This window comes from Phodopus roborovskii, unplaced genomic scaffold, assembly GCF_943737965.1.
Source record: "Phodopus roborovskii unplaced genomic scaffold, PHOROB, whole genome shotgun sequence".
In the NCBI taxonomy this organism is placed as follows: domain Eukaryota; kingdom Metazoa; phylum Chordata; class Mammalia; order Rodentia; family Cricetidae; genus Phodopus; species Phodopus roborovskii.
In genome coordinates, this window is record NW_026126417.1 from 5,519,362 (window position 1) to 5,663,540 (window position 144,179).

Consider the following 144,179-nt stretch of genomic DNA (forward strand, 5'->3'; position numbering starts at 1 on the left):
AACCTTAAAATTCCTCGCTCTTTTTATAATAAAAATCCACGAACTGTGCTGCAATAGACATTTTTCTAGGACCTCGAGGCACTTTACTTTTAGGGTTTGAGGATCTAGATGAAGCCTTCAGGGAAAGTTGGCAGACACTGAAACTGGGCTTCTTAATCATGCTCACAAAACCGTATACACTTGTAAACACAGCTTTTGTCCAGGTCCCAATGGACACTAACTACCATCAGAAACAGCATAAGCCAAAAATGAGACCGACACAGTGCACAGCTTTAATGGTCCAGGATACAAAATTTGATGAAATATGTATCTGTAGACTTTTGACAGGGCAGTTAGATGTGGTAAAAATAATAGCACCCAAAGGAGAGGCAACGGCCACATTGACTATAATATGACAGGCTAGCAGGATTGTATAACCCTGGGGTACAACACTATTTTGTTCAAATTTTCAGTAAAAACAATGACGTTTGAAGACAACTGTACAACTAAGAAAAGTTATTTAGTAGAATTATTTTTATGCTTTACCTTGCCTGCCTAAGGCACCTGATTGGGCTAATAAAAAGGAGATAAGCCAATAGCTAGGCAGAAGAGGGTTAGGCAGGGCTAGCAGGCAGAGAGAGGGGAAATCTGGGGAAGAAAGGTCTATGATCAAGAGAAGGAGGAGTCTGGGAACCAACCACACAGCCAGACACGGAATAAGAAGTAAAGAAACGTATACAGAAATAGAAAAAGGTGAAAGTCCAGAGGCATAAGGTAGACAGGATAATTTTAAAAAGCTGACAAGAAACAAGACAAATTAAGGCTCAACATCCATAATAATAAGACTATGTGGATTTATTTGGGAGCTGGGTGGTGGACCCCCAAAGAGCCAAGGAGTAAAATAGCCAACTATGTTTAAATAAACTATTTGACCACAATGACATTTAATCCTCTCCAAAATAATCTACCCCATTATCAATACTTTTAAAATAAATCCTCAGCTTTACCTCAGGACCTGGCATCCTACAATGATAAACCCTTTTAAACCTTGGTAATTTCCCACATTAAACCTCTGGTGTGAGAATCTTATATACTTCCTTTATGCCCTTAATGTTTTATTAAAGTATCCTTGATACTTTGGGCACACCAAGTGCATCATGCTTTAGCAATACTGGAACCTTAAAATCTACAAGACAGTTAAATGGCGTACTGTGATGGTTTTTTGAATGTAAAAAGTCCCTTCCATGATCTATTTTTATGGTGCTTTTCATTACTTGGGCTGAGAAGCAATAGTCATGATGGGTAGGATTATACAATGTATATATATAAATTAGCTCTCACCTTAAGTTACAGGGTATGGACTTAATATCTTCTTGATAATCACTGTCAATCAGTTTTTTTTTTTTTTTGCCCTGGGAACTTACTGTAAAATTTACTTTGCTTAAAAATATGTAACTATATTACAAAACCAATTCCTTTGTCAGTTAGCTTTATAAATTTTATGATATACCTTAAAAATGTCTTTTTGCACATACTGAAGTATTAACAGATGAAGTAATATGATGTTTTAGCTTACCTCAAAATAATCTAAGAGAAAGCTTAACGAATGTGAAGATGCAAGATTTATTATGTGCTATGGGCAGTTGTCAAAGTTGTAATGGGCATAGATGAGGGGTAATTATACTGTACTTTTTGCTATAGAGATTGCCAACATTCAGAGCTAGCATAAACTCACTACCATATCCAGAATTAGGATGAATGGAACTGGGGGTTGGAATCAGAAAGTAAAGTACCCACCTTGTAAGCATGAAGATGTGAATTCAATTCCCAGAACCCACTTGAAACTACTGGCTGTGGTGGCCCAAACTTGGGCCAGCCAGTCTAGCCTAATCAGTGAAAGACCTGTCCCAGTGGAGGTGGACAGCCTCCTTGAAGATGGCAAGCAAGGTTGTCTCTAGGCAAGAGTACGCCTGCATATACCCATGCTCATAAGATAAAATATAAGCACAGAGAGAATTTGATTCTGGTTTGGATCTTACCTGTTTCAAGGATTTACTTAAATTCACTATCTTCTCATTTGAAAAATGACAGTTTTCCTAAGCATCTAGGCAAGAGACTGCATTTAGTGTCATTTAGGTTGTTAATCCTTTGCCTTTAAAGATCTAATTAATAGTATTATCTGGGGTTCAGATTTGGGATACTTGTAAACTTCAGTACATTGTCCTAGACTTTTATAGATGAAAAGTGTGTTTTCCAGTAGTTATTTCCAACAGTTCTTCTAATATCCTCTACTTAAAATTTTTAGTAACCCTATGTAACACTAAATACATTCAGTAACATATCTGGTTATAAATTAAGAAATATTACATTGCTTTCTAGAAACATGTAATCATTTAAAACATTGTGTACATAGCACTGACTGCCCGAGAACGCTCTCTGTAGGCCAGGCTGGCCTTGAACTCACAGAGATCTACCTGCTTCTGCCTCCCAAGTGCATTCACCATCATGCCTGGCCTATTTCTTAAAAAAACAAAATGAATAGTTTTCAATAACTTGAATTTTAGGAAAGAAGCCTTTTAATTGGGATTTTCTTACCAAGTCATGACTGAATACTTATCAGATGTGTAAATATACATTTTATTTAATTTGTAAATAGATGAACTTACAAAATTACAGCACACAGTAAATAAAACCCTCCCACATTTTATACACACTACATGATTTCGATATACAAAGATTCTATTTTTATTCCACTGACAATGTACAACCAAGACTATTTACAATACCAAAAAAAAAAAAAAAAACCACACACACACACACACACACACACACACACAAAACATGTATATAAATCACAATTTAACATTCTGCTACTGGCAGCCACTATAGTTTAGGAGGTAGCTTTAATTAAACGAAATGAACAGAAGCCACATTTCCCAACTTGTGTTCTAAAAATAATTTACATAAGATAAAAATTCATTATATGCACAGTATGTACAGTTTAATCATCAAACTGCAATCTAGCTTAAGTTTTTGTTTAACCAGGATAACTAACACGGCAGTGAGTTTGCTACTGACTTAACACAGTGTTAAGTCTCCTTATGGGTACACATTAGAATCTTATAGGTAAGAATCAAGTCAGTTAAAAAAAAATGTAAAGACACAGACTAGTTTTGATCCACCCACTCTTAGTATATGTCTTGTTTAACAAAAACATAGCATCTGAGATACAGAATGGGCTTTAAAAAAAAAAAATTCGGGGATGGGATAAACGAATGAAAGTTCTCATATAACAGCATAGGAGGCTCTAGCTCACTAAAAAATAAATGTAAGTGCTTTGTGTCATGATTACTACCAATTTCTTCCAATTACAAAAAATTACCCAAATTTACTTCCTGTATAATCCACACCACAGAAAACATGTCAACAAAATTGGAAATGTCACTGCAGACAATGACATTAGGAAGTGTCTATTAATGGAAACACTACATAGAGGCATCAAACCCCTTGGATTTTATTACAACCTCAATAGTACTTAGTAGTTTGTCATCTTTCTAAACCCACATAGCAATTAGCCTCTTGCTTTTTCCTAGAACTGTGACTGTACAACAGTGAGGGGGGAAAAAAATCAGTGTGATTTCACCAAAGCACTGTATAATAAACAAAACCAAAAAATATTCTATTTTTAAAAAAAATCTAACAGCTGTTAATATTATCTTTAAAACATCTTCAGGTTTTAGATTTATCAATCATTTGAATAAAACATTTGATTTATGGTCATAGAAAACACATGAAGGTAATGCTTGTTTGAATTCTCATAGCTCTAACTGGGAGACAATCCCTTTTTTGGCCCTGAAGTAAGTCATCCTGAGATTAATGATGAAACATTAGGTAAAATTAACAAGGCTTTTTCTCAGTTTTATAAATTCACATTTTCAATTAAAAATATTAACAGCTGTCCTTTATCTTGTGCTTAATTCCAAAATAGTTTGAACTTTACACCTGATGAATCATAATGAAACCACCAATTTTATTTTGCTATGCCACACATCAAATCATTTTTAAGTTGTATTTATTTCAAATAGAACACATATCACTGGGACATTGCATTTTTTTCTTCAACAATGTATAATTTAGGCACCCATTCTTCATAAATGTCTGGTCTGAGAAATAAACTGCCACCTCCCTCCTCTTCTGAGTGACACCAGGCAGTGGTTACAGAAGTGCTTCCCAGATGAAAGGTCAAAAGACAGACAGCTCATTCTATGAGCACTGTGATTTGGTTGATGGGGAAATGGTTACAGATACAGTAGTTCAGTCTCTGACTCTTGGTAGGTTATAAGCATAGCGCACCAGAGGGAATCCACGACTCTGGTAGAAGCAGGCTCGTCCACAGGCCTGCACCTGGTCAGAACTGTCTGAGACAAAGGAATCTTCTTCATCCGCATAGTCAGAGTGGGCTGACTGAGTGCCACAGTCAGACCAAAAGCCCTCTGGTCTTTGGCAAGAGGCCACTGTCAACACAGGACAACTGTGTGATTTTATTAAGTGTTTGCAGGATACTGGTTTTGTCAAAAGAAATGACTCACAGCAGTCACACACTGTCAGGTTACCCTGCAAGTGGGAATACATGCCACAGTCATAGTAGAAATCCTGTTCCCCACAACCACCTTGGCTGCTGATGGAAACCGAAACAGATCCATGTTTCCTAGTAACACGCCGTTTCAGTAGCTTCCAGTCTTCTTTAAACTTTGGGTTGAAGAAAACGTACAGGACTGGATTCAGGCAAGCAGGCAATGGGAAGAATATCAGTGTAACAGACTTCATTATTTCGGGGCTGATGGAGATTGCCGTGATCAATGGTGCAAATGAGAAAAATGCAACAGGGCAGAAAAAGATGCAGTTGGTGAAGATCAGCCAAGCAATGTGCTTGATCATGCTAGACTGTGAGTTTTCTGACAGGTCTTCTTTCTCCAAGTTGCAATACAGTTTAGTGTAGATTATGGCCATTAATAAAAATGCCAGTGAGTTTAATAGCACTAAGGTCACAGTAAATCCTAACGATGGTGTTTCTCCTGTAGGAAATGGCAAGCACAAGGGAGATGCAGAATATTCCCCTCTGTGGAAAAGGGGGAAGCAGCCTGCCACTGCAGCACCCAGCAAAGCTAAGAGGGCAGCAACCCGGAACTGTTTAAGGTGACTGCTTTTCCCATTTTTCATTATTTCCTTTGCAGATAAGCTTCTCTCCACAGCTGCCAGCGTTAACAGGAATACGGCGCTCTCTGAAGAGAAGACCGCCAGAGACCCAGCTACCTTGCAGCCACTGCCAGTCTCCCACCAAATGCCAAATTCGGCAAATCGGCCCCACGACACAGCATCGAGAAAAGTAAGGATGCCGGTATAGATGCCCATGAGTAAGTTTGACACAGAAATCAAGCCTATGAAGAGTGTGGAGGCAGGCAGTGACGAGCAAGATGCGGCAAACACTGTTACAATGATCAGCAGGTTGAAAAGCAAGGCAACCAGGAAAATGAACCACACTGTAAGGCGGATCATCCAGCTCCCCAGTAGATATTCACAAGGCTTGAAAGCACCTAGAAGTGAGAAAGGGTACAATGAAAGACAGTTGGAGAATAGCTTGGTTCACATGGTGTGGCTTAGCAATTAAATCCAAAATAAGCTTGCCACTTCTAAGATATTACAGACTGGCTCATTTAAAAAATAAACTGCCCTTAATTTTTAAAATTAAGTATCTAGTAAGGTCACATGGAGAAAGAAAATTTCACTGTATGTGTGTGGTATAGCCAAACCAATGTATTCCAGGTTCACTAAGAGAGCCTTACACAAAAATATGGTGGGGTAAATGAAGACACCTACACACACACACACACACACACCTGAGCACATCCCTGCTGAACCCCAAAGTCTTACCAAACTATTAGTTCTCCAAAGAGTATTCAGCAGAGATGGCTTTCATCAGGTCACCTAATCCCTCCTCTACCCATGGAAATCACATCCATCCCCAAATATTTTAGGTCTATTTATCCAGTGTTACTTAAAGGCAGAAATTGAAGCCACATAGGTTGGGTACTACCTGTTGAAGGTGTACAGTGGATAATTATTTGGCTATGTTCTTCATTCCCAGAAGTGCTGGTGACATTAGCTACATCAGTGGCCCCTGAATACAAAACAAAGTACATCAAATTCAAATGATACACAGTTCAAAAGGTCCAAATTTCCCTGCAGTTTTTCTTCTATGTGACTAGTATAAGATGAGGTTGAACATTAAAGATGCTGGTAAAAAGTACTGGGGGTAGCGAGCCAGGGAGAATGGGGAGGACATTAGGGTTGGATATGAACAAGATCGGTTCTATACATGTATGAAATTGTCAAAGAATACATAAAATATTCTTTTTTTTTAATGAAGGTAACACAGTAAATGCTAGCTACTTCCTCACAGATTTCACTCTGATCCTTTTCAAACTGATTACAACACAGACAGATTGATTAATCCCTTAGGGAGGTCTCTATTTCTCAGAGTGCACACACTTGCCTTTCTCCTTTGTCACACTGTGGTCTTGGAGGCTGTTATCTTCTGTGTTTAAATTTGCATAAGAGTCACACCCCCAAAAGGCACAGCACTGATAAGCATATGGTACTGATAGAGACCTGGGAAAAGAATTGTAAAACACACACTGAATATCAGATTCGCAGACATGACTTTAGTCCTGCAAAAACACTGAACCCCAGCTAAGGCACCAGAAACGCCTGGCACATGCCTTCAGCTGGCTATGTGCCCTTCCCAGACCAGTGCCCTCATCATTGAGAAGAGTTCTGGTAATCCTCAAGAACACAGCTGAAGGGCCTCCCTTTTATGAGTTGTTTCCTAATATCCAGATGCAAACAAGCCATATATTAAAACTTCATAACTACGCAGCAACTTAAATATCTCACTGATCCTTTTGTATGTGCCTGAACCATGCCCAGTGTATCATAGGAAATGGATAGTTTATTTAAAACCAATACCCCAGGTAACCTGTAGTTTTGCACATATAAATGAAGTGAACGTATTCTCTATTTGTATAAGAATATTCTCAAGCCATTTGTCTGATATGTCTAATGAACCCCTACAAATTTGCAGTCTCTAGGACAGGTGATGACACTGTGCCAGCTTCCTGTCAGTTCATAATTAGGACATTTCCAGTACCTTGTTGCTAATGACAAGTCTATTTTTTTTTTTAAAAAAAAAAAAATCTGACATTTTTCTGAGAGTCTCCAGAGCTTAATTTATGTTCTTCACAACTATGAGATAGTGCTAGTGTTCTATTTTCACCAAATTTGCAAGGGTAGAGGTAAAAAATACTCCTAAATTACAACCCACCAGAAAAATCTGGACCCCCCAGTGGGAGAGGAAAATAGGAGGCTCAGTAATTTGGTGCCTACAATAACAAAGAGAAGGAAGAGTGGGCACAAACAAACACACCTGAGATTAGCAAAGTCTCTTGCTGCTAAGGCACCTTTCAGCTTGAAGTTGCCCACAAGTTTTAGTTGATTGAGCCCATTCAGGCCTTCCGTAGGAAATGAAGTTAATTCATTGAAACTTACATCCCTGAAATGTGAAAGACACTTCAAGTTAACTCCCTGAGACTCAAATCACATGCACACCTCTCCATCAGGCTGCCAAGACAGCTCAATCAGTAGGGTCACTGTGAGACCTGACAACCTAAGTTCAATCCCCCAAATCCACAGTAGGAGACAACCCACTCCCAAAGCTGTCTTTTAACTTCCACATACACACGATACAAACACATGTGCACAAGTGCACACAGAAAATACATGTAAATATAAAAGAAAAATCTGTGCATATGTATTAACATAATAAATATTAGGTATTTATGACTATATGATTTTATCCCACGAATGTATAATACTAGAAAACTTTTAGGCATATTTTAGGTAGCTAAAATGAGGCTTAGATGTATTAAAAAGATGGATCTAGCATAGATCTCAGACATCTAAGAAGCTGTCACTATATCATCATAGCTTAGTATTTACATAAAGAAAGGACTAAATAAATGTTTCGATCTGACCCAGGTTTTGTAGGTCATTTACTACACATGACACTACTGTGCATGCCTTCCATATACTTACAGGTTAGTAATTGTCCCCAGCTTCACAAAAGCTCTGCTGTGAATTTCACTGATTAGGTTTCTACTAAGATCTCTGCAATCACAAGAGCACTATGTTAATTATTTCAAATAAACTCTCAGAGCTCCAGTCAATTACTCAGACTACACTTTATGATATGAGGTAGTAACACAATAGCCCTTAACCAGACCTTCCATCTTGCCTAACAACACTTTTCAAATGTTCACAGTCACTGCCTCTCTTTTACAACAGCCTCCTTAGAATATGTTCCCTATTGCATTAATTGCAGCTGGCATCCCTTTCAAACCAGTTGTGAATTTTCTCACTTTATCATTCTGGTACCAGTTCCAAAATAGCAATGATATGGTATCGCCTTTGATATTATTAACCAGGGCAGGAAAAGCCCAAGTCCTGACAAAGCTTAAAAAAAAATAAATAAATGGGCTTCATATTGTTTGCCTTCTCAAAGGCTACTTGTAAGGCCCCAAGAGAAGACCAATAATCAATAAGCAAACAAGAGCGCTCAAAAGAGCTTCCGATATCTTTCCTTCTCAAAGCAGGAAATAAAACACCTATCAATGTTAGAGCTAGCCCTACTTTACAGAACACACCCTGAAAAATTCTGATACCACAGCACTAACAAATCAGAGAAATAGTGTCATATTTAAATTGGACCTTAACATCAATTAGGAGACTGAATAAATTCATAATACATGTCCTGGATACAGAAATTATGAAATGACCAGCTTTCAGTTGTCACTTATCAGTGCTCTTAAACGTGATAGCAGAAAGGAGCTGGCCCTGTGCCCTGGACAATGAACTCAGAGCCTTGTGTCTGGGAAGCACATACGATGCCACCAAACCACAACTCCAGCCTGTTTTATTTCTTAAAGGGAACCCACTAGAAAAGCAGATTCGGGAGGTATAATTTCTCCTCAGTGTCAATTTTTCAAATCTTTTCTATATTTAAAAATTGTGCATTAGCTGAGTGCATTATTTTCTATACTTAGTCACCTCCATATTCTCAGGCTTAGTACAGCCCCAGGCACAGATATGCATTTAAATTTTAATTGTTTAAAATGGGTACAAATGCTCTGAATGAACTATATTTGACAAGACAGGTGCTCCAGAACAGGGCCAATCAATTTCTCTTTGCAGAATGCCAAAGAGTAGATCTTTTCCCTTTCTGGATCACATGCTTTCTGTTGCTACTGCTCAATTGTGTCACAGCAGGAGAAAAGCAGCTTGCATTGTTATTTCAATGAGAGGCCTGGCTGTGTTTCCACAATATTCACAGCCACAGGAGGCAAGCTGCAGAGCACAGGGACTGGGTCAGCCCAACCTTGCTCTAATGAAGCCCTGGAACTTGAAAACAAACAAGTTCCTTCTTTGAAATTATAAACATTTCACTGGTTGATACCTGATGTCATAAATGAGCTATGATGAAAAGTACCAAGAGTAGATTCTTTATAAAGTATCGCAAGGTCTTTACCTAAATGATGTTTATAAGATATCAGACATGTTTTAAGCATTATTAGCAACATGGAAATCATTGTGACAGTTTTCACTGTCCACTTGACACAATATGAAATCACTTCAGAAGGGAGTGTCGGTGAGGGATTGTCTCCATCAGTTTGGCCTCTGGGTGTGCTGTTAGGGGATTCTCTATGAGCACACCCAGAGGCCAACCTGATGAAGTGTGAAGAACCACTCACTGTGGGTGGTACCACTTCCTGCATAGAGGGTCCTGGACTGCAGAGTGAAGAAGACTAGTAGGTCAGGCATCCATTAATATCCCTCGGCCCTGGACTATGAATGTTACCTGTTCTGTACTGTGAAGTAATGATACCTAGATGTGATGTAATGTGACCTGGACCATGGATGCAGTGTGACTGTGGAGACATGATGTAATGTGATCTGCACTGTGATGTCACGTGATCTGGACTGTGATGTAATGGGACTGGACTGTGATGTAATAGGACTGAACTATGATGTAATAGGACTGGGCTGTGATGTAATGGAACTGGACTGTGATGTGATAGGACTGGACAATGATGTAATGGGACTGGATAGTGATGTAATAGGACTAGGCGGTGATGTAATGGGACTGGACTGTGATATAATGAGACTGGACTGTGATATAATAGGACTGGACTGTGATGTAATGGGACTAGACTGTGATATAATGGGACTGAACTATGATGTAATGGGACTGGACTGTGATGTAATGGGACTGGACTGTGATATAATGGGACTAGACTATGATGTAATAGAACTGGACTGTGATATAATGGGACTGGACTGTGATGTAATAGGACTGGATTGTGATGTAATGGGACTGGGATGTGATATAATAGGACTGGACTAGGATGTAATGGGACTGGACTAAGATATCATGGGAGTAGCCTCTTTCAGTCCCTGCCCCCTTGACTTCCCTGCAGTAACCACAACCTGGAATTCTGAGCCAAAGAAATCTTTTCTTCCTTGTACCAGGGTATTTTACCATAGTAGAAGGAAACCTAAGACAACATGAAATATAAATTTATAGCTTGATGAAGCTTTTATCTTTAATAATCATAGACAAACTTACAGAATCCTTAGTGATGATAGTCCTTGAAAAGTGTTTTCCTTTATTAGGTGGATTTGATTATGCTGCAAGGAACTAAAATAAAATAAAACATGGGAGAAGAGAGGGAATGTAGAGAGAGATTAGTAAACAAGAAGGAAAAAATTCTATGTTGAGAAATGTTCTACATGAATTTTTTTTCAAATGTAATGATCTTATTGAAAGTAAAATCCATAATTTACTTAGAAAATGAAAAACTTAGACTAACTGATAGTTCATCTCAAGTTATACTGGAAGTTACCTAGGACCCTATCTAAATTTCCACCCATTTTACTTAGAGGGGAGAGAAGAAAGATGACTAGTGAGAAAAGATTTAAGGCCAGGCATGACAAGTAGCATTGGAAGGAAATGCGAGGGAGAAAAAGAGGAGGAAGAGGAAAAAAATATGAGAGGAGAAAAAGAGAGGAGGGAGGAGGGGAGAGGAGGAGGAGAGGGGGGAAAGAGAGGACAAGGGAGCGGAGTAACACATTAGACACAAGATATTTTATTTACAGGAACACTCACTCAACTATATGAATTTATGATTTCTTACAATAATTCATTATAGGAAATGACTGGTGAATTAACAGTAAAATAGAGTAAGTCAAAAGCCAACTTACATTTCTTCCAAAGCATGACAACCATTGAAACTTGGAAGGTCTCTTATATTGTTGTAAGACAAGTCTCTGAAAACAACAGAACAACTTAATATCATTATTAAAGTACTACACTAAAAGTGCTGTGCCTAGAGCATTGAAAGCAACACTAAAACATCCAAAGAGGATAGGTGGGCAAGAAAAACAAGCTTGGTTTTCTCTGAAGGTTGTAGGCCTCTACTGATGACTTAAGAGTTATAAAGTTAAAGGATACAGGGTTGAATGTAGATAATATAAAATATGTTAAATATATTAAGTTCTGCAACATATATAAATTATACACGTGCATAAAGTCTATGCTGAGTAGTAAAGCTACAAGATTTTTAGAAAATTTATATTCTTCCACTACATTTTTACCTCATATATTATGCTGTTCTTTAATTAGAATGCTTGGCTACATCTTTTAGATCATTTATATGAAATTACCTCAGAGTAGTCAACTTTTGGTATCACTGGGTTTTCCCCCAATCACAGTCATCATGTATAAGTTAGAAAATCCACTATAACATGTAGTTACTCAATCCATCATTTATTTTCTTGTTACCTCCTTTACTTACTCACAAATCAGTATCTAATTGTTTGTTCTGGTGAGAGTTCTACACCTTCATTTTTAATTTCTAGGTCAGCTTACAAATTTGTGAAAGCTACAATTAGTTCACTTTTGACTCAAGAAAGCAATGCTTTAGGACCTGCTTAATTATGGATGAAAGAGAAAATGTGTGTGTGTGTGTGGGGTGAGCCCCAAGTGGAAACCAGAATAACAACTAATTAGCCTCATAGTTTACTTTCCTCCAAATAAAATAGCAACACCAATAATAAATAACAACATAATACACAATTCTAAAAATCAAATTCAGATGCATACCCCTACCCTGTGAAGAAGTACTTACTTATATGAAAGGGACAAACAAGAAATAATCATACATCCAAACACTTTATGAACACAGTTCACTCAAAATAAGTGAACATCTGTAAAGCACATAAAACAAAAGTATATGAAGAAGGAGAGAATAACCCAACTCACAGAGTCCTCAGCATCTTTTGGTTTCGGCACAGATCATCAGGTATGCTGCTTATCTTTGTCCCTGTCAAGGTTCTGTGGAAAAACAATTGTTCATCTAAGAGGCAGTTCAAGTCGGGATAGTAAATGAAAAATTTCTCTTACATACAGAAAGTGAATGATCCATTGTACATCAGTGCACATGTGCCTATGCACCCCACTGCCTAGCTACCAACTAAAGGCAGGCACGTGGGAAGGTGAACTAACTCTCAATACAACATCTTCACAACAGTGACAAAGGCCTGTGGCACAGGATGTTAACACTGTCCAGGTAACAGACTTGATTTCTCACAGCCTGCCATCTTTTCTCACACTTAACACATTTGATACCACCCCTGAACCCAACTGCAAATTACATCCCTGCCTTTCCTCCCTGTCAGCCAGTTCAGCATTCTGAAATATTCCCATTCTCCCCTCTGCCTCTTTTCACATTTGTAGTCAATCAAGCAGTTTCAACTATCTCTTCTAATATAACATTCTACTATCTGACCCCTCCTCTCCTCTTTTTTTTTTTTTTCCTTTTTTATTCTGCTATGCTTATCAAGGGTGAAATGTTTCAGTATTTCAGAAAGAAAACAGTAAAAGAATCTGTCCATGCCCTTGTTCCATAAGAACTCCAACATAGACTGAATGCCTGGAGCACAGTTAGCTAGTGTATCCAGTCCCTGGCCTTGACCATGACCTCACTGTTGTGCATTTTGACCTCTTTCCTGGACTCTCCTCACACTATCTGGTCTAACATTCTCAACATGTACAAATTACCTTAAGGACCAAGTTGGCACTCTTAGTGTTTCCCAACTTCTTTTATTCCCTACATGGAAATCTTAACACTTAAATAGTGCACCATAATACAACTCCTACAGATAATAGCCCTGAGCTACTCCAGGCTCAAGATGGATGGATATCTTAAAGGCTGACAACGAAATCTTAGTGCATTTATACTCCATTCACAGACCACTCACTAGGAGCCTTTCCATAGCCACAAATACAGGGGCTCAAGAGTTTGTCATTTTAAAATCTTTTGGGGTTTTTTGCTTTTCTTTTTTTCTTTTTTTTTCTTCAAGACAGGGTTTCTCTGTATTGTTTTTGAACCTGTCCTGGAATTAGCTCTGTAGATCAGGCTGGCCTCAAACTCACAGAGATCTGCCTATCTCTGCCTCCCGAGTGCTGGGATTAAAGGCATGGACTACCAATGCCCAACCATTTTAAAATCTTATACAAATAATTTTCCAAATGTCTCACATTCCACATCCCCATCCCATTACAAACACATGATTCTTATCTACATTTGATCATCTGTATGCCACATTAATATATATAAAATTTAGTATTTCTAGTGTGCTCATGAAAGTTTCAATTCTGAGAAATCTGACACTTATTTTCATACATTGCATCTCTTCCTTTTTTGGATGATCTAGCTCATTTGATTCTGCTTTTGAATTTCTGGAGATCTGCTTCTAACTAGTCATTTAGTTGCTACTTCTGTTCTCAGCAACCTTTCACATCTGTCCACAATGGAGGCTGTACTCTGTCTGAGTTGCATGACCTCAACTTGATGGTCACAGAAGGAGTTTGAAAGAGTGATCATAAACCTATCGCCATCACTAGAAAGCACTGGCCCTCTGCCAGCACACTGGACTGCAATGCTGTCTTTACACGGCCCCGCCTTTAAAGCCTCCCACGTACAAACTCTCCAGACGGGCAGTTCCGGTCAGACTGGGGAACCGCTGCACCAGACTTGCACCACGAATGACTCTAAGAAATTGGGAAGAGAAAGATATTAATTAAAAAAAAATTTTTTTTCTTACATAGTATTTTCAATTCTTAATCTTGAAATTACAACATTATAAATGTGTGTAACTGATTTTGTCTCTTGGAAAGTTCTTTAAAATGTGGTAATTTGGTCAGGTGCTCACATGAATAAGAATATTATAAATTGTTGGAGCTATCTTTTGAAATATCACAGAGGTCAGGGAAAAGGTATTTGTTTTCTGAAGCTACAACAATATTAATTCTTGTTTTTTATTTAACAAGCTGTATAAAAATTAAGGTGTGGTTTTAAACTTGCACAATACTTACAAGGAATGCAGATCAGACAGGTTGTGAAATGCTGAGTTCCCCACAAAAGACAGAGGATTATCATACAAATGGCTGTGAAAATATCCAAAAGAGGCAATGTTTTCATATGCTTATGAGTACTCTGAGATTAAATCTATGCTCCCTGTGTCCATATATCAGAAAGCCTGAGGTTTTTTTTTTTTTACTTCTGATGCAGATGCCTGGTATTTCTAGACATAGCTGCATGTGATTTTATATTCAAAGAAACTTTAAAAAAATACTTACATAGTTCTTAACAGTGGATTACCACCAAATGCTCCATCAGGGATAACAGAAATGGAATTACTGTGAAATCCCCTAGAAAGATAGGAGAAAAACACTTGGGAAACAAGTTAAAACTAGAGTGCCCATTGCTGTTCAGCATTACATAAACCAAAACTGACAATGCTTAACATAAACTCATTAAAACTGAGAAACCTCAATTTTGAATTCCATGTCATCTTTTATAGGATTTTACTTCATTCTTTTTAAACCCTCTCCTTAGCCTGGTATTTTATTGGTCCCTTGTTGCTTCACCATCTAAGAACTTCACAGCATGAAGATCTATGGTGAAATAAGCTCCAAATCTCCAGCACAGAGGCCTGTATTTTACCTCTGCACTATTGAGTTTTCAACTTGTGGCATAATCTCTGGGCCATACTCATTCCTATCTCCTTTCAAGACAAACCCAGCCTCCAGATGCTTTCTCGTCCCTTTCACTTATTTAAATTTTCCCACCCTTTAAGTCTGGTCAAATTCCTTTCTTTCAGTGATTTATCTTCCAATGACCCGACCCCAGGCTTCCATGAGATCTTTCTGTCTTAGTTATTCACAGCTGATTTCTATATGGGAACAGTTATCTGCTGATATTCATGCTTTGCCTTTCTAATGAGGCTAAGACTACAAGTTCCTCCAGGTAGACTGTACCTCCTACCTTTCAATTTCAGAGCATCTAATACTGTACAATAATCTATGCTCACAACCATTTGTGCTGGCTAATACAGTCTGATCTGTGGACTGTGCATGTGTTTGTGTGTATTACAGATACAGGTAATGAGAAGAAGATGCTCCAAGACCTAATTACTAGAGCATTTAACTGTGAGTTTCAGGATGCTCAGTATAAAGAGAAAAAGCAATACTTACAGCTCTTTTAGGCTGGGAAGGGCTTTAATAGCTTGAGGAAATTCATCCAAGTTATTATAATTCAAGTCCCTAGGGGAAAAATAGAAGAAAATATCTTAGAATAGTGATTAGCTATCATTCATAAGACATTCTGGTATAAATATATGTTAACAATCACAACCTGTAGTTAGCAATCTTTTTCTCCCAAGTACATTGTCATTCAAAACCCTATAGGAGCTTAATTTAATTTACAGATATTAAGAGAATATTAAATAGGAAAAGTTATCTTTGTGCTTTTAGGTTAATAACTTTGTAAGCTCAGAGAATTGTGAGATCCCATGGCCAGTGAAGGATTAAACACATGAATCTTGTGTCATTTTTTGGGAAAATTTGCCATCAAGTAGAATTTATTGAGTGTCCATGTGTAGGTGACAAGGGTATGAAACTGAAGGTTTCCTTTTAGTGGACAGCAGCTCCCTGCAATTCTGGTATAAGAACTTGAAATGAGAAGCAATGGAAAGACCAGTGTTGCTCTCATGCAGGTCAAGAATTACTGACAATGGTATAGTCACTAGGGAGAGATTAAGCCACGGTGGTCTGTAAAAAGCAGATCTAGTTCTGAGAATGACTAAATTTTAATTTCACTTAACATAAAGAACATGATGGCATATGGTTATTGTGGCTAATTTCAGAATGAGAGAGAAGAGAAATGAAAAGTTATGCTCCTTTAAAATCTATTATTTCCCTTTTCTACACAGAAGGGAAAATGGCAAATAAAAACTAAATTGACGGGGAAGAAGAGATGTACTTTTAATATAATTTGAATAGCATTAACTAGTTTTTATTGCTAGCAGAAGACACCTGAGTTTAGAGCTGTCTTCTTCCAGTTTTAACTCAAATATCCACTGGTGTCTATTATTTGCTTTGTCAGGAAGGTTGTCTAAGATCCTATAAAACTTGAAGTCTTTTCAATAGCTCACAGTTAACTAGAAATTCCAGTTCAACAAAATACTACCGATATTAAGTATTCCAATTAGGTCTTGGGCATCCAAAGGAGACATTCTCTGAATCTGTTTACTCTATCACAATAGTAACCATCATGCATCTTTGGATATAGGTAATAAAGCAACTAATGTACATAAAATAAAACAACAAAAACATTCAGTTTAGTCTCAATGACACACAGCTATACAAGGTCTGTTAGTTTAAGACTGGAACAATGTTCAGCCCAAAGAGCCAGGCATTCCTCTTCAGCTAGTGGGAACACAGCATCATGCAAATTTTTCCATTTTGGTGTATAAAGCAGACACACTATTCCATCCCAATGTAAACAATTACCTGGGCTACTGAAATCATGGAGGAAAACTAACAGTAAATAACATACTATCCCAAACAGAATTGGGTTTTTGAAATGTCAAAGCTCCTAAACTGTCACAAATTTACCAAAATTAACATCTGAGAAAGAACTCTGCAGATGGAGCTGATTTTAATATATATTTGGGGAAGGGGAATTTGAAGTTCACATTTAAGTATTACTTTTGAATTGTAACTGAAACTATTTTTCACAAGTGGGTTATTGGATGGTGAAAACTGAGTTGTTAATTGAAGCGAATTAAAAATGAGCTATCCTCAACAACATCTTCCCTTTAACTGCAGTTATGTTTAAGGCTGCACTGAACCAATCACAATGAGATTGTACAAAATATAAATGTACTTACAAAGTTTCCAGGTTATCTAGTCCATCAAAGCAGTGTTGACTGAGGCTTTTAATTTTATTGTTATGAAGATGCCTATGGAAAACCGAGTACCAAAGTGACATTCACATTTCCCAAATGCAACTGTTCCAAGCTTAATGTTTTAAACTGGTATGGTTGAAAGCAATGTAGCTAAACATTTCCATACTCAATTACAAAAAGCTGTCAGTGACTGATTACACAGACTCCCTGAACACATAATACCTACATTAGGGGAAATCTAATGCAGAAAATGGCAACACACAGAAGATTACTTGATATTGAAATAAAACTTTAGAATAGCTGCTCCTTCATGTAAAGCAGAGCACAGGTAAGTTCTCTGAGGTGAGAAGGCAGTATTATGGAGTTTCCAGCCCTGAAGATGAAAATAGATTCTAAAAGAAATAAGACTGCCAAGAAAGGAAAGCCAGGAGGTGGTGGCACACACCTTTAATCCCAGCACTCAGGAGGCAGAGGCAGGTGGATCTTTGTGTATTTGAGGATAGCCTGGTCTACATATTGAGTTCCAGGACAGCTAGAGCTGTTAGACAGAGAAACCCTACCTTGAAAAAACGGGGGGGGGGGGGGGGGGGGAATGAATGAATGAAATGAGACTATATTATGTCTTACTATGAAAGGCATAGAAAATCAAGAACTTTCTGAGCCAAAAAGTGAAAAAATACAAAACATCCTTTGAAATTATTTCTCTGAGCATTTCAAAACAGTTTCTCCTCTTTTAACATTGACCCTTCTTTTAACATTGGATAAACAAATTCAATGTTAGGACAGAAACAATGGTTATATAAAGTTACAAAACAGGTATTTGGTAAATGATCCAATTATTTTCAAAAGGTGATTACAAGTGGCTATTTTTTTTTTTTTGAAGGACTCAACATCTATGATTAGACATTATTCAAGAAGTTAGCATGTTTGTGTTTACCAAAGGCAATCCACCCAAATACTAACTGTCCAGAAATAGCACCACTGGGCCACTTTTATAAGTTATCATAAGACACCCATCTTGCCCCCAAATTAACACAAATACATAGTAATAAAAGAGTCGGTCACATACAGAACCACCAGGCTTGAAAGGTTTGTGAATGCAAAATCAGGGATGCTTGAGATGTTGTTGAGGGCCAAGGTCAGCGCCTGTAGTGTTGGAAGGTTGCTGAGGGGACGCACAGGCACTTCCGTCAAGCTGTTGTCATCCAGCCAAAGATGCCGTAACTGAACAAGCCCTTCAAAACTGTCCTCAGGGACTGAGGTAATATGGTTGGCATCTAAGCGTCTGAGAAACAGAAACATCCACAGTGACTAATAAGTTCTACTGGAAGGAGTCAATTCAAAGAACACAGCTCTAGAGCTTCCAAACAGAATGGAGTCAGTCATACAATGAGCCAGAACCATGGTGACCACTATTTAACTGCAATACAAGTCCTGAAAAACAACAACAAATCTAAAACTTTCAAGGCCAGGACATCAGAGTTCTTTCCTGGATAACTGCATTACAGAATGATGTACTTAACACTCACAAAGCTCAAATTGGAAATTTATGTTTCAGAGTACACCTACCTGAGATACAGAGAGAGCTTGGCAGTTGATGTGTGTGCCCCGCACCCCCACACACACAGATACAGGAAACAAAAAAAAAAAAAATGAAACTCAACAAATAAACTACTTTACCTTCAATATTATAGTATAGCCAATATTATAGATTTAATTTAACTACCACTCTGATTGGATACCAAAAGGAAAAGTAAGAAAATACTTAGTTTTTTAAATAGCAATGAACCCATTTCAGTAGATTCTCAACTACCTTACCAGATCAGGTAAACATGTCCTAATGGTAAATCTCTCTTAGCATTAAATATTTAAGCTTGCTAAGTATTTAAGTTACCCATAAAGGGTCAGATTGCTCACAGGAAAATTGAACTTCTCCAATCAATGCTACTGTGGCTTTAAGGTTTCATCTCTTTCAGAAAATTTTGAAATTATGGGGCACTTTATTAACAGGATTATGTAATGCTTAAGTCTCCATCTAAAAAGCTGGAAACTAAATCCCAAGTATTTCTTTCTGTTGCCATAACCAAGTGTGATTATAACAATAATCACTTTTCAATACAAAGACAGCCTGGTGTTAGCAGGATGAGGAACTGTACCAGCCAGGAAATCCCAGCGTTCCTCATAATCTCCTGCTGATGCATTCATTCCTGTCTCATAGCCTTGGACCTCTGTGTGAAAATTAGGGAAGGAAAAAAAAAATGATAAAAACTCAGAATGGCTTTTCTCTTTCTTTTTTTAAGAAATGTCATCTGGCAACTTTAAAGTTCACAAACTTAGATTTTCCTGCCTTCTGTCTTTTTATCCTGCTTCAACCTCAGTCCCTGCCATTACTGTAACTTTCAGCTTCAGGAACCTGCTGGTCTCCCACTCCCAGCTATCTGCTCCCAGCCCACCGCATGCATTCTCCTTCCTGAGGCAGATTAGCAAGGGCTAATGACCATGGATGGGTCTTTGTGGATATCTAATGGGCATTTTCTTCTGACAGCACCAACACTGAAAAGAGACCTTAGGAAACTGAACAGCTGCCTTATGACTCCACTAACCATAAACATCTTTATGTTTGTATGTTCTTTGTGTATTTCCAGGGCTTACCCATGAAGATAAACTAGTATCTTCAGCATAACAAACTGGCAATGTACTCTGCACAGAGCTGTGGAGTTGTTTAGCTGTTACTTATTCTTTAATGAAGAGATAAGAAAGTGTTCAAACACACAGATACAAGTCACAACCTCCAGGAACCCATTCTTAGGAAGAGACACTAACCATAGTCACACAGACTAACCACACAGTGTAACTGAATTACACTTGTAGATGATTTGATTAGTTGCAATTCATTCTACATTCAAAATGAGTGTCTTGTTCAACATAAAAGATGAAATGGTATGAGGCATTCTGTGGGCAGAAGAGGCACAGAGTAATAAATCACAATGTGAACAGAGTGCTTAAAAAGTGCAGGGATGGGGATAAAAACTGATGGAAACTGTGAGCAGCAGGGGCTACTGAAAATGTACACATAGTCAAGATAATCATCTTTAAGAAGATGCTAATCAAACTGGAGCATATGGATTTAGCAAGGTCGAGCAGAAGCAGTAGTGTTTTAAGTAAAGATCAAGGCCAACAGAAACAAGCTTGGTAAGACCACACAGCTCCCAGAAGGTCAGAGTGATAAAAACACAGGAGTGGAGGGTCCAGGGAAACATATAGTTGACTGTAAACAGGGTCCAGATTATGCAGGCCCCATAGGCCAAGAAAGAAACTTGGATTGTATTTTGATTACAAATTAATGTTCTTCCCTGATTTCTCAGTGTCACAGCAGTTTACGAGTTTAAATTGCTTCTTTTATCATTGGTGCCAATTTGTATTTATATTAATAATGCTCAGAGGCACTTCCAAGAAAGCCAACAATACTCCACAGAAATTAAGTCTCCTCTGTGAAGTGTCTCATTAAAGATGACAAATACCATAGTAAGCATTCAGTACTAGAGATATACATTCCTATGAATTCCCTATCATATAGCATCAACCAAGTGATTCTGAAGTAAGAGAACAAGAAACGCTCATCTATGTGAAAAAGCAATATAGTAGTGAAGGCACATACGGTCTCTGCTAAGTTTTTCCAAAATTAGAAAAGTACACCCAAGTAAGAGCACAAATGGAAGACCTATAGAAAAAAATCATACCCTGGAATATGAAGCTAAAGGAGTAAAAAGGATTTGTGGGCTCTTGTAAAACAAAGGACCCAAGAGTTTAATCTTTATACTCAATTAATGTGGCCATCATTATACCTGTAAGTATAAAGACTTAAACTGTGATCAGAGCTTTAAGGAAAAACTTTAAATATGACTTTGTGTAACTTGATGGTAGACAATTTCACAAGTATTTGAAAGGCTCTGGTTTTAATCCCTAACACTATTAACAGCTATCTTAACAAACCAAGAACCACTATAATGAACTATTAGAGGATGCTAAGCTGATGGGGGATATCCTTCTGTATATATGTTTCTGTTATTGGTTGATGAATAAAACATTGATTGACCAATAACCAGGAAGGGATTATAGGTGAGGCTACCAGGCCAGAAGAATTCTGGGGAGAGGAGGTAGAGAGAAGCTGAGGAAAGATGCCATGTAGCTAGTGGGAAGATAGTACACCAGCATTCTCTGGTAAGATTAAGGACATGTAGAAATATATAAGAGTTACGGGTCACACCCACAATTAAACACTGAGCCGAACTGGAATCCAGATGCAGAGAGGGAGGACAAGGCCAGGCTACAGAAACATATAGAGACAGCTGACCCGAACAAGGAGGAGCTAATGGGCCCCCAGACTGATTGCTGGGAAACCAGGATTGGACCCACTCAGACCCCTGAACATGGGTCTCAGCTAGAAGGCCTGGGCAGTCTAAGGGACCTTGGACAGTGGAACCAGGATCTATCCCTGGTGCACAAAAGGACTTTGGGAGCACATTCTCCATGGAGAGATACTCCCTTAACCTAGAGGCAGGAGAAATGGCCTAGTTCCTACTCCAAATGACTAGACAGATTTTGTTGACCCCTCTTGGAAGGCATCATCCTCCCTGTGAAGTGGGGGGGGGATGGGAGGGTGGTCGGGGGCCATGGGAGGGAGCAGAAACTGGGATTGATATGTAAAGTAAGAAAAATAAATGATAAAAAAGAGAAAAAAATCCCTTTATAATAAGTTGGCAACATATTAATCATGTTTTAAAATATCATAAAATGTATTATATCATAAAATGTATACTGTCAATTCTCAGGAATGCATTTTAGCCCTAAAATTCACATCTCTTAAGTTTTTTGCCTTAAATAAAATTATAGTGACAAAACATTACATGTAGTTCTGTAAGAGGCCTGGCACACTTTACACAGTTCTAACAGCTTGTTTGACCACCTTGTAGGATCTGGCCAAAGCCCAAAGGAGGTGAATCAGTGACAGGCAGAACCACACCCTGAGTCTGATGGCATAGATGATCACAGCAGTGGTCTTCCATTTAAACTTTTATCTCCTTCAGGGTCCCAAAGATGGGACTTGTGGGCTCATTGGATCTCTCTGTTCCGGTTTTCAATGTAGCCACATTGAATAAATCTCCTTTTTCTGCTTCCCACTATTAATTTGACTCTTTTAATTGGATTATTAAGGACAGGTGGCTGAATCTGGCTTGAAGCAGTTTGTGACCCCTTGTTCTATAACTGCTCTAGTGCTGAAAAATCTGTGATCAATAAACAAATATTCTATGTAATGAAAGCTCTCTTTTCTAACTTTTCAATAGAGCTAATGTTATAGTGATAACATACTTTTAAGGTATTTAAGAAATTCAACGGCATTTAATCTTTGAGATACTTTAATGTTCAACATAAATTTGATGTAAGGAAAAACTACCATAGAGCTTATTCCTATTGCCATTTCAATACTCTACCCTGGAAATGACTCTGGGAGAGGCTGTAACACTATCTTTTTACTAATACCTACAATTCACTCTGGCTTTATAGTCACCATCAAGCATGCACTTATCTCAAACACCTTCTGGTCAATTTCAATGCCTCATGAACTTTGTTCTTTTTAAGGTTTGTGGTGAAACCACAAGGAAATCTTTAACCTAATTCAGGTCTGAAGATCAGATTTGAAAACTAACTCAAGTGCTGATAAGGCTGTTTTACACCAGAGCAGAATTTCAATGATATCTCACTTGACCACAACACCCACTAAGCTAACAAACCCAAGAGCACCTCTTTCTTAAATACAGCACCCCTGATACAGGGCTCCTCCTATGGTTTCTGTTACATGTGAAAGCAGAAAGCAGGTCAGGTCAGAATTTCACACACACACACACACACATACACACACACAGGACTGAGTTGACTTTCTATTCTCATAACAATCTGAGACAATTTTAGCAATTAATGTACTGAGTAATGAGCATGCTGAGCTTTGGTTAATTCCAGTTTCTGTAGCACTGCTTCAGTTCACCCATTTTACTACCAAACACCAAGAGCTCTCCATGTACTTGACGACCACAAATAAGAGACTATCCATTGAAGTTTTCTTGGTGATTTTTCTGTCCTGGACTTGAAGATGACATTTTAGTTTCCTCTTTTTTTGCCTTAGAAGTAGGGAAAATAATTGGTCCTTTGATCATTAAGTCTTAGAAAACAATGATTCAATGTGAAGGTCTTAAAGTAAAATCAATTAATTGTAAAGTACCAAAAGAAAACAGGACCTATTTATGATATTCAATGAATTCAGACCTGGAGAAGATCAGATCACCATCCCCACCCCACCCCCATGCTTCCTTAGATGAAGACTGTACTTAGCCAAATATTTTTGAAAAAGCAACTCATTTCTAATTGACTCATTTTAAAAGTCAAATGTGCTTTGGTAAGCAACAAATCTTTCTATTCCATAACTTGCCACTTTTGTAAAGCTACTTAATACACATAATCTTAACTTCTATTTGAACTAAAACTTAAGTGGCCAACACCCAGGGTACTCCTTGTTTGTGACAGATATGATTTGAAGTTTAACTTTTATAACATGTGTTTTATTAGTATGTTTTTACTCTAACATTCACTTCACACTGATTACTAGAATCTATGCTAAGAAATTCAAATTAATTAGGGTTCTGAAACAGGTTTGTCTGGTTTTGAATCCCCATGGTGCCTTTACTAGCTATGTGCTCTTGGGCAAGTTACTTAAAATTCTCTCTACAGTCATTTGCTCATTACCTATCAAGAACTCCAATGTAAGAAAAACATGTAGAATTCATATAAAAGCCAAGTTCTTTGTATATAAAGAATGAAAAAGCAAATAAAGTGGTAATTGAAAAAGCATTCAAAGTTAATGACTGCTCATGGAAAAATCAAAGAAATAAAACCCTGAATATGCCACATACAACCAAAGTTTTATCAAAAAAAAGAAAGAAGGAAGGAAGGGAGAGAGAGAGAGAGAGAGAGATAAGCAGCTCAGACAGCCAAGTTAAGCCCAAAATGTATTTCGAGCCTACAGGTCACACATTAAACTCAATTTAAACCAATTACTGCTGCTGTTAGTGGCTCTCAGGACACAAGATACCAGAACTCCGACAGACACACAATTTAACTCTGGTTTCAACCAGCATCAGCAGCCATGTACATATTGACAGTGGTACACCCTGTACTCATAGATGATCCCCAAGCCTCTGAGTCAAGAAAGAAGGTAAACTGAAGGACCACTTTATGTCCCACCAAGGGATATTTTAATAACAGCAATTGACCATCCCCATTTTTATCCCAGGGAAGAGGATAAATCTCTGGCCTTGGGGTTCCAATTCCTGGCTCTTTAGCAGCTATAGTGGCCTTCTAATGACTCAAGAATGCAGAAGACAAAAACACTACTTACAGAGACTGCAAAGCACTCAGTCCATGAATGGCTTCACTGGGTACTGTTTTCAACTGATTATTCTGGAGTGTTCTGTAACAAAATTTTTGGTTAGTGATTAATACGCCATTGTTATTTCTTTTATAGAAAAATATGGAGTCGTTTTTTTTTTCCTTAAAAAAAAAATTCTAATGACATCAAAAGTGGGGTGTGTGGAATGGAAAGCATCTAAGGCAAAAATCGCAGTGTCAAGAGGCATTTGCTGTAAACTACGCTGCTATCCTAGGCCAATTCTTAATGCAGCTGCTGGGCGATACACATTTCCAGGGGTTGTTTCATTCCTGTGCCCTATTTAATGCTCAGTAGAATGTATAACAATTTCATTGGGGTGTCTAATCAACAAGCCTATTAGAATTTCTAATGCCTTCTCAAATTGGAAGAAGGCAGCTTGCAAGGAGAGCAGATACTGGGGACTTAGGGAGCAGCAGCAATGACTTGGGTGACTGCAGAAACATTACTAGGCCTCTATCATTGTATAGCTGGGGCCTGGAGAACAGAGGCAGAGAGCTTGGTGGAGAAACAAAGTATTTGCCTTTTTACCTAAAACCACTCTTGTCACATTAACAACTATTTGACATGAATCATAACCACTGAATAAAAAAAGTAACAGGATCACTGAAAAACCTGAATCAGAGAGGCCTGGTGACTTTGTCTAGTGATGAAAGTGGGGGAAGCAGTGGCTGTCAACCCACGTGGTCTCTGGTCTGTCACCCTCCAAGCTCCTGCGTGGCCAGAAACTTCTCTTCTGATCTCTATCTTTACAAATCATGGGCACCTCTCTTGCTTCAGCTCTAAAATGCTTTTTACATGTAAACCTCTCCCCCTTGAGGGTTGACTAATTAAAAAACCACTGTAGCTCTAACGTAAGTAGAAATGAAACCCCCACCAATAAAGTTTAAACATGGTTTCCAGTCAATGCATTTGCAGCATGGGAATTGCATGATGCCTTGGAGATCAGAACACTTACTATTTAGAATTTTAACCGTCGTGATCTAGACTCAAGTTTGCAGAGACCAACCTCTAGCCTGCTCCACTATCCATTGGCCATGCTTTAAATCTTTTAATCCTCAACTAAAAGAAACTGTGCTTAACCTAGCTCCAAGCATGTTGACTATGCAGACAGAAAATACACAGCCAGCTGTGAAGCCCGAAGACTGCATACTTACAGGACTTTGAGCTCTTTCAGCCCAGACAAGGCTTTTGGGTGGATAAAAGAAAGGTCGTTGCCAGCCAGTTGTCTAGAAAAAAAAAAGTAAGGAGGGGGTGAGGGGGGGGGTAGGTGGAGGGTGGGGGTGTAATTCAGAGTTAAAATTCAGAATCCACAGTAATGTAACTGTGATTAAAACTCTAAAGAAACTTTAAAGAGGGACTTAAACCTTTGCTAAAGCTATCCTAAAATTCTTCCGATGAATTAAGTACATCTAGATTTTTTTTTTTTTTTTACTTCCAATACAATAATTTAAGTAGGCACATTTTTATTCTGGTGAGGTCAAGCAAGCCAAAACACATTAAGCCAAATGAAGTTTGCTATTCAGGGTCACTCTGCAGCTTGCCGTGCTTTCCGAGGGCCTGCCTCATAAATACAGAGGACAAGTCAGCAGGCAGGAGTGTTTACACAGAGTGGAGCAAACCAGTCTGTCAAGGACGAAGCTTTCAGGGGGCAAGTCAGCTTGTTATCTCTACAGAAGCCCAGGACACTGCACTCCAGACAAAAAGGAAGAGGGCCTGGGAGCCTAGGCATCACATAAAGGCCTAACACACATTTAAAGAAACATTTTCCCGAAGAAATTGTGAAATGGGTAATTTAAGAGGCGGTAGAGTGAATAAAGAAGGCTATGAATCCCTTGTGTTCTTTCCTCACCTTTCCTCAGGCCTACAGCACAGAAACATTAAAAAGGAGAAAAAAAGAAGGAAAGACAAAAGAAAAGCAAACGGAAATAGGGCAGAAACTCATAAAATCGCCAGCAAACAGGTGGCCTGGGAAACAGTTGGTAAATATGTACAATTAACTGGCAGTTAGTTGTGTGTCTCTGTCATGGGACACAGCACTCTCTACTTCTTGGTTCTCCCAGGTTTAGTCTTTCAAGCAGCTGGGTTCTGTAACTGATTTAAAAAAAAAAAAAAAAAAGTCTTATGTATTTAAAGTACTACTATTTACTATTTACAATTGAAACTACTAGTTTCAATTAACTTTTTAAATTTATAAAACAAAATTTATAATTTCTCCTTTAAAAAGATCCAGTTGCAATCAGATAGTACCAGCCTAAGTTATATGATGAGACCCTGTCTCAAAATTAAGAAAACAGGAACTAGAGAAAGGGCTCAGCTATTAAAAGCACTGGCTGTTCTCCCAGAGGACTCAAGTTCGATTCCCAGCACCTACATGACAGATTCCAACTATCAGTGACCCAAGTTCCAGGGGATCTGATGCCCTCTTCTGATGTCTGAGGGCACCAGGAAGAAATGTTTGTACACATACAGACAGACAAAACACTTCTGCAAATTAAAATCTCTAAAAGAAAATAATTTCCTTTGTTCTCTCTAGTCACTCTGTAAGCACCCAACATCCCTGGACTTTGTTCAGTTTATTCATTCACAATCAAGTTCTAGTTGCTACCAAGTGCCACACATTCCATATCCTGTCCCTCTTCTTTAATCTGCTCACTTACCTTGACTTTTGAGACACAGGAGAAACATCTTTACCAACTAAAATTGAAAGTACTGAATGTCTGAAGTTCTACCACGAGATCCTTGTCTTCTAAGGTTTTGTACCACTTCAAATGCAAACAGCACGAGGAAACCTGACTCTACCTGAGCTCTGGTCCACAATCAGAAATTCCAATGATATATATGATACTTAATTTCATACACAGAAAAATGTAACAATGCTGGATTCTCAGTGAAGCCACAAGTTTAACATGGGGTACAGACCCTTCCACTCATCATGCCCTTCTAGTCTGGTAACTCTACTTTTCTAGGGCTTCTCATAATTTGGGTCTCACAACATATTACTCTACACCACCAGCCTTTTAAATGTCGTCCAAAATGGCATCATGGCCTAAAAAAATCTGAGCAGACAAAGCCAACAAGTTGCCTCATTAAGTGATAAGTGACTTAAACTTTGCTTACTTTGCAAACATTAGCAAAACTTGAGCTATATTTTATAAATGCCTAAATTAAAAGAAAATAGCATCTAAGCTCAATGAGCCAAAAGTAGCCAACAATAATTGTGTATGTGTTTATGATTTTTAAAAAAATCCTTTTTTTTTCCCCCTTCTGTGCTGGTCCAATAAAATCTCTCTTCAGTGGAGCTTCTGAACCATTTCTGGTGGGCTACCACCTAATTCATGAATTGTTGTTTGCTCACAACAAAGGGTTTTTGTTTTGTTTTGGTTGGTTGGTTGGTTGGTTTTTTGAGACAGGATTTCTCTGCATTGTTTTGGAACCTGTCCTGGAACTAGCTCTGTAGACCAGGCTGGCCTTGAACTCACAGAGCCTGCCTCTCAAAACAAAGTTTTAAGGGTTGCAGAGATGACTTCAAAGAGCTTGACCTGCTCTTGCAGATGACCTGAGTTGAATTTCTAGCACTCAATGGGTAGACCACACCCTCCTGTGACATCAGCTCACACTTCTGTTCTCCACAGGTACCTGCAACTCATGTGCCAGGCCCATATTCAGACTTAGTTGTGTGCCTACGCACACAATTAGTAATAATACAAATAAATCTTTAAGAATTCATTTTATATCAGTTTCCTTTTTAAAAACAGCATGGCCTTTCAGCACTGAGAATTAGTATACAAAACTAACAAACAAACAAACAAAAAAAAGAGTGTTTGAAGCCCTTTTCAATACAACCATTTCAAAATATTTCTCTTCTTGGTCCCAAACTAGTCAGCTTCAATTCTGTATCATCTAAACCCTTCATCTTGTAACCTCATTGCCACTCTAAATACCCAATGACACTGCTTCTTCCTTAACCTACATGTAAATCCAGCACAAAACTAACGTGGTCACAGGCTACCTTCTGGCTGTGTATTGCACACAAGTCTCACAGGCCAAGTACAAATGCTTCTCAGAATGGAGTACACATCCCACACTTTCATTACCCCTATGAATATGCCACATTCATTAGATAAAAACATCTCAGCTAGAAGTGTTCTCAGATGCTCCCTCTCCCCGATTTAGAGATGTAGTTGAGAGCTTGCCTAACAGGAACAAGGCCTTGGGTCCAATTTCCACTATAGCCAACCAAACAAATAAAAGGCAGAGAAGTTCTCTGCAAACACTCCTTGTGCCAATACACAGCTTCCTGTGGCCCACCTCTGTGCGAGCTCCACATAAGCAATGAAAGGGTTTGCTCCACTCGAGCTCCCTCATTAAATTCAACTAAGGATTCTCACAATTGTAACACACAGTATTTAAAAGACCACATTTTCAAAGCTCAAATTGCACCATAAGGACCTTAAGTGGCAGTAGCCATCTTTCCCCAAGTGCCTCAAATAGTTCTGTAACCGGGCTCCTCCCAGCTGTCCTCAAAACCTGTGTTAAAAGCTAGTAGCCACCAAAAAAAGAAATCTTGTAAACATAGTCAGCTTTCCAGGATCCTTCATTCCTTTTCTCTAACATTAGCTTTTACAGTTCTGATATCTGTGGGCCTTCCTTAAGGAATTTAACATTCTGTGGCATGACACATGAGAAAGAGTACTCAATTAAGGAACCAAAGAAGTGGCAAAACACAGAACACCTGATTATCTTAACTCGTCAACAAAACAGATTATGTAACCACATTAGTCAAAATATCTGCTTTCTTCTCCCCAGATCTCCGCCCCTTTATAAACTATGTGAATACTAAACTAACCTGGTTTCAAAGAGCATTCCATTTCTCCTCGACTTAACAGAAATGACACACTGAGCTCTGTGCATGAGGCCTATCCTGGAGCACAAGCCAATAGTGTGCAGTGGATGGGTGACAATGCCACACAGGACGGTACACTACTAGATGACTTTGTTTCCCAGGAATAAACACTCCAAGCTGCTGTGTTAAGGGATGACACTCTGCAGCTGCAGCAGTCACACCCTTCAGAACCTTGTCACAGACAGCTCAGTAGTCACAGTCTTGGGAGACAGCACTTCTTGTAGTAGCACATCTTTGGGGATGCTCCATGTCTTGACATTCAGATCCAGTAAAAAGCAAAGTGAATAAATGGCAGGCTTGGGGTCATGTCCCCAGATCCTTGGGAGACAAACCCCTAAGATCTTGCCAGGTGCAGAAGTCAAACCAGATGGTATGCAGAAGTTCTTCCACTTTAATCACAACCCGGCTTTTCCAAAGCACCTCAGAAGTTAGGTGACTTGGCAAAAACCGTACAGCTACAGAGTGGAGGATCCAGCTGAATAGTGCTTACCCAGCTGCCTTGCAATGGTTATCAACTTGTTCCTGACCCGAGGTGCTTCTGTAGTGTCACCAAGAGATTAAGAAATCATTCTCAGAAAGCAGAGGTGCAGCACTATGGACTTGGGCAAGCTAACAGCTTTGCTGGAGTATCAGCAGCTCTCAGCCAGCAACCCAAAGCTGACCCGCTCTGGCTATGCATTAGGACCTCTGAACTGCAACTGTTGGGGAATTTCCCAGCAGACTAACAAATAGTACATGATTCTCGAAGCCAGAAATGCGCTGAGGGAAGGAGATGAGAAAGGGACCCCTGGGTGCCCATGTGTAGGGACTCTTACCTGAACTATGATTTAGAGTACTCTATTATCACTTTTGGTTTTTTTTAGTAAATTTCAAGCAAAAATGAGGTGGCTGGTACTGAGGAAGAATTGTAACCAGTGATGTCTTTCAGCAAAGACCAGCTATTCCCATCCCATGCCTGGGTTTCTACTTCTGTGCCACAGGCAACAGTTGTCTTAGAGGCAATATGGGGGGCCCAGCTGCAGGCCTCAGAAAACCTTCTCAATTTGCCAAGCAATGACATTCATAATTTTTATCCCACAAAAACATCTTTATTACTAGTATACTCCTCAGTGGCAATTAATGTCTAGGGAAATCTCAAGGTGGCAGCAGAGGGTAGATGTATATATAGTTTTCTGCAAATCCAAGTTTACAGTCCCAAGCATCATGTCTCTCACCTCAGTAGCTTCTGGCTACCACGACAGTGAGAATCACTCGACAAGGTTTCAAGCTATGGACTCCCAATCCTTCTGTTGTATGAGCTGAGGCTCTCATTATTATTTACCTGGATTGCTGCCATGAACTTCCACAAGACTTCTGCCTCACCCTACTTAATTATAATACTGTGAGGAAACTGGTGAGTTGCTCTTTCAGAGGACTTGGGTTCAGTTCACAGCACCCACATGGTGGCTCACAACCATCCATCCATAACTCATTACAGGGGATCCAACTCCATCTCTGGCTTTCTTTAGCACTACAAAGACACGTGGTGCACATACATACATGTAGGCAAACACATAAAATAAATATTTAAAAAATACATAACACTATGAGATCTAAATCTTTAAATGTACAATTCTGATACATTTCTCAAAGCCTCGTCTTCCCATCCTGAATTTTCTGGATCTTCAACACAACTCTCTTCTTTTACACCTTAGTCCACTCTTCTTATTTCCTACAACGTAGCACAGACCGCTACACATCCACTATATAACTCACCACTCACACCACTTTTCTTCACCTGTAATACTACCATGTCTCACCCTCTGCCAACTGAAAGCAAGCCAAGTGCCTGAGCTGAGTATCAGCAATATGAAACCATCTGACATCACCTTCCTGTGGTTAAGACAAGAGTCTTAACAAAAACTTTCTCTCTGATACAGCTTAGTTTACCTCTAGTTACTATTCCCCTCCCCATCTTTCTCTATGGCATTATGACATTCGTTACGAGGGGGGACTAAATCACATCGTTTTTTATTCTTGCATGAGGCCATGCATATGGCAGATGTACTGTAATACCTCAACTAAGGCTCTATCTTTCCTTTTCTGTTCTTTCATTTTTACTCCCTCAACCCCCTTCACACTCCTCACAGGAAAGCAGTACTTGGCAAGACTGTTAAGGTAGCAGGTGCCAGTGCAACTATCACCTCTCTTAGTATATGCTGCAAGTACTAAAGAGGAGCTTAAAGTTGGAAAGACCAGTTCACAGGTCAACAGCGGTATCTCATTCACTATACTACGTACACAAACACAGAATTGAAACAAGTCCAGCAGCACTTCAATAGTGACCTCAAACAGTCTACCTCAGGGCAGGTCTTATTTACCCTGCTTAGTACAAGAGTCTCAGCAGCAAAGTAAGCAGGGAGAGGAAGAAAGAAGAGACGAGAAAGAGTTAATGGTAGGGAAACATCAGTTCACTAGGCTTACGCTCTCCCAATACATCTGGAGCTATTTCAGGGAACAGGGGCCAAGTAGTGCAGTATAAATGTCCTTATTAAGCTGCTTTGTGTTTAGTATTCATAAGTACCATGGATTCATATTAAGAGGTCCTTAGAGGGGACACAAGAATTTTCCATGAAGTTATCTACTCTTAATGAATATACTACACAGAACTTCCATTTGCCAGAAGGGAGAGAGGTTAAACATGGGAAACGGGTGAATGGTGGCTATGAATAAACAAGCCACATGTCAGAGGAAATGTAGGGCAGAGGTTGATACCTTCATGCAGTGCACCCAGCTGACTGGGAATTCTTCACTTGGGAAGTGACTGAAACTGAGAGGTTGGGGTTTGGGTTATCGAGACAGCTCAGCAGTTAAGTGCACTCACCCGTCTTGTGGAGGACCCAGGTTCAGTTCCTAGCATCCACATGGCAGCTCACACTTATTTATTACATCTGGTTCAGGATGATCCAATGTCTCTTTGAACACCACAGGTTCTTGCACACATGTAGTACCCATATACACACTCAGGAATACACACACTTTTTTTTTTTTTTTTTAAATGAAAAGGAGAAGGGCAACTGTGAGACACAGAGTAAACCAACTGGAGTTATTTGTATAAAAACACAGCATTAGGGCCATTACATAAATTTCATGGTGGCTAGAATTCGAGTCAGGATTTAGGAGAATAAAGACTACAATCTGCACACTAACTAAGATACTTACTGAGCCGAGGGAAATGTAGTGAGGAGACACGGGATAAAAAAGAAACAGTGGTAAGCACAGCAACTGTGGAGAGGGGGCAGGGACCATGTTCACTGCACAAACAGGAGAGCTCTACAAAGACAGTTCTTCTCCTGGCATGATGAGGTTGAGAAGTAGGCTGCACACTTTGACACCCACTCAGATCCCTAACCTTCATTGTGCAGGTGATTACAAGATGGCCTGTCGTGCTACTGCTAAACCCTTACTGAAACATACCACAGTACTGCTTCTCAGTCTGATCAACACTTTTTCTGCCCTCAGCAATGTCTTCTCTCCTCCTCCAGTGCTTCTCTCTACACTACCTTTGAAGCCAAGCAAAAGGAGATATTACAGCTCACACCCAAACATGCCCAGGCTGCCTCCCCTGTAATGCCACTGATCCCCTCAAGTGGGCAGATGGCCAGTGTCAGTCACACTGCTTACGAACTACAATGGACTAAGCTGTCATCAGCCTGTGATGTTTCCTGTAGAGAAGAGTGTTCTAAGTCAAGACTGAATTAGGCAAGCATGGTCATCAGACAGCATCTGAAAGAGGAGGAGAGTGTCATTCTTCTAAACAGTATTTGAAAACAGGATGTAAAATGCTAGCAACCATTCTCAATAGCATAAGGCAGATTTCTTTTACTAATCCTGAATTGTATATTAATTTACATGTGAAGCTCTGACTGTGTATTCAGAACTACGGGACTTCTGTGAGAAATAAAAAACCTCGAAGGGTTTGCTGGTACCCATTCAGGCTATCTGGTATCAATCAGACAATAAAAAAGCTGAAAACTCATTTAGCCCTTTGTATTTTCATTATCTGATTACACTGGCCCTTAAAGCACCTTATTATACCTCAACAGTTTATCACCAGTGGCTCCTTATTTAACAAACAGAGATCATGAGCTTCTGCCCTCCACATGTCCAACCCAATGGCCTACAATACCGCTAAATCAGGCAAACACTAGAAAACAATGTAAATTCCAAAAGCCCAACACTGCTTTCTGGTGTTTTCTACCACTAACTTCAAGACAGCCACAAGAAAGAAATACTTTTGTAGTGGACAAAAAAGGCCAATAATTAAGCAGCATTCTTTCTGGATCCCTTGGGACCTTCTTTCTACCAGGGTTAAACTTCATTTGATACAGTAGATCAAAGTATTCTGGAGTTCACTAACCATGCCCAGGTTTCTTCCCTGTTGCTTTTTTCTTTTTTACCCACCACAGTCCCAGTACTGGGACTTAAAGCCAGGGCCTTGGGCATGCTGAACAAAATCTCTAACTCTGTTATCCCCATTTCTCACACCTTCAGGAAGGATTTTATATCTTCATACAACTATTAAACACACACACACACACACACACACACACACACACACGCGTTGTGTGTGTGTGTATATATATATATAAATATAATGTGAATATGTATGTATGTATATAAAACCGGAGGTGGTTTATTTATGTATATGAAATATGTAGATAGAAAGTATATTATATACATATGTATGTATAAGCTGGAGGAGGTGGCACATGTCACCAGCTGAGGCAAAAGAATAACAAGTTTGAAACGAGCTTGGAATAAACAAGTACTTTGCAGGGCATCCTCTAATGAGACCCTATCACAAAAACCAAGAAAACAACAAAGCATGTGTAAAAATGCAATGTTTTAAGGACATACATGTATTTACATCTTTGCAAGCATCTTGTCTTTGCAAGAAGGGAGAAAAATCTCTCTGTGTGATACACACACACACACACACACAGGGTGCAGGTGGGGAGAACACTATGATAATCTATAACAAAAATAATTACATCGCTGCTAAAACTTGGTATGAAGACCATCTAGCACTTCCACACACTAAAGAACTTTACCTAAAATTTAAGTTCCACCTGTGCCAAATTGGCTTTTTGTGTCTCCCACTTCCCTACAGTCCACAGAAGACTCTATTTTAGAGGTAAATCGGTAAGACCCCTGGCAATGGCCATGATTCTAAGCAAAGTTACTCCAGTCATCTAATCATCTACCTTTTGATGATACGCACATATAATACTCATCTATATGAAGTGAGTAATATAGCTTTAAAGCAATTTATATACCTAACTCCAGCCAGCAAGTACTTACTGCATTTCTACTATAAGACAGCAAAGAAAGTATTGTTTCTCATTTTGTTTCTTTTAAGTGGCAGCAAACAATGAACTTCAGCAGAATTTATTTTCTATCTGTCCTGACAAAATTTCTTGCATCAATAAATTCAAAATGAGATTGAAATCCTTTTTCTTCAGCTTGCCTCCAATTTTAGGTTGAAAATATGATTGCTGAGTCAACAAGAGGACTCAAGAGTGTAAAAGCACCTGCTGCCAAGCCTGATGCCCGGAGTACTACTGGATCCCATGGTGGTAGAAGAGAACTGATTACCAAGTGCAATCCTCTGACCTCCAAATGTAAGCCACGACATACACACCCATTCTTGTACACAGTAATAGTAAGTGAATAAAGATGAATTTGTGTGTGTGTTGTGTGTGTGTGAGTGTTTTGTCATGACTCATACAGATATAAGACAGAGTGCCTTGCCTTTGGAAAAAAGTCAGAGTGCACAGCACATACTAACTTTCTGACTTACCTGGGGTCACAAGATGGCAAGACACACAAAGCTAAGTGGTGAGGAGTGGAAAACCAGAGCAGCCTGGGAAAGGAAGGCAGGGAAAGCTTTACAAAGCAGAGAGCTCAGATCTAGAGCAATTCCTCTACCATAAGAGTGTATCTCCTACTGTTTAAGTAGGAAACTGAGTTCTGGTGCTTGCAGTCAAAAGTTGCTTTAACTAACTGTGTTGCCAATAAACATTCTTCCTTTCTTACCTAGTAACAGAATCCTGACCAGTCCAAGTGCCAATGCTCTTACTTGCCAGCATTCACTGTTATCAACCCATGTTACTAAGTCTCAGCCAATGGAATGTCTCAAGTACTGAATATGTTCAAGGTGGTTTCTTAAAAGAAGTGACCTAGTGGGACATTATCACTCCTCCCCTTTCTCCTCCTTCCCTCCTACTCTAAGAGGTGAATGTTGATGGCTACAGCTTCAGCAGTTACATGACCTAGACATGAGCACTATAAACACAGAACTACAGACTAGAATACTAAGCTCTACCTCTCTGCTAACGCTGTGATTCTCAACAGTTGCTAGGCTGCAGATTTCAGATGCATGCAATAAAAGAAAGCCTTATGTCTTTAAGCCACTGTTGTTTGAAACTTTCCACTACAGTAATATAATTACTATTCAAGAAATTTAGGAAAAGAGCACCCTAGGCTGTAACAAAAACAGCACAATTAAAGACAGTATATTAAAGGGCTAAGGAGATAGCTCTGCGGTTAAGAGCACTTGCTGCACTCATAGAGGATCTGAATTTGTTTCCCAGCTCACAACCACCTGTAACTACCCTCTTCTGGTGTGTGTGTGTGTGTGTGTGTGTGTGTGTGTGTGTAAATATATTGAGTATTTTAAAGGACAGTACATTAAGTACACAAAAACCAGGTAAAGAGTTTCTAAAGTTATTTACAAAACAATAGATAAGCACCAGATCAGTGGGAAATTGCTTACATAAAATGTAAAGTACCAAGATGAAAATATACTGTATATTCATTAGTGGTAAAACTTAGCTCTATCAGTATGTTAGTATTATGACAAATGAGTATAAGCAGTACGATTCTATTTTAAAAATAAAGTATATAAATGTATTTTAAAACTCTAGGATACATGACAAATCATCAACCAAGGTTATCTCTCAGGGGTGAGATAGTGATTGCTTAGCCCTCCTTTCTTCTCTGTAACTTTTTGTATGTCCATATTTTAAATGCTGAGTCTCCATTAATTTTGTAATTGGTTTTGAAAATCTAGCTTTTGTCAAGTTGTTTTATACTTTACAGTTTTATATCCACATGTCTTCAATTCAAATATTTGCAGCACCTCCAACATGATTATCTTCAAAGTGCAGATAGCACCCAAAGTAACTGACGGTGGACAGACAAGGTAAAGTACACGTGCTGAGCCAAAGGCCTTATAATGGAATATAATATTACTGAATATTAAATTGTATAAGCATGGCTCATGTAAGAGTAGACAATAAATGGTTCAGCTTATTACTTTGTTGGAAAATTTAATTATGCTGATAGAAAATCAAATATATTTTTGTTTATTTGTAATCACTATTCTGTTCAAAGAACCAATAAACATCATTAATTAAAATGCATAAAGGAACTAACAAACTATGCTTTTATGTGCCTCTATACTTTCCATATCATGTATCACTTTACCAATGAACTTCTTGGAATTTCCTAGTTTGATTTCTTCTAGCTCTCCATTAAATTCTGATTTACTCACCCCCAAAGTCAGACCACATCATATTTTCATCACCGTTACTCATGGACTGCTAAGCACTTACAACAAAGTTACAGCTGTAATTTAGTGGAACTAGTGAAATTGATATTATTTCCTATTCAAGTGGAATATTCTCAAACAATTATTTGTTCACTTCAGATTGATCCATTAAGAAACATTTCCTGCAGTTGTATTCAGTAGCAGGTTTTAGAAGGCTGAGATATCCATGGTTTCTCTCCACCTAGCTTATCTTCCTTCCTGCTTTCTTTTCTGCTCACTTTAGGGGGCCATTTCTACAATCTAAATAGTTCTGATAGGGAAGGATTGATGAGTCAGGTTAAACCATACCATCAAAAAGAATGGATGGCTTTAAGAACAAGCAAGGGAGGCAAGACTGCCAAGCAACATCCTCCCAAGTCCCTGCTCAAAGCAGCAAGGAATCCTTCAGATATTCACGTTGGATTTTAGGATGCAGAGACATACCTGGGACTACTGAAGGAGTTACAGTTCCCACTCTATGAAGACAGAATATTTACAGCAGGAAATGAACCAAAAACACAAAAGTAGAGGCTCAAAACCAAAAAACAGAAAATGTGAAAATTTTCATAACATTTAAGCCTCAAGAGCCAATGCCAGCAGAAGTAACTCCACCTTTAGACATTTCTGTTCTCTACCATGCCTGGGATATGCTTGTGTCTTCAACCCAGTGAACTCTGCTAACATATAGACCATATAAAAGCTTTATTCACTCTCCAAAGGCTGGAAGCTGTCTACTGACAGCCCCCAAATACCTGTTTCTTAATGAACTCTTTTCCCCAAATGGCACTGTCACCACTCTACTGAAATAACTGTAAAGCTACTTAAAGTAACTGAGTAGTTTTCAGAGTCTAGCTATAGGCATCTTTCTCTATTACTTCCAAGCTGATCCCTTGTTCTGTTCTGGAAACCTCTTCCACAGCTCCTGGGGAAGAGCTCTGTCCCAGTTCTCATCTGGCACTTGTCTTCTTCCCACACCTTGATTCAAGTGTTTCCCAAGGAGTTGTCTTTGGCCTTCTTCCCTTTCCTTTCTTCTGCCCTCTATCCCTTGGCATGCTTTTACAATCTCAAGTTTCCATTAATCACCTCAACATAAAAGACTCTCAATTCTACACCCATGCATCTCTATTCTGGATTCCATTCACATATTTCCATATGTCCCTATCTATATTCTATGTAACTCAACATGCTTACTTGAAATTAAGTTTGATATTTTCTCTTCTGGAACAATTTCTTTTCATGCTCTCTCTAATTCTAGGAAGTCCTGGAAATACTAAAATGAAGTACTATTGATGGTGTCTCAGCTGACATATCCTTGATTCTATTTTGCCTCTTATCTGCCTCAATGCAGATTTATACACACACACACACACACACACACACACACACACACACACACTTTTTTAGACAGATTCTCTCTATGTAGCCTTGGCTGGTCCAGAACTCACAATGCAGAATAGGCTGTCAGTGGATTCACAGAGATCTACCTGCCCCTATACCCCAAGTGCTGAGATTAAAGGCATATACCTCCATGCTAAACACAAATTCTGATAACTCTCACTTATATTTTACAGTTTTAGCTAGCTTCACTGTCTCCCTATCTTCCCAACCTCTCTTAATTCTGGGCTCTTTGCTGTGAAATTAAATTGATAGAAGACTCCATCAGATTGAACTAGTCCTGGCTTTAAAAAACAAACAAACAAACAAACAAAACACACATACACACACCAAAACAAAAAAAAAAACAAAAAAAAAAAAAAAAAAAAAAAAAATGGTCATTCAAGAAGCCCTCAGTCCTCTGTCTACCAAGAAAGGTCCTCAGTCTGACTCCAATCACCTCTCTAAATTTCTCTTCCAGGGTTGCCTTCATAAATTCAGCACCACTTCACCAAACATTTGCGCTACCCATCTCAATCTCCCTTTCTCTACTTGAGCTTCTTTGCCTATCTCCTTATAAATAACTCCTACCATCCCCCAAGGCTCTCCAGAAATGCCAGCTCTTTGATGAGGTCTTCTTTAATCTTTCTTGCTAAATGTAATTTCCCTTTTCCTTTGAACTCATAGCTGGAATACACTATTCCTTTCCCTTGAAGCCAAGAATCTCATTTAACTCAGTGCTGAACAGTGTTTTAGTTGATGAAGAGTTACTGAATTAGTGAATGGTGTACTAAGTCTTTCCTTGGCCTTCCCACTTGTACAGGAGACATAGTCAGTCATATGACCTAATGAATTCTGTCACCTAACAAGGTGTTTCTATGATGAAAAACTCAGCCTCCTCAAAGGGTTTTATGGGGTAAAACAAGAAAGACTAGGAGAACACATTCTAAAAGGACCTATTCTGCAACTATTAGGGCCTAATTAGTGTAAGCTCCCTCACCATTCCTTCCTTCTCAGCTTTACTCTCTAGTCTGAAAGTTCTCCAAATGACCCATTATAGGAAATGCTAAGAATCAGACAGGTAATGAAGTTTTTTGGGTTCACTATTCAACAGCTAGGGTAGCAGTCTTCATGAATTGTCCTCCTACTATAGTGGTGCAAAGGAGAACAAGGGAATGCCACCAAAGAACGGAGTCTATTGCCACACAACCGAGAACAGGCTTTGCTTTATCTGGGGTGTTCCTGCAGTCAACAGAGCTTATCTGGAAGGTTTCATCAAGGAAGTAAATGTGAAGTGAGTCATATATAGTTTAGAAGCAGAGGTAAGTTCTTCTGAATAAAATATCAGAAAAGAATACTAGCTGGCTGCTAACTCTAACTGTGAAGTACACAGTGAGATTATCTGACAATAATTCATTTAAAATTTCTCAAACTATTTCTTCATAGTTTCTACCTGAACCCATTTATAGAAACAACTAATATTGTTCAATCCTGGCAAAAGTCAGTCACTGCAGGCAAAAACAGAAATAATAGCGGCAGGCAGGCTACAATGACTGAGAGCTTATTATATGCTAAAAACTTAACTAGTGCTCACAAGGTGCCTGCAATGAAACAGAAGGTATTTTCATGGGTTGCAGATGAGAACATGGAAACTTTGGAGAGGTGAAAATCTTGCTGTGGTCAAATACTCTGTTGATTCCCACCCTTGTCTGAATTGTTTACCACTTTTTGGAAGTAATAGCTCCATTTAGTACTGAACAAATTAAACAAAACAAATAACAATGAACTGGGACTCAAAGTCCTAGCCTTCACTTTAGTATTGTGAAGTCTGCAAATGCAAAGTGTTTGGAAATGACAGAATTATCTTAGTCACAGAGTGTATTTAATACTAACTGACAGAGTGCCAATGCTGGCAGTGACTTCAACTGCTGTTGCTACATCCCTGTAATATCTACAGGAATTTTTCAGTAACTGTTTGTGGGAAAGTAGTTGGTATTCTTCCTGATATTTCTAACTACTCATTTTCACAACTCTAAATTTCAACCATTCCCCAAATGGCTACCAACGCCCTGACAAGTCCAAGGGAATCAGAAGCATTTGTGGCTTTATAGATAGTATCAGGCAATATAGAGCCTGATACTGCTGCCTGAATGTTTTCCTAGAACCCCAGCTTTCTTTGGATATTGCTAACAGATATACCAACCTACTCCAATTCCGTCCTCCAAGTAAACCTCTTCCAAATTTTCCAATAAAAAGACAGACATGTTTACAGTAACTATTGAAATTTCCCTACTTCACATGGACATATTTTTGTATGTAATTCAATATTCCTTTTACAGTAGTCCTGTGAGTATTCTCTCTGTGTGTGTGTGTGTGTGAGTGTGTGTGTGTGTGTGTGTGTGTGTATGCATGTTTAGAGACAGGGTTTCTCTGTAGTTTTGGGACCTGTCCTGGAACTCACTTTGTAGACCAGGCTGGTCTCAAACTCAGAGATCCTCCCGCCTCTGCCTCCTGAGTGCTGGGATTAAAGGCATGCGCCACCACTGCCTGACAAGGATCCTCATTTTAAAGAAAAGGATGATCAGATACAAAACTCAACAAGAGTCCTGAGCACCCTGCATGTACTGAATTTAGGGCCAGAATCAAGGAGGGAATATCATGGAGTAACAATCTTTATGAGCTATAAAACTTTCAAAAGTAGATTAAATGTGAAAATTACTGGCAACAATATTATTTAATATGTCTAATCCACATAGAAAAGGTTAGATGGAATAGTTCTGTAAGAGTAAACCTTCTTCAGTGACTAGGAAAGAACAGAGCTTTAGCGGTCAGACTTTGGGACCCAGAACAAGACATCAGACTCATGACTTGAGTAAGACCCAGAAAAACTTTCAGCTCAGCTCCTGCCTCTATACAACTAACATTCTAGTAGTTATGAGAAAGGATTTTTACACAGTGGAAGGCTTTATATATGTGCTATTAACCATTGTATCTTTGCAAAACTGAATTCTTTAAGCCCCAAGCAAACTGGCTGCCAGTCTCTAGTCTCAGTAACTGGCATCTAAAACTACTAGTCTCTCCTGAAAACCTATCAAACCAAACTTTTTCAGGAAGCATTTAACTAGTGCCCCCCTCCACCCCCCACACCAGATTGGCTCAAAAAATTTCATGATATGGGCATAATCTGAGAAATGTCTTTAGAATCACCATCCAATACTGCCATGACAAATCATTTTACATAAGCCCAGTTCTTCTGGAATTTCTACCTCCATACCACTCCTCAGCCTATGAAGATCTTACAGACTATCCTTACTTCCTGTCTTCATCTGCCCAGTTCCTACCCCTACAAAATTCAGTGGGAAAGTTTCCCACATTCTAGAGTCTCAAGTACATATAGTGCTTTTGGCTTCCACTCATCCTCTATGCATCTTCAGCACAATGCTCAAACTGTTAGTTTCATCTCCCTCTAGAAATAACCTCAACTTTGTCCAATAGACTTTCCTGCAATGATGGAGATTATCTATGTCTGCTTGTATGGCAGCCATTAAGCATAGATAACTAGCGACACTATAATGTGGTTGTTCGGGGCTGGCAATGTGGCTCTGTGCACAGCATTTGTATAGTGCGCACGAAGCCATGGGCTCTGTCACCAGCACTACAAGACATAAGAAATAATCTGTGTGAAATGTGGCTAGTTTGGCTAAGAATTTTTTTTTTTTTTTTACTTTTGTTCAGATCTTAATTTAAATGGCCACCTGCTTCTAGTTGGTATGGTATCAAACCATGCAATTCTAGGGATACTGACAGAGCCCCACAGAATTATGCTTGTGTCCATATCCTAACAAGCACCACAAGGAGGGGTCAATGTTTATTGAAAGGAGAGGTGGCTGTGTAAATATCTAGGAACATTTCTTCTATATTGTTGGGAGGTGAATCTATGCCATACTCTAAGCATTCCAGATCCCTATGTGAAATCTGGCCAAATCCAGTCATATGTTATAAAGAACACCTCATTAACTAACATGGAAAAAGCCTGGGCAAGGCACTCGTTTCCACTTAGGGCACTCAGCTTCACAATCACTCTTAAATCACTTCCAGATGACTTCTGAACAAATGGTTATGCTGCTTATGAAACAATACAATAGCCAAGGCCACATCATTTTGGAATGTTAAAATCAACTACATTGTTTTAAAAAGCAAAAAATTAAGCTTTTTTATGTTTATATTAACCTGAAAAATAAACTCCCTTGAATGTCTAAACTATTGTCAGAGTATTAAAAGACTATTTTGAAATATTCTTTGTAAATAACTTTCAGCTCTCCTAACTGATTTTTTTTTTTTTTTTTTTTTTTTTGTTAACTCCTATACAGTACTTAGAGTGGGTATAATAGCTTGATTTGATAGGCTTCCATCCTGTAATAGTGGAATAGAGAAAACATAACCTAGCTACAAAGAACTACCAATCAAACTCAATTTGGCTCCAATTAAAACTTTTAGTTGATAGAGCTCCTGAGGTTCACAAACACTTGGTCATTTGAGATCTTAAGAAATCCAAGATGTGAAATTTCAGAGTAGAAATTAGCCAGGTTCCCACTCTAAAGCCCTTAAAAATGTAACTGGTAATTGCAGGCATCAACAAAGGTGTTCGGCACACAGCAGCTCCCTCCAGCGTGCGGGAAGCTTCTCCATTTCCTGTCTGGCACATCATACATCCCACAGTGGCTACACAATGGCTGAGCAACCACTTATTAATGTCCTTTCATTGCATGATTACCTCTGTAAAGAGATACTAATTCTGAGGTGCAAAACTACATGTGAAAGGAAATATGGCAGCAGAAAAGTACCTCAAAGACTGATTATAGTGGTGAAGGTAGAGACCTTGCATGCAATTAGCTCAAACAACATTATTTAAAGATTAATATTCTTTGCATAAAACTCACCATACACACCATACCCTTAAATCCTTTTACCTGAACACAATTATGCACTTTAAAACTAATAAAATACTAGCTAGCATTTATATAACATTCTGTATCATATAACATAATAAACTTTTAAGATATATATTTTGCATGCACCAGAATAATACAAGCAAGGGATTATTATTAATCACACCTTATAGTCAAAGACACAAAGTGGAGAAAGTCTAAGTAATCTGATCCAGTTTTCAGTCTTGTGACAAATAATCTCTGTTCAGCTTTTGCTGTGAAAGCATTAGATTCAACTAAGCAGTGTGGGAAGAAAAAAATTCTCCTTAATTTTATTAAGTCTTTAAAATGCTATTTCAATGAGATAGGAATACAATCTGGGTCTTACTCTATATTGTCAGGGAGGGGCTGAGCTAGGAGAGGCAGCTTCTTTGACTTGGCTCTAATAACCGGACATGATGTAGAGTAGGAATTTAGGTCCTTTCAGGCCTGTGTCTTTTGATGCTCTTAGTATCAAACTGTAACCTTTCTACCACCACATACCCCAAAATCCATGGACTGGGGCTTATATTAACTGACTCAAATTTAATTTTACTTTCTACCAGGATTCCAAAAATATAATGCATAATTCCCTATTCTTTTAAAAACTAAAGGTACATTCTTTTCATTATGGACATTAAAAGCATATGGAAAGCACAACTAAAGGAAGGTTAAAAACACATCAAAAAATTTTTTTCACATTGCAACTGACAAATATAGAAATGTTTTTTATTTAATTTTTAAAATTTAAATTAAAAACAATCTTATTTTACATACCAATCCCAGTTCCCTCTCCCTCCTGTCCTCCCACAGAAATGTTCTTAAGACACAGCAGGCTGCTGTCACACACTTTTACCCCCCCCCCAAAAGGTCATGCACAAGCGACCAAGGAGATCTATTATCAGTTTCCTGTTTGCTGTCCACTTACTGTCAAAGTGGTCTGTTGCATCAAGACCCTGGAACACCTTGTGTTATTCCTTCTGGTTCTGTTACCCATACAGCAACTCCTTTGGCAACAATGGTAATTATGCAGGAGCCATGTTATCTCAGGATCACACTGTAATTACCTTGTGTCACTGCAGCAATCATGGTTATAATAATTGCAGGGGGGAAAATGTCTTATGGAAGTAGCAGTTTTTAGTTCTGGCTTTCAAAAATAACTTCAGTAATTATACTGCTTAAAAAGCAAGTTTATTCTCCCCCCCCCCCCAACCCCCAAACATGACTCCTCTGCACAAAGCCCACTGAAACTAATTCATGAGAAGTTCTAAGACAGGAAACATCAGTCTCTCTCTACAGAAAGAGCTTCCAAAAAGAAGGAGTAGAAAACACATGGACACACAATGCTCAATGTGGTACTTACAGCTCCTCTAGGAAAGGAAAATTCTTAAATGCATCTTCTGGTAACTGGGTGATATTGTTCATACTGATATCCCTGCAAAACATGAAGTCAGGAACACAGTTAACTAAGTAGTGATCGTCATCAACTGTCTAAGCCAACAGAGAACAAATTACATGCTGATATTCTATACAGATGATGAGCAGAGAAGACAGAAGGGAATATCATAATCTGACTTTTGAATGCAATACTTAGAAATGTTCACTCCTTTGTTATGAATTATGTTCCATAATTCAGAAACATACCTGAATACTGGAATTTCCCCCTTTAGATATAACCAAAAGAAAAAAAAAAAGTTTCAAACTACCTAGAACAAATGGGTCTAGTACGGATCCCAGTGTCCTTGACTAGCAGGAGTGGTGAAATTCCTACACCTTATCAAAACAAGCTAACACACTACAGGACTAGATCACATAGATCTGTGGGTGGCAATGGCTTCCAAACTACAATCAAGGACAATGAAAGCAAGTCCTAGCTCCATCCCAGTCAGATTTTCTTGAAAACCTATAAAAGTCCTCCAGGTAAGAGTTGTCAGTGGATTTCATTTTTAGCCTATGAACAGATGCAGGCTAGAGACAAGTGCATACATGATAGGTATGTAGTCAGTTTAGAAAGGAGGGAACTCACTCAACAGTGTAACTCAACAATTAGCCAGTTCAAACAGTTAAAACCTCCTTTATTAATCACTCCCCTCTTCCCTGGCAGCTGCCTTTGAATTGACTTTCTCTTCCATACTCCACTTGATATCAACACTGTGAAAGACATATTAACAGCCTCCTGAGGGAAAGTCCTGGCATGCACTGGGCCAGCTGAGCAACTCCCTCAGCTTTCTCTGTCTCTTATCTGGAGGAAAATGCAGTGACTGAGCCCTTGGATCCCTCTATTGCCAAAACCACCATAACGTTCAAGCACGAAACAGTTCCATTGTTGGATTGTAAGAACTGGTAGGAAGAGGCATTAGAACATACATGTACGAGGTACGGCTGACATCCATTCATCCAGATAAAATCTTTTCAAGGTAAGACACCTTCAGTTCCCCAGTACAGGGATCACTCTGTCCCGCCTTTCCTTTGGCCACAATTTAGGAATTGGAATCGCAACCCTTTCTTTCTAGCCTTTCGCAAGGCAGGTATGGAAAACAACTTGGGCTGGGAATGACAGGAACAACAGTAGGAACAAAACCAGCAGGGACAAAAGCTGCATAAAAGGAGTAAATGCTCTGGGTGTAAAATTGTACACACAATCACCCTCGGCTAACCAGAAAATGAAGGCTTATCATGGGGTAAAATAACCTCTCCAAGGCCAACAAGAGGAAGAAAGTGTATACTTCATGATCTTAACTGCCAACTCAGTCTTTCTGTGTCTATTTAATTCCTGTAACTACCCTCACTGCTAATCAAGATAGAAAGCAAAGCCTGAATCCTACCCAGGTTAAAAATGAGGAAAAGAGGAGCTAGTGGGAAACCACAGTGACAGAGTATGTGTAAGGCCCCAGGTTTACACCTCAGCACCAAATGGAATGGCAGGGGCATGATGCCCTCAAGACCTTCGCATAATCATCACTGGATCTTAGGTAGTACACTTCTGCTTAAAAACTGAATAGAAAATGAACTATAAATAACTTGCCAATTGAGGAGTCAAAGTTCACATCAATTTCTCACAGCTTGAAATTCCCCTTTAAGTGGATCTTATTACCACACGAACTCACAGGGATTTCAAATTTTTCTATCATTGAAAACAACTCAAAAATCCTACTAAAAATAATGTAGAAGAAACTGTATCCAGGAAGTATTATATATAATTTAAACTCAGGTCCCAGTACTACCTAAGGTAGCAATCAACAGGGAGGAAAGGGGAAGGACCCTTTCTCATAAACAATTTGGCAAGGAGCTAGACAGATCTCTTAGTGGCAAAGAGGATTTGGTGGTCTTCCAGGTCCCCGGTTCAGTTCCCAGCACCCACAAAACAGTTTACAACCCTCTGTAACTCCAGTTGCAGGAGATCCAAAGCCCTCTTCTGGTCTCTGCAGGAACCACACATGCAAATGGTATACATGCAGGCAAAACACCTACACACATAAAGTTAAATTGTAAAAACTAATAACTTGGCAAAAGATTGGAGAAATACCATCAAAATAGGGGACAGAAAAGGAAGGCCTAACTCTAACTGCTGACACCCAGATCTGATCCTGGGCCTCTCTCAGCTCAACAGTAAAATGAAGCTGTTGAGCTAATCAGTTTGGGGAGCTTCCTAGTATTTGTTATATTATTATATATTATATAAAATTATAAAATATTTTGGGCTGGAGAGATGGCTCAGCCGTTAAAGGCTAGGCTCACAACCAAAATTATATTATTTTATGTTTCACCTTTTGCTGTGAGTTTATTTACCATGGAAGAGCACTTTATATCGAAAACATATAAGGCTTACTTACAGATTTTTTTTTCTGAACACTTTACCATGATGTGCAATGTAAGGCCACATAGTACTTTTGCTTTAGAAAAACACTCAATGAATTCTTCTGTGGAACAATCTTTTGTATACTGTAAATATGTATTGTTCCCAATGTTAATAAAAAGCTGACTGTCCAATGGCTAGACAGGATTTCCCAGACAGAGAGAATCCTGGGAAGAAAAAGGGCAGTCTCCAGCCAGATACAAAAGAAGCAACATGGGAAGTTCATGGATGGGATAAACAAGACTCAAGGCAGCACATAAATGAATAGACACGGATTAATTTAAGTTGTAAGAGCTGGCTGGACAGAAGCCTAAGCTATTGGTCAAGCAATTATAATTAATACTAAGGCTCTGAATGGTTATTTGAGAGTAGCTCATGGGACACAGAGAAACTCCACCTACAAGTTTTTGCTGCAAACACATTAGCCTTAACCACCAAAACCATTCTCTTTTTTTCCCCCAAAAAAAACCATTCTTAAGAATACATACAAATTTTAATTTGAAAGGCAAAGCAATGATCTCATATGAGCAAGCAGTAATTTTATAAATTACATTTTTTTTTTTTTTGCTGTTTCTTAGCCATCCTAATAAAAGGAGAAGGGGGGCAATAAATTATTGATTTATTACTTTATACAGAGGCACCCCAAATGAAGGTTGGCAACCTGAATTCAGGCGAGTCCCACAGTATCAGAAAAACTGATGAATTGCTACATCAGGAAAAGTCTGAAAGTGAACCAATTAACCTCACGTCAAAGGTGTGTGTGTGTGGGGGGGGCAATAATGGCATTAGAAACCATTTATTCCAACATGCTTCTCTGCATTCAGCATTTTATAACACACACACACACACACACACACACACACACACACACACACACACTTCTCACTTTTCCCCCTCAAAGTAACAAGACACAACAGGCAGTTTGATATGAGCTGTAAATGCAATTAGTAAGACTCTGCATTTACCAACTAATGTTATGTTAGACACACGGCAGGTTTTGTTTCTAAGACCTTGGTCAGGAACAAGACTTCCAATATTTTAAGAGATTTTTTCACACACACACTAGCAAGAAGCTCTCACACTGTCTGAACTACAGTTAGAAAATATTTAGGAAAAAAAGTAAAAAGAGGCGAAAGGAGTAGACTACAAGATACTATCTCCACAGCAGTCCTGAAATCCTGTGGTTACAGAGTATAAGGTGGGTGGGTACCCATTTAAAATAATGAGAGCTAATGGCGATAAACAACCTACAGACAGTACTAAGAGTAGATTCTAGACCTGACATCACCGACAGCAGCAAGAGAATCCAGGGTGCACAGACTTCATAAATAAGAGGTTAGAAGGCATGCTAACTGATGGGTTACACTGTAAGCCAGTAATTACAAATACATGAAACTCACATAAAATACATAAGAAAAGAAAGCCACTTGGACATCTTCAACTGGGACTGAAAAGGTGGATCAGTGATTAAGAGAATTGGCCGCTCTTCCAGAGAACCTGAGTTCTATACCCAGCACTCACATGGTAGTTTACAACCATCTGTAATTCTAGTTCCGGGGATATGACCCTCTTCAGCCTCCACAGTCACCAGGCATGTATGTAATGTGTAGACATACATGCAGGGAAGAGACCTCCACACACAAAAGAACACACACGAACACACACACACACACACACCAAACAAATAAATAATATTTTAAGAACTGTAAAGAAAGAAATCTTCAGCTACAGGACACTCACAAATCAGTCAGTAACTTTAAATTTACTCAACCAGCTCAACCTACCAGCGAGCCTAGTGATTCACCAGTCTAGATTCCCACTCCAAAATAAATGTAACATAGAAAAAAAAAAAAAAAAGTCATACAAGGTCAGCGCCTGTATCATCATGGAAAGGCAATTTCAACAGAACAGAAGGCCTCAGAGCCAGGCTGCTGGTTAGAAAAACACTGGCTTCCAAAGCCAAAAGCCTAGGATTCACCCGTACTGTACTTGCTGCTGTGTGACCTTTGGCAGGCTGTTGAGATTTTGACATCTGGTTACTTCATTGTTAAAATGGAAGCAGTAATCATGCAAATGTAGACTGCTGTGAAAAATCATAAGATGTCAAGTCGGATGTAATGAGCAAGAGCCATTTTCTTCCCATCATCTGTTTTGGCTCTTTCTGGAAGTCCTTGGAATGCAGCAGACTGAGACAGGACTGAAAAGGAGGCGAAGCATCACTTGGTTGGTGCCCTCCCAAAAAGAAATGCCCTTACAGAAGAGAACAAGAAACTCTGAAGAGGAACACCTAGAACTCTAAGCTAATCCTAAAAGTTCAACAAAATTCCAGACTTCAGAAACCAAATATTTTACCCTGGTAGGGCTCATCAGATCAAACACTTCACTGAAAACCAAAAAACAGTTAAGGGCCAAATACTGACTGCCACACCTTCTTAAGAAGAAATTATATTTTTAAAGGGGGAAAAAAAAAGATTCAGTGGGACAAAGACAAGCTCCTCTCTCAAAAAGATCAGGATGACTTCAAGCAGTATAGTGAGAAACTATAGAGACAGAATCTAAAACTTAGGCTGGCAGGATGGAGGGAAAATCTTTTCTATACATCTTTGTTTTCATAAGAGACAGAAATTTCACAAGTCTTCTTTGTCCACCCACACAGCACAGTGCTCTCAACTTTTCATCACAGAGATGAGACACACAACAGCACAGCATTTCACTAAAAAATAACACACCTGAACACCAAACACCAGCAGTCAGGTTTGATCATGACTACTTAAAGGGTGCCATTGTTTTCAGTGAAACGGACAAAGTTCCCCATGGTTAAACTCTCATCTCCCCCCCCCCAATAAAAGCATCTACATTGTAGAGATCACATTTCCACATGCCACTTTTAAAATCCCTGTAAGTACTTCACAGAAGGAGCTTCACCTGTTTCTTGGTGGCCACTGTGTAGACTAACTACTAAGGCCTCTGCACTGTGTCCTCAAAGGAGCCTCAGCATTATTTAATTATTTAATTTTAAACAGACTATGTGTTATCTAAGTTTGTGTAAATGTCCTACTTGCATTTCTTAAAACTGCCCTACTACTGTCATGTTGTTGACTACACACCTCAAGACTGCTTAGCAGTGGAAAAAAAAGTCACTAAGTCTACACAGGATGTATGGAACACAGTTCTTGAATGTGTTCTTATATGTGTTGGTGTGTGTGTGTGAGTGTGTGTGTGCGCGTGTGTGTGCGCGCGCACATGCAAACATCTTGCGCGCGCGCACACACACACACACAAATAATAACAACAACGTTGGCCAATGGTGTCCTTTAAACTTTTAAATAGTTGGTTGTGATGAACTAGTAGACTCCCAGTAGCTTTCCCAGGGTCTCTGGTAATCAACCAGAAATAGCAAGCCCAAATTACCAGAAAAAAAGTATGATCCCAAACTAAAAGCAATTTTGAAAACTTCTTCATGAGCCATGTGCCAGTAAAATGACCCCACAACTAAAGGCACCTGTCATGTAAGTATTGTGGCCTAAGTAAGTTCAATTCCTGAACCCAAATAAAGGGAGAGGGAAAGAACCAAAATCACAAGTTGTCCCTGACCCCAATACACATACACACACAAACTAATGAACATTTTTAATTATTAAAAATTGCCTCCAGTATAAATATTTGGAAAGAAAGCTTCTCTCATCCAAAAGCAGTAAAGACTCACAGAGTTAACAAAGTTTAATTTCCTTTCTGACACTATTCAATATCCACAGGCAAGTAATCTTCCTCCCCACGTTTTACAGTCACAAAAGTAGCCTATGTTGATTTTTTTTTTGTAAATAAAGTATAAATGATACCATCCACACTTATCAATACCCTCATATGACCAATGCCATATTTTGTGGGTACCATGACAGATTTTTTTTCTAAAAGTTATCATATTGTTCTAAGCATGTTCACCTCTTGAAACCTATTTTCATCAGCAAAAGGAATAAATGTTTCTGCTAAAAAATATCTTCCATTGTCTGTAAATATCAAAGCTTAACACATATCAATTTTTCTGTTTGTTTTTTTCCCTGCAGCCTGTCTGTACCACAGACCACAGGATGGGCACCCTACTGAAAGCCAAAAGGAATAAGAAGTTAACTGATGATTTTCTTTACAATTAAAAAAAAAAGAAAAGAAAAGAAAAGGTTTATCATCCATTCACTAGATTGGTACAAATTTTCCACTATGTACGTATGTGCAGACACCAAGCTAGGATGGTAAAGCTGTCATGACATAATACAATAATATACTAACACTTTAAAATCCATCAACCTACTCTGTTTTTAACTTGCAAGTATATAAGTTATAATTTAAACATTTAATTAAACTTAACTTTAAAAATTGCATTATTGGGATAGGAAGATAGTTTGGGAGGTAGTATTTGTCACACAGACATGAGGAGTTCAATTCCCATAACCCACATTTAAAGCTCTGCTGGTAGAGCATTGGCCTACCATGCACAAAGCCCTGGGTTTGATCCCCAGCACCAGAAAACCACAAACCATTACTTCTGAAGTACAGGAGGAGAGTCAGTAATCAAAGGCTATCTCTGGCTACACAGTGAGTTCATGGTCATCCCATGCTTCATGAAATTCTGTATGGACAAAACAATAATAAACGAACAACAACAAAAAAAAAAAAAAAAAAAACAGCAATAAGAAGACTACTGATTTAAAAAAAAAAAAAAAAGCTGAGTGTGGGAATCCCACACTTGTAATCCCAGTGCTGAGGAAGCATAGACAGAAGGATCCCTGGCTTGTTGGCAAGCAAGCCTAGATTACTTGAAGAATTCCAGGTCAATGAGAGACCCTACCTGAAAATCTGTAGTTGGTGGTTCCTGAGGAATAGAGTTCAAAGTTGACACCTGACCTCTGCATGCATCAACATACATACATATATACCCACATGGACACGTAGCATCACATATGGAAAAATAGCATCTCTGCATTTCAAAAATAAGAACGAATAAATATCCATAAAGAACTGTGAGTCTAAGATGCAGACAGGGTCAGAACTGCATACATTTTAATCAGTTGCAGCTCTGTAGACTTCTGTCCTAGTTTATCCAGCACCACTAGGGTCTTATAAGACATCAACCCAGATATGCTTCTATTGCCTGTGCAGTATTTCTACTGCAAACAGCTTGAGGCAGCGGTCTAAAGGGCTTCTGTGCTGTCCAATCTCTTCCCTGATGTTTCAAGAATCTTTCTTTCTCTGTAGTCTCTGTATCTTTAGAATATTCCCCACAGTCACCATGCTGACACTTATAAATAAGTGCTAATTACCAAAGAGAAAAGTTAGCCACCTGTAAAGTCATTTTCTACTCTAGGCCCTTGAATATTCCAGATATAAGACCTTTCTCTCAATTCATGATTGAGAAAATGCCAGATTCAACCTTGAAAATATGTGAATCTTCATATCACAGAGGAAGAATGTGTCATTCATTCTGTCATCACTATCTTGGGTTAAAACCTCCATTTTAACGCCTTTCAGAATGTTTTCATTAAATACTGCAAAAGTGAATTGCCATTATTAAATTAAAGCACACAAAACCACTGAGAAGACACATTAGTAAAACATGCGGAACATGAACATCTACTTCCTCAAAGCCTTGCCAAGGTCCTACATCAATATAATAAGAAAAAAATTTCTCAGTATCAGTGATGGCAAACACCCAACTTTAAAACAGAAAAAAAAAAATCTTTGAACAGATATTTTACCAAAGATTTACAAATGTCGAGCAAACACATCAAAAATTATTTAGCATTAATTACTAGGAAAATGTGAAGTGTGGTAGCACAGAGCTATCAGAATTTAACAGAGTAACAGCAGCAATGCAAATGCTGTTCAGGCTGCAGAATAACTGTACTCCATACACTTATGGAGCTATTGCAAAAGGCACAAATGCTCTAGAAAACAGCTCAACCATTTCTTATACAACTGAACATATACTTATGACCATATTGTGCAGCAATCCTAGGTCTGAATAACACCACTGTCAAGAAAACTGGAAACAACTCAAATATCTTTGTACTGGTGAATGCACAACGAATCCCATGCATGTGTATTCAATGGAATGTGACCTAGCAATATGATGGAACAAACTAGGGATGTGGCAAAATCTCCAGTGCATTACACTAACACAAAGGGGGAAGTTATAAAGGCAGAAAATAGATCAGTAGTGTCAATAGATGACAGAGATATAACTATCTGCTGACATTTCTGCCTACATAATTCATTCTATGGCTAGAGGGTTTGTCTCCAATCTCTACATAAAACCAAAACTGTGACTGACAGACTGGCTTAAGAATCAAGAAAATGCGGTTCTTTGTGTTAGATCGGTTACTTTGCTCTTGTTGTTTGTTTGTTTTTCTGCTATCAACTTGCATGAGGACATTTAGCCAAACCTATTAATTCTCTTTACTGAGCATCTACTATGTTTGTACCCGTGTACAGAAACACATAAAACATAGACTTAACTTACCCTTGAAAGCCTCACAAAGCAGTGCAGAGAAATGACAGAAGAAGAAGACACTATCAAGTTAGACCAAACACTCTAGGAAACCCTCAGTGAACTCTTGTTGCATACTACAAAGCAAAGGTGTTGGGGTGGACAGCCTGCTCAGTGGTTAAAGCATCTGCTGCTCTTGCAGAGGATCTGGGTTCAGTTCCTAGCACCCACATCAGGAGACCCACAGACATCTGTAAATCCTGTTCAAGGTGATCTTATACCCTCTTCTGGCTTCCATGGCATCAGACATGCACATGGCACACATTAAATCATGCACACACATAATAAAAATAAACAAATATATTAAAAAAAAAAAACAGAAAGGGCTAGAGAGATGGCTCAGTGGTTAAGAGTACTGGCTGCTCTTCCAGAGGACCCAGGTTCAATTCCAGCACTTACATGGCAGCTCACAAGTTCCAGGGGACCCAACACCCATGGCAAAACACCAATGCACATAAAATAAAAATTGAAAACAAAAAACAACAACAACAACAAAACAGAAAAAAAAGGTATTACTTTATAGAGAGCTATTTAGATTTGTGGTCTCACTTATTAGGTTGACAATGTTTCTCAGTAAAGACACAATGTGCATGTTAAGAGACTTGCTGACCACTAGACCATGTCACTGATGTTTCCTGACACACCAGTCTAGAGCAGCCAAAAACGCTCCCAAACACTTTTAAGTTGGTAGCACAGAAGGAATGAAATTTATTTAACCAGTGATAAATACCACTGTTTAAAAGAAACATAGTAAATAGCCACCACTGAAGTTAAGTACACCTACATCTAAAATTAACTTGATATATAGAAATTATTTATCTATATTTTATAGAACTATATATAATATGCATAAATATGTAGACATTTATTTTTTTCTTTATATGTAGACATTTATATAATGTATACTGTCACAATGTAAACCAAAGTCCACACTGGGTTTCTTTTTATTTTTGTTTTATTTTATTATTATTATTATTATTATTTAATGCCACTGAACTAAGTAACTGGTATGAGGTATGTGAGGATGTTTTCTAGGAGGAAGGGCTAATATAAAAAAATTATAAAAATCAGAGTTGTCAAAATCATAGAACCATCAAAGATTTAGAAAATTGCAAGTAACACGATTAAAAAAAAAATGTGATCATCAGGAAACTCAAACATTAAGGGCAAGATGGCTACAGACCATAAGAGCAGCTACTAAGGTAAGCTGAATACAGCCTGAGGCATTTTTAGTGACCTTTAGAAATCAGAACTTTAATCGCATGAAAAGCTGCTGGCATTTAAGCATGCCCAGTTTGCTACAGAAAGATCGTATATAGGGCAATGAGACAAGAGCTGGGAAGCAGGCTTCCAGCTCTCGGAATTTTAGCTCTCCCTACTGTGAAACACTTTGTACTCAGTAAGTTATACGGCTAAAGCTGTCATTATGACTCCCACTTTAGCATTCCTGATCCCGCACATTCCATGCATTAGTAGAAAATAAGAAACCTTCAGATTCATACTTTTCCTATCTGTATGTGTGGGCTACTTTGCTTGTGTTAGCAAGTGTGTGACTGAGTAGACAAACACACCCCCCCTTTAAAATTATAAGAGTTCAGCAATTAAGAACGACGCATGACTTCATTCCAAACATAATATCTTATGCTGTAATTGTTTATGCTCTTGATGAAGCAACACAGCCCAGGAGACACTTAGGGTGTGTTCTTCGGGGAGACACAAGTCTGTAAGTTAGAGAAGATAGTGAACCCCACACTAGTCTGCAAATATCACACCACAAAGAAAAGGCATGTGTGGCTTAAAAAGCATGTTCTTAAAGGTGTAACTAAAAATTAATAGTAACATTGGTCAGGCTAATTCAGTATTTCCTAATAGAAGTTCAGCTTCTTTCTGGTTAGTTTTCCATGTTTCTAAACAGAGACTAGTTTTCAAATGTGGGATATACTCTAAAGAAAAAAAACAAAACAAAACATATTGTTCTAATACTAGAGAATGTTTATTCTACTGAAGAATGAATGCCAGAAGCAGAAGAACCTTAGTTTTTACATGATCAAGTACTCTACCATCTGGCATCGTGAAAAGCAGAAAAGGGTTAAAACTATAATTTCTTTTTTTTTTTCCTGCTAACTTAACGGGTGTTTTCAGGCATTCTTTGGGTGTCAACAGCTGTTCTGGTAACTCTACGATGACAAAACAGTGTTCATTACCAGCCAAGACACACAGACAAAATGCTGTTTCAATAGACCATTTAACATCAACAAGAAGTATTGTAAGGATTACCGTCTGGCCAGATTGGAAACACTCAATTACTTCATCCTCGCAGACAAAATGCACTATTCATAAGGAAAGCAACCCAACAGCATGTATTATGGTAAATATTCTAATTAACTAAATGGTTCATGCTTTATTATGGCTCATTATTTATTATACTTATTAACAGGACTGATAGGAAAACATTACTTCATGGTTCTTGCCTTCAAACATGTATACCCGAAAAAAAAAAAAAAAATCTATTTAGACACGTAGTTTTAAACTTCAGCTCACAACCAATTAACGGGTTGTGAAATCATCTTAGTGGTTCAGAGCCAACTTTTTAAAATTGAAATAGGAAAAAAAAAAAAAAAAAAAAAAAACAGAGCAAACAAAACAGAGGTTCCAGGAGACTTTGTTTTAGCATGTATGTGTGTCTCCCTGACTGCAAAGTGAAAGCTGTGGCTTAGGCCTGGACGTCTCATGTATCCTCTCTGACACAGTCAGAATCAAGAGTTCAAGGGACCGGCTATTCAAATCCAGTGTTATTTACTCTCCATCGAAACTGAGTCAAAACTGCAGTTGGCTTCCTGGCCCAGAGTTGCTCCGGTGGATGCAGTTAACATTTAATGCCTCTCCTTCCTTTTGTTCTAGTTTAATCTTTCTCCTATTGTAGGCCAACACTAAAATGGACTGAACCAATGCCACTGGGAGTCCAGGTGCATCGAAAAGACTTGAATACACTGTTATTTCAGGTGCCTCCATAGAACTCGTAATAAACTGAGCTAGCTACATTTTCATCCTGCTACACTGGGCTGGGTTGAGGCTATTAGAATTACATGATAACATCTTAGTGGTCCTTTCACTTACTGGTTATTTACCAATGGTGGTAAATAACCCAAAAAAACCACCCCTAGATAAAATAATGATTTTTTTTAAAGTTTAAAAAGAAAGAAAGGAAGAAAGAAAGGGCACACCCCACCCCCAATTCTAAAGTCCCAAATCCAAAAGCAAACTGTTAGCCTGGGCAATTTCCAAAACTCTGAGGCCCTGACCTCGTTCTATAGGGGCAGGAAAGTATTCCAAATGATGAGTCTGGTAGTACTGTGAAGGCCAGTAGTGGTCAACGGGTATGGCTTAAATCTAAAAGCAAGTGCACTCATGGAATTTCTCCATCCCATAATGCAGGTGTGTGGAGCAATCACTTCCTTCAGGCCATGAGGAGTCAAGACACCTAGTCCAAACAATAACCCCTTCTCTCCCTGCACTCTCTCCTTTGCCCAAAAACTTTTGTTTCAGTTTTTACTTGTTTGAATGTTTTGATGGCCATTTTCCAAAACTTGTCCCATCCTTTGAACAACTAGTCAAAACTGTAACCGAGAGGACAATTTCTGCTAACTGAACTATAAACACACATCGATAATGCTGTTATAAAAACTCATTCAAATAATTTCTTTGGGAATTACTTACAGCTCTTCAAAATCACTCACGATTTCTCTGGGATGAAAGAGGCCTGAATCTCTGGAAACAAAAGTTCTAAAAGCTGGACCTCCTAGCTAGTAAGGGAGCTTGCTACCAACACAGAACCAACTCTTGCAATTTGTCAGCTGACCTCTAGAACTGTTGGATGGCACAAGTAGATAAATAAAAGTAATTTTTTAAAGCTCTCAAAGCTGGATTATGATATTTCTGGGTTGCTCTATATGTGACAATTAAGTGGTAAATGTCACCATAAACAATAAAAAGCTATTTTTGACTTTTACATGAATATGGGTTAAAATTTTTCTGTTTCTTTGCCATGGAATTTAGTTAGCAAGAATCCTTCTTTCTCTCCTTTTCCCTGACAGTCTCATTGTTTCTTGTCCAAAGAAAGATTACTCAGGGTTGTTACCTTACACTTCACTGAGAATTATTGCTTTAAGACACTGACCTGACCTGAGAAAACCTCTGGATGCTGTAGTAAACTAGAAAATAAACTCCTGTAAGGAAAATCATACCTAAGCCTACCAACTCACAAAACCCAAGGGCATACCTCTGATGTATGTGTCAGACACTATATGTATTTAAAAAGGTTGAGCTTAGGGCATCCAATTAGATAATTAGAATGAAAATATATTCCATTCAACCTGGTACAGTCCCCACACACACACCTTTTTCACTCAAAAGTATCCTAGACTGAAAAATAAACTGACCATCCTACCAACAATAGGTATAGCTAGATGAATGGTGGTGGATGGCCTGTGATGGAACTAGTTGAAAGTTTTAGTTTGGGTCACAATGGGAAAAGGCTTGAATAAGACTAGCTCCTCATATGAATGATATGAGAGTAGCTACAGTTTGATAACCATGAATCAAGAATCAGTACAACTCCTCAGGTATCTCCTTAAAGACCTATGTTTGGTATTTCATACCTAGCATCTAACACAGTCAGTGGTCATAGTACCCATGGAGTGAATGACAACAGACGATCCATTAAATACCTCACATGGTGATCAGACTAAATACTTACTAGTTTAAAAAACAAAAACCAAAAACCAATTCTCCAATGCTTCAAAGAGGGGCAGAGGCTTGGTTGTAGAAAGAAGAGTGGGTATAGGAAATATTCTCTGGAGAGATCTTGGTGGTTAAGAGCACTGACTGATCTTCCAGAGGGTCCAGCTAACAACTGTCTGTAACTCCAGAATCTGACACCATCACATACACACATGCAAGCAGATAAAATAAAAATATATTATTTTTTAAGAAAAGAAAGACTACATCCTCATAAGTAATGCTGGATCTCCTGCTAGACAGAAACTAAGAACAAACCATTGCTCTTGGATGGCAAAAACATCAGTAACTGACTTCTTCCCTGTTGTCTACTGCTACTGCCAAATAATCTCACATGCAGATACATTTGGGAACAAGCAAGAAAGAGTAACACTTTCATTTAAATACAAGTTACTGGATCTAAAAATAACTTGGGCAGAATAATGCAAAACTGAATTTCAGTAAAACTAATTTTACTGCCTCAAAATTTCAAAATACAGGCTTTACCCTATAAATAGCACATCACAGAACCACTGAACTAGAAAGCATAGTGGTTAAGGGTTTCTCCCAGAAGCCAGGCCAAGAGTCTGTCCGCTCACTGGCTGTACAACCCTGTGCAAACCCTGTAATCGCTGCCCCTCTACCCCTACTTCTGTAAACAGGAATGACAATTCTGACTTCAGAATATCACTGGGAGAATTAGATGGCTTTACCTGTGGCCAATGCCAGGACTGAAAGTCACCTCTGATCATTTGTCCTGCCATCATTCAATCACTATCTAATCATCTCATTTTAATAACAAGGAAACTGAGTACCAGAACATCAAGTAATTAATTAAAGAATCAAGATGAGAATCTAAACGATAAATCCCAGGAGACTTTTAACTGTACTTAGCTGGAGTATTGCTTTTTTTTGTTTGTTTGTTTGTTTTATACAAATATCTTAGAACTGTGATCCAGAATGTGAAAAGCAGACAATTTCTCTCAGAAACAATGCACAAATGGTATTAAACTCTGAAATTTGTACCCCACCTCCCATTTCCTTGGTAACACTAGAAAGGTAAACATCACTTTTGCCCCTCCTTAGGCCTCCAGATGAAAGGAATGAAATACCTCTGTCCTGGGACAGAGATAGGATCTGGTCTAAAGATTAGGATATTGCTTACCATTGTCCCCTGGGTCTATCAATCAACTGATCTAGAGACCACCCATAGGAAGCTGACTCACCTAAAGCCGGAGGAAGATGGGAGGAATAATTATTCCCTCAACGAGATATTCTCAGACAGACCTTCTCCATACACAGCCCCTTAGGCTCAGAAAGCCTCTGCCATGGGTCCTGCTCATTTTTCCTGTCTCTTTTTCCCATACTGGCCTACATTCTCAGCATGCTTTCCTCTCTTCTACAACAAGGCTGTGTGCTGACCTACACGGTGCAATATGCCAACCTTGTAGGAACCTAACTCAAAACAAGGCTTTCTCTTTTCTTCTCCTTCGCCCACTGCTCACGCACACTGTCTGTCCTATTGTCCTTTTTGCAAAACCTAATGTAACTGTCTTCAACTTTCCTTCTGAATCCGTTTCTATATTCTATTATTAACAAGACTAAAAACCCCAAAAATTGGACCCGTTTTCCTAATTACATAAATTATTGTTACGCACTATTAATTTGTGCTAATGAAAGTGTTTTGAAAGTGCCAGACTGGCAGAGCAGTGGTGACACACACCTTTAATCCCAGCACTCGGGAGGCAGACGGATCTCTGAGTTTGAGGTCAGCCTGTCTACAGAGTGAGTTGCCAGGGCAGGCTCCAAAGCAACACAGGGAAACCCTGTCTCTTGGGGGGGGGGGGTGCCAGATTGACTGTAAGAGTCAGCTGAACTATAGTTAACGTAGTTAACGAATACATTTTTACAAAATAACACAAGCACAAATGAGTACAGGACAATGAAGTTCTTCTCATTAAAAATACCACCCCCCATATATTAAATTTAAAATGGGACAGAATTTCTAAGAAAGAATTCTGGTTTTTTTTTTTTATGAGTTAATGTGTTGGGGGCAATGTGTTCAGTTTTAATTAAAGAATTTCTGTAATCACCAAATCCTATTAGCCTGGCAAATTCCTTCTGAACTTGGTGTGAGGAAAGTGCTTGTATTCACAGGGGTGGGCAGCAAGGTAAAGGCAGTGAGGTATGTCAGATCCAGAGGCCAGGGCCATTCAGGAACAGCATAAGAGATTTGCAAACAAGCCAAAAACAAGATACAAAGATAACTGCTCCAGATTAGAAGTCACGAGATCTGTGTAATAATGGGTTTGGGGATGGGAAAGGAGTTGAGGATGTATAGTGACATTTGCTTTACAAACTGTGGTGGGTGTATGTTCCCCACACTCTTAACTACTTTAATTGAACTTTCACTGATACTCCTCTGCTGGCTTACACTGGGTGCTGTTAGAAGCAGTAACCCCTCCCCAAAGTAACTGCAATATGAATGCCAGTGAGATTATTCATGAGGTCACAAGGAATTCCCTTTATCAGAGCCCTTGGGGGAAAAGTTCTCTCTGACCTCCATTCCAAGAATAGCTGTGTTTCTTCTGCACAACTTGTCCTATCCTCTGGACAGTGTGGAATGACAGAAATGGATCCTCCTTCCCTCTTCCACCAGCTACTAAAATTCTGTTCACAAATGCATGTATTAGGTGGGTGCTTAAGTTAATTCCTATCTCTGATTTATCTTAGGAGGGCCTCTCTTTCATTTACTTTATGTTTTATCTTGTCAGAGCTGTTGTAAATTCATTTCAGAATCAAGTAGGCAGTAGTATCTTTTGAGCACTGTCCCATGTGCCTATCACATATAAGCCAACAAATGTACAAACATTAGTTGTGTCTATGTAGAACATGTGAGAGTAATTGAAAAGTCACAAAGGTTGGGATGCATGCATGAGGTCTTAGGTTTGATATTCACCATCCAAAACTGGTAAACAATTAACATTTGCAAAGAAGGAAGCCAGATATAGTAGTACACGCCTTTAGTCCCAACAATCAGGAAGCAGAGGCAGCAAGCCAACCAGGTCTACAGAATGAATTCCAGGACAGCTGGGACTGTTAGACAGAGAAATCCTGTCTCTTGGAGAGAGAAAAAAAGAAAACAGGAAAGAAAGAAAAGGGAACAGAAGGTTGAATGGAAAAGTTCAGCCTTGAGTGATATTAAAGTTCTGAACCGCCAGACTAGCTAGCACATGGGGCAGAGAAGGATGGATGGATGGATGAACAGACAGACAGACACTTAAAGATAGACTGATGAACTAGAGTCCCTTCAGTGTAGAAATTGGAGGAAAATTAAGTTGAACCTTGAAGATGACCCAGTGATTTTTCAGAATAGCCTGTCATACAGAGAGACAACAGGAAAGGAAGGGAGCTCGTGTGCTGGGTCTTGTAACTAGGAGGCAGATTTCAATTCAAGCCCAGAACTGAGCCGCAATGTCAGAGAGGAGGAGGAGCTGATGAGATGGGCAATGCACTGAACTAAAACGTCAGGGGTGGTGGCACCTCCTGCACAGGAAGGAAGAGAAAATAAAATAGCTGAGACAACATTTCTAGACACAACTGAATTTGAAATACAGAAAAGGGGAGACAGTAAGCATGAACTATTAGGAAGAGAGGGAAGACCCTCAAAAGAGGAAATTTAAGCAGAGAAAATGCTGCAGTGACAAAGGCAGCCAAGAAATCAGTAAATACAACAGCCACAGGATTTGGTAACAGGACCATTTGTCAATATGATTATCACAGCATGAGCCTCATGTATATTAACCAGGAGTAAGATTCTTGTGGGCCCCCCCTCCTTATTTTGGCACTAGAATAGAACAAAGGAAAAAAAATTCCTGAGGTAAACTGGGCAAGATTTAAAAGAGCAAAGGAATAAGAAACACAGAGTTTAAAGAGGATGTGTGTAAACATGTAAGGACTGCCTGAGGTAGAACTGACTGGGCGAGAATCCCAAGGAATAGGAAGGGGGGACCCACTATGTGACTGCTTTACTTACAAAGGACACACTGAGCTGGGGAGCTACTTCCTACATCCGTGAACCAGTGGGGCTATGAGCTGACCACACCTCTGTGGTCCAGACAGACAGAGCCCCACTTGGCATCTGCTCTAGCCTTTAAGTTCTGGATAATTTATTTTAGGCTCACTCTCACGGTGAATCTTTTCCTCCCACTCCTACGTAGCAACTATCTATTTTTTCCTAGTGTGCTTTCCCAGCTCTTTCTCAGCTGCAGTAATTAATTCGAATACACCATCACTTAACTGCCAATCAAAGCTCCATCGAGATCTAAGAAGAACAATAGTATGCCTATATGCACAGTCTATTAATTTAAATTACCAGTTGAGTCACTACATGCCAACAATTAAGCAATGACACACACACACAGATTATACTCCACAATAATAAAGCTAAACTAGAGAGCTCAGAGAACAAGTTGTCCTGGCCAGCCAAGTTTTCCAGATAGTTGAAGATTTGCCTGCAGGGGACAGAGGGGAAGGCAATGACACAAGTGAGTTTTGATGATGAATGTTTTTCCAAAATGTTCTTTGCACTCACCTCCTTTAAAACGACACATATAAAATATAATTTAACCTTTCATGGGCTTTCATTATGAGCATTCACTGCTGTGATAAAACACTGGATACAAGGCAGATGCATTCTTTTGGCTCACCTCTTTGTGTTTCTTCACTGCCTGAACACATACCCTCCTCATCCCTCAGTCCCTCTGGATTTCTACTACAGTCTCCTGTCTAGTCTTCATATTTCCACACTTCCTATCCCTCTCCCATCCAACCTACACACAGCTGCCAAAGCAATCTTTTTTAAAAAAGAAAATAATCAAAACAAAACAACCCATAGCACTCCAGCCTTGGAGCTCTATTTGCTCTCCATCAAGTCCTACTTGAGCTGGCTCCTGTATCCTTCCCAACACCATCCCCCTAGCTCAGGTCAGCTTTCTCTGTGACTAATGCTTAGACCTTTTTCTCCCCCAGCCTTTGATCTTATTATCTGCCTGGCTTGCTCTCCCCACACTCCTTCCTCAGCAGCCTCACCCTTTGCCTTCTTTCTTCGTCCCTTTACAGGGACCTCCATTTAAGTCTATCTTAGCATCTAGCCCATTTCCTCTCTCTAACTCTCATTTAAACTACCCTCTCTCGCTCTCATTTAAACTACCCTCTCTCACTTTTACTTCATCAGAGGAAAACTTCTAGGGCTGGAAAGATGGCTCAGTCAATAAAGTGACAAATATGAGGAGCTGAGTTTGGATCCCAGAACCTGGGTACAAACCAAGCATGGAGATGTATACCTGCAATACCCACCACTGGGTAGAGGAAACAGGAAGATCCTCAGGGTTTACTGGCCAGCCAATCTAACAAAATCAATGAGCTCAAGACTCAGGGAAAAACCCTGTCTCCAAAAGATGAAGGACAGCAGAAGAAAAATGGTATTGATCTCTCTGTCTCTCTCTCCTCTACTTTCCTCTCTCTCTCTCTCTCTCTCTCTCTCTCTCTCTCACACACACACACACACACACACACACACACACAGAGAGAGAGAGAGAGGGAGGGAGGGAGGGAGGAAGGGAGAGAGAGAGAGAGAGAGAGAGAGAGAGAGAGAGAGAGAGAGAGAGAACTCTCCTGTAGGACATTCTGTAACCCAGCACTAACAATTCAGATAGGACTTCACAAACAGTTTAACCCATCTGGAGATTTGACAGAAATGTACATTTAGGGGCAGTAATAACAATAAGTTCAAGTTCAGGTGACTCTGAGGACTACTCAAACGTCAGAGCCCCATTGGTCAGCACCTTCCATGTAATGGTCTTGCATGTAAAGATCTTGTCTGTCTGGATTGCTACAATTTTCTAACTCCTAGCCTAGAATGCAGTAAACTGGAGGTATTGCTACAGGGGTGAGGTTATCCCTGTCAAGCCACTGAACCAAAACCCATAACTTTCATGGATGCTAAATTGTCTGATGCCATGTATCATTCTGCAAAGAGATTTTCTTGTGTGGATGGCTCCTTCTGTGGTTGGTTTTTGTTTTGTTTCAGTAATTCTTGGGTCACTGTTTCTCTTCTACATTTCTCACCTTTCAGAATAAAAAAAATTACACATGTAAGATGGACAAGCCTCAGAAAACTATATATATACACTAAGAATCTTTCCATCTCAGGCAGAACTAACTTAATGAAGGAAAATACTGGCTTGGTTTCAAGGCCGATATGTTCAAGTTCAGACTCCACTTTAGATTAGCTCTGTGTGTGGTATCACTACCAGGAATCGACATTAGAACCTCTTGAATGCTGGTCAAGCACTCTACCACTGAGGCACATCCACAAGGGGTCATTAAGAAACGGATTGATTTCTGTGGTTTCACTACATCTCCAAAATAATGGAACATGCCATTTACTTTACAAGCTTGCTCTGAGAATTAAATAAAACGACTCCTGTCAAATATCTGGATAGTATCTGACAGTAACTGCTAAGTCTACAGCTGAGTACTGCTACCCCATCCCAGACAAAGACTAAAAAGGCATACAGCAGGCAGGAGCACCAAGTCCATGGAAGACACACTGTAATTTTTACAGGTTCCCAAGGCCTCCTTAATATTCTGATAATCTTTTTCATGTAAACAGTCTCTCTCTCTCCTCAGCCCTCATGCTGACCTTGCTTTGAAAATGCTCAAAAACAAGCAATATTTGCTTAACAAATAAGACACTTTCTGAGAGACAGTGTAGTGGACAGGGGAGCAGGAGCTGGCTGACCTCAAAAAGAAGTATCCAACCACAGAAGGCATCACATTTAATATAGTGACAATACTGAAAACAGCCCATCTCTGCTCTTTGAATGACATAAACAAGAAAGGGAAGAAAAATAAAATGATGACACTGTGGCTGACACAAAACAGGGTTTTCTGAGGTGCACACAGCTTACAAACAGTGGCAGATTTACTAGTTGCGCCCTTGAATGTCCACACCTTGGTACTAGTCAGCCTATAAGATCTTTAAGTAGCACCCCCACACACACACTATTGCTGAGGCCACATTAAATTCTTCCCCACACTCCTCCAAGAATGTGAGATTCTCTAACAGCTAACATGGATGGAGTCTTGGTTTTCCTCCCATGCCCCACTTAAATTGATATGCTCTGGCTAGGTCCTCCCACAACAGCTGGTTTCTCCCCCATGTTATTACCCACTAGACCAGAGTCACACAAAACACCAGGCTGGGCGCAAACTGTTGGCAGCCGACAGTGAACCGAGCACAAACACTGAATGCCTCTGTCACCCAATCTGGCAAAGGTATTTTCTGTGTTAAAAGAAAAATGGTGGGATTTATACTGTGTATATTTTCTTTTCTCCATTTCACTTTCTCTGAAAAGTAATCCTCACTGGATTTTACAAAAATATTAAACAGTACTGAACTGGACATGAATCAGAAAGATCTGACTTGTCATACTACTTTCAGTAGTAACCCAGACATCTCACCCTGAACACTCTTGCATTCGCCTCTCCCACACCTGCTCAAAGACACCTTTAAATACAGTCCTACTTGGTGCACATCTTTTCCCTAACCTTTATAAACTGCAGCTACTACATCACAGCAGCTACCAAGAATGTAATCATAGTTAAAAAAAAAAAAAAAAAAACAGGAACATTATTCACTTTATTGTTGTGCAAGCCCTTTACACTAAGGCCTGTGTCCTTTTATACACGTTCCTCTCCATGCAGTACACAACAGAGGCAGGACCTTACTGTGGTTCAACTTGTGACTTATAATGGGACTTAAAAATGGAATGTGGCTTCCAAGGACCATAGCCAAACTTGGGCAAAGTGGCCTGAGGCAAGTCCTTTAGCTTTTCTGAGCAGCTAGCTTGTCTTCTGGGATGTGAGACCAGTATGGTATGCAAAGCCTCTCCAACTCTAAAACTAAATGATGGCTGTTAGTTCTTAGAAAGGCTCTCAGGTTCTCCACGGGCAAATTGGGAAACATCTGTTCTACCACAAGGCTGGGAAATAGGAAAGCAGCTTCTAAACAAGAGCCCACCGTGTAGTAAAACACTGCTATTTCTACCCTGCATATATAAGGCAATTATGAAGTGAATGCATGACCCTAATAGAGAAATGTCAAATTCTGCCTCTAAGACAGGAGAACTGAACAGTGAGAGGCCTCAACACCCGGGCTGGGAGAAGGGCACTGATACCGAGGAGCTGCCCTGGAAAGGGTGGTGATTGAGGAAGATGTTTCAGTATTCAGATGCAGGAAAGAGAACACCATCTTCTTGATTGGCTCAGTGAATTACATACCTGAACAGAGGCTACACACAGCAAAGAAGTAACAGCTCCAGAGACCACCATGTGCTTGGTGTTCATATCCAGATCTTCTTTCATTTCTTTCATCATCCTCTTAGTGAGACTTTGTCTCACTATGTAGCTAAGGATGGCTCTGAACTCCTGATCCCCCTGTCTCCACCTTCTAAGTGTAGAATTTTCAGGCCTGAGCCACCACACCCTATTTATAAGATGATGGGGTCTGACAAAGCCTAATGAGTAATAGACAAGCATTCTACAAACTGAACTACAGTCTTTTTTTTTTTTTTTTTTAACTAATAATTCTGGTCTTACTTTCTCAAAGGAAAATAACAACAGGTAGAATAAAAATGTATATTCTTTCTACTACACTGAGTTGTAAGGACAATTACATAACAAAGTAGAACAAAACATCATTAATGCCTGTCCAGTTACTTCTATTGTTTAGTAAAAGAAGCAGCAGCCCTGTCAATGGTTACAATACCATCATCTTCCATGGGCTGTGAAGAAAAGATTCCCATCATACATCTCTTTCCTAAATCTCCCATACCTTACACCAATGCAATGCTCACTCCCATCCACAAAATCCCATACATTCATCAAGACTGAAATCAGACTGTCAGGGCTGAAGAGATGGCTCAGTGGTTAACAGCACTGAGTGCTCTTCCAGAGGACCAGGGTTCAATTCCCAGCACCCACATGGCAGTTCACAACTATAACTCCAAGACCTGACACCTTCACACAGACACACATGCAGGCAAAACACCAATATATGTAAAATAAAAATGTTAGGGAAAAAAAAAACCAGACTGTCAACTTTTTAGTTTAACGTTATGAGAAACAACCCTATGAGACTTTTTTTAGAAGAGAGATGGTGTATAATACCCCTCACTTTCTGAAAGGATATAATCTTAGAAATTAAAGATGGTGGCCAGGGGAGCAGCTCAAGAGTATAGCCCTTGCCAAAGCATGCTTGAGGCCCTGGGTTCGGTCTCTCATCAGTGCATGCATGTGCAAACACATGCACATGCACACACTTTTCAAAATTCAATGTTTAAAAGTAGACTTTCTTTAGAAATCCTAACATTATTCCTAGTTTCCACCATGTGTTGTCAGCTAGGAACCCACACTGTTATCCCAAATGACCATCTACATACTTTAGAACATTAAAACCCAGAGACCGTAATGTGACAACTAGACACAATCTTCTCAAGTCTACTAAAGGATGAGATTCTAGTAACATTGCCTCTTTTTTAAAATATTTATTTATGCATGTATTTTGTGTATAAGAGCTCTGTTTTCATGCACACCTGAAGAAGGAATCTGTCATTTGCTAAACATTGTCTCCTCACAGAACCATAATGCCAAAACAAACAAACAAACAAACAAACAAAAACCAGGAACTAGCAAAGAACTCAATAAATGTCCCAGAACCATCTTATCTAGAAAATTTGCCCTGTAACAACAGGAATTTCATTTGGTGTGGTAGAAATAAAAGCTACTTATAGAACTAAAATATATATTTCATAGTTCTTCTACTATAGTTTTTCATCATCTACGTAGAAAAAACATGAAAAGAATCTGATAAGAATAAAATCACGATGGTAGCACAGAGGTCTTCTTAAAGCCCTGCTATTTCTCCAATGACCTTTTATCAGATGGTAAGGAAAAGAGTTACTGGACCAATCCTTCCTACTGCAGGTGTTCATACTGTTTGCTCACGATATTACTGCATATCCATCATAGACCTATCAGTAACTCTAGGCTCAAATGTTGTATGTTTACAACATCAGGCTACTTTTCTACTTTGACATACGATAACATTTACAAAACAATCCCAGGAGACTATTTTCAGAAGAGAAGTGGTACTTAACACTCCAAAGGTATAATCTTAGAAATAAAAGATGGAGGGAGGAGGTGCAGTTCGTTTAGGTAAGCCTCGTCAGTCTCTAGCCTGCATGGGTAAGGAGAAAATGAAGGAGGGATGTTGGTAAATAAATCTGTATCAGGAGGGAAAAACATGCGGATCTCTGTGACTTCAAGGATAGCCTGGTCTACATAGTGAGTTCTATGATAGCCAGAGCTACATAGTGAGACCATGTTTGCGGGGAGGGGGAGGACCAATAAAAATAAAGCTGCATGCATTTGCCTATTTGGTATTACCAATTTTAATTTCAAACAACTCCCTCCCCATTTTATTTCAGTCTTTCTGCAGTTTCCACCCAACATTTAGATAGCATCATGAGCCATTAAAATTGGGATGGGTCTAAAATTTGAAGGATGGCATGCTAAATAGCTTGGCCCAGAACACAAACCACCACTTATGTGGCTGTACTAGGACAACCAATGCAAACATGTATGTTACTCCAAATACACACAAATTTGTTATTTTAAAACTTACTTTGTATCTTAGCAATTTCTCCCTTAAAAATAGCCAAGAAGCTCACTACGTAGGCCTCTTTTTTTATTTTTTTAATGAATTGCTATTCTGAAAAGAAATCATACTTATCCATGCATGGTAGATAGACCAATGATATGCTATTTCCTACAGTTAAACAATTATAAATGCTGCCTAGAAATAATCATTGAAAGCACATTATCTTTACAATTCTCTCTTGTAACAGTAAATTGGGGAGGGGTCTATTTTTACTAACTGTCCCTAGTTGGGTATTTAATAAGAGCAGCACCAGCTAGCTCTCTTCTTGCTATGGTAGGCCAGGAAAGGAAATAGTCACACTTGTGCAGGCAGTCCATCATCTCCTTTAAAGGACTGAAAAAGTGTGTGCATGCGTATCTATCTGCCTGTCCCTCCTCTCTCCCTTCCTCCCACTCTCTGTCTCTCTGTGTATGTGTGTTAAAAGAAGACATAGATATTACCTGTATCAAGTCTTCCCCACTGATATGGGCCAATTTCTCTTAATGAGTCTCAATAACACACACACACACACACACACACACACAATCACACAAACGACAGAGACAGAGAAACAAACATGTCACATACTCAACCTAATAGCTGTTTCTCAGGAGAAACAGACTATCATAGAACCCTACAACAATGAATTATCTAGCCCCAAATGCCAATGCCAAAGCTGAGAAACTCTGAAGTGCAAGAATCTTAGCATTTCTGGGGGTGGGGTAAAAAGAAAGAATCTTAGCATTTCCACAGAAGACCTATGACTGATACAGTTCACAGGTATTATGGACAGTCTTCACTCTGGAGATTCCATTCTAACTTTCTAAGGAACCACTGTACTGCTTTTCACTGACATCACATTCCCTTGAGTATATTTCTGACTGACAAAACTCCCAACATCAGAATTTCTCCTGTCTACTGTCCTCTGAGCCCTTCCTCCTGCACCTGTGCCCTGCCACAAAGTGCACAGTAAACAAAGCCCTGAAAAGCTGCAGGAATGGCATTTTCATGTCAATAGTTGCCTTTTCGCTTTCCTTGACATCCAATCTTTCTAATTCATCTTCAGCAAGGTAGGAGGGACTGGAGAAGCCCATAGAACGTGAGAAGAAACACACCTGCCTGCCCAGCAGGTGACCCTTCTTCAATAAGCCTGCAAGTCACAATGACTCCCACCCAGGAAACCTGAGAGCAATAATCCCCACATCCCTTGTGCTTTCTATGGGCACCTGTCTGTCTGTATCCTTTGAGTATCTTCCTGTGTTGGATATCTCTTATTAACATGTTCTGTTTCAGAAAAAGAATCCAGTTGTACAGGGTACAGTACTGCTTCGGAGCAGACTTTCAAGTTAGAGCCATTAGCTCGTTTTGGAAAAGACACTGTTTTGCATACATATGAAGGAGACAATAGTGGATCCAATATGCTCAAAATAAGTTTGAATTACAGGAAGTTTGTAACATTATTCCCACAATGATCCTTTAAGATATCTTGGGCTTTGACAATAAAGGGAGATTGCCTGGAAAGGCAAAACGGTAATATTCCACCCTCCATAAAGCAGTAGTCGTCATGCCTGGGGTGTAGCTCAGGAGTACAGCACCCACTTAGCACTGAGATACTGAGTTCAGTCCTTAGCATCACTGCTGGGTGAGGGAGTACAACATACACCCGCTGTACTTACAGCATCAAGATTCCTTGGGAATTAGTAGAAACACAAGTCACTGAGCACGGCTGTGGAGGAGGGCCCAGGACTCTGTGTTTCATACAGCCCTCCATGTCCAGATATCACAAAGCACTTATATCCATATATCTGGGCTTCACAGGCAGGCCTGGCCCGATGTCCTTGCAGAGCTGGTGGAATATGAACTCGGGGTCTCGAAGAAAACACTTAGTAAATGTTCTACCAAGCTATACCTCCAACTCTACTTTACACACAAAGGTCAGAGTCATTCCTCTAAAACAAGAACAAGAGGCTCAGGGACTTTGTTTTTCTTTTATGTGTCTGTTTTATTTTATTTTGTCTGAGGTGTGTCTATGTACCATGTGCATCCCTGGTGCTCAGGGAGGCCAGAACAGGGTGCTGACCCCCCTGGAACTGAAGTTCTAAATAGCTGTGAGCAGCCAGGTAGGTTCTGGGAATCAAACTTGAGTCCACTGGAGGAGCAGCAAGGATCTTAGCCACTGGGCCATCGCTCCATCCCCCAAGACACTAGTTTTAGCATGCATTGTGTAGAAGAAAAGCTGCCAACCACTGAGCCAAGTATCCTTAACATGAAGAAGAGGGAACTAAAAGCCAAAGCAATTAACATGATCTGGGCCAAAGTCACACAGCACCACCAGGAAGCACAAGCCTCAATTTCCATCAAACCAGCAGTACATCCACGCAGCCCGTGTCTACTAGTTAACAAACCCCTGAAGCCAGGAGGTGCCCGTGAAGGGCAGTGAGTTTGAGTTGTACTAGGTTAGCACTTCTCAAACTTCTCCACTTGCAAGCCCTTTCACCCAAGAAATTCTTACATGATCAGGTACATGGGCACACAAATCAAACATTTGTTGATAATAAGTCATAATTCATTTAGTAGCAATCCTTTTGGTGCACATATAGTTTCACCAGTTATTAAAGACTAGAGCAAATTTGTATACTAATAAGATAGAGGTGCCTGTTTTTCACTTAAAGAATTAAATCTTTGCTGAATATTTGATACTGTAGGACACAGATTACCTTCATTATTTTTATAGTTGAACAATATTTTAATTGTATAATTATCAACACTGAGATAAGTAGGTAGTCCAGAATGGCAGAAGTATGCTTAGGGCCATCAGAAACTGTTGGAAGTTCTAGCCTAATTCTAAAACAAAATTCATTTAACAATTTTTTTTTTTTTCATGAAATACCATTTATCAATACAAGAAGCAGGGTTTGTTTGTTTGTTTGTTTTTGAGACAGGTTTTCTCTATGTAACAGCACTGGCGTCCTGGAACTCACTTTAAAGGCCAGGCTGGTCTCCCAGAGATCTACCTGCCTCTGCCTCCCAAGTGCTAAAATTAAAGGCATGCACTACCATGCCCAGTTTGAAAGCATCAGTTTTTAAGATCAAAATCTTGCCTAATATAATACAATTTGAAGATATACTAATCTAGTGATTATATCATGATGAATGGCAATAGGAAAATGTGAAGTCTTTGTTTAGAAAATTAACCCATTATGTCTCTGTAAGAGCTGACATATTTGTACATACTGTTAAATAACTGAAACTCAAAACACAGAACAGTCTCATATCTGAGCCTAGGTGTTTTAGATAGTGGTTTTTGTTTCTTGGGTTTTTGTTTGTTTGTTTTGTTTTGTTTTGTTTTCTGAGACAGAGTTTCTCTGTGTAACATCCCCGGCTGTCCTGAAACTCGAACTCACAGAGATCTGCCTATCTATGCCTCCCAAGTACTGAGATTAAAGGCTTGCACCACCAGTGCCTAGCTTAGAAAGAGTTCTTTATGCTACATGGTGAAAAACTATGGCTACAGTGAAGGTGTGCACATTTGATTTTGAATTAATGCACATTTGATTTTGAATTAATGTTTGATTGTCAACCATTCAGAAACCTTTTACAGCTGACAAAATTTCTGTGACTCCTACATTTAGTTATATGATCCCTTATGATAACAGAGTTTAAGAAGCAGGACAATAAGGTATTTCACAAAACTGTGGTATAGATTACCTGAAAGGACTGATCTCCTCATTAAATAGAAAGTCAGCTTTGGACGAATAATAGAGTAAGAAGGTTAAGGATATTGGTTAGAAAAGGTAAAGAATAATAACTGGCTTTAATCTGACCTGAGAAATGTATATAATAGAAGTATAAGGATTCATAGACTAAAGGCTTAATAAGGTTGAAAAATATGAACTTAGAATAAGGAAGAGATGAAAAAGAGAAAAAAATAAATAAGTTGTGGTCAAAAGTAGTTAGCAGTTACAAGTTTTACACAGTCCAAATGTGGCCATGGGGACAAACAGCTGAAGGAGGCTTGAAGTAGAACTCACAAGAGGTCTGAATGTTGGATGCATTATCTAGTTGAGGTAAATGATGGGTCTGTAGTAGGAGACAGGACAGCAGAGATGACTAGACCAGACCACCAATTTGGCATTAAACTGAATGGCAGAGAAAGTTGCTGTGAGGGAACTGACAGGCAGGACTACAGAAGGAGCAGGGATTGGAAGTGAAGATCGATCCTGATGACCAGCAGGCAGAGTGGGAGGAGCAAGAACTCCAATGCTTGGCCATTCTCTTACTGGTACAGGGAGATGAGCAGCCTCAATCTAGGAGCCTGCAAGGAAAGCTGTTCTCCAGGCTGAACCAATGAAAAGGCTGAGGGTGTTACAAAGTACATCAGCCTGAGGGAGAGTTTCAGAAGGCACAGCAAGACCTGGGCCCAGGAAGAGAGGGAATGAACACAGAGAAGAGACATACACTCAGCTCAGATCCAGGCCATCTTTTCTTTTTTTCCTTTCCCCAAACTCTACAGAAAGAAGATATGGTCTGTAGACTCAAATGAACTTCAATGTTTATTCAAATGATAGCCAGATCCATGAAGCCACACAACCAGGCTACTTATCTTGCCATAAAAATTTACTTTGTTTTAAGTTTAGGAACCCTTACTGTTTGGGTTTGAAATGCTTCTCAAGAGCTACTGTATCTGAACACTGGTCCCAGCTGGTGGTGCTGTTTGGGGACAATTTTGTAGTCATGGCACCTAGATGGTAGAGGTGGGTATTCGGGATGGGTATTTGATGGTTACAGCCCAACCTAGCTGCTTATACTTTCCAATTAAAAGATTATTTATGCAAAACTATTACCTCCTACTCCTACTGACTCAGGCTGAGTGGCCCTCTCAACCAAGCCTTCTCTACCATGACAGGCTGAAATTTCCTGAAACCATGAGCCAAAATAAGTTGCTTCTGCTAAGTATTTAGTCACAATGATGATTAAAATAAATACATAGACAACACTTTCTATTAATGTAGTGATAGCAAGAAAGAGTTTAAGGGTCACTTAGGGACAGGCGATGGTGTTGCATGCCTTTAACCCCAGCACTTGGGAGGCAGAGGCAGGCAGATCTCTGTGGTCTATAGAGGGAGTTCCAGGACAGGCTTCAAAACCCTGTCTCAAAAAAAAAAAAAAAAAAGAATCACTTAGGATGTATTAATCTTCAGAAGGCAACTGAAGAGTGAGGACAGGCTCTATTTACTTGCTGTCCATGAGTACAGAAAGACCTAAGAAAGCCCACAACAACCTCTCAAATGGATTTGGAGAACTGTTCCCTAAAGCAAGGCAAGGATGCACACGTCCTTCTCTTAGTAGACAGAACCATGCTGGTTTTGTTCCTGGTGGGGCTACTTTTAGATCACCAATGAAAACTAAAAAGAAAGGCTTGGAGTTTTACCAAAGGGAACCATAACTGTCCACAGCCTCCAAACCTATTGCATGTCCACAATCTGAAAACATGTTAAAATGAAATCATCCCATACAACCCTCATGCCTTGAGCCCACTCGAAACTATTACTGTACATTCATTAATACCAAGACACAAGGGAGAGATCCCCAAGCTCATTTACCACTGAAGCCGGAACTCTGTGCTAATGGTAGGTGGTCTCTGGGATTCGTCTGTCCCACCTAAATAGTCAGAATAGATTGAAGCTTACTCAAGACCACTCAATCCCCCACTAATTGCTTCCTAACTTTAATAAATTATGAGCTCTCATTAAAAGTAAAACAGGAAAAGGCTGAAGGAGCTACATATGTACAGAGTAAAAAAACTGATGTTTAACATTAAATCCTTACATTAAAAAGATGCTAAAATATGTAAATGTGTATCATACACAACATATATGCTACTTTTACAGAGAACTACAAAACAGCTTGACAAACTCACCCTTCCATGATAAATTCCAGGGCATATTCATAACAAAAGTCAGACAGATTTTGTTTTCAATCACATAGTTCTATAAAAATAAACTGTCATCACAACATCCTTGCAGTAGTAAAAGGCCATATTTGCCCGCAGTTAAATCCAACAGCAGCTGTTCTATGGAAAAAGAGGGCCCAATAATTGGCTTCTTTCACCTCTGTTAATCACGAACAAAAGTGTCATTCAGTTTCAAAATGGACAAAATGCTCCAATGGATGGTCAGCTAGCTGAGCCAATGGGGTGGAATAACAATAACCCTGTAGCATTTTCCTTTTTCCTTTTGTTTGGTCTTTCAAGGCCCTTAATTAAGACCTGCACAAAGCACCCCTCCAGGCTTTTCTCAATGAGGCATTACATGCCTGTTTTCTTGTATTTAAAGAAAAAAAAAATGGCAGGGATTTTCTGAAACACATTAAACAGAATACACAATTTCCATTTATTTGCAACTGAAATACTGTTAAAATTTTAGAGCTTAAATATTATCATAAGTAACAAAGCAAGTTCTTTTTATTTCAGGCTCAGGGAGTGGAGGGTGAAAGAAGGGTTGGTTAGAAGCAGTGGGAGAGCAGGGTCAGGGGCTAGGGAGGGGAGTGCCAACCCCAAGGTATTGTTCAGCCATTTCTCCAGAAATAAAACTCTGAGCAGCCATAATTTAGAAAGATCTAGAGCCTTCTTGTCAACCTTTCAATAATTTAACACACACAAATGGAAAGCAATGGCAAAATGTATGAGAGTCTTAAAGCAAACAACTAGATGACAGAAATAAGAGATACAAGCTGGAAACAAATCCTCTTCTTAGAAACTCATTTCTTTAAAAAAAAAATACAAGAAGTATCTTTAGAATTAAATACTCTCTACAAGAATAGTATACAATTCCATAATTGATTTATTTTTCTATCCTAGCCTGAACAAAGATTCATCTAATTATGGTGGATAAGAATCAGAATGTCCAAGCTTTAAAAATCTCCATGGCCTAATTAACTTTTCATTATCCAATTTTCTTTTTGCACAGATTAAAAAAGGACTGTTGTGTTCATTTTTAAATGCTCTGAAATATAATCTTTCCGGGTTGTAGGCTGTTCTGAAAATACCTATTCCTGCCCATAATTTGCCACCACCCGCCCCCCAATATCCTGAATGACAGCTTAATGTGACAGCTTTCTTGCCACAATTCTCCAAAGGGGAGTGGCAGGTAGAGTTCTCAGAGAACAAACACCTAACAAAGCCATCATTCTGGGGAGTTACTTTCAATCTGTCAATCTAATCCATCAAGTGGAATGTGCTCCACTATTCTCTTGTAAATGTGCTTATTTCAAACAAGGCAGAACCTGGCAGCTGCCCTGCAGAAGACTAAATGACCCAGCTCAAATGTCACCTCAGCTGGGAAGGCTTCCCAGTCCCAAAGCAGAGTGAGTTCCTGGGCCTCCTCCTGTTCCCACAGACCTCAGTCCATGTTTTTGTATGGCGCTCTCATACTAATTCTGCTTGTACTTATTTTGTCCTCTCCACCAAACCACAACACCTGTGGACACTTGTGAGCTAGTGTGACAGGGAAAAGGGCCTAGAGTCAGAGAGAATGGGTTCAACCCCTTGTTAGAAACTAGAAACCAGGACAATGATATACACTACTAGCATACTTAGCTAATTAAATGTTTTTTATAAAAGTGCCTCGTTTCAAAGGGGGATGAAGACCTCTGCAGTACAGTTATGACAATGACATGAACTAACAAGTATGAAGCTTTGAGTACAATGCCTGGCACACAGGAAGATCCTGGTTCACATTAAGATAGGAAGTACCATCCTTATGTTCCCGACTACTCTTGACTACAACACACCTGGAAGTACAATAAGCACATACTTTGTTGATGTTATAAACTTTTGCTCAGCAGGTTAATTTATAAAATATTTCCATGCCCTTCAATTTCTTCAACACAGATCAGTATATATGCTACAGGCAAGAGAAAAATAACAGCAAGCGAAGAGCTAAAATCGGTAAACAAGAGCTAAAGACACCAAGAGCTGAGTCAAGCTCACAAACATTCTAAGGACCTAGCCAAATGTTTACTGTTGTGATGGCTAAGATTACGTTTGCATGTGTGTATTTCAACAGTGTATCAAATCATTCAGAAGGTTTTTTGTTTGTTCGTTTTTCAAGATAACCAGGGCTTGTCATTCTCCAAAGAAGAGGAACAATGAACTTTACTTTATCTGCAGTGTTGATGCTCTAACTTGGGGCTCCAGGAAAGCTAAGCAGGTGCTTTACACACCCAGCTGCTAGTATTAGTCAATGGACTTCAATGGCCTTCATCATCTCTCTACTCTCCCAGTTGATCCTTGTATCATACATGTGCTCCAGCCTTCCATGCTGTGGTGCTGTGATTACAGTCACTGTGCCCTGTAGTGCTTGTAAGAGTCAAAGCCAGTGGTATTAAGAAATTAAAGAGTTTGCGTCATGATCAAAAAGCAAAAATCACCGTTTTCTTAATGTGTCTTTCAAAGACCTTACCATTAAAGACAGGAACATTTGATTACTGTAGCAATTCCACGAAGCCCTAATTTAATGAAATCGTTAGTAAGCTAAAACCATTATTACATTAAAATAAATCATTTGGAGTTTTGTTAACTAAAAGGAAATTACAGAAACAAAATGAACTTGCTGTGCATTTATTCATCATCCAACTCATTTTAAGATTCAACAGTAACTTCATGAATCTGATTTAAGTATTAAAATCACAATTGCATGTTTGCATTTGAAAACTCAAAGCACCCCATGCATTCTTTCCTGGAAACTAACAAAGTAATAGAAAACCAACCACTGGAAACAGGGTGCTTTCCTTTCACCTACTCTCTAAACAAGTTGGAAACCAACATATGACTTCTGTCACTGAAATTCAAACAAAAGGAAAGCCATCACCCATGTGAATGTTTTCTTTCCTCATCTGCCTGTGGATAAACAAGGAAAGGAACTCAACCTAGTTGATGATATCTGAGCAGCATAAGTAATTAAGTTGTAACAACTAGTCAAACTATTTACTAACTATCTTCATCTAAGACAGTGGTTCTCAACATGTGGGTCATGACCCCTTGGAGCATGAATGACCCTTTCACAGAGGTTGCCTATGACCACCGGAAAACAGACATTTACATTATGATTGATAACAGTAGCAATATTATAGTTAGGAAGTAACAAAGAAAGTAATTTTATGGTTTTATATTACAGTTATGAAGTAACAAAGAAAATAATTTTATAGTTGGGATCACCACAACATGAGACCTGTATGAAAAGGTTGCAGCATTAGGAATGTTGAGAACCTCCAATCTAAGAATAAGATGGCTACTCCATCTTAACACTGTCCAGATAGTTCTCTATAGCTGTCAAATGATCAATGCTTACTTAAATACAAAAACAAACAAAACTCATGATAGCACTGGAGTTATCTATTGCAACCATGCATGGCATGAAATGTCTCATTGATGAGGGGATTGCTACCCACTATACTACTTAAGGAATTCAAGGGTTGACCAGATGGCTCAGCTGGAAAATGCACTTCGAGGTCAATCCCTGGGACTCACATGGTGAAAGGAGAACCTAGCCCCAGAAGCCATCCTCTGACCTCTGAAAAGTGTAGCACATATGCATCCACACACATATGTATGTGCGTACACCATCAAGCATTCAATGGATGTAGGAACCAATTCAAACAACAGACTGCTGTAGGTTGGATACTTTAAGCACATTAAAATTACTTTTTAAAGGTCCTATAGAGTACTCCTATCATCCACAGATTCATTTGTATGATTTCAGTTATCCATGTCAACCAAGGTCCAAAATTATTAAACAGAAAATTCTCAAAATAAACAACTTAGTTTTAAGTTCTATGGCCACTCTGAGTAGTATGATAAATTCATGTTATCCTGCCCCCCCCCCAAGCCAGGACAACCCACTGTCATTGGAGTCACATTTGGTTGCATAGTAGAAAGTAAAGAGACTGATCATTTTGGCTTCTACTACTAAATAATAATGGCTTATGCTTCAATTCTCATATATACTCCTACCCTACCAAGTACTTGGTATATATGAGAAGCTAAAAGTTCCTGATTTAATACAGTAAGGGAGAAATACTCACATGCTATGGTAAGAATGAATCTTTTATCTGTATAATTATATATAGGAAATCAAAAAAGGAAATCCATTCACTGAGTGGTAGTCGGGCATGCCTTTAATACCAGCACTCAAGAGGCAGAGGCAGAGGCAGAGAGGCAGAGGCAGGCAGATCTCAGTGAGTTTGAGGCCAGCCTGGTCTACAAGAGCTAGTTCCAGGACAGTTTCCAAAGAAACAGAGACACCCTGTCTCGAAAAACCAAAACAAAAGAAATCCATTCCACTTTTGCTGTCAACCATCCAACTGCACAAGTTAAGGCCACAGCATCATGACAACAGGGTCCGTTGTGTATGTTCACATAGGAGTGCATGTGTGTGAGTATGTGCGTGGCCTACTATTTCTTCAGTGGTTCCTGCCATGCTTCCTCTTCAATCTTTAAATGGTTGGATATTTTTAGATAATTTTTTTTTGTACACTGTAAAGATGTACCTACCTAAGGCACCTTCTCATTGGTTTAGCTGAATGGCCAGTAGCTAGGCAGGAAAGGACATGTAGGATTCTGGGCAGAGAGAGGAACTGGCACTTTTAATTGTTCCTAGTAGAATACTTTCCTACTGGCAGAACATACACTTTTAATCCACAAACTTCAACTTTGAGAGTCAAAGAGAATTGGAATGAAATTCATCGCCATACAAAATTATTTTCAGAAAACTAATTATCTCTTCTCCATTCTTTGCCTTCAAGGCCATAAATGTAACAACTATATTTTAGAACTAAGCAAAATGAAAACCACCTTTTTGCTAACCCTAAATATAATCCTAAATATAAACCTCTTTGCTGTTCATAAAATAACATCCAATGGGATACCATATAATGATCTTGTCTCTACCATATAACTAGGATTTCATGTTATGGTCTTACAAAAATAGTGCTTACATATACCAAAAGTTTTCAAAACTAAAGTGTTTTATTAGTCAAAAATCTCTTTTAAGAATCTAGTTTTATTTCCAGAATTGGCATAATTTTTCACTTAACATTAGAAAATAACAAATTTTAAAATAGCAAACTGTCTAGTGCTATTTAGCCATGAAAAGCACCTAGAGACAAATGCCTAAGGAACACCCACCCACCAGACATCACTTAAGGACCAAGACTTCAGTCACTATGTCAAGGGTATAAATTATGATAAAGACAGCTCTGGACACTGCTGGGCTTGGAACTGCTTACTGAGCAGCCACGTCGTCCAAACAAACTAAACATTTAAGAGGCTAAAGGGCAGTGGAGGCAATTATTGGAGGAAATTTCTAACTAAGCCAGAAAGGAATAATTAAGTCTTTGCATGTTAAATCACATCACTGGGGTTAGCAATGAAGTAATCAAGTGTAAATGGTAACAAAGCCCATCCATAGGACTTGTGAAAGGGAACCAAGGTTGTGGGTAATCTGGACTATTGTTGCTTAAATACCACAAAAATTAGTTCTTAAAACTTTATTCATTCATCCTATCTTTTTACAAATGTGTGCACCTTTTGTGGGAGGGAAAAAAAAAAGTTAATCTAGCAATTAAGGCAAATATACTGAGTCATCAGAAGTAAGACTGTTACGAATTCACAAGCAGAGAGACCCAACACCAAGCTCCACATGGCCTAGACTGGGTGCTAAGTAATGAAACACTGCCATTAACAGGAAGTGCATGGGTGCTCCATCCAAAAACATGACTGCAACCACTTAAATTGTAAACCTATGTGGACTTACTCTGTTTCAGAGCACATCACACACACACAAACACACACAAAAGACAGAGACAGACAGATGAGAGTCACAGACACAAAAAGGCAGGAAGTTGGGGAGAAAGAAGGAAGCCACTTACACAACAGCTGCTCAGTAACAAATCAACTTCTGTGATGCTCAGGGAGCAAAACAACATTGACCCCTAAGCCAAGGAGCAGAGACTTTGACTCAATAGCCACATATTTGTTGCCTCACTTCAGAATCTGTTTCCTAATCTCATTTAAAAGATAAAATCAAGACTAAGACTACAGGACTCTAACCTAATGTGATACCTTTGTTACCATTCTTGTTTAAAATATTTTAAGATTCACTAGAAGTTGCAAAAATACTACAGAGTCCCTATAAACCTTTGACCTTGCTCTTGCCAATGGGAATTTTATGTATCCATAACTGGGAAGTTTACTTTGGTATACTTAATAAACTAGGGGCCTACCAAGGTTTGACTTGTTTTTTTGTTTGTTTGTTTTGGTTTGGTTTTGTGATATTTTTATTCCTTTTGCAGTACTGAGGATCCAAATGGGCCTTTATCACATATGCTAAGCAAGTGTTCTACTACTGAACTATATATCCCCAAGCCCTTAAAAAACTTTTTACAGCTGGTGGTGGTGCCCATTTTTAATCTCAGCACTTGGGAGGCAGAGGCAGGCAGATTTCATTGAGTTCAAAGTCAGCCTGGTCTACAGAGCTAGTGCTAGGACGACTAGGGCTATTATACAGAGAAACCCTACCTTGGAAAAATGTAACAAAACAAAACAAAATTATTATTGTTTTGTTTTTCAAGATAGGTTTCTCTGTGTAGCCCTGGCTGTCCTGGAACTCACTGTGTAGACCAGGCTGGTCTCAAAATCAAAGAGATCTGCCTGACACCACCCCCAGAGTGCTGGGATTAAAGGTATGTGCCACCACCAATGGCTTAGAATACTGCTTTTTATATATAGTCTAAGTTGCCCAGGCTGACCTTGAACTCACTATGTTACACAGCAGGCCTCAAGCTGACCATCTTTTCAGTGTTAGCCTCCTGGGTAGCTAGGGTAATGGGCCTGAACTATAGCAAAGTTAGAGGCTCTCATAAATCACATGTCCACTCACAATACTGCAATTATAAGGAACTGCCCATCATCACAAGGGAATGCCCCCATTCCCGATCTCAAGGCCTCTTCCCTAACTGAAGCTGCCATGAATTTGCTCTCTGCTCTCCATCACTAGAATTCTGTCATATCTATAACCCTATAACATATAACCCCCCCCCGCCCCGCTCTTGAGATCTACCTATGGGCTTGCATGTACCAATTCTTTTACTCCTGTCTAATGATGCCCTTCCACTCATTTATCCTACTACACAGATTCTTTTTCCTTACAAACTTAAATTGTCACTACAGCATGGAGAATAACTCCCTCCGCCCCCCTCCCCGAAAGCAGGAAAAGGAGAATTGTTCAGTGTAACCACACTGGAGGAGAAACAGAGGTCACATGACCCAACAAACCCAACTCTGGTGTCATAACATGAGGTTGAGGTTCCCACAGAGGGCACAGTTAAGCAGTTCCAGTCAAGGGGAGGTCCCATCACTTTCCTCAGGTCCAGACTCCCCGCAAGATGGTCTGACAAGTTGTCAGAAGCATGCCTATTCACTTTCCGAGAGAGAAGGTCCCCTCCGGCTGGTACCCAGCCTCAGCCTTTTTCTTCTCTCAGCAGGAAATTTCTAGGAATATTTAGGGAGAAACTTTATAAAATATTGTTTTGCCAGTGCTGAAAACAGATTCATATTCCCACAGATGGTGACCGATCATCTTCACTTCTTTAAGCCCTCTTAGACTAACCTAAATAGCAACTTCCTTCATCCTGCTTCATTTTTTACAGTATTTAATATTATCAGATCTTATAAGATTTGCTGTATTTAATGACTTTTGTCTAATTACCCAACAGGTAAGTGACCTGAGTGCAATGGGGACACCATCAGGCATCACTCAATTCTGTGTCCCCAGTACCAAAAACGACAGACACATAAACATGTGGAGGAAAAGACTTTTTTAAGTACTAGCTTGTTATGGGAGTAACTCTTCTAAGCTGGAGACTACCGATGCCCATTATATAAACACTGTTAGCTCTCAAAACTCAATTACCTTCTTATTCATTCTCACAGTTAGATCAGCTGTTGCCTCTGAGGCCAAGAGTACCAGGCCCATAAAGGCTGGACAGACAAGGAAAAGCATTTTCCATCTGGCAGCACAAGCTGTATCAACACAGGTCAGTCACCAAGTCTTACTGGATGCCTGAGATTTACCAGGTCTAAGCAGGATGCCTTTTCCGATATTTCTCTTTCTGCTTCTGCTCTTGACTTAACTCTGACTGATGGGAATGGTTCTAGAAAAGTAATAGAAAATCATTTCTGCCCTCTGACAGGGAATTTGAGCCAGATAAAGTATGTTTTTCCCCTCTGTGTCTCTCCTCCTCCCTCCACCACTCTCTTCCTCCTTGTTTATTTTTTTCTGAGATAGTATCTTACTTCACATTTATAGTCCAACCGGCCTTGAACTCACATCCTCCAACTCACATCTCCACTTCCAAGTGCTTGGATGTAAAATTCCCCAGGTCCAGCTTCCAGCTCAGACCTACTAGTTCTTTAGAAGTACACTGAGAAGGAAGAGAAGTTCTGGAAAGTACCAACAAAATGTGGCATTGCAATTCATGTAGTTGAAAGCTTTAGTAAAGAAAAAATATCGTCTGCAAGCAAGTACACATGAACATACACCCTCAGGCATGCGTGCACTTTTGTGTGTGTGTGTGTGTGTGTTGTGTGTGTGTGTGTGTGTGTGTGTGTGAGACTTTTTATATTTCCCAAGGAATGTCTTCTTTGGGGGTGGGGTGGGCCTATAACAAGTGAAGCTTTACATCCACTGTGCTACATGACCCTTCACAAACCCTTCATAATCGACAGTTTAAATGGCTCAGGACATTTCAAGCAGTGAACCAAACAAAAAACACCTCCAGAAGTAACTCGTGGCCTATGAAATGAACTATGTGAGATGCAGGAGGTGGGTGACTGATTGCCTGCAGGAAAACACAGGACAGTGTTGTAAAACTCACTCAAGCAAATAACCCCGGCTTTTTGTTTTGTTTTGGTTTTTTTTGTTTTGTTTTGTTTTGTTTTTTTGTTTTGCAAGAAGGATTGAGTCTCCATTGCCATGGTGGCTTTAGTATTCTAGGTGAGCCACGAATCACCAGGCCTGGCTGTGCTCTGATCTAGAAAGCCAAAACCAACAACTCCTCTGCAAACTTTCTCTCCTTAACTGTGACAACAGCCCTCACATAAGCACACTCCATTTGCTTTCTCCTTTTCTACAATGGTCAAGAGAAGAGCACACATGACAGAGTGTAACTGGAGGATCACAGATATACCACACGTTGAAGCACTGTGACTCAACCAACACCTGACATTTGGTAACATTCTTCACAAGCAAGTGAATTGAACAAGAAGATGATGAGGATTTCTCTGAAAGGCCAGAGAGACTACAAAGCTCTTCATGTATGTGAAATGAAAAAGGGAAACAAACACTTCCAGAAAAAAAAAAAATGACCTTTAGAATCAGGAAGCAAATGGCTCTCCAGGATGGCGCTGGCAATCACCAGAACTATGAAGTTGTAGCCACAGATTCAATCATGAATAGGCCTGCTGCTGAAGGGAAAAGTGCACACAGCTCCAAAAGGGAACTCATGAAGTCTGTAAAATATTAACAGCTTAATAAACATCAGCTCCCACTATCAACAAACACAGTGTTCAAGTCAACTAAAGAGTACCAACTAAATTAATACCAAGTTGAGCAAATGAAATGCCTTGGGGGGAAAAAAACGGCTCATGGGTGATTCACTTTTATGCTGACTTCCCTATAAAAACATCTTCCACAGGAGAGGCAGGAAATTCCAGTGAGTGAAAAGGGGCAGCTATATGGAAACCATCACACTGCACACTTGGTTTTTTAATCTTCCTCAAGGCTTTGCTGTAAAGGAGCACATTGAGAGACTTGCTCCTTGAGAAACAGAAAAACAAGTCTGCCAGCATATCTGACTCTCCTCCAGCACATACATGCCATGAGAGAGAAAGCCAGTCCTGGTGTATGGCTGATATATGTTCCTGACACTCACTATTAAATGAGGCAGGGCTTTCTGCTGCTGTTCACATCAAAGTTCTTTATTCTTTCAGGCTTTATTTCTCTTATTAGCACGTATTCCTGTACAAAGTAACAGATTTCATTATGACATTTTCATATACATATATACCATACTTTAATTGAATCCACCCTTCCCCTCTGATATAATATCTTTTAAATACAGATCAATGAAAAGCAGGAGTTATATTAGGGGACGGACACTGATAACCCCCAAATATCTGCTATAAACAAAAGAACAAAAAAACTGCATTTCATACCCAGAGTGCACAGACTTTTAACCTTAGCTGTTCTAATCAGGTCAGTCTCCCACAAATATAGATGTGTGGACACACACATGCTTTAGAGTATGCATTATTGTCAATCCTGAGTTTTTCTTCCCATCACTTTTTTCTTAGGGGTGTGTGTGTGTGTGTGTGTGTGTGTGTGTGTGTGTGTGTGTGTGTGTGTGTGTGTGATGGCTCACATGTGGATATCCAGGGACAACTTGCAAGAAGGAGTTGGTTCTCCCCTTCACTATATGGGTCCCATGGATGGAACTCAGGCTAGTGGCAAGTAAGGTCTAGTGGCAAGTGTTTTTCTCACTCAGCCATCTCACTAGCTCTGATCTTTTTATCATATCCAATCTTTTTTTCTCTTACGATAAACTATCAAATATCGAACAAACAACACAGATGAGCAAACTAAAGTACAGAACACCTGAATTTATAGACAAAACATCACCCACTAAGTGTGGGTGCATGAGAAAGTTACCTAATCCTTGCAAATGTCACTTTGCTTAGCCATAAAATGGGAACCCTGAGATGGACCTAAATACTTGTTATAGAAATTATATCTAGCACACATAACACATCTAATACAGAAGGCAGATCCAGAAATTCCTCACCAAATCTCCATTAAAAAACAAAAGCATGCTTTTGAAATACAGATATCCAAACAATCCAAAGAGTTCATTTTTGCCAAAGTATTTTACAATAGATCACTTCTATATGTGTCTTCAGGGTATGGGGTAAATGCCATCATCAAAAGGATGCTGTAAAATGTTCTTTTGAAAGTACACACTTCTAGCTGGGTAATGGTGGTACACACCTTCAATTCCAGCAATAGGGAGGCAGAGACAGGCAGATCTCCGTGAATTTGAGGCACATTGTTATACAGAGCAAGTTCCAGGACAGTCTCCAACACTACACAGAGAAACCCTGTCTTGAAAAGCCAAAAACAAACAAACAAACAAGCAAACAAACAAAAGTACAAACTTGTAAATAAAATCTATTCTTATTTGATTTGGCTAATGTTGGGTACTAAACTAGCTAGGCTTAAATAAACAACAATAATAAAACCTTGCCATAGTTTTAAAACATTCAAATTGAAACTAACATGTTCTTATAAATGTAGACTATCCCGTGACTCAAAACCTAAGTACTGCTGGGGGTAGGGGTTGGTCATGTCTGTAATCTCTATACTCAGGAGGCTGAGGTTAGAGGATTTTTACAAATTCAAGGCTAGCCTGGACTACATAATGAGTTCCAGGCCAAGAAGATCTATATATCAAGACTCTGTCTCAAAAACATGTGTCCTAAATTCACAAAACTGAGCACTAAAAATGAGGGTCAATTTTAACACAAGGTTGAATTGTTTTCTTCATTATAGACTCATAATTATATACTAAGAAGGGAAATTGGATAGACACATTTGTGAAGAGCAGAAAACAAAGTTTTTAAAAATGTAATCCTCAGGGGCTAGAGGAATGGCTCAGCAGTTCAGCGGACTTGGGATCAGTTACCAGCACCTCCCTGGTGACTCACAACCATCTGTAATAACAGTGCCAAAAGATCCAACACCTGTTCTGACTTCCCTGGGTACTAGGCAGGCAGGCACATGGTGCATATAAATGCATTCAGGCAAAACATTCATGCACATGAAATGAATAAATAGATATTTTAAGTTAAATTTGGCCCTCCAAGGCCAAAATAATTAGAGAAAGGTTTACCAGGAAATATAAAGGGGCAGGGTGGTGGCACATGTCTTTAATCCCCAGCACTTGGGAGAAAGACAAATCTCTGTGAGTTTGAGGCCAGACTGGTCTATAAAGTGAGTTCCAGGACAGCTAAGGCTGTTACACAGGAAAAGCCTGCTCAAAATAAATAAATAACTACAAAAGGATAGGGCTGCACTACAGGTCAGTAGTAGAACCCATGTACAAGGCCTTGGATTAGGAACTACCAAAGGGATGACTTTTACGTAAGAAAATGTGGAAGACATTAGTTTCTATGAGCTAAACTGTTATGCAGCTTACGCTCAGAAATAACTGTTAGATAAGATGTATATATAAACTTAAATATTTGGTTTCATGTGGGATTAAGCAATCAACAGGAGATCACATCCCTTAGATAAACCATGACCATTTGTTAAAGCTAGTCCACATGTATGAGAAACAATGAAACTAAAATTCAGGCTGGGAAACTTTAGGGATTGGAAAAGAGCTGATGATATGGGCATCATTATTTCCTTCACCAAAGCTATGAATTGGTGGATATCTTGGGCTTCATTTATTTATCATTCTATTGCTTAGTGCCATCAAGCAGAGTGGTACTAAGGGCAAATTCCTAATACAACATAAAGCCTAGCAAAACCAGAAATTTTACCGTTTCTTTTCCAATTCTTGCTTAGCTCCTAATAAGCCAGCCAATGAGCCTCTCTACCCTGTAGATCCAGACAGCACAAAGCAAAGCCCTTATTGCTAGCAGAAGGCTGGTACTGGGAAGAAGAAAACCCTTAATGGCCAATGCAGCAGTGTTTGGCTAGCACAAGGGTGATCAATCGATCTCTTTCTTTGGACTGACAAGAAGATAAACATACACACAGAGAGCCCTCCAGGCATGTTCTTCGAGGAATTAAGCATCCACATTCCCTTTACAGGTCACATATCAAATCTGGAAAGACAGCACCCACACACCCGTGTGTGTGTGTGTGTGTGTGTGTGTGTGTGTGTGTGTGAACATTTTACTCCCTTTAGTGAAACATGATTCAGGGGGCATCCATGAAAACAGACAATACAACTACATTCAAATCGATATTAGAAACTGACTTGACCAAAACAAGAGATTTCCATTCCACAAAAATTATCCTGGCTTTGCAAGCATGGCTTGCTGACTAGGAGCAGAGCCCATTATTAGTGCAAAATATACCAGGAAGCGTTCTGCTGCATGCCCTCACAAGCCCAGACTGTTTGTAAGGGGCAGGAATGAAATATTCCATATGTTTTCTTTGTCAGTGACAAGGCTATTGAAAGCCAGACCATACTAGTCTCCCTGCTGAGGGATTGGATCAGGCTATTCATGTGTAACCAGACAAATGTCAAGATGGCAATGGCAAAAACATTTCAAACTTTTTTTTTTTTTTTTTTTTAAAGAAAGCAAACCAGGGTAGAAAACGCAAACTGTACTTGAACCACTCAGCCAATCTAAACAGGTCGTGGGCACTGCAGCCACCGTTAGCTGCTGTTCTGGTTTAGGAGTCTTTTCAAAGCAGGGCTTATTCAAAACGCCAAGTTTTTTAATTTTCTGAAAAAAAAATAAAATTAAAAAGCAAACAAGTTGCCAGGGACAAGGACACACTTTAGCAGCCAAGCATGTGTTACACACATACACAGCCAGAGTTTAAATCCCAGCTCCAAAAATGATTGAGAAAACTATACAGCATTTGAGAACTGACATATCCTTAGAAAGAACACTATTTCTAAAATTACTGAAGAGAATAAGTGTATCTTTATCCACGGAGCGTGAACATTATAAATATCCAGTAACCAGTAAAAATACCTTTTCAAAATCCTTCTAAGAAAAGGTTGTAGCAATCTGAATATTTCTAGAAACATAGTCAATGTGAAGGAATAAAAATGTTGCTAAAGTTTTAACTCTTAGCCATCTCAAAAATGAAGTAACCAAATGAATCTGAGGAGTATAGTTAAGAGAATTTCCAGAGTTGAGTTTGCCCAGTTAAAATCCTTGGTGTTGCAAAGTCTGGCTATCCTGAGCAAGGTCACATGCTATCTGTAGAAAGACTCTTGTTTCTCTACTGAAACAGCACCCCACTATTTGACAAACTGAGCCAGGAAAACAGCACCAAGTCCCAGAGATCAAGGTTAAAAAAGTCTTATTTCCTCTGAGCTCCCTCCTCCAAAGAAAGAGACACCATCTCCTGGCATCACAGCCTTCCTGTTAGAAGATGAGCAGCCTCACCTGCAAGACAGCAGAATCATTATAAAAACACAAATACTAATGTTTCTTCACTGGATGTTGGTAGGAACATGGTAGTTAAATAGACTTTTCCATCCGCCCAATGGCTCGCCTATGAAATCTAGAAGCTTTCAATCTGATACACACTCAAAGAATTAAAAGAGGAGGATACAGAACTTGAAATCCCAAACAAACGGCACACATATGCATCTACCTATTAATTCCCCAAAGAAATGACAAAAATGGGTCCTCACTCTGTGTCAAAGAGGCCATGCTGAAAGGGGTCCTAAGTACAATCTGAAAGCAAAGCAGCCTCCCTCTTTTTCCAGATGGGAAGTCTGAAGCTCAGAGTGATGAACTGACTTGCTTGACCTCTTGATCCCTTTGCAATTCAAAAAGTTAGAACACATCATTTTTGTAAGTCTGTTCATGAAAGCACACCTACCAAAGAAGACTGGAACACTACAGTGACATTAAAAAGGCAGATGGTATGACTGACCATGGATCCAAAATAACCTTGCAGAACTGAAAACTATCAAGGAAAAAATTCTATTTAAGAAAATACTGGAGCCAGATACAGCGGCACACACTTTTGGTCCAAGTACTGGAAAAACAGAAGCAGACGACATCTGTGAGGTCAAGGTCAGTCTGGTGTACACAGTGATTTTCAAGCTAGTCAGGGATAGTCAGATGAGAACTATGTAAGAGCCTGTCTCAAAAAAAAAAAAAAAAAAAAAAAAAAAAAAGGAAAGAAAGAAAACAAGAGAGAGAGAGAGAGAAAGGAAAGGAAAATATTAGGGACTGAGGATGGTTCAATGAATAAAGTGCTGGTACTGCAAACATGAGATGTAAGGCAGAGAGAGACAGGGGAACCCCTAGAACCTCACAGGCCACTAGCCTAGTACACAAAGCAGAAAACAAGAACCCCTATGTCAAACAAGGTAGAAGGCAAGAATGAACACCTAGAGGTATTTTCTACACCCCCACATTTGAGCTGTGACACATCCATGCCTTCATACATACACACACACCATACACACACACCACACACACACACACAGACACAAACACAAACCATATACCATACACCACACACACACACACACACATACACACACATTAAAATTAGGAAAAAATTATCAAAATAAGTGAGCACAAGTGTCACAGAAAGAATGAAAACTGGTTTCATGCTAGGCCACTAAATGTCAGTGAATACCAAAGGTATCCTTTTAAAACCATGGTACCAAAATATGTTGAATATACTGGATGTATTTAATATTTGCTTTCTTTGAATGTAACCCGCATTGCATTAAGAAGTCTGTGAACATTTCCACTCTATGAGGTAAGGAGGGCTCAATGAAGATCCCAAGGACAATTATGACATTTAGAAAATACAAATACTAAATACAACCAGCAAGGAGAATAGTAAAGTGCAAGACAATGACCTCCAAATCCAGACTGGCACTAATGTTCTTTCTCTCCCCCAACTACTGAATAAAAGCTGACCCATGGGGACAGGCTTGCCAAGGTATACATGGCACCAAGGATGCTCCATTCTGAGGAGCATTCTCCTGCCCACACGGGGAAGGTGACAATCTAGAACCTGAGAGTAACTCTGTACCTCCACACTCCTAAAAGTCCAGGTGGGCCAAGCCTTCATGACATGTATTCTTTCTTCCAAAGCTTCTACACAGACAGAGTACCTCTAAGAGAGCCAGGAAAAACCCAGAAGTTCATCGGTGTCACAGAACAATCCCTTCCTCGAGTTTTACAAAAGGGAGTGCCCACTTGTAAGCACACCACCCATTCTGCACCCTCAAAACCAAACCCTGAAGAGAGTGAGGATGTTGAAATCCATCTCCAATCTAGTTCCTTGGAGGATGTCATCACTTGTACTAAATTCTTCTGTGGCTCATGCTGATCACTGTACCACAAAGTATAATATACAGGGTGAATAGAAAAGTTAGACTTCAATCAGATTTAGGCACACCCCTTAACCATGCCTTAGAACCACTCCAAGAAGAAGCCATATGCTTGCCAAATTTCTATCTTTTCTAGAGAAGGGAAATGTACCTAAATAGAGTTTTGAAAATATAGGGGTGGGGGGAAATATAACTCACCACTTTTCTAAGGAATCTACGTTATGATTTAAATGGTGTATCAAAAATACTTTGTAGTCAGAACATAGATTTCATTCTTTCAATGGTTAATATTAAAAACAAGAATCATATTATATTCTTCTAATGTGGAAAAAAAATAAATTACTCGCTGGGCACCCAGTAAAGTGGTGCCCACCTTTACTTCCAGCATTCAGGAGGCAGAGGCATGTGGGTCTCTGTGAGTTTGAGGATCAGCCTGGTCTACAGAACTAGTTCCAGGACAGCCAGGGTTACACAGAGAAATCCCTCAGGAGGCTAGAAAAAAGGATCACAAGTTCAAGACTGACTTCAGCTATACTGTAAGGTCTTAAGTTTGTCTCAAAAAATAAAGAAACAAACAAATAAAACAAACCATCTAAGAGGACTCAGACAGCCCTTTGCTTATCTTGATTCACAGCATATGAATACAAATTTCATATGAGGGATGAAGAGTCACTGAGTATCTTGCAATATCTTAAATTTGCATCTTCCACGTGTCTCATTACTAGCAGACACACTAGCTCAGAGCTAATCATATACACAGCTGCCTCTTAAAATATCTTTGGCTAACATTCCCTTAGGAGATATTTTCATATTCTATGGGGCAATATGCCACAGGTGCATGATTCAGTGTTTGGTTTGCCCATAAGACCTTTCAATACAAAAAGTAAGAAACACATATACACATCCACTTAAAACACTTAAACATTCATTTCTTGGAGCCAGATTAGTAAAACAGCACTTCCCAAACCTTAACCACTTGCACCTAAAGAAGCAAAATAACAGTAAATGAATAAACAAACAAACAAATAAGGCACTTGATGCCAAATATGGTAGTTTGGGAGGACCTGGCTATTGTGTCTTTATGACAATTAAAAAATACATTAATATAAAAACATGCTTTACAACCTAAAGTAAACCCAAACATCAGAAGGTTTAATTGCCATACAATATATTAGTACTTTAAGAATCTTGCAAAACAAATAAATAATATCCACACACAAAGCTTAGTAATGTTTGTCTCTGTGGATGAACATAGTGCATTCTGCACACAAGCACACAGCACTATTTAAAAGGGGTATTTGATCCTACTACAGTCTTTACAAAGCTGAAACACCATTAAACATCTATGAATTATAAAATTGTGGTCTCTTTTACTCTAAGACTGGTTTTTAACTCAGTTTAGGAATGCTCACTTTCAAACAATAGGCTGATACCTGAAATGCAGTTTGACCATCAGGTGCTTAAAGATACAAAGGAAATGTCAAGAAGGCAAACAGATTAGCCATTGTGTAAGAGTACTGATTGGTTGCATGCCCAAGATTTTTTTCTTCTTCACTGCCAGTACTAAAAACTGGAGCATTTTATCACCTTCAATCAAACTTTTACAAAAGCTGTACTTCACTAAGCAGAAGTAGGGGTAAAAAAAAAAAAAAAAAAAAAAAAAAAAGGCATTTTTTTTTTTTTAATCTATTGAAAACGAGCTTTGACATTGCCAAAAATGGACCATCCATGACCTTTAAGGGGCAACCTTGATAATATATTTATAAATCTAAAACTTTAACATCAACTTTTCCAGATGGAAAGAGTAATGTCGTCCTATCATGAATACTTATGTTGGCTTACTTCTATTTTCAGAGTTGAAGACATATTTGGTGGGATTTAGTTTTAAACTATTATATTAACAATCTAATAAAGTATTTTTAACATGAGTTGGTTTCCAGGTATAGAAACCTACCTATACTGTGCCTTCACAATAGCTGCACTACATGTTTATGGAGACAAAAGGAAAAATGGTCTCAGATTCTATGATTCAGCAAATGATTCTTACAATTTTATGTTCTACAGAATTCAAAGAACTCCAAAGAAGAAGTACCATATAATACCTATTACAGACACACACCACACATGCACACACACACCACACACACAACACAAACACACACACACACACACACACACACACTCACACACACATGCACACACACACAGTAAGAATAGAGTAAGTTCAATCAAGGAGACCAGAAACTAAAATCCAAACTGGCAGGCTGTCAGTGCTTTCTACCATTATAAAGATGATTAAAATTCAAATCTGAGAGACAGACTGACAAAGGCAGAGGCCAAGAAAATGCCTAAACTTGCCTGGATCCACCTACTAAGACAGATCTTTGATCTTTCCTGAGAGATTAAGCTGTCAAATGTTACCTTACAATTCTAAAGCTAAGAGCCAAACACTTGGACAGTAAATACCTGTGACACCAAAACTGGCAGAGTAGTCAGTTAAACTGGAAATTGTGAACTATTGTTGGTTACAGCAATTCTTAAGAAGTACAGAATAAGTAAATCACTGGTATAAATTCTCAGCACTGTTCAGGCAACAGGTAACACATCACTGCTTGGGTTGGCATGGATGCCCTCCCTATTCCATGGCAGTTGTCCAGCTGAACTGGACAACTGGAGAGCCTACTGGGTAGGGGAGAAAAGTCCCCATCACTTCTCTTCACACAACTGACTAGAGAAACACATAAAAATTAAAGTTCTGAGCTAATGGGGACAGCTTTGTTGTAGAGTGCTTGCCTAGCCCCAATTCATTGAAAATTTGCATTAAATAGAAAGAATACTCTTGTCAATAAAAGTTGTTGCAGTGTCTACTTTCCAGACTACAGAAATTAGGGCCCTGAAGGCTTAGGCACATGACTCAATCAAGGTTACTCCAGTGAATTATTGACAGATCTGGAACCCAGCTCCTCATGTTTTCCATAGAACGCTCTTTCCTCTAGGTTGGTTAAAGAACACAGTGGTTCACTAGTTAGCAAAATAAAGGATCCAAACTGAAAGATGTTTATATATTGACCTTGATTTTAAGTATACTTTTGCATAAAACTAACACATCTCTAACAATGAAATCTGAAGAAAATTAGGAAATCAAAAAATATCAAATGTTACTACTAATAAAGAATTAACACATTCAGACACTGATGACCGATTTGACCTGCTATGGAATACACAGTAGATACTGGAAGTTAGAAAAAGAAAACACTTTCAACTGATATCTGTAAAAGAAGGTGCATGGTATACCGGAGAAGAGACATCTTGGAGAAGAACCCGAGAGGATACTAATAAAAGGGGAAGAAAAAGCAACTGGTTCCTTAAAAAGTACTTCAAAGCCCTTCAGGTAATCGTCAGGCCCATGAGAAAAGCTTGATAAATCTGCTCAGGTACAGACTATCCTCACTGTGAATGTTTGAGTTATGACTAATTACATGGAAGGGAGGACATTGAGTAACTTCTTGTACAGTATCCAAATTAGTGAAACAGAGTGATTTTCTTTTCCAAGTGTTAAGCCATACACACAGGAAACAATCAGGGCTATTCTATCCCAGCAAAGCGTGCTTGCTACTCATGAATTCTGCAACAAGTCTCCATGGAAAATTTCCCAACACACGCTTCTAAACACAGACAAGAACTCCTCCAAGTGAGCAGTAATAAAGAGGCTGAGGCAGCTTCAACGGGAAGAATGTTCTGCAGCTCCCGAGGTCTTCTTATGAGGTCATTCTAACACTGTCACTTCACCGTCCTCAAGTCCAGGAAGAATTATAAAATCATCACACCACAGGGAACAGGCAGCTCAGAGATAATCTAGGGAGTGCAATTACTTTATTTTTTCAGATAAGGAAACTGTCACACACTCCAAAACGATGTGGAATGGCTCGCCCAAGGCCACACAATTACTCAGTGGTGAGCTAAGGATATCAAAGGCTCAGATCCACCTCTTTCCCAGGACACCACAAAAACAGACTTTATCATCTTAAAGTTATGTGCCAGGCATAATATGAATATGAAAATTTGTGTTCCAAATCTATAGTTCTCAAACTTTGTTCCAGGAACACATGAACCAGAAAACAGACATTGGAAACTCCCCCACCCCACTACCACCACTGATGGTCACCCCATCTTTCCCTACCCTAGCCTTGGAATGTGGGTGATTAAGACTGACTTTATCACCACCAAGGCAGGGATAACCTTGAATCCTTTTGACAAAATAAAATGGAATTTGAGTATTAGTAAGATTATTTAACTGTGATAGGCCCACATATATTGTGGCATACAATTCAAAATAGCTGTTCAGAAATGCAATCATTACAAATGGTATTAATGCAGGAGCACCAGCAAGGATCCTGGAGATTCTACCTGCTTCTGCCCCCCAAGTCTTCCAAGGTAGTATTCAGTGGGAAATAGACAGTATGGCTGAACAAGTTTAAAACAATCTAAAGTAGGAGCAGTGGGTATGTAATATCTGGGGCCTTCTAAATTCCGGGCAAAGGATTAAATGTAGAGATGTGAAGTTTGGCAGCCACTCATGGGAATGGTGTCTGGATTCCAAGTTCTTTAGTGTGGCCCTATGTGCTTATTTGTTCATTCCAGAATTTTTTTTAAGTTTCTCCAGTTTATCAGGCCCCATGAACTGAGACAAATAAAATCCCTGTTCTATGACGGTCCTATGGTCTCCAAGGTGAGTTGTGCACACACCTCAGAGGTAGGTGTCACTTGACAAATCATTGAGGGATAAGAAAAAAAAACTTTGAGAACTATAGTCTCATCGTAAGGCTTCTGTTTGTAATTTCACAAATGACAAGATCCAGAAGTTAAGACTAGAGACTGCAGACATAGTCTCTTAGTGTACACGGACGCTGCAATGGTGCCTCAGAAGGGAAGTTCTTGGTGATCCCAAGTTACCTGTGAGAGCAAACAGAGTATAGGTCTGAGGCACCTGCCTCGCCTGACTGTGCAGAGTCAGCTGGGTTCCTCAGGTATTAAAAGCCAATATACTGTCCTTCAAAACCCTTGTAAGATAGAGTGGTCATATAATCAACATTCATACTTCTGAGGGTGAAAGCAGGGGGACTGGCGAAATGCATTCTCAGCATGTGCAATCACTCTACCCCGCTAGCACATTTGACCACTGCTGCAGTTGAGGAAAATGTTACCTGTCCACACCACAAGCTATGCCCAGGTACTCCCTAAGGTTCCACGTTGAAGATAGGTTGTTTCATTGTCTCCAGTGAAATCCTCGGGTTGTGTGATGCTCTCTAGAGGAGCATGTGACCATAAAACACTTTATTACTCTGGTTTTAGGTACTGTGTAAAACAGGTCCTTTTCCTTATGGGACAAGTCTACTTGTTAACATTTGAGGAATGTGCTAAACAGAGTCAGCCAGACAGTGAAATCCTAACTTATAAAAGTATTATTATTTTTATATAGAAAGCCTTCTAAATGGTTCAGTTGAAGTCACCTCTTTCCTGCTTGAATTCTCTTTTAACGTTTCCAAAGATTTTCGAGAAAGTAAAAACCTACTTCCTCTACCAAGGACTTTTCCTCGATTCCCAATTCTGCTCAAACTTTGCCACTTAATATACCCCTGTGAGCAAAACGATGCACACTTCGAAGTTAACTCTTTTGGTGAAAAGTTAAATATCATATTGAAAGAAAAGGTCTTTCGAGGCACAAAAAATACCTGAGACTTAGACAAAAACAAAAGACTAGGGTGACATACCCCAGTTGCAAAGCCACAGGCCTCAATTCTCATTATCCCAGACCTACAGGGCCAGCAGCGAATGCCTTGTCACCACCCACCTGGAAATACAGCAATGCCCTGGATTGCCTAAAAGGGAGTTTTCCCTTCATAAGATCTGTTAATTCTTTTAAAGTTTTGTCCAAGAGGTGTCTTTTGGTAGCTTGAAGGTAAAAAGGAAGTTTCCTTTGCCTGAGGGCCTCTCCGGCCCCTTCCTCTCTAACAATTCTTTCACTGCTCCTGATTTAATCATGAGATAGGCCACACAACATGACACAACACAAGAACGAAAGGGGCACACAAGCTAACCTTCGCTCAATTACCCTATTCTTTTTCTGTCGCTGGCATTTGCCAACACCACCTCCAACATCTACTTCAGACTTCTTTGCTGAGATGGTGAAAGCTCTCAGGGTCTCTGAAGAAAAAAGGTGTGCAGGGTCAGAACCATTAGTGGGACTCTTCCTGACCTCAGGGCAGCTCAATTGAAAGGTTCTAGTGGTGAAGGGACAGGCAGAAAAAGGTTGCCCACCTTACAGGCTGCACTGAACGTGTGCTCTGGAACTTTCTCTCCCAACATTCTCTAGCTTAGGCCAGCACTCCTACTTTAAAATTCCTTGTTCAGTAAGAGCCTTCCCGCCACCGAGAGAAGGCTGAATCTCCCCTCCTCTCTTGTGTCAGGCGTGTGTTAGGGAGTCCCGAGTGGATCTGGGCTAGGAGGCCACACTGCACAGGTAGAATGAGGCCGAACTGGAAAGCGATTCACCTTCTAAGGTACAGGTGTTTCTTCTCTCCGCCTATGGGAACCCTGGGGTGATCCAGGTGCTTCCCCAGAGAACGTGCCTTGTTGGCAAACACAGGCCAAGTTCTAGGTGCCCTCATTCGTGGTCAAAGTTTTGCCAGGCGGACAGGGGGCCGCATGGGGGAAGAGGTCGCGTGAAAGGCTGCCAAGGACAAGCGTTTCTAGCGTCCTCCCTCCTTCTTGGCCCTAGATACATTTGGGATTTGAGATGGGGGTGGGAGTGTGTAATTGCGCCCAAAAAGTCTGGGAATGTGCTCCTCTGGGCTAAGATCCGGACTGGCTAAGTCTGAAAAGGCCACCGTTAGGGAAAATGTGCCAATGCCCCCACACATATCCACAGGTGATCAGTGCACCCGGGAGCCTAGGGCGCTGGAGGTTGGGAGGCTAGCTAGGGTCTAGCCCTGGCTCCGCCCCGCTGCGCCCCGAAGGTCCCCCAGCCCGAAGCCCGGTCGCCCTCACTCACAGCGCTTGGGTGAAGGCGCTGAGCCCCTCCGGTACGGCCGTCAGCCCCTTCCCGGAGCAGTCCACCCGACGGTCGCCGTCGCAGCTGCAGGGCGCAGCGCAGAGAGGCGGCGCCGCGCCGCTGGGCCCGGCCGAGCCGAGCAGCCCGAGGGCGAGGAAGCAGAGCAGCCGCAGCGGGCCCGGCATTGCTACGGCCCCCGCCCGCGCCCGCCTCTCCCGCAGCGCCTCTCGCTCTGCTCCCCTCGGCTGCCCTCCGTCGGCCCCGGGGCAGCCGGCCTGCCGGGCTCAGGGCCCGGGCACCGTCCCTCGGCGGTCCGCGTGCGTTCGCTCCCTTCAGCAGTCCGCCACCGCAGCGCAAGGACGCGGCGCTCCGCAGTTACTCCCTTCCCGCTGCTCCATGGACGCGCACGGGCAGCCCCGCGGCTCGGTGGCTCAGGCCAGCCGGCCCGGCCCAGAGCAGCTGCCGGGGCCGCGCGAAGCCATCGCCGCCGCCTCCTGTCCCGGGCCTCCTCCAGACGCACGGCTCCTCAAGGTTGCGGAGCGCAGCCTCCAGCCATGCCGGCCCGGCGCCCCAACCCCCGCCCCGGCTCTCACAAACACCCAGGCTGTTCGCGTTCTCCCCGCGGCAGCTCCCGCTCTGTGCGTCCTTTTCCCTTCTAGGGTTGCACGCTCGCCTCCGGAGCCCCCGGCCGCCGGGTTATGCAAATCACTTAGGTACATGCAAAACTAACCCTGCTCCCGGAGCGCCATTGGTCAGTGGAGGTCTCGAGCTCATTACTATGCAGGCAGGGGAGCCATTATTGGTCAAGAGTAGAGGGGCGTGTTTCCCTGGAGTGAGTGACAAGGTAGTGCTGCTGCTGCTGCTGCTGCTGCTGCTGGTGGAGGTTCAAGTAAAACCCCCGACTTGGCTGTGTCTGCGTGTCAGGTTGTGGATTGAAGGTAGACGTATCGGAAGACGAGGAGTCTGCTGTTTCCCTCCCCCACCCAGTTTTTTTCTTCCCTCTGCAGAAATTGGATCTCCTAAATTGGATGACCTGAAAAGTAAAACTCGCCTCCAGCTTTCAGTCGTTTCAAATGACTCTCTGCTGTTCCTAAGGGCAAGGGCATTGCGAGCTTTGCAACCAGGGGAAAGAAAAGAGAGATTTGGAAAAGGAGTGGGAAACATTTCTCTCTATCTGACCCAAATTTTTGAGTTTCAGCCATGCACTAAATTAAACAGTGTAACCCCCCTCCCGTATCTCATTTCACCTCTGAGATCTTAGTGCCCGTTTTCATTCACACTTGGGAGCTAAATTAGCAGCTAATCATCCATGACACAAATCAGACTTCTTTCTCCCTTTAAAATCCTAAAACACGAGGATTTTGAAGAGTAGGAGACAGTGACATTTCCAAGCACTGGAACAGAACATTCGAGTGCCAATTGACTACCCTTGCTAGAGACACCAGAGACAATCCTTCCTTTTTCTGAGCTCTTATTTTCCTTGTGGCCTAATACCCACACAGTCGTTATACAGAAAACGCAGCTTTGTCAGTGCCTCTTTCCTTGTTTTCTGCTATGTCTTTGGGTTGTTTTACTCTATATTGTAGACTCTTTTAATGAACCCCTTAAGTTACAGCAAGAAGGGTATTAAAGTAGAAAGTTAACTAGACATCTCACGGAAATAAAAGAAGAAAATGTAAATAAATTACTGAAGGCCTAGACAATATCGTAAATGAAAAGAAAAATTTCACCATCTTTGCAGCCAAGAACTTAAGCTAAATAATAATAAAGCCAGGTTGGATCCATATACTATAAACTTATGCCAGTGAATCAATAAATACAGGTAAGTTTTAAGAATGATGTATTTCACCACTACAGGGTTGAAAACGAACTTTTAAGAAAGAAGAGTGGCCCTCTGGTTTTATAGACGAGGCCACCCCATCAGAATCTCTCTGGTACCATGATCTGCCTCATATCTAAGATCATCACAGAATAACTTTTGGCTTCTGAATCCTGGTCTGGTTTGGTATTTCAGAAGCTTCCCCAACTTGTTGTTGTTGTTGTTTCTGTTTTTCCCTTTCTGTTAACTTCCAACAACTTTCATGAGTAAACAAAGTAAAGAAAAAGTATAAAGTTAGTTCTACTTGACACTTTGAAGTCTTACCTTTCTTAAAAAAAAAAAAAAAAACGCTAAAAGGTGACACAATTTCACCTCCTAAGTGACACCTTCTGCTGTATTAAAATAACTATAGACTTTACTGGTTGCTTTCATTTCTAAGGAATATTTATATGGACAGGATCTTGCTATGTAACCCAGACAGACCTCAATTTATCATCCTCCAGCTTCAGCCTCATGGATGCTGGAATAATAGTATGATAACACTATTATTACATTTTATTATAATATATTATAGCATATAACATATAATATAATTAACATAAATATAATAGTATGTGTAGATTCATTTCCATGCCTTTTCTCTCTGTCTCTCTGTCTTGTCTCTGTTTCTGCATCTTTTTCTCATCTGTCTGTTTTCTCTCTAAAGAAGTGATTACCAGCTGTTGGAGAAATGTTACAGATATGGTTGAAGTTCTCTTTGTCTTACTCCCCAGTTATTCTTTTCTTCTTCCTCTCCCTACAAAGTAAGCATTTTTCTAAATGTCATAGCTAATTCCCTGCATAGCTACACAGTTTTCATTGTGTCCCAAAACAATGTACAGTATTGCCTTGAAAAATATCACTCAATACTTTTCTGCAACTAGCTTTGTTTTGCACTCAACTTATGAGTTTTCACCATGTTCATGGAATTAATAGCCATTCTTAATTAATTTTCATTGTCTTATTACGATCCACTGAAAGCATTTTCCCTGGAGACTGCGAATGTAACTCAGTAATAGAATGCAAGTTCATAGTAAACACCAATGAACTTCCTGGTAAGGACCAATACTAAGTATTTTAGGTGAGTTTTTTGTTTTGTTTTAAGGTATCTCCCTCACAATTCTTCAATGTCACAATTCCAACTCAAAAGCCATCACATATAATAGTAAGCAAGAAGTTATGGATATGTTTATTCCAATAAGATTTTCTTTGTGCTTATAGTTATAAGTGTGTGCGCGTATGTGTGTATGTGTGAATGACAGGGTCTGTAGAGTTCTGGCTGTCCTGGAGCTCACTATGTAGGCCAGATTGACACTGGACTCAGAGATTCTCCTGCCCCTGTCTCCCAAGAGCTGGGATTACAGTATGTGCCACCATACCCAAATATTTTTCCTTTTTAATATACAAAGCAGTGGGACTTTCATGCATATATATACATATATGCATATACATACACATATATGCATATATATACATATTTATGTATACACACACAAATATATATATATATATATCACTATACTTGTTCTTATTCATCTTACTCCTTCCTTGTCCTCCCTCATATCTTCCCTTTGCCCTCCTCTGTTCCCCTTTCTCCCCAGAAGACCCCCTTCTGAACTCCCATCACATCACATGTATGTGGACCATCCACTTTCACTTAAGATCTCTTCTCTCCCTTCCTTTCTACAGTTCCCTTTCTATTTTCAGTCCCTCCACCACATACACAACACAACACACACACACACACACACACACCACCACACACATACCACACACCACACCACACACACCACCACATACACACCACACCACACCACACACACCACCACATACACACCACACACCACACACCACACACACCACACCCCCACAACAAACCCCCCCAACACATACACCACACACACACCCCACACATTCACACACCACACCCCCCACACACACGTACTACACATGCACACCACATACACATATATACACACCACATACATACACATCACATACACACATATACACACCACATGCATACACTCCACAAAACACACACACATATACACTACACACACACACTTTTAAATCTGTAGTTTACATATGAAAAGAAACTGGAGAATTTGGCTTTCTGATTTCCAGCTCCATTCATTTTCCTGCAAATGCCATGGCTTCATTTTCCTCTAGAACTGAATAAAATTCCATTATGCATGTGAACCCCATTTTCTCAACCCTTTCATCTATTGATAGACTTGTAATCTGGTTTCATTTCTTTGTAATGTGAATAGTGAGGTCATAGGCACGATGTGCAAATATCTCTGTGGTATGCTGATTCACTCTTTTAGGTATGGGAGATATTGTGAGTAGTTCTATTTTCATTTTGAAAGTTTCATTCATTAGTTAATTATCACTGTGTGTGTATTCATGATGGGGGGGGCTTGCTATGATGTGTATGTGTAGGTCAAATGACAAGTTTGTTGAGCCACTTCTCCATCCAGATTTACATGGGTTCCAAGGATCTGATTCCGGGCTCCAACCTTGTGTGGCATGCAGCTTTACCTGTTTGGCTATCTTGCCAGCCTCTGTCTTCATAGTGGCTGCACCAGTTTATAGTCCCACTATCATTATACAAGGGTTCCTCTTTGTCTACATCTTGATCAGTATTTATTGTTGTTTGACGATAGCTATACTGACCAACGGAGTGAGATGAAATCTCAAAACAGTTTTAACTTATAATTTCATGATGAGTAAGGATGTTGAACACTTTTTTTTTTTTTTTTTTTTTTTTTTTGAGAACTGTCTGTCCCATTCATCAACCCATTCGCCATTTGTTGATTGGGTGGTTAGTTCTTTTGGTGTTTCACTTTTACAGTTCAGTTCCTTATATGGTGTAGATGTTAATTCCTGTAGTATGTGTGGTTGGCATAGATCCCTGCCATTCTATAGGTAGTCTCTTAGCTCTGGGGCTTGTTTCTTTACTGTGCAGATGCTTTCAAATTTCACACTACTTGCATGGTGTGGGTGGCATATTCCTTTAATCCCAGCACTCAGGAGGTAGAGGTGGGTGGATTTCGAGGCCAATCGGGTCTACAGAGTGAGTTCCAGGATAGCCAGGGCTACACAGTGAAACCCTTGTCTTGAAAAACCAAAACAAAGTATTTGTATTGCTTTTCTGTATTATTTCCAGTAATGTCATTTTTTTACAATATGATTCTTCCATCCATGATCATGGAAGATTTCATTTTAAAGAATTCTTTACTCTTTGGTATCTTAAAGATTCCACAGTAGATGTCCTCCACTGCCTCCGTTAGGTATATTTCTAGGTATGTTGTTTTTCTTAAAGCTATTATTTTAATTTTTTTCTGATTTCTTTCTTGTCAAGTTCATGATTGATATTCATGAAAGCTGTTGTTAATATAGAAAATAAAATCTTTTTTAAAGGTTACTAGCTTCTGTGTATTGACTCTGTTCTTTTCCTTTGCTGAAAGTATTTGTCAGATTCAAGAATTGTCTTGTAAAGCTGTTAGGGTTTTGTAATTATAAGATCATATTGTGCGAAAATAAAGATCATTTTCATCTTTCATTTAAAATTTGTTTTATCCCCTTTTATTCCATTCTTTTGTCTTACTGCTCTAGTTAACATCTCACGTACTGTATTGTATAAGAACAGTGAGAATGAGGACATTTGCTTTATTCACAATCTTAAAAGAAAACTAGATAAAACCAGTTTGTCTTTACTTGGTATAATGTCTACTGGTTTGTTGTATAAACCCTTTATGAAGTTGAGACATTCCCCTTGTATTCCTTTTTGTTTGGGGGGGCGGGATTTTTATCATAATCAAATATTTAATTTTGTTGAAGACCTTTTCTGCCATCTATTGAGACAATAGTGTGATTGCTATCTTTATGTATTTATCAGCTTGGAAAGGTTGAATTAACCTTGCAACCCTAATGCAAAATCATGATGCTGTGCGATCATGTGTTCATGCTTGCAAGATTTTTGAGAGTTTTCATCTGTGTTCAACTGTGAGATTGATTTATTTTTGTTATCTCCTTACCTGGGTTTGGTTTCAGGGTAATATTTATTGGCTTTGTAGAATGAATATGGTAGTATCTCTTCTTTTTCTATTTTGTGGAACAGTTTGAAGAATACAGCATTAGCTCTTCCTTCAAGGTTTGGGAGAATTTATCAGTAAATCCACTCAGTCCTGGACTTTCCTACATTTCTTATTCTTTATCCTAAATTGCTGGTTGTAAGGAGTAAGGTTTTTCTTCCTGCTGCTGGTCTTGTCCTGCCACCGCGCCAGCCCCAAATAACACACCGAGACTCTGTATTAGATATAATGCTGTTGGCTAGGTACTAGTTTCTTATCGGCTAGCTCTGTCTTAAGTATTAGCCCATTTCTGTTGATCTATGTATTTCCACATGGTCTCATCTTACCCAGAAATGGGGCAGATGTCTCGTCTCCCCAGTCTCTCCATCTTGACTCCTCCTTACTACTTCCTCTTTCCCCCTTGTCTCCTAGTCCCGCCTGGCTTGCTTTCCTATTGGCCAACAGTGCTTTATTCATTAACCAGTATGAGAAACATATTTACAGAATGATATCTCCCATAGGTTGGTTTTTCTCATCCACTTTTCTTACTATTCCGTTGGTGTTGTTGACTTTGCTGTCCAGTGCCTGCACTGAATGCATCTTCACATTTTTTATTTTTTGATATTTTTATTAGTAAGTTTGAAATATTCATCCAAAATTTTATCTATGGGAAGTCAGTTGTTGAAGAATATAGTTTTGGGCCATGTATCAGTGAATTTTGCAGCTGTAATAAAACTATATGATGAAAGGAAACTTATGGAAAGTTTCTTTGCCTCTGGTTCTATGGAAAGAGTCTAGAATGGTGGAGGAGGGACTAGAGTATAAAGCTGAGCAACTACTTTACCCATATGTAGGAAGCAGAAAGAGTAATGAAAAGTATAGTGAGGCTATGAACTCTGAAAGTTCATGTATGTACTTCCTCCAGCCAGGCTCCATGCCCTAAAAGTCTATAACTAAACAGTACTACTACTTATGCTTATGGGGAACATTTCTCATTCAAATCACCCCTGACTATATTTACTTTTTCATATTTCTTGTTTCTGTAAACATAATTTGTACATCTTTTGGCTTGGATATCTTTTCCAGTTTTATTTGAGGATCTTACTAAGGAACTAACCTTGTCTTCAGAACTCAATCCTATGTCTCTTGAAAACTCACCTTGTCTTATCTCTCCAGCTTAAGGTGGCTGATGTTTTAGCTTGGGGTAAAGGATATCTCTCCCAATTACATTGAGAGCATGAGAAGTGAGCACACACTGAGATCTGTAGACAGAGGACCTATCTGCATCCTCTCAAAGCATCCCAAGTGTTAAACTCCTTGCTGGAGGGATGCAGCTCTGAGTGTCCAGTAGACCACTGAAGTGTCTGAGTTTTCAGGCTTTACATAAGAGAATTGTGGGTAGGTAGATCCAGTGGCTTCTTCACCTGCTGAACTCTGACACAGAGCTACCAAACTCCAAGGTGAGTCTGCGCTGATAAGATCTGCTCCTGACAAGTGAGTATAGCACGAATTCTCTTTGGTCTTGAATCAGCTATTGGGGTGAAAGCTGAAGGATCAGATAAACAGAGCAGCAAGCCACTAGAGTTCTTACCTCTACCAATGCTAAGACTAAAGGGGCGATCCTGTCCTTAGACTGCCTCCTTAGACTGACTGCCCTGTGTTATATTACTCTTTCTTCCCAGCCTTATCCCTCCCTATCTCCATCTCCTTAGTGCTGGGGTTAAAGGCATGTGACTCCAAGTACTGGGATTAGAGGTATGAGCCACCACCACTGGGCACTGTTTCTCTTTTAGACTGGATCAATTTCAAGTAACACAGGGTGGCCTTGAACTAACAGAGATCCATCTGCCTCTGCCTCCTGAGTGCTGGGATTACAGTTGTTTGCCACTACTGCCTGGCCTCTAGGGCTAACTCGTGTGGCTAGCTCTGCACTCTGATCTTCAGGCAAGCTTTATCTGTTCTAACATAAACTAAATATCACCACAAGTGAGGATAGGACTGCCTCTCCCTGTGTACTTCACTGCCTGAGCTGAGTGTGCTGCTGCCTACACTTTTCTGTGTCATTATCTGGCCATCTCGCTGTTCACAACAATCTCTCAGGGCTGCCTGTCACCCTGGGAATGTTAGATTAAGTTCAAGCTTCCTGTCCTGTGTTTATGACCACAGTAGCTCAGCTAAAGTTTAGTAAAATGTTACTAAATAATACATTTTCTCTCATGACAGGGCCTGACCCTTGCCCACATACAGAGTGACAACATGACAGTGCCATCCAAGGAATGAGCCATTGTCTCAAACAAACCTGCACGGTGTTTGTGGTTTGTGAGGGTTGTGAACTTGTTCTCAAAGGTAAGACTTCCAGCCTCTTTTTTAGGCCACCTGACTAAGCTTTAGCAGTCTTCTGCTCTGCCCTAAACTCTGAGATCCCCAGCTAGAACTATCTTCACCTTGGTTTTTGTGAGTTGCCCATGTTTTTCTATCCCAGTGAATTTCTGAATTTAGATATCTCTTTGGAATAGTCACCACCCCCAAACCCAACCCAGTTTCATGTGGAGACCAGGTTGGCCTAAAATTCACTATGCAGTGTAGAATAACCTTGAGCTTCTTCCCTCCTTCCCTCCCTCCCCCCCTTCCTTCTCCCTCCTTCCCTTTTTTTTTTTTTTTTTTTTTTTTTTTTTTTTTTTATGAGACAGGGTAGATCTGACTGGCCTGGAACAAGGCTGGCTTCAAACCCACAGATCCATCTGTTTCTGCTGCTGAGTGCTGAAATTAAAGGCACGAACCACTATACCTGGAAACCATGAACTCTTCATCATCTTGGCCTTCACTTTCCAAGTGTTAGCTTGTAGATGTGGGCTGTGGGTCACATGCCTGGGGGAGAGCCTTTGTTTGTTTGTTTGTTTCCCTTTGATTCTTCTCCTACACTGGGTCATCTTACCCAGAAGTCCTCTCAGATCATTATCATTATTATTAGATAAACTAAGTATTGAATTAGTGATGGCTTCCAGGCCCCATCTGGGTTCCTAACCCACTTTTGCAAGGTGCAAATCCTTTATCTCAACTCTTCTTATCTTTAGAAACCAATTTATGGGAGATGATATAACATTTAGAAGGATATGCCTCAAAGGTGCTCATCTTTTCTTGTGAGCTAAGATCAAACAATGAAAATATGATGTTTAGGCAAGCTTTTACTAAAGATTATGTTGGAAAACAAACCCAAAATAAACCACTACCAGCTTCAAAAGGTCTGTCTTTCTGGCATGAATGGCTCAGGGGTATTCTGAACACTGAGAATTCATGTGACCTTTAATCCAAAACTGTACTCCAAATATTTTTTACTTGCTATAACCTCTGAGCCTGTAAGAAATGGCTATTGAATTTAAGCAAAAGTACAGGTGCCAAAACATCATCTCAAATTATAGCTAAATATGTAGATTAAAAATATATGAATGGTGTATATCTATGGACACTGGACATACATGCATACAAATGTAGACTAAGCCATACACCATAAAGAGGATAAAGAAAATGGCAAGACTAGTAGTTAAAGTTCCAAAATGATCATTACTATTCTCAGAATCAGTCACAGTGGACAGTTTCTGTGCTCTGACTCTCCATGTTTGCATGTGGGGCTCTGGAATGGAAATGCTTCCACATTTGGGGCCTGAAGCAGTTCAGACAGGGTATTCTGTAAGTGACTTTAGCATGCTATCCTTTCCTCCTGTGTTTTAGTGTTCAAAGTGTGTTATTATTATCCACAAGAAATTGTGTCTAATTTGGGAAGAGGATTTAAAGTAGCATAGAATAAATGATAATGTAAGGGTATTGAGAAATTTGAAACATCTTTTGAACTACACATGTGACTAAGTTTGGTCCTCTTGTTCTCCTGGCTGGTGTAGGGCAATGGCTGGTGGTGGCTTGTATCAGTAAACACCACCTGTATGTGCATCACGTTTAGGGTGTGCGGGCTGATGGGGAGGCACTGGCAAGGCTGGCTGAAGGCCACTCTCGGAGTCAGTCCATTTCATAAGTCATCAGTTGCCACTCTTCTCACCTGGTTGGACAACTCCAGATAAGATGCTCTTTTTAGCTGGGTGGTGGTTGTGCATGCTTTTAATCCCAGCACTCTGGAGGCAAAGGCAGGCGGCTCTCTGAGTTGGAGCACAGCCTGGTTGACAGAGTGAGTACCAGGACAGCAAGGGCTACACAGAGAAACCCTGTCTCAAAACAAAACAAAAACAACAACAAAAATGTCCTCTTAAGGATTTCAAGACCCACAGTGAACATCAACTCCCAAACATTCATAAATATCAGAAACACTCTATTCATATCTGAATATGTAAGGTCAGCCTTTGTAAATCGGACCTTCTCTACTTAATCTTTTCCTTCAATCCCAACACCTGAAAAGAATAAGCCTTCAGGGAACAGTTTCTGGATTGTGTATGAAACACATGTAGGTCTAGAGCATATGAGCTAGTGGTGAAATACATAAGCCAAAAATGATGTGCATAGGAACCTGGGTGTTAAGAGAATGGTAAGGGGGTAGGGGTGGAGTCAGTATGGGAACCCTATTAAAACCAAAATACCAATCCTGTTTCATCTTCAGGACAGCTATTTTACAGGAGTACTTATAACTCAGGTGCAAGGAAAAGCAGCCTTTGGGGTAAGGTGATATGACAGCAAAGTGTAGTGATGTCCTTGGAAGCCTTTTCTTGCCTACATGGACATGGATGGGAGAAAATCTAGAAAAGATTGAACTTTCACCCAAGCAGAAGCTTGGACTAGGAATTGGAAGGAGGACTTCACATTCTATGATTTGTCTCTCTTTTCCTAACCTGAATACTAAATACTTTACAAAACTGGTTCGAGAATTGTGGGTGCAGCTCAGAGATAAAGTACATTCGAGCCAAGTGTGAGTCCAGGTCCTTAGCACTGTGATAATGATAATCATTATCACCATCCAACAGTTAAAAAAGATGTCTTTAAAATAACTTCTGAAATGAAACATCTGGAGGCAGTGCTTTCATTTTTTAAAAATGATCTAAAAAGATTTATTTTATGTATATACATGTTTTGCCTGCTTGGTTCCCTAGGTAACCATAAGAGGACTTTGGATCCCCTGAAACTGGAGTTACAGAGGGTTGGGAGTGCTGCGAAATGAACCTGGGTCCTGTGCAAATGCAGGAAGAGCCCTTAACTGCTGAGTCAGCTCTCCGGCCCAAGGCAATTTCTTTAAAAGGCATACTACTGACTATAAGTAGTATTCTGATTAGTTTGGAAAATGGTAAAGCAAAACAAAACCTCACCCTTCCCCACAGACAAAAAAAAAAAAAAAAAAAAAAAAAAAAGCTATAGGATATTATATCTGGATGTTTTTCTTTTTCAGAACCATGGCTCAGCATGTGCCATGGGTTGGTTCCCAGTTCCTCAGAAAGAGTTGTAAGCCTTTTTTTTTTTTTTCTTTCTTTCTTTCTTGTGGAAAAGTACTTATGTGTTCATGTTTTATCCGTGTCTCTGGACCAGGGCTGACCCTGACCATTCCCTCTATTTGACCGAACCTGTTACAATTTATCCTACCTGCTGGTCTTGCCACCCCCAGATTGTGCTAATTATTAAACCATATAATGTCACTTTGGAGAGCAACTGAGAAAGCCAAAATTCACATAAAACAGGAAAATGGGACATGTTGAGGTGCTAGGGAAACACATTATAGGAGCTCTGCTTATTCATTCCTTTCAGTCTGAAGTAATACACATTGTTGAACATTTTCAGAATCCTTAAAGACTTTCTTTTATTCATTTGTGTGTGTACACGTGTGAACATGGGCATATACATGCTATCATGTAGAGTGAAGGTCTAAAGACAGCTAACCAGACTCTTGGATCAAACTTAGGCCAATGTATTGGCAAGAAGGCACCTACCTTTATCTTGTGGTCAACCACTCTTACTCTAGATTCTTTTAGGAGCATCTATTTGGTATCTATTCCTTATGGTCCATTCTCCTAAGGAAAGAAGACTTTTGATTGATACAGTGTTGTCGACACAGAAATTACCTGGGAATATCTTGAAACTAGAATTACAGAGAACTACTTTCATTGTTTGGTTAGAGCAGATCTGAGATGGACCCTGAATGTCAATGTTTAAAATTCTGACATAACTTTATTCCCCAGAATGTATGACCTTCTTCTAGAGAAGCATGCAAGCAGAAGTCTTCTGGTACAGACCCCACCACAGGGTTACTTGTGTGAGACAATAATAAAGAGAAACTACTTGAGGGTATGGGTAGGGAAGGAAGACGAGTCTTTGCACTGAGATCTGGCTCTAGGCCAGGAAGAGACAGAGTGAAAAAGCCTGAGAAGACTAAGGAAGGTAAGTCTTAATGAATACTGGGTAGCCCTTTAAAAGTTAAGCAAGGACATCAGGGTGTCCAGCAACAAAACCTTTCATCAGAGGATCCCCATGTTGCCCAGGGACAGGTCTGCCTTCCTATCCTGGCTGAGCTCAGCCAATGCCTGGGGTCAGTCCAGGGAGCAACACTGGCACTGAGGGAAAGGACTGTACCTCTTGTCTCTAGTAGGATGATTCTCTCAGAGTGAGAGCTGCAGTTTCGGATAGTCTCAGAATTTAAGGCGTGAGGTGACATCCTTCTGTTCAGTCAAGCAGCTTGCAATTGAATTTTAGTTTTGGAATTTAAGAACTTGGGGGTACAAAAGATTGTAATACTAGGTCAATCCTTTTCCTAAGGCTTGGGGACCTAACAGCATCTCACTGATTCCTGGGTTATACTGGACATATTTGTGGACGCAACTTTAGAGTTAACATTCACACACGCACAGTAGCTCTGATGGCCAGAATGTTCTGGCCCCAAAACTTTCAAGATCCTCAGGAACAGTGGATGAGACATGAAAGGTGACAGGTGACAGCTTAAAGCCACTCATTTCAGGCCCTGGGCGTATATACACCTTAGTGGTAGAGCACATGACTTGGTTTTATCCCCTGCACCACAAAAAGGACAGTAGCTAGGATTAGCCTTGGTGGCAAGAACCTATTGTTCCAACTGCTCTGAAGGCTGAGACAGAGGCATCACTTTTAGCCCACAAATTCAAGACTGGGACAACACAGAGAGACCCTCATTTAAAAAACAAAACCCCTTCCACCACAGTTGGAAATCATCTCCAGCTGGGAACTGTATAACTCAAAGCAGCATACTTTCATTATCAGCAAAACCAGAGTTAATGTTCAGGTCAACTGTTCTTTCTACTTGGTAACTGGCTCACTTTTTATCTCTAATTTTCATAGAGAATAAAAGATGTTAGACAAATTTGGTGTTATATAAGCAAGTTAATACTAACCACCAAGATGGCCTTTGGTTTATTTAAAAGACGTTGCTTGTCCCCCCCCCCTCTGAAATTACTTTTCCCATCTTCAAGGAGCTTGTGTAAAGACAGCTAAAAAGACTCAAAGCCAAAGATAATTTTCTTTCAGTTAACATTGCTACAAAATCACTATTATATATACCCTACCAAGGCTGTAGATATTCACCACCATCGAAATTTCTTACAGGTTTTCTTACTTTTAGTGTAATTTTAGGAAGAGTTCTTTGTCTACATTTGAAAAGCTCTAATTTAAAAAAAAAATTGTTTTGAATTGCACAAATATTGTTAGTTCCTAAGAACAGAATTCTAAAATAGAAACAATGGTGTGTTGGTGCCACCTTGTGGCAAAATAAGAGATGTTCATCTCTGTGAATAAATTGCTAACTAGCTCTTTTTTTGCATTTGTAATTGTTAAACAATCTTTTTACTTTGACATGTCAATCTCAGTTCCTTCTACCTCCCCTCCTCTCAATCCCACCTCCCCATCCACTCCTCAGAGAGGGAGAGGAGGCCTCCCATGGGCAGTCAACAAAGTCTGTTACATCACATTGAGGCAGGACCAAGGCCCTCCCCCTCTGTTTGTAGGATAAATCCATTTTGGCTCCAAAATGTTCATGTAGTAGGCCTAAGTCCTGGTCCTACTGCCTCCGGCCCCACAAACTGCCCAAGCCACCCAGCTGTCACCTACATTCAGTCTTATGCAGGTTCCCCAGCTGTCAGTCCAGTCAGTGAGCTCCCATTAGCCTTGGTCAGCTGTCTCTGTGGGATTCCCCCATTGTGGTCTTGACCCCTTTGCTCATGTTATCACTCCTCCCTCTCTTCAACTGGACTCCAGGAGCTTGGCCCAGTACACAGGGCCTGAGATGCTAGGTAACAAGGATGATCCTAAAAGAGACATACATGAATCCCCCAGGGAAGGGGAAATAGACAAGATCTCCTGGGTAAATTGTGAGCATGGGGGAGGTGAGAGGGGGAAAAGAAGGTGGGAGCGGACAAGGGGAGGGGGAGTAGAACTCCAGGGAGGGAATGAGATGGTTGATGGTCCAGTTGGGGGAAGGGCAGAGAGGGAGAGCAAGGAAAAAGATATCTTGATAGGGGGAATCGTTATTGGGTTATCGAGAAACCAAACTCCCAGGAACCCACAGAATGACCCCAGCTAAGACTCTTAGCATTAGTGGAGAGGGGGCCTGAACAGGCCTTCCCTGCAATCAGATTGATGACTACCTTAATTGTCATCATAAACCCTTCATCCAGTAACTGATGGAAGCAGATGCAGAGATCCACAACTAGCTCCTTATTTACAGAAGGCAGAACACATACACCATGCTGGATTGATACTATTTGGAAAGAATTTTCCTGAATCCTTTCTCCCAGGGTATTTTTTTTACAAGGGTTTCCAACACTGGTAGGAAGTAGAGATGCAGCAACTGTGAGGCAATCTTTCTGTGCCTCAGTTTCCTTATCTAGATCATCTTTGGGCATCATGAATTTTAAAGTGATAAAATGAAGCAGCTGGTATAGTATATGAGAATCACACCATTTGGCTGGGTGGTGGTAGTGCATGTCTTTAATCCCAGCACTGGGGAGGCAGAGGCAGGCAGATATCTGTGAGTTTCAGGACAGGCTCCAAAGCTACACAGATATCCCATCCAAAACAAAACAAACAAAAAAAAAGTTACACCATACATTTACACCATACATGCTCACTAAAAGCTGGGGGGGGGGGAGAGAAAGAAATGAGGAAGAGTTTCCACTATTCTGCCTACATTTCTACAATGCTAAGACTTGAAGGGCCCCTAATATTTGGATAACAGAAGATTTTTTTTAAAAAAAAGTAGTAATAATTGTTAGTTGAGGTCAGTCTTGTAGGTCTTTGGATATTTCTCTAGGTTCAGTTTTCTCTTCAAACTTATAATGGTTCCCTCTTTTATGGTTTTTTTTCTCTCTTCTCTCATCTATTCCTGCCCTGACTCCATCTTCCTAGTCCCACCTGCTTTCCTCTCCTCCCCTTCTCTTTCTCCTAGTTCCCTCTCCATTCACTGTCCCCCCCCCCCTTTCCCCATATGCTCAGGAGATCTTCCAGAGACCTACAAGACTGACCCCAACTAACAATTTGAGCAACAGTGGATAGGCTACCATAAATGCCCTTCCCGGGTAATGAGATCGATGACTAATTTATCCACCATCATAGAGCCCTCATCTAGTAGCTGATGGAAACAGAAGCAGACACCCACAGCTAAACACTGAGCCAAACTGGAATCCAGATGCAGAGGGAGGACATGACCAGGCTACAGAAACCCACAGAGACAGCTGACCTGAACAAGGAGGAGCTAATGGGCCCCCCAGACTGATAGCTGGGAATCCAGCTTACTCAGACCCCCTGAATATGGGTCTCAGCTAGAGGTCTAAGAGACCTCATACAGTGGAACCAGGATGTATCCCTGGTGTACAAAAGGACTTTGGGGGCACATCCCCCATGGAGATATTCCCTTAACCTAGAGAGAGGAGAGAATGTCTAGTCCCTATTCCAAATGACTTGACAGATGACCTCTCCTGGAAGGCATCACCCTACATGTGGAGTGGGGCTGGGGTGGGAGGGGGGTTGTTGGGAGACATGAGAGAGTGGGAGAGTGGGAAAGAGGGAGAAGGAACTGGGATCGATATGTAAAATAAAAAAATAAAAAATGAACTATAAAAAAGAAAAGTAATAATAGTCCTTTCTCCTGTAAATGTATTTTTCAGTTGCATACAAAATTACATATATGCATGGTTGTGCATGCCTCTATTCCCAGTACTTGGGAGGCTGATATAAGATCTCAAGTTTACAAACAAAACGAGCCTTCCTTGCCCCATTATCCTCATCGGATTCAAAGGAAATAGTCATATCATAAAATAATCAGACACTTTACATTTTAACTTCCATGTCTACCAGGATCTACAACAAAGGCTTGAAAATGTATTTTACCAGGGATTTAGATCAGTGCTAGAGTATTTGCATAATATGTGTAAGAGTCATTTCACTGCAGAAAAAAAAGTTTGTCCTAGACGTTTAGCTTTTTACTAAAACGAAGGAACCTCCAAATTTCTGTATTCATTTGCTTGGTTGCTGGATTTTACTTCTACTCTAGTGGTCCCCATGTTCCTTCTGCAGGGATCCCTCCATAGTGAGGATCTGAAGACTGTGGAGAACAAGCCCTCATATCTGTATGGTGGCAACAGTCCATAAGTTCCGGACCACAGAAGCTAATTGTGTAAGCCATTTCCTTCTCAAGCTTGAAGTCTGCTCATCCTTTAGCAGAATGTGAACTGTAGTCAGGCGTGGTGTGAGACCTCACTTCAAAAGAAATAACCCACCCCAAAAGGTGGTGAGGTAGCAATAGGTTGAGGGAACTGTAGACATCAGAGGAACTGGGAACGGATCATGCAGAACTCTTCAAGTCACCGAAATCTTTACTGCACACGGGAGAAACAACACTGAGTTCTGGTTCAGTATTGGATCCTGGTAATGTCACCACAACGTGGGTATTATAAACTGGTTGGATGAAATGATGTGAGTCCACGATCAGGGCATCTATGTACACAAGTTCCCTGATGACTGCCTTACCTTTGTGTGACATGGTGCTGGTGTTCAACTCTCCCCAAAGATTTAGGCTGTCTTAAATTATCACCCATTTTCACTTGGTTACTTTTGGAACAACTATCTCCCTGTCAGGTTGGGGATTAGGATTCTACATCTTTTTCTGAAGGGACATAAGACAGCCCATAACACTGGACACCATCAAGTTACAGGTCAGGTCACAGGTCATATTTAAACTCTAGGCTTCCAGAAAAAAAAGGCAGAAATAAAATTTTCATGTTTTCAGATTACATTTCTCCCACAGGCCTCACAGCTGCTTTTGCTGCATCCTGGCAATTTTATTTATCTTTCTTTTTTGGGTGGGGGAAGTGTTGAGACAGAGTGTTTTTGTTTAGCATTGTAGATCAGGCTAGCCTCAAACTCATGGAGATCTGCCTGCCTCTTGAGTGCTGAGACTAAAGGTGTGTGCACCACCACCTGGCTGGTAATTTTTGAGGATGGGTGTTGAGTTCAAATCCAGGGCCTCCAGTATGGTAGGAGGGCACTCTGTCTCTGAGCTATAGCATTACCCTATCCCTTACCCTATGTCTTTATTACCCATGCAACCCACTGACTATAAAGTCTAGGTCACTCCCTCACAAATTGCCTTTGTATTTAATGAATATTATAACTGGACTTCCTAACAATTTTCATTCTGACATGGTAACTCACTTTAACAACTTCATTTTATATGTGTATTTGCCCATACATATAGGTCACAGTACAACTTGCAAGAGTGGTTCTCCCCTTTCAAGTCCTGGGGCTTGAATTCAGGTCGTTAAGCCTGGTGGCATTTATCTTTAATTGCTAAGCCACCGTATTGCCCCTACTACTTCCTTCCTTTTGCTAACAGGATCCTAAAGTTAGTTAATATGAGGGGTCTACACAACTAGTACATGAAGGCATCTTCAAAGGGCTTTACACACAATGAGATAGCAATGATACATTGACTGTAGATGACAGAAGAGACTAAGTTCTGCAGGGCATTGTAACAAGACAGAAAAGTACATTGTGTAAGGTTCACAGTACAGAGGCGAAATAGGACTTAGCTGAGTATCAGTCTATGCTGTCAGCCACATCACATCACATCTTAAAATAATGGAAGAAAAAAAATTGTTTAGTTATTTTTTATGAAAGGCAAACAAAATACCGAAACTGAAGTTTTATTTCAGGAGCCACCACAGATTTTGCTTTTACTCTATGTAAAGGTTATTTTATACACAGCGTTCAGAAATAACATCTGTTTGTAGTTCTATCAGTTTTGTCAAAAGTAAAGGACAAGCACGACTCATACAATTATACTTTAAATAAGCCTTAGAATCACAATTTAATTGCTAAATGATTCAGCTATTGAAAAAGTACTGTTTCACCTTCCAAATTATTTTCTCAAACTAAAAAGAGTACAAGTATATCAAATCTTTGCCAATATTTTAAAAATCATGTCCAATTATAAATTAGTTTAAAACGTCTTGAAAATTAATAATCAAGTGATGGTCCCCCGTTATGTAACTATTTTCAACAACCTTTGAAAAAACATTACTCATAAATTTTGGACAATTAAAACTACAAAATGAGATTGCTGCCAGAAGAGAAATAAACCATAAGTTAGAAATTGCACAGATAGACATTTATTCAGGAGGTACAACCACTAGTCCTTAAATGTCAATGATCATTCCACATTATAATCACATGTATTTTTTAAGTCTACACCAAGTCATGCTGGCAATGCTTTCCAGGTAAGCCACAACCTTATCTTCTAGTAAATTTTATTCATTTTAATTGTAAACAAAGTACTTGAACAAAATACAATTTTACAACAGGAAGATGATCTTAAAAACTAGAACATCAAGCCTTAAGGAACAAGGTTACAAAAGAGTAGCAATAACAGTTGTTTATCTAGTGCAGTCTCTTTATGAAGTATGTGTGAATGAACACACATGCTTGTATGACCTGCTCCACTCATACCTACAAGGCTTTCTTTCCCACCCAGATGATCACTACTCTTCCCAAAGCACTATTATTTATTCTCTAACAAGGCCAGTTCTATCAACACATTCATCTTTAAAACTTGATCTGTGTTAGCATGCTGTATGTTTACTCAAATATATGTTCTTTTTAAAATATATTTTAAAAATGGTTACCTTAAAACAACAACAAAGCTACAATTGTACAGGGTACAGTAATGATGGGCGAAGGAGCCATGCGCACACAGCACAGAATCATTACTCACAGGGTTTGAAATCTGAAAATTTTAAACGTGCTTTTTCAAATAACTTAATTTTTTTTTTTAAAGTAAAGGGTGCAGAAAGAGAAAACACTGAATTTTACGACTGAATTACTGGTTTTATTTTTTTAAGAAGAAAAAAAAGGCCAGCCTGGTTTACACAGTGAATTCTAAGACAGCCAGGCAGGGCTATGTAGAGACCCTGTTCCCCACACCCTAAAAAAGGAAAACTGTATTTATTTTGTAAATAAGCCAAATTCCTTTTAAGTCCATAAGGAGGTACTAAGAAATACAATCAATCATTAAGTAGCTTCCAGATCCAGTATAGTCGAAAATCCCATGAACCAGTACTCCTCAAACTAGGGTGTCCATCAGAACTACACAGAATGAGCTTCTAAAGGCAATTGGGGGTAGACTTGGTCAAAACACATTATTTAAAACTGTTAACCAATAAAGAAATGATTTTGACTTAGCTATTATTGGAAGGGACCTAGGTATTAGTAAGTTCTAAGCTCTGCAGGACATTCTAATGTGCAACTAAGGTTGAAAATCACCAAGTCAAATCATTTTGAAATATTTAAAAAAATAAATGGAAAGCTGGGACACAGGGAAATTTGCTTTTGTAAGTTACGAATGAAACAAACACCTATTATATATTTACTGTATACCTAGTTTTAGTCACAAACCGTCCATTTATTAAAGTTCCTTCACTTCCTTATTACACAAGAAGACTACTGTACACTTGCCACTGAGTTTTCCTATGGTCAATATTTAAAATTCTGAGATAAGAGAATTGCATCAATGAAAGCAAGCTATTGCTACTCATGCTCAATACCAAGCAAAGCTATGTATTTGGCTCCTTTAAGTTACTTTTATTTTACGAATTATAAATAGGTAGCAGCCCACACAAAGAACAGATTGTGAATTACTGCAGAAGAAAAAGCTTACTCAACAAACTAAAAAAAAAAAAGAAAAAGAAAAGAAATGTAACTTGGCTGAAATTCTGCAATCGCTGAAACATGAACCGGGAAGCTATAATTGTAAGGGAACGCTGATGCGCCCTCAGGAGCAACTGCAGCCATAGTAGCCAGGCTGACACAAGATTTCCCCAGGGTGTACTTGCCCTATGGTGTAGGGATACGAGCACAACAATAATATTACTGTTCTCTATGCACCAACTTTAATATATATGTTTTACAACAAATACCTCTAATAATCTACAATTAAAATATGTCATACTTTTCTATACTACTTTGGTCTCAACATTTTAAAAACACACCAGCTAATTTTGAAAATATACAATTCAACATGATGCTATCAATATCAAGCACATTTTGTAGTGGACTAAAGACATTCAACCATGCACAATCCAGTGTTCAATTCCTAAATGATAAATAACAATGCTGATTGATTGTTACTCTGAAAATCACTGAAAGCTGCAGATATCCTGTAAGACTGACAGTGCTTACAAACATGCAAAACATGTACACACTTCCATTCTTCCTGAAGGAATGTTACAAAATGCCCATTTTTAAAAGAAAAATAAAATAAAGTCATAATTATGATAAATTCCTGCATTTCAACCCAACATTTTCTCAATATTATCACTTCAACCCTTTATGTTCCTATAATCTGTGACTGAAAATGAATCAACTTTGATTTTAGCTTTTAGAAGACTTAGTCATAATCACACATCAATAGCTGCCTTTTAGTAAAATGGTGACATCCAGTGGACAAATGGTACAAAGCATCGTTCAAACTCCCATTGCTATCTAAATCATAAAGATAAGGATTCTGAATCCCACTCATTGTGAGACTTAAGAAGCTGCCTGTTTCTGTATCTAAACAAATCCTGCCTCCTCTCCCTCTCTGGGATTGGAACTGAAGCTGAACAGTAATTATGTTGGGCTCTTCAGGCTCCACACTTGAAATTATTCCTTTGTCTTATTTTCATTTTTCTCAGCACAAACTGACTCATCTCCAGGCATGGAAGAACTGAAATACGAGAAATGTATTTAAATATAAATGAATAGCATAAAAAACTTGAAAAGTTGAAATCTGAACCTGTTTGCATTTATAATTTATGACATATTGTTAAATATAAATAAGGGATTTAATCAGCAATGCTAATAATCAAATTACATCCTCTCGCTTCACTGCTTAAATATTATGAAATACATATTTAGCAATGATTGCTTCAGTGTTTAAAAACTTACTTTTACAAATCAGTATAAATGAACACCTTTACACTGTTTAAATAAAAAAGGTTCCACGATAGCGATGATTTACCACTGATTACAGATATTTTATGTATGTTCTAAGTACAAAACGCAGCAGCAATGCCAACATTCAATGTGACAAACTGCTGAAGGCAAGACTGCTAGTTGTAATATTTTGGAAAATTGAAAAGAAATTTCACAAAGAAACTGCAGTAAGCAAAAGGAAATATTGGAGAACTGTTATTTGTAAATAAGTTGCCAAATGAAGAAAAGCTCTTTTTAAAAAAAGATTAAGAATGTAAAAGTACATTTTAATATTAAAAAAGCATTTTTAAAAATCTATAACAACTTTGTGACAAAATCTGCATTTGAAAAAGGCCTGTAAAAACAGCAGGACAGAACTGCCCTCATCACCTTTTACTTTTTCTCGTGAGAAAAAAAGTGTATGCTTCTCTACAACCATAAGTGATGCTAAAATAGGCATTTATAAAATGGCAAGAAGATTTCACGGAAGTTTCTGGTGGTTTACAATCACTGGCATCGAGGCCATCAGTAGGTCACAGGACAACTTTTCTAGCTAAAAGCAAAGAGGAACACAAAGTTTTTAAAAGATTAGGTCTGTTGTCTGCGTTTTGCTGATCTCATTTTTTCAAAGCGTGATTCCATTTCTTCCAAGACTTTTGGTGTATACCGTACAACTAATTTAACCTTCCCTTGGGCTGCTTTCAGTAGCTCTACAGCTTTCTCGTGATGCTCTCCTTCAACACTCTGAAAAATGCACACACAAAGACACAATTAACAAGTAATCCAACAATGAACAAGTAAACATGTTTACAAGTAGGCCAACCTATAAAAATGTTTAATACACAAGTAAAAATTTTAAATGTTACATTATTTCAGCACTATAAAAATAATAATAATCTTACTTCATCACTTTAATCAATGTGAAATCCTATGATACACATTTGTATACACTCAAGGATTGTAAATACTAATCTCAGTTCCCCCTTCCTCTCCTTCTCTTGCCCCCCCCCCATCAACTCCTCAGAGAACTAAGGCCTTCCTTAGGGAATCAACAAAGTCTGGCAGATCAAGCTGAGTAAGGACAAAGCCCCTCCATTTGTATGATAGCTGAGCAAGATATCCCACCATAAGGAATGCACTCCAAAAAGGCAGTTCATGAACCTGGGATGGGTCCTGATCCCATTGCAAGGGCTCCTCCCGAAACAGATCATGCCACATAACTGTCACCCACATTCAGAGGGCCTAGTTCAGTCCCATGCAGGTTCTCCAGATGTCAGTCCAGAGTCTGTGAGCTGTTCTACAGGCACACTTAAAGTACTGGGCTGAGGATGCAACTTAGTGGTCAAGTGGTCACCTATTATTCTGAGGTTGGTGTTCAGCCCAACAACAACCTCCACTATCACCAGCAAATCAAAACAACCACACAACACTGAACTGTACTGAGTTTCTCTCAAGGGATTTTAACTCAGTCTCAGAAATTTTTCCTTTCATCTTATGATTCCATTGCTCCAGTGCACCCCCAAGTGGCTACAACACATTACTGCATTAAACAAATGTAAACAGATTTATCTTTACCACTCCATTGACTGAAAGTAGCTGATCTCCTCGTTTGAGACCCCCATGTCTGTCAGCAATTCCACCTGGAATTATCCTCGAAATATAGATTGGTGAGTTTTGTTCTTTTCCTCCCATGATATTGAATCCAAGGCCCTCTTCTGTTTTTGGTAACTCAACAACTCGGGGATGGGAGTGCCCTTCACTGGCAGCAAATGCAGCAACAGTAGCCTGGAAGAGAAATGCACACATCTAAGAACATAACTTATTTTTGAGGTGCTGGGGTTTGAGCCTAGGGACTCAGATATGCTAAGCATGTGATCTCTAGCCTGCCAAAGGCACTTCTGAACCACAAAGCTTTTCATGTGTGAGCTCATACAACTTCACTGAAAGTCAAACATGTTTGTAGGAGATAAATGAAAATGATAAATACTCAGAGATTATGTAGGAAGTTAACTTCTGAAATATGTGCTACATGTGTATGTGTACAGGGTTGGTCAAGAAGGTTTGCCAAGCAGAGAGATGTATTGATATTAAGAGGGGAAGCCCTCCCTGAGGATGCCAACAGCTCTGAGCTTCAGAGCATATAGACCAGTTCCTTCAGGGGCCCCTGGGCGACACAACCTATCTACATAAATCTGTCCTTAAATGAGCTCATAGCTGCTATATTGTTTATACCAAATACTAAATAACAAAAATTTCAAGAAATAAGTCAATATTCAGACAAGGAAGGATACATATAACCCATATGAATATTTTTTGTTGCTTTAGTTAAAGTATCTAGTTACACCAAAAACACGAAATAGAAGAGACAGAACTGTGTCTAATTATATTCTAATATAGGTTTACATTCTGTTTCTTTTTCTTTTTAAGGATACCATTTTCATTATGGATACTGAATGGAAAAACAAAAAATGAGAAGAAGGAAGGGGAAAGATGTTGAGACTTACTGAATACCAACTGCTATCTCGGAAGCACTAAAAAGTTCCCATTTTACAAACAGAACTAAGGCTCATAAGCGCTGTAAATTCTGAGTTACAGAAGCAAGGGAGGAACAATTTCAAATTCTTCATCTTCACAGCTCAGCCTAAAGTGCTGTATTGCAAGTGTGCTGACAAAACCTGCAAAAAAGAATGTTTCTTTCCTTTTCTGAGACAGGGCCTCATTTAGCCCAGGCTGGCCCAAACATGTTACAGAACCAAGAATAACCTCAACTTTCTACTCCTCCTACAACTATCTCCCAAATGGTGGGATCAGAGGCATGTCACCACACTGGATTTTACGTGGTAGTAAGGATGGATGGAACTCAAAGCCTTTTGCATGCTAGGCAGATACTCTATAAACCCCACAATCCCCAAACTCCAAGTTTCTATGTATTTAGTGACTATGACAAAAGAAACTTACACATCTAAGTACCTATACTTAATGAAGATTCTAGTACTTCCCTTTGTGAACCAGTAACTAGCAATAAAAAAATAGCCTGCATGGGGGCTAGAGAAATGGCTCAGTGGTTAAAGAGCACCGACTGCTCTTCCAAAGGACCTAGGTTCAATTCCCAGCACCCAAATTGTAGCTCACAACTGTGTAACTCCAAGAACTGATACCTTCAAACAGAAGCACATGCAGGCATTTTACCAATGCACAAAATATAAAAATAAAAAGAATAGCCTGCTACTATACTAAGTACGTGTAGTATAAATTAATGTATTGTAAGCATACATGATCTACATCTAGCTCAATGTCTGAGTTATTTGAGGAAAACAACACTGGTACAAAAAACAAAACAAAAACAAAAAACCCCAACACACACACACACACTCTACAGCCCAGAGGAGGTGGCCTAGGACCAACACTATCCAATATGTATAGGGCCAAAGTCAAGGGAAAATCCAAAAGAATGTTAGGGCTTACCCTAGGGTCTCGAGGATTACCATTAACTTATTGCTGTGTGTCGCAAGGAAAGTAGTCTAACTTTGATACTTCCTCATCAATAAGAAAGTCACCCCCATCAGTTATAAAATTAATGCTTCAATCATAAATCTGTATAATGTACTGAATAGAATAAGAGGCACGATATACACACTGTTGTACTTTCAATGTGCCATCTAAACAGTATCACAAAATATCTTACAAAGCCAATAAAACATTCCTATTTCTTAGTACCTGAGAAGTATAGTATGGTTTGGACATAAGCTAGTTTCCACAGCTTACTATGTATCTAGTAACTGCATATTACATCTTCAATTTATGACTTCTGCACTATTTATACAGTAAACATACATATGTATACACACACACACACACACACACACACACACACACACACACACATGTATAGACAACCTGTGTGTCTCTGTGTGAGCACATGTGTGCTGACTCACTGGGCGGAGAACCCCCAGGATATTTACCTCCTCACCCCTCCAGCACCACAGTTATAGACACTGTTATGCTGAGCATTTACTTGGGAGTTAGGGATCTGGACTCAGGTCCTAGTGTTTGCATAACAACATGCACTTTACCCACTAAACTATCTCGCCAGCCCCACTTTTGGTCAATGAAAACCTTTACCTTTGCAGTTGCATTCGCTCTCACTTCAGGGCTGCTACTGATGTCCACAGTTTCATAAACATGTTCATATACCTGTAAATCACAAAGTTTTCATATGTAAGTTTTGGGATACATCTATGTTCAAGTTCTCTGAGGAGTTACCAAATACATTGAAGTTTCCCAAAGATATCTTTGTAAAATGTAAATGCTTTTCTATTAGGAATTTCAAAGGAAATTCTTCTTTCTCTTTTGGTGGTGGTTCTAGGGGCTGAACCCAGGATTTTATAAAAGCTAGACATGTACAAAATCTACCACTGAGCCATACACCCAGCTAAAGATTAAAAAACAATGAGAGCCAAGACCAGTTCTAATGTTTTCTTCCCTGCCCCACCTCTCTTCTTATCTTTTTTCAGGCAGGCTGGTCTACAATGCACTTTGGAGACCAGGCTGGCCTGTATCTCATGGGAATTCTTCTGCCTGCTTCACCCTTCCAAGTGTTGGCATTACAGGTTGAGTACTGTATTTCTGAATATAGATTTCAATGTATTTCTATAGCTAATTAACTCAAAATGTGAGGAAATATAAATCATGTTAACTCACCTCCCTCACAGCATTGCAGAACTCACTCTGAAGGACTCTTTGCAATGCCTGAAGTTTCTGTGGTGGCACCTCTCCACTCCTCTGTAGTTTTTCCAATAGTTCAATTGCTCTGCAGATATCTACAGGGAAACAAAACACAAATGATTAATTCGTGCTAAGGATTCTCCTCATCCCTTTAGAACTTTGTAGCAACTAAGATTAATCCAAAGGCTATCCAGGTGGTCCCAATATGAATAATTCTCACTCCAGAGACAGAGGCAGGATGACCACCTCCTGTTAAAGGCCAGCTTGGGTTTCAATATTGCCCCCAAAACAAAGCAAATAACCAAAAAACAAAACAAACAACCCCCCAAACAACAACAAAAAACCCTAAATTTTCCCAAAGACAAATAATATTGTATAGATAAGAAAAAAATCTTTAATACGAAAAGCTATTAGTATTATCATGATTTTTTGTTTTTTTTTGAGACATGGTTTCTGTGTGTGTAGCTTTGTAGACTAGGCTGGCCTCAAACTCATGGAGAACAAGTGCTGGGACTAAAGGCATGCCCTATCATCGCCGGGCTTATCCTGCATTATTCAGCCAATAAAAATTTACACTATCATCTCACTAGTAACCAAAGCAGCCAACCAGTACCAGAGAGCATGTGCTAGTGGTACCACTGTTACTTCTGGAAGCAAAACATGATACATATGCACACGCAGACTGTTCAATGACACATGGAAATGCAATTAGCTGTGAAGATTGCTAACACTTTTAATTTGAAAATGTCCAGACATGGTTTACAAAACAGAAAGAAAAAAAAAAAAAATAGCTTTATCAACCTGGTCTTAATGCTTGTATGTGACCTTGGAATTCCCAGGCTGTGTTGCAGCCTTTCACTGTAACAGACTAAATAGTACCTCATTTGGAAGAAAAGAACTAAAAAGCCTCACAAGCACAGATATGCCACACTGCTATGGACTAATCTTAAGACTAATCTTAAGAAATATTAAGAGATTAGGGGCTAGAGAGTTGGTTCAGCAGTTAAGAGCACTTCCTGATTCCCAGCACCCACTTGGGCATCTCACAATTTCCTAAAATTCTAGTTTCTAGGGATCTGACTTTGTCTGGCCTCTACCACCGTTGCACACATACACACGCATGCACGCACGCTCGCTCAGTTACTGTGATTGGGAAATGTACAAATGTGTTTTATGAACAAAGAACTAAAGAAATAAAGATTCATGTTATAACACTATTAATCATGACCTCTGTTCTGACCCCCCCCCAAGGTTTTTCTGAACCCAAGTCTCAGTGTATTAATACCACTAATCAACCGGAACTTCAGTAAATTTTAATTGTGTTCATTTACTTCCAAAGACTAGAATACCTACTATTCTATATATTCTAATCTTTGAATACTTTGACTTAAGTGGAGGAAGTTTTTTGATTTCATGATACAGTAAAGAACCAGATATTTACTTCATAGACTTGGGAAGGACTCTTCTTTGCATTTGCTGATAAAAAAAGCCCAAATAAACTTAGCGAGAAGCAAAAAGTTGATTCAGTTTTAGATAATAAAAGTTTAAACTCTTTTTAATCAAACAGACCACCTTTCCTCTGGTTTCCCACCTCCATAATGGCTAGTATATGTTGTTTCAGGAGTTGTTGATTTACAAAGTTCCAATTTATTATCCACACGAAAAACCTATAAATAGGCCTAGGAATGTAGCTCAGTGGTAGAGTGCTCACCTAACATGTACAATGCCTCAACTCATTACTCAAATGTGGTGGAAAGAAGGGAGGGGAGTCCAGCTAATTAATAAGCTACACTTAGAAACAAGCTCAAAACTCTATTAAGCCTAAACTGTACCAAATATATGCCCACTAAGTTTGACTGAACTGCATTTTGATCAGGAACTTGGTCACATGTGCTGGTATTTTCCTGTGAACTATTTAGAGTATCTGTTCGGTCTGTTAGAATCCTCTACCAAAAGAAGACTTGAAGCCATCTGATTTGCTGATCCTGTTAACTGGCAACAATCAACTGGTACTTTATCCCTGCTGATATTTTGCATTTTCTACTGTAACTGGAAACTCTAACAGCAAAAGGCAAATGCCAGAGGATAAGGGTCCACAGTTTGTACTTCATTTAAAAGTACAAAGAATACCAACTTGTTAGAAACCTCTAATCATTCTGGTTAACACCAGCAGATTTGCTCCTGTCTACAAAGCACAGTGACATTACGCTTAAGAAGAAAATGTCACAGCTATAAGCCTATCTGAGTCTTTCCCAAGCTACCCTCTGTCATAAAATGCTGCTTTAATTAAAGCCCTGATGGGCTGGAGAGAAAAAAGTCCTAGGAAAGTGGTTCTTTTAAGTGCACCCACTTTTAAATTATTTCCTTCTTGGACAATAGTAATGGAAAGTTTAATTGTTAATAATAATATATGCAAAGTAGTGTCAAACTCCACTCCAGATTCGTTTGCCAACAGTACTCAAAATGCTTAACAGGTACTTCCTTACTCCTATGGCTTCCAATTGTAAAAAGCTTGCTCCTGCTGTTTGAAATCTAAGAATCTGGGCAGGGCAGAGTACAAAGTTGGAAATCTGCAACTGGTCACTGGTAGAGTATTTCCACAATAGGTTTTATTTTTCTTGACTGTTTGCTCTAAGCAGCAATCAACCCACCAAGTTTGCAACTGTAGGGCATATAAGTAAGGAACAGCACCGCACTTAAACAACCACTACTCCACCTCGTTATGTAATCTCCTTTGCAAGAACAAGTCAGTTGGCTTGTTTTTAAAGCATCCCCTCCGTGACTGGAAGGACTGCAAAAGCCAAGACACACCAACTCAAAGCCCAGGAGGTCACGGTCAAAGTAATGAGGGAGTGTGTGTTTAAATGGGGGCGAGGGAGTTTATTATGCGGGAATGTGCCTGTGTGTGCCAAGCGTATGAACCAAGGCAGGCGGGCACACTCGCACAGGGGCAATGGAGGCAGGCAGTCCCGAACGGCGTGGCGGGACTTGCTTTTTGGGGGGATTTAGGAGGCTGGACGCCGCTTCTGCAGTGCTCACTGCATGCCTGCAGCCCTGGGCAGGTCCAAGGAACCGAGCTGCGCCCACCGTCAGTGAACTAAGGGCTCCGGCCAGCTCCTCCCACAAGCAGCGCCCAGCCCGAAGGCCGGGAAGGCGCTCCGGGTGTCAGCGTCCCGGCCACTTCGCCTTCGCTCCGGCCGGCGGAGCCCTCCGTCAGTCTCCACCCGCGCCACCCACCGCGGCCGCGAGAGCTGCCGCACTCACCCCTCTCCAGCCGGACGGGTTCCCCCAGCGCCGCCATCTTCTCTTCGGCGATGCAGACCCGCAGGAAATGACGGCAGAGAGCCCTTGGTGGACGGGACCGGAAGCCGGAAGGGTGAGGATGGAAGCAACGCGAGAGCCGGAAGGATGCGGGTTCCCCCGCAGAGCTGTGGCGGGTGAGGCTGTGCGGCTGTGGTCTGTGCTCGCCCACTTCCAACCACCCGCGCTTGCAAAGAACCGATATCCCGACTTGTGTCCTGCCTCGGGGAGTCGTGTTATTAGTTCCAGGCCCTGCTTGATCTTCGGCAGCCTCTGACCTTGGACTTGCACACTGACTGTCTCTCGGCCGGTTTCTCCCATGTCCGAGGCTTTAAGTGTTAATATCCCAGATTGGTTTACTTTTAAAAATCCACAGTTCGGATCTTTGCCACGAGTCTGTTTGAGCAGAAGGGGAGTAGGTGCATAGTAGTTGACCCGGAGAGAAGGTGCTCTAGGCACCACAAAGTCACGCTTTTAATTGGTCAATTCAAAGTATTTTGTGAATGAAGTATGACGTGTGTGTGTGTGTGTGTGTGTGTGTGTGTGTGACAGGAGAGAGAGAGAGAGAGAGAGAGAGAGAGAGAGAGAGAGAGAGAGAGAGAGAGAGAGAATTTCTAGTTTGAAAAAAAAAAAAAACCCAAAAAACTGTTTTTGTATTCATAAGGGTTTTACCTACATGAATGTCTGTGCATCATTTACATGGCTGGTGCTTAAGGAAGCCACATGAGGGCATAGAATGTTTTAGAACTGACGTTAAAGATGGTTGTGGGCTACCATATGGGAGTTGGGAATCTAACCCAAAATCCCCAGATTGTCTGGAAGAGCAGCCAGTTCTAATGGTTATGCCATCTCTCCAGCCCCTTATAGGGCCACTTCTGAAAATGTAGTGAACCCAAATCCTTTTAGTCCCTTATATAAGTGAAATGATTTTTATGGAATTTGAATATAACCAGCAAAGCCCTTGGTCTGTGCTAAGTTCTCAACACCTCCAGGACAGGATTGTTTTAATACCTAACGGATTGAATAAGTGATCCACTTTTTCCATTCAACTACAGTTTTCTACTTGTTACTAGGTAGAGTCAATACAGAATTTTGTGTGAGACCTTGTTATGAGCATTCTTCTTGCCACTGCCGTGTCAGCCCCAAATGAACACGCAGATGCTATATTAATTATGAAACTTGGCCAGTGACTAGCATTTCTTATTGGGTAGCTCTGTCTTATTAACTCATTTCTGTCAATCTAAGTATTTCCGCGAGGTCTTCGCTTAAAGGACTTGCAACTCCTTTGACTGCTACATCTCCACAGAGAAGAGCAATTTCTTGTTTGTCCCTACTTATATTCCGATTCTGCCCAGCTACGTCACTTCCTGCCTGTCTGGCTAGCTAGTGGCAGTTTCTGCCCAGGTACTTCACTTCCTGGGATCACATGATGACTCCTCTCTGCCTACACTTCCCAGAATCTTCCCTGTCTCCTGGTCCGGTCCTACCTATCATCCTGCCTAGCCAATCAGTGTTTTATTCATCAACTGATAAGACAAACATATATACAGAAGAACATTCCCCATCATGACTTACTTGAATTCCAACAATGGGCAGTCATCTTCAAGCTTCCTCATGCGCCATGCAAATTATGTGGGTTTTCTATGCTGATAGGAACTATTCTTATGAACTGGGGTTTCACATTACTTAACTTTTCCTCTTTCTACCTCTGTTTCAGTGCCTGAGCTCAAACCCACAGACTTACGTATGCTACACAATGTCCAACTACTGAGCTACATCTTCTCTGCTCCTTTGGAGTAGTCTTTTTTGCATGTCCTTGATAATTATCACATAATCATAAAATTCCAGAATTCCAGGTCTAAGTAGAAGACCATAAAGTTTTCTAGAGAATAAAAAGTCCCCTTCTGTGCCAGGCAGTGGTGGTACGTATCTTTAATCCTAGCACTCAAGAGGCAGAGGCAGGCAGATCTCTGAGTTCAAGGCCAGCCTGGTTTACAGAGTGAGTTCCAGGAAAGCCAGGGCTGTTACACAGAGAAACCCTGTCTTGAAAAACAAAACTAGTAATCAGAACAGGATGCACTTTTCATTAACAGCACTGTAACAACTGCAAGCTATAAAATTTGTATAAAAAAGTAATTCCCAAACTAGAATTCCCTACTTATTTTCTAGAACTTCTATAGCCAAGTATAAGATGTGGAATGTCTTAAAACTGCAAATATTTGTCTCACATGTCTAAAATGAAGGCACTGTGTTCCTTCTGAATCTACAGGAACTCTTCTTTGTCTCCCTGGATTTCTAGAAGTTTCCTGACAGTCTTTGTGTTCCTGACTTGCAGCTGTGTTACTCCAGTCTTTGTTTTCATTGTCACATGGCATTATCTCTATTGGCTACTCTAATTCAGTATGACTTCATTTTAACAAGTTACTTAAGCAGTGGACCTACTTCCAAATACATTCTGATTCTTAGATGTATGTTTTATTTTATTTTATTTTATTTTTTGGTGAAGAGCCAATTTATTATGCTGATGAAATTATCAGAACTGAAGGTATATCAAATGATTGATGTCTTAGGGCCATAGGTGTAGATCAGTGTTTGAACATTTGTCTAGCATGTCTGGCAACCTGGGTTTGATCCCTAGAATCACGATTTCATATTAAACACGTAAGTTCTAAAAAATTACTTTCCATTCATAATTTCTCAAATCAATTATGACCTACCAGAATTAGGAAGTTAAGCTGCAGCTGTAGCTCAGTGGTAGGGCCTAGCATGTACTGGGCCCCTTAGTCCCATCCTCAGAAAACAGAGAACCAATGTAAGTTAAGATGATTCTAGAGTGCCTCAAGATAAGTAGAACTAATAGAATGTGTATACTCACATGGGTGAACATGCATGGGTACACACAAATTTATTATGAGAGATTGGCTCAAGTGATCATGAAAGTTAAAGAATCTCATGATCTGTGGCCTGCAAACGATGGAAATACAGGAAACAAGATGGTAATAGTTTCGATACAAAGTCAGGTGTTTAAATAAAAACTGAGGAGTTAATGAGTAAGTCCTAGTCTGTGGTTGGAGACTTGATGGTCAGGACAATTGGTCAAAAGACAGAAGGTACTTAACCCATTTTAGCCAGAGTGCTGTCTTTGCCAGCTCTTTTGCCATATCTAGGCCCTCAAATGACAGATTAGATAGTGCCTACCCAATTTATGAAGTTTATGAAAAATGCTAAGCTCTTTTATAAATACCCAACCCATCCAAAATTAATGTTTTATCAGCTATCTGGCCATCCTTTTGTTGTTCTTTTTAGACAGGGTTTCTATGTAGATCAGACTGGCCTCCAACTTACAAAGCACACTTGCTTCTCTCTCCAGAGTGCTGGGATCAAAGGCTCCTGCTATCACTCCCCATTTGAGCATCTTTTAGCCCAATTAAGGTGATACTTAAGGTTAACCATTGACAGTTCTATTGAGTTTAGGGCAAAGGCTGAGGCCTTTGTGTGCAGCAGCAGGCCATACTCCGAAGTAGGGATGCATCATATTACCTGGCCTGACCTTACCAACAGCTCAGGTGGCATGGGTCACAATCAGTTTACCTGAAGCAACATTTTTCCCCAGGAAGAAACCATATTCTTCTAAATTGTCAAGATCATGAAACTCAACTTGGAGAAACTCAAGTTGGGTAACTGCCAGGGGCTGCTGGAGCTGGAGATGAACCAGAACTCAAATCTTCTTGAGCTCAAATCAACGAGTTCAAGCTAATCAAGGTTGGTGGTGTTTGGAAAGCAATCCTAATTATTGTTCCAGTTTCTCAACTGAAATGTTCCCAGAAAATCCAGCTAGTGTGTGAATTGGAGAAAAGTTCACTAGGAAGTGTGTATTCTTTATTGCTCTGGGGAGAATTCTGCCTAACCCAACTCATAAAACCATACAAAAAATAATAAGCCAAAGTGTCCCAGAAGCCACACCATGACTTTTGCGCATGATGCAACCTTGAGAACTTGGTCTTCCCAAGTGAAATTGTGAGCAAGAGGATCCATTGAAACTGGATGGTAGTTGGTTCATAAAGGTTCATTTAGACACAGTGTGGCAGAACAGTGGAGTACAAGGTCAAAATCTTCTCCAGTTCCTGCGAATCTGTGGCTCTCCTGACATCCATGGTAACAGGCATGTATATGGTGTACATACATACATAGAGGCAGAGCAGTCATACACATAAATCTTCAAACCCCAAAGAACAAAGTTATAGATCTTTCTGAGTCTTCAAAGTGCTAGAATGATATGCACATGCCACCACAAATCTGACTAGATATATTTTAATGAAAATAATGAAAAACAAAAGATATCATATTAAATAAGGTAAAACGATATATTTTAATCTTGGAATCTAAGTTGTATTAGTCTCATGTTTTCAAACAGAAATATTCACTCTTGCTTACAGAAAAGTTATTGGAGATCTACATTACAAACACTGTTTGATGCTTGGAGAGTGCAGACAGCAGGACCAAGAAGATGGTTGGGCAGTGGAGGAGTGGGCAGCATAAAGGTGCTTGTTACCCAACCTGAAGACTTGAGTTCAGTCTCTGGAATGTACAGAGTAAGGGAATAACTGACTCCCAAAAGTTATTTCTGACCCCCACACATATACCATGGTCCAGGCCCTCCCCCCAATAAAAGAGAAAAGAAAGAAACATTTACAGGTTTTTAAGGGTTTAATGCTTAGGTGATTTTCATTTGTTAGATTTCTAAAACTGTGTTATTTGTTGTTTGAATCTCACTGAGCTGTAAATGTTTATGGACTTGTCACCTTTGATCCCTAGTTCAATTAGCTGTGGCTGACAGAAATGATAACTCAGAACTAAGTTCATGGATAGAACAGCCTCCCTTAGACATGATTAGTGCATGACAGGCAATGAATTTGACATGTCTGGTATAATATTTGGGGGAACTTCCTAATTTCATAGGAGCAGCATCCCCAAATTATGAAAAAGTAATAGTCTACATAGCAAGGGCTCTGTTTTTCTGTCAAAGCTGGACCACTGTGGGGCTGTTTGGTCTTGAGAATAGTATATTCTCACTTTTGATGAGTTTCCTCGCTTACCAAAAACATTGAGGAAGACCTGACTCTAAATAGAAATGACTTGATGATATATACATAATGTACGGCAATTAATATGAACATTTATATAAATGTATATATTTTAAAACTTTGACAATTTAATAATTGAGAATCTTCAGGAAAGTCTCTGGTAATATGCATTTTTCTTATGTATGAACTTACTACTATATAGATGCTGAGAATTGAACCCAGTCCTTATTCATGCTGATAATACCAGAATCAACATTTTTAAAACTCTCAGTAATTCTGACACAGTCAGACTGAATCAGTGAACTCTTTTTGGAGTTCAAAAGATTATTCCTAGGGCCTTTTCCAACTAAAATTATTTTTTCTTTAAGAAAACATAGAGGCAAGAGAATTACTAGAATCATAAAAGAATATAAGTGTATAGAGGACAACATGTCCAGTTGATTTTAAAATTAGTTTTTTATTATTTGAGGTATAGGTAAAGAAGAAAAAAGTTCTAGGAAATGCTTCTGAGGGTAACAGATATGATTCAAGATGACAACCCATTTGCCCTTAACATACAAAATTAGAGAACCAGCAATTGTGTAAAGAAAGACCCCTTCCAGATGGGTAGCTCCATCACAGTTGGGGGAGACCTGCAGAGTGCAGAAAGCATGGGTTAGTATCCTGTATGTCAGAGGCAATTCCGAGCATGAATGAGAGAGCAATTTTAGCTCTTATGCCTCTGCCAGGTTATGAAGTTGCTCACCCTGCCTTCTAATCAAGACGTTTTCTTCTTGTGGAAGAAATCCTCTTCTCCAGTTGCCTCTCCCTGTCACTTCCTGCCTCAGAGATGAAAGGGAAGTTTAAAATTAGAATGAGGAGAAGTCTGTGTCTAGGCAAATCTAGTGAAAGCTAAATTATGCAAATTCAGTTTTTGTATAACAAATGAGAGTCCTAAGTAAGCTGCCAGGCAATGAAAACTTTTTTAACCCAAGAGATTGTAATTACATCGACAAAGCAAAAGGGGAGTAGGTAGGTAAACCCAGGGGTAGAAGGCTTCTAGGGAAAGAGGGAAAATGGAAAGCAATATGATGGAGCAATATGCTCTAATGGTTTGCTATTTTATTGCCTGTTGATCTGTACAGAAATAGGCACTACTATATAAAATAGGAATTGAAGAGGGCTATATCTTTTAAAGGTTTTTAATGGTACAATTAAATCCTCAACTTACTCTTCTTCTTCTTTCACCAGCAGAGTTTATATGGTATTTATTCCTTAGAAAAGTAAAATCTTGGGAAAATATCTTTTACTTAATGTAAATGACATGGTCAAAGGCAAAATAGTTGGCACTTAAAATGAATTAAGTGTGCCGAGAATATAGCTCAGTTTATCTAGCAAGAAAGAAGCTCTGGATTTCCATTGCTACATAGACCAAGTTTGTTGTTCTGTGGCCTTGATTTCAACACTTAGGGTCAGGAGCAGGGTCAGAAGTCAGTTGTTCTTGACTGTGCATTGAGTTAGGCAATTCTGAGCTATATGAGACCTTGTCTCTAAACAAGCAGACAAATAAAATTAATTAACCTATCATAGTACTTTGTCTAATCAATTAAAGGTGCAGAGAAGTCTCTTCACCTTTTGAAGGACAATTTTTGTCAGAGAACACAACTCTGATGGAGAGTTCCAGAGATCTAAAGTAATCCCTGCTTCTCGTGTTCGATGGATTTAAGATTAAAGTGCAAGAGTTGACTTTTTAATGTCAATTGTTTCATCATCACTCTGAAGTGCATATAAGGCACAGCTTGATGTATTTTTCTGGCATCCTCCTGACGCACCCTTGCCCTAAATAAATCTGTTTGCCAGGATCTTGACGCTTAAATTAGCCATCTCAAACTCTTGATCCTGCCAACACAGGCGAATGTGCCAATGTTCTCAGCATCTCCTGGCACATGAGCTGTTGCCTTTTCTTTGGCTCTCTGTGAGTACCTGGGGCCATCATACTTCCCTCACAAGTCTGACTGATGGGTTTCTGAGTAAGAATTCAGGATTGGTTGGACTTACTCTGGGGTCTCTGCAGGGTGTGTGTCCTTCACAAAGTATTTTCAGTTACACAATGTATATTGTTCAGAATTTATCATGCACATACTTGCAAACTGGCAGAGCCACCTGCCAGAGATGAGAACCTTTTAAGTTGTTGTCAAACGTCATAAAATATGTTCCATGATTAATTTGGTGGGTACAGACTGGTTTTTGCACAGAGTCCAAAATTTGGGATATGTCACAGTGACTAAATGGCACTGGCATGCTGAATGAATTTGGAATTTGTTTTGTCAAGTGTGGGAGCAGGCACACAGATGGGCTTTGATCCAGTGGTGCTGCTTGGAATTCTCATTATAGCAATGATGTCACTTGTCACGTGGAGTTGGTGATAATCCTGCTAAATTATGAAAAAAAAAAAGCATGTCAAGAGAAAGGACTTAACATGGAAAGTTTTCCCTATTAATTGACTTTGACTTAAAGGACACAAGCTTTGTTTCCAGCAAAACATACTTAGTAGAAATATAGGCTAGATAGGAAACTTGCAACCTTGAAGTAGGACTTACCTCATTTCAGTACCTTCTCTTTTCAGAGAAGATGGAACAAAACAAAGTATTAGATTAGACCATGAAAAACACCTTTCACATGCAAGGCAGAGCCTTTCTATATTATCCAATAGAGACCAATGAATTTTGATTTATGTGAAAATATTTGTCTATTCAGAGTATCAGCAACTATGCTGAGACATAGAAAAATACAAACAACTGTTAGATGACAAAGAAGTAAACATATTTTTCACCAAGTCAGTACATCACCACACTTCAGTGTTTTAAAAATATACTGATGATTCAGCTAACAGTGTGCTCAGAGGGAAATTAATAGCTTTAAGTACCTATATTAAAAAAAACAAACAAACCAAGATCTCAAGCCAGTAATATCGATCTTTATCTTACAGTGTTTGAGAAGCACACACTAAAACCAAACTAAACAGAAGGAAGCATAGCAAAGGCTTGAACAGATATAAAAGTAAATACAGACAACAGAGAATAGAAAATAGAGCAGAAATAAGAGCAAAGGAGATAACTGAAGCCAATATTTGTTCTCTTATTCCTTCTTCCTTTCTTTTTTCTTTTCTGTCTTTCCTTTTCCTTCTTCCCTTCCTCCTTCCTTCATTCCTTCCTCCTTCCCTCCCTTCCTTTCTTCCTTTTTTTTCTTTTTTAACAGTCTCATTATGTGGCCCTGGATGGCTTGGGACTCCTCATGTGGATCAGGTTGGATATCCAACTTCCTCTGCCTCTGACATGCTAGTATTAAAGGCTTATGCCACCACATCTGGCCTCTATTATTTGATTTCTTGAAAAGACCATCTCAATGGAAATTCTTAAGCAGGGCTGACCACAAAAGAAAGGAATAACAAAGTTAGGAATAAAAGAGGTGGTATAGCATTACTATCGACCTATAGGAATAAAAAGTAACGAGAGGATGCTCAACATTGCTGTCTCTCTTCAGACCTGCACATAGCATAACACATACTATATACAGCTGTATATATAGCAATTTGTTTAACTTGTTGACATATATAATTCTAAATATTCATGCCACAGATTTACAATGTAGATTTTTTATTTAAAAATTAGCGAACATGGTATAAACATTTATATTTTTTCAAACCCTTGATATTTTAGGGGATATATATTTTTGCTTGAAACTCTTGGCATAAAATATAGCATACTGTGTATTTTCAAATGCCAGTTTTTATTTGTGAATCAGGATTAGGTAAAGCTTCATAGAAATCCCAATGTGAAAACCAATGTGCATTTCCCATGAGAACCAAATCCAGAGATAAGTAGTTTGGTATATCTATGATAGCCCCACCACACCACCGAGGAGGACTTCTAGTTACTGTTATTTGTACCACTGTCCAAGGATATGACTTCCATAGCCAAATTCACTCATGATCTGTCCTGGTTGCTGGAGTTTCAGCTATTTTATATGAATTGTACAATAAAAAATATAGAATTAGGAGTTGCAAATGAATAAAAAATATGTTCCTTGTTGAATCAACAGCCTTTTGTTTTGTTCTTCTGGTGTGTTGAAATGAGAATCTTACTACATAGCTCAGGATGGTTGGACATATCTGTGCTGGTTTCAAACTTGAGATCCTCTTGCCTCAGCATGTGCACCACATGTTTGTTGGCATGCTTTAAGCATCAGTTTTTGAAACTCCACACAATCTTTAACCTTTGCTTCATCTATCAGAACTTTGTTACATTCCTCTGTCTACTGCAAAGGAACTAGAAAATAAACTCACATATTTGTTTGTCTGCGTGTATTTGGGTGTATGTATTATGTTACATGTTGATGTGACAAAATATCTGGCAGAAGCAACTTAAGGAAGGAAGGATTTTCCTTGGCTCACAGTTTGACAGGAAAGCATAGTAGAGTTCATGGCAGTGCATGACGTGACTGGGCTCCTATGTCATAATGCAGGATACATAGCATAGGCCAGAAATAACCAGAAATAAAGACTGGATGCCTCCCAATCACCTACTCTCTCCCTCTAGGCCTCAACTTCTGAAGGTCCCACAACTTCCCCAAATAGTGCCACTAGCCAGGGACCAAATATTCAAATATACAAGCTCCTGAGGCATGGTTTGCCTCCAAACCATGCCCATTTGCTTATCTTCATCTTGGTGATTGACTCCACGGTCCTGTGGAGTGCATACTCTACACTGACCTCATAGCCAGTTCCAAAGTCTTTTATTTTTAATGGCATGGAGCCCAGCTATGAAATCGCAATTCTGATCCCAAGAAACAAGGGAAAATGAGTATTGTTATAAACCTCTTGTGAGCTTTCACACATCACAGTCTTTAAAACACCCTGGAATTAAGTCCCTGGAGGATTATAGTCAACTGATTAGTCCCTTCTGGTCACGTTCATTATACGGTTCACCAGTCAACTTTATAGTATTCACTGATCGGGGGAGGGAGGACTGTCTGATGGAGTCCTGCTCCTTAGGAACGTTCAACCCATTTGAGTAGATGAGAGACTCTAGGATGCTTGCACTCCATGGGATCAGTTTCTTCCTCTTACTGTCTGAAACACTAGACAGTTTAAACTTCAGACTCATTTAGTTTGCAAACAAACTCAAACTAAATGCAAGCAAACAACATCACTGTGTTAACCTAAACCCAGTTTGACAGTTAATATTCATTTAGGAAACAACTAAAAGTTACAGCTGGGAACGGTGCACACCATAATCTAAAGTCTAGAGAGGATAGGGCAGGAGAATTAGGAATTTGAGGCTAGCCTGAGCTACATGGGAAGAAACTGTCTCAAGGAAAAGAAACAAAGAAAACAAATGTCCCACAGGTGAAAATTAGAACTAGGAAGTAAATGCCTTCAGATTTGTTTTCTTCCTATAACTTTCCAGGAATAGAGGAAAAATCTTAGCACTATTAGAATAGTTTTTAGGTATTCAATCTTTCCAGTCATACAGTCAATTAAATGGTTAGTCAGAAGACAAACAGACTGAGAAAATAGCCTGATCAATTAAATGTAGCAAGTACGTCTTAATTACCTAGTATGAAAGTAAGGTAGTGTGCTGGGCCCTAGCGAGACTGGTCTTTCAAACGGCTTATACACGCAGTGGGAGGGGGCTGGCACATAGGACAAAGGAGAGATGTTGCAAGAAGTTTTTATTGGAGTCCTTGCTATTCTTGTGGCTTTAGTGGCAAGAATTTTGTTAGAGATGTGAAGTGGTTTGGGATAGAGTAGGGAGGAATGATTTTTCATTAGAAGGAACCAGGGCAAGTCACTGAGCAGATGTGCTCAGCCAGGGGTTCCTCTGAAGCCCATAGGACATTGGGGAGTACCTGGAGATGCATCACTCTTCCCTCTGGCTCCTCATAGTCCTGCTCTGAAGAACTACACATGACTCCAAACAGGCCACAACCTGTCCTTTTCTTTCTTTTTTGTCCCCAAAACTTTTGCTCATCATTTAAGACCAGTTTCAGAGGCTGGCGTGTAATTCAGTATTAGAACCCTTGCCTCAAATGCATGAGGCCCTGGTCTTCATTTCCAGCATCACTAACATAACTGAATAATAAATAATTCCAAATGTTTTGTTCTCTCGTACATGTGATAAAGATCACCAATATTGTACTGTGCTTGCTCAAGTGTTTATTTTCCTTGGCCAGAGAACACCCCATTGTGTGTATACACATGTGTATTTGTGTGTGTGTGTGTTGTATATGTATGTGTATTTGTGTGTATGCATGTAGGCATGTGCGTCTGTTTGTGTTCATGTATGTATGTGTGTTTGTGAGTATGCATGTGTGCATATATGCCAGTGTACGTGAGTTTGTGGGTATAAATGCATTTATTCATCTCTGGCTCTCCAGAAGTTAGCAAATATTATCTAGGCTTATTTTCTTGGCTGAGTGGTCATCAGTTTAGTGAATCATGGGTAGAGGGAGTGAATGGCAGAGAGGAGCTCTGTACCCACAGAACCTTTTGTTAGGTGGTTGTTAAAATGATATTTTTCTCCTTGTTAATTTACATTTTGAACTTCATCTTCTAGCTTAAATATTTCCTCTGATAGATGATATGCCATCAGGAAGAACAAAAAGAATATGGCTTCAAGCCTTGGACGAATAGGCTAAAATCATGTTTTAATATGCTTTTTAGAGTACTTCCCTGTTATTAATTTAACATTGACCTGCTTATTACAATCCCATTATCAAGGAAACAATTATAAAAATCATTAAGAGCTTCTACAGATCTCAGCCACTGACTCATCTTGCTAGTTCTCAACGAACTTGACCTGAACTTCCCTCATTCAGAATATTAGGTAAAATTTTATTTTTTTCTAAACATTACCAAGCATTTCTCCTTGGGCTGATTTTTGTGTTTTATTGTTATTAATACAAAAAAAAGTTCTTTGCAGAAACAGCTGCAAAGTTGGGATTGTGCCAGATATGGGTTAAAGATTCTTTCTAAAACATCCTACACCACAGGTACCAAACAGTACTCTACCCCAACAATTCTCAGGCCTTTAAGCCTTTTAATTGAACCATGAAGCAAATAGCCATACCTGCTTTCCTGGCATCAGAAATCTGTACTTTGAATGTAGCTAGCTTGCCTTTTTTCTTGTTGTTTAATCTTGTGTGATCCCCAGGAACTTAAACTTCTTCACAAATGGACAAGCTATCTTAGGTTAGTGGCTCTCGATTCTTCTAGCATAGGTTGGAATTGAGAACCATTTTTCCTGGGTCCAAGGAAGTGGCGAATCTGATATCAAAATTTCAAAGGGCTCCTGTATAACCCTCACCTTTTTTCTTCCCCACCACTAAAAGCCTCTACAATCTGCCCAAGAGATGATCAAGGACATTGCTAACACTCCCTGTCTTATTCCAGACTACCTGGGCATTCCTAAAGCCTAAATTTGTGTGATTAATTCTCTTTCCTGACCACATTCCTCATTTCCTTCTCCTATCCATTTCTATGCCCTGATGACTATCTCTAGCAAAAGCTTTGTGATTCTAACCTTCTCTGTGAGTGTTTATCACACATTGTTATTCTAACTGAAGCCTGGGCCTCCCAGAGTGGTGCTTTCTTACATCCTAGCCAAGTGGTGCTTTTATTTATTTATTTGTCTAATTTATTTGTGTGTGTGTGTGTGTTCCCTCTCATGTTACTTTGTGTTAAATAAGTAAAACTACCATCATTTCAGCATCTTTTCTTAAAAATAAACTATGACATCTATGGAGTCAGTGGAATAGAAGCTGTTGATGGTATATATGTAAATTTGGGGTAAAATTTTGGACTTTGTTTCTTTTTCATCACTCCAACAAGACAATTCTTATTTCCTTTGAGGAATTTTAGTGTGGAAACAATGACATCATGACTAACTATCCTTTGTACTGTAATCATCATCTTATTTGAGGTCATTTCTCATATTCTAAGCAAAGTTAAGCCTCCAGTTGACCCCCACCTGTTCCAACAACACATCTGTCACAATTCATTATGATTTCCTTCTCCATAGGCATCAGTGGTTCTCAACCTTTCTAATGCTCTGACCCTTTAATACAGTTCCTCATGTTGTGGTGACCCCCAACCATAAAATTATTTCATTGCTACTTCATAACTCTAATTCTGTGACTGTTATGATTCATAATGTAAATATCTGATATGCAACCCCCAAAGGGTCTCCATTCACAGGTTGAGAACGGCTGATGTAGACAGTCATTTCAATACCATATCTTCTGAGTACTTTGATCTGTTCCTCTGTAATGATCTTATGCCTTCCTAACCTTGGCCACTCATTGCCATAGGATGATCTATTTTATATCGTACCCTGACAGAGACATGGATGTCCTTCCATAATTTCAGCTACTGGCATTCCATTTTAGGACCACCACCTCAGATCTCTCTAGATCACTAAAAGTTCTTTGGCTCATCCTTCATATTCCACATGTCCTCACCACCTCCTTACCCAGCGTAGATCTTAGTTCATCATGACACTGGCTTTATCACCCTGGCAATTCTCACATGCCCTTCTTTCTTTTTCAGAACTTCCATTCCCAATGTTTACAATAGTCTTATTATTTTGTAACCCTTTCTGGTTATTACTTGATTAAAGAAAAGCGCTCATCTTTATTGTGTGGTCTCATTTTAAAGTCAGAAACCACTAAATTCAAGTGGCTCTAGAAATTCTGATGGATTTATCTACTCTTTTCATTCTTTACAACACAATTTCAGTATTTTATTCATTTTTTGTTTTGTTTTTATTTTTTCAAAATATGGTCTCCCTGTGACAGCCCTGTCTGCCTTGGAACTCACCAGGCTGGCCTCAAACTCATATAGATCTGTCTGCCTCTGTCTCTCAAGTTCTGGGATAAAAGGCATACACCACCATCACCTGGATCAATATTTTTTTTTCTCAAACTTTTGATATATCCCATTCCTGCTTCACTGAAAACATAAAGAATCAGAAGAGACCTTCTATATGCGTCCTGTGTCCTTTCTGACCTCTGTCTGCATCTTTACCATATGAGATTTGCCTTCTCAGTGGTGTCCATGTTCCTATGTAAAACCCACTCCTTCTCTTGTACACCAGATTCTCAGACCTCAAGCCTTCTCAAGGGTTAGAAGTACTATTCAAGGACTTTCAAAAATGAGAGGTTCTCTTTTCTTTCTTCTCAATTTGATTGCCATTAGTATATAAATACTGTACCTCTCATATTAAAATATTTTCTATTAATTCATATCATGTTCAAAACAATATTTCTTCAACATGTAGTCCACAAACACATAGTGTTTATTTCTTCTTCTCATTCCCTTTTGAACTTAATAGAACTTATCTAAACCATCTGACTCAAACAGCTCTGATCTGGGCAATCGCTCAGCTGAGATTCCTTCTTCCCAGGTGATTATAGGTTGAATCAAGTTAACAATGAAAGTTAATCAGCACATATGACAAGGCCCTGCAGCTGGCAAGAACTCAGAAGAGACAAAGATCATTATGTCTAGAGGTGGGAGTGGAGAGAGGATGTTTCATGTTGCCAGAACTAGTCATCCATTTTCAGACATTGTCTGATATGAAACAACTGAGTTCTTCCTCCTTGCAGTGGTTACTCCATTAGTCTTCTGGGATGTCATCTACTTGAGTCTTCTCTCATTGATAATTTTCTATTCTTTAAAAACAGTCCTTCTTTGTCTCCTTGGAGTCTTAATTTTGGAGGACTCAAAGAACCCCATCCTCATCCCTCTTTTGCTTTCTGTTTATACTGACTCATTATATGATCTCGTTCTGACCAATAGCTACATGTTCTCTAAGTTAGTATTATCTAATGAACTATAATGCAATGAGCTTCAGATATAGCTTTGCATTTTCTAAGTTACATTTAAAACAGTAAAACAAGGTCAGCAAGCTAACTCTGGGGGAAAGGTGGTTGCCACTAAGCCTCATGACCTAAATTTGATACCTGGAACACACATGCACTATGGCATACTTACAATAAATAAAATATAAAATAGTAAGTAAAAATGGACAAATTAGATTAATTTTAATAACACTTTAATGCAACTCTGTATAATGAAAAATCCAATATTTCAACATACAATTGATATAAAATATTTAATGATATGTTTTCTTTTCTTTGTTCTTTGAAATCAAGTATTTGCCCATAGTTTGTCTCAATTAGAAATGGCTACAGAAGTGTTCGGTAGCTATGTGTGACTGGAATGGACAGCATAGATCTCTAAGGTGAACACTGGGTTTTAGTGAGTCAAAGAGAAGCTGTTGTGAAGTTTTGAGGAGGAAAATGATATGATCAGACTAACTTAAATTTATTTTTTTATTTTTATGTGTAGAGTGTTTGCTTATAGGTATGTGAACCATGTACATGTCTGGTGCCTGTGAATCTCAAAAGAGGGCTTGGATCTCTTATAAATGGAGTTACTGTTGGTTGTGAGAAACTGTGCAGGTTCCGAGAACTGAACCCAGAACCTTCTGTATGAAATAACAGCAAGTGTTTTAAGTATGGAGCCAGGCAGATTCACTTTTAAAAGGCACTGTGGGCATGCTATTGAACACAAACTGTGAGGAAGCAAGGAGGGATCAGAGACACCATTGAGTAGGTGAACACTGAAATGTGACAGGAGGGAGGTGGTGCTGAAGGCAGGGGGAAGTGACTCTGTTATGAGAAAAAGTGAGTAGG

The 144,179-nt window shown here is 39.6% G+C and overlaps 2 protein-coding genes across 2 annotated transcripts; both read right to left on the reverse strand.

Moving 5' to 3' along the window:
• Positions 1–3,669: 3,669 nt before the first annotated feature.
• On the reverse strand, positions 3,670–99,163 carry Lgr4 (leucine rich repeat containing G protein-coupled receptor 4). The gene is made up of 18 exons (XM_051183800.1): positions 98,941–99,163; positions 45,145–45,216; positions 26,059–26,130; positions 24,854–24,925; positions 18,473–18,688; positions 17,386–17,457; positions 15,689–15,757; positions 14,792–14,863; positions 14,528–14,599; positions 14,135–14,203; positions 12,413–12,484; positions 11,353–11,418; positions 10,718–10,789; positions 8,131–8,202; positions 7,463–7,588; positions 6,533–6,648; positions 6,074–6,157; positions 3,670–5,573 (listed from the first exon to the last, which is right to left on the reverse strand). The coding sequence occupies exons 1-18, from the start codon at positions 99,123–99,125 to the stop codon at positions 4,294–4,296; spliced, it is 2,859 nt and encodes a 952-aa protein (XP_051039757.1). The 5' UTR covers positions 99,126–99,163; the 3' UTR covers positions 3,670–4,293.
• Positions 99,164–117,018: 17,855 nt separating this feature from the next.
• Lin7c (lin-7 homolog C, crumbs cell polarity complex component) lies at positions 117,019–128,425 on the reverse strand. Its single transcript, XM_051183801.1, has 5 exons — positions 128,323–128,425; positions 125,035–125,153; positions 124,456–124,527; positions 121,909–122,118; positions 117,019–121,077 (listed from the first exon to the last, which is right to left on the reverse strand). Exons 1-5 carry the CDS (start codon positions 128,357–128,359, stop codon positions 120,922–120,924), a joined length of 594 nt encoding a protein of 197 aa, XP_051039758.1. The 5' UTR covers positions 128,360–128,425; the 3' UTR covers positions 117,019–120,921.
• Positions 128,426–144,179: the final 15,754 nt, after the last annotated feature.

Excerpts from the sequence above, each read along its gene's own strand:
- Lgr4 (XM_051183800.1), bottom strand. The coding sequence starts at position 99,125 with ATGCCGGGCCCGCTGCGGCTGCTCTGCTTCCTCGCCCTCGGGCTGCTC. Across the intron at positions 14,600-14,791 it reads AATCCACTGTTAAGAACTAT|CCATTTGTATGATAATCCTC; the intron begins GTAAGTATTTTT and ends ATATTTTCACAG. Across the intron at positions 6,649-7,462 it reads AGAGACTTTGCTAATCTCAG|GTCTCTATCAGTACCATATG; the intron begins GTGTGTTTGTTT and ends TTCTTTTCCCAG.
- Lin7c (XM_051183801.1), bottom strand. The coding sequence starts at position 128,359 with ATGGCGGCGCTGGGGGAACCCGTCCGGCTGGAGAGGG. Across the intron at positions 124,528-125,034 it reads TCTGCAATGCTGTGAGGGAG|GTATATGAACATGTTTATGA; the intron begins GTGAGTTAACAT and ends TGTGATTTACAG. Across the intron at positions 122,119-124,455 it reads GAGCGAATGCAACTGCAAAG|GCTACTGTTGCTGCATTTGC; the intron begins GTAAAGGTTTTC and ends TTTCTCTTCCAG.